Source organism: Dysidea avara, chromosome 12 (genome assembly GCF_963678975.1).
Source record: "Dysidea avara chromosome 12, odDysAvar1.4, whole genome shotgun sequence".
In the NCBI taxonomy this organism is placed as follows: domain Eukaryota; kingdom Metazoa; phylum Porifera; class Demospongiae; order Dictyoceratida; family Dysideidae; genus Dysidea; species Dysidea avara.
In genome coordinates this window covers 10,393,920-10,515,815 of record NC_089283.1, presented here as the reverse complement: position 1 = coordinate 10,515,815, position 121,896 = coordinate 10,393,920, and the positions used below count along the sequence as shown (strand labels likewise).

General features: G+C 36.8%; 6 protein-coding genes and 1 pseudogene across 10 annotated transcripts; 5 read left to right on the top strand and 2 right to left on the bottom strand.

Moving 5' to 3' along the window:
• Positions 1 to 11,620: 11,620 nt before the first annotated feature.
• LOC136240069 (centromere protein I-like) lies at positions 11,621 to 34,681 on the bottom strand. 3 transcript variants are annotated; one of them, XM_066030914.1, is made up of 23 exons: positions 34,550 to 34,681; positions 34,374 to 34,502; positions 34,199 to 34,329; positions 34,044 to 34,151; positions 33,906 to 33,954; positions 33,487 to 33,533; positions 33,345 to 33,434; positions 33,239 to 33,292; positions 28,916 to 28,987; positions 28,717 to 28,860; positions 26,854 to 26,974; positions 25,063 to 25,148; positions 24,891 to 25,011; positions 24,660 to 24,727; positions 24,430 to 24,533; positions 23,680 to 23,785; positions 15,993 to 16,046; positions 15,636 to 15,760; positions 15,007 to 15,183; positions 13,017 to 13,119; positions 12,884 to 12,931; positions 12,762 to 12,836; positions 11,621 to 11,824 (listed from the first exon to the last, which is right to left on the bottom strand). In XM_066030914.1, exons 1-22 carry the CDS (start codon positions 34,587 to 34,589, stop codon positions 12,801 to 12,803), a joined length of 2,013 nt encoding a protein of 670 aa, XP_065886986.1. In that variant the 5' UTR covers positions 34,590 to 34,681; the 3' UTR covers positions 11,621 to 11,824; positions 12,762 to 12,800. The 3 variants fall into 3 exon arrangements, with proteins under 3 accessions (XP_065886986.1, XP_065886984.1, XP_065886985.1); XM_066030912.1 differs by lacking the exon at positions 12,762 to 12,836; XM_066030913.1 differs by lacking the exon at positions 12,762 to 12,836 and having other exon boundaries at positions 34,199 to 34,317.
• LOC136240073 (uncharacterized) lies at positions 16,053 to 22,771 on the bottom strand. The gene is made up of 3 exons (XM_066030917.1): positions 22,211 to 22,771; positions 21,869 to 22,087; positions 16,053 to 21,824 (listed from the first exon to the last, which is right to left on the bottom strand). The coding sequence occupies exons 1-3, from the start codon at positions 22,447 to 22,449 to the stop codon at positions 21,659 to 21,661; spliced, it is 624 nt and encodes a 207-aa protein (XP_065886989.1). The 5' UTR covers positions 22,450 to 22,771; the 3' UTR covers positions 16,053 to 21,658.
• Positions 19,074 to 21,672, top strand: LOC136240072 (uncharacterized; annotated as a pseudogene).
• LOC136240070 (uncharacterized) lies at positions 34,614 to 41,236 on the top strand. Of its 2 annotated transcripts, none has more exons than XM_066030916.1 (2): positions 34,614 to 34,808; positions 39,214 to 41,236. In XM_066030916.1, exon 2 carries the CDS (start codon positions 39,223 to 39,225, stop codon positions 41,098 to 41,100), a length of 1,878 nt encoding a protein of 625 aa, XP_065886988.1. In that variant the 5' UTR covers positions 34,614 to 34,808; positions 39,214 to 39,222; the 3' UTR covers positions 41,101 to 41,236. The 2 variants fall into 2 exon arrangements, with proteins under 2 accessions (XP_065886988.1, XP_065886987.1); XM_066030915.1 differs by having other exon boundaries at positions 34,614 to 34,824.
• Positions 41,237 to 49,723: 8,487 nt separating this feature from the next.
• On the top strand, positions 49,724 to 54,329 carry LOC136241113 (uncharacterized). Its single transcript, XM_066032283.1, has 3 exons — positions 49,724 to 50,098; positions 53,270 to 53,385; positions 53,930 to 54,329. The coding sequence occupies exons 1-3, from the start codon at positions 49,924 to 49,926 to the stop codon at positions 54,125 to 54,127; spliced, it is 489 nt and encodes a 162-aa protein (XP_065888355.1). The 5' UTR covers positions 49,724 to 49,923; the 3' UTR covers positions 54,128 to 54,329.
• Positions 54,330 to 59,341: 5,012 nt separating this feature from the next.
• Positions 59,342 to 64,160, top strand: LOC136240862 (mucolipin-2-like). The gene is made up of 11 exons (XM_066031924.1): positions 59,342 to 59,861; positions 60,774 to 60,971; positions 61,440 to 61,569; positions 61,617 to 61,680; positions 61,736 to 62,042; positions 62,090 to 62,323; positions 62,393 to 62,494; positions 62,548 to 62,676; positions 62,732 to 62,941; positions 63,275 to 63,401; positions 63,708 to 64,160. The coding sequence occupies exons 1-11, from the start codon at positions 59,655 to 59,657 to the stop codon at positions 64,070 to 64,072; spliced, it is 2,073 nt and encodes a 690-aa protein (XP_065887996.1). The 5' UTR covers positions 59,342 to 59,654; the 3' UTR covers positions 64,073 to 64,160.
• A 28,805-nt stretch (positions 64,161 to 92,965) lies between these two features.
• Positions 92,966 to 94,356, top strand: LOC136239761 (uncharacterized). 2 transcript variants are annotated; one of them, XM_066030489.1, is made up of 4 exons: positions 92,966 to 93,150; positions 93,269 to 93,401; positions 93,706 to 93,818; positions 94,075 to 94,356. In XM_066030489.1, the coding sequence occupies exons 2-4, from the start codon at positions 93,320 to 93,322 to the stop codon at positions 94,288 to 94,290; spliced, it is 411 nt and encodes a 136-aa protein (XP_065886561.1). In that variant the 5' UTR covers positions 92,966 to 93,150; positions 93,269 to 93,319; the 3' UTR covers positions 94,291 to 94,356. The 2 variants fall into 2 exon arrangements, with proteins under 2 accessions (XP_065886561.1, XP_065886560.1); XM_066030488.1 differs by lacking the exon at positions 92,966 to 93,150 and having other exon boundaries at positions 93,212 to 93,401.
• The last annotated feature ends 27,540 nt before the right edge of the window (positions 94,357 to 121,896 follow it).

Genomic DNA, 121,896 nt, shown 5'->3' with positions numbered 1-121,896 from the left:
TTTGTTTACTGCCTAGGTGAGAAAACTATTTGTTTTTTTATAGATTACTAATAGGCTAATATGTTCCAGCTGTATGCTTTGTACTACTATGATACTAGGCCCAGCAGTTAACTTGATAGAAACACGATTGATTTTTAATAGTAACAAATAGTTTTCTTGTCAGGGTGCAAAAAGGGGTGTTCCTGAGGACTTTTTACGTATACTCCTTTAATAAAGAAATGATACACATCAGGATCAGGATGATCCTTGTACATAGTACTACACAATCGTCAGCATTGAAGGTCCAAAACTTTAACAGAATCCCTGCAAATAGAAATTTTAGTGATTTTGTTTACTGCCTAGGTGGGAAAACTATTTGTTAAACCAGGCGCACGCCCACAGCCGGCCGAAGGCCGGCTGTGGGCGTGCGCCTGGTTTACTGTAATTGTTTCCGTAAAAGTGTGTGTGTGTACCTATCTATCTACCTATGTACCTATCTACCTATGTTTGTCCGTACGCACCCACGTGAGCAAAATCGTTTAATAACGGTAAAAGCAGCTTTTACGTAAGAAGTAAAAGTGAAATGAAGTCTGTATTAAACTTCTGCACAGGTAAACTTTGCTCTGAGGTGGTTTCTTTTCGGCGGACTGAAATACGGGTGTGGTGACTTTCCTCAGACTACCTTCCCCTTGAGGTTTTCAGGCATTTAGCGACTGAAAAACAACGGTGCAGGCCTCGTACACTGCCAGGAATAGCCTATCGCTTCCAGTTGAAAGGGGGCGTATCCCTTACGTACGCGAACGAAAATGAAGAGCAGCTTTGAGGCTTTGTCGAGAGAATTTGTGGGAAAAAACACGTTAGTCACACTATAAAACAGTTTAGAAGATAGTTTTGTGCGTAATATGTTGGTTAAAGCGGTTTATTTAACAAACGCTTCCTTAGCAGTGCATAGCAACGTAATTGAACGAATTACGAATATTTCATGAATTACGAAATACGAGAAATAGCTAATTATATTATCAAACTACCCTATTGTAAAGTAGTAATACATAGTTGGTTAATTCATAGTAGTATATACTGTCTATAGTTATTCCAGATGAGTTAGCTAGCTGCTTGGCGCCTGGTTTTTAGAAGTAGCACAACATCAACTTGTTTTTCTATAGATTACTAATAGGCTATTATGTTCCAGCTGTATGCTTTGTACTGCTATGATACTAGGCCCAGCAGTTAACTTGATAGAAACATGATTGATTTTTAATAGTAACAAATGGTTTTCTTGTCAGGATGCAAATAGGGGTGTTCCTGAGGACTTTTTACGTGCCTCCCCTTCTTAAAACACTTAGTGCACGCTCCATATAGAGTAGTGGTGGTAGTTATGAGACACTTAACTTCAAAGCATTGAAGTTACCTAAAACTGCAACCCTGGTATTTCACACTAATACTATGGAAAAGTGTACCCATAAACTACATTAACCTAAAAATTCAAAAAAATTCCTGCTTTGTGGTGGTCTGTATGATAATTTTTCTGGAACACTGTAGATGTGTGTATTATGAGACATATGGGGGTATTATGAGACGCTGTGCTTGAAAGTTGACTATTTCATATTTAATTACGGTAGATTTCATATGTAAAGGGTAGCAGGGACACTGTAGACAGTCGGAAAAGATTAGTTGACTTCATATGTCTACTTTACACCTTTGTACTCTTAACTACATAGTGAGTGGTACAAAGAGAATCATCGACAGTATGCCAATATGATGTAGTAAATTTAAGGGGCTATATCATCCCATAATTAGCTTTGTGGTTGACTTCTAATCACTATCTGTGATGATCTGAATAGGTACTATCTCTTTACTCCTAAATCTGCAGGATTTAACCTGCTCAACTGGTTTTAAGCTATGCGACCCATATTACCCCCTGTCCCAAAATACCAGCGTCTACTCTACCCTGTAAAAAAATTGGTGCTTTTATCAAAAAGTGAACGATTATGTCAATTTTAAGGGCTTATGTACTGCACTATAAGGCGAATCTCAGTACCAAGTTTGGTAGGAATCCGATGAACATTCACGGAGTTATGACCGATTATTTGCGTAAAATAAGGTCGAAGGTCTGTCACGCCCACAGGGTAAACCGCTTGAAGGAATTAGCTGAAAATTGCTATGTAGATGGAGTAACTATCGTAGGAGTGCCTTTTTGTGGTTTGAAAGGAATCCAGTTAAAGGCCATCGAGATATAACATAAAACCCAACCTGTGTCACAATTACGCGATCGATTTTTATGATAAAAAACTAATAGTTTTCACGCCTACCAGGCAAACCGCGTAGAGTACAGTGAGCTGAAAATCGGTGTGTGGCTGGAATAATTATCATAGAAAGTCCATGCAGTAGTACAGAAGAATCGGATTACAAACCACTACTACGTGTAGCATATGCGAGATCGAGATACTCTAATAGAACAGTCACCCTAATATAGCATTCAACTACGTTTATAACTTACTCCATTATAGAATTATATTACATTGCAAGTTATTCTGTAGGGAGTTCAGCTACATACAGTTAATCTTATAGACAATTCAGCTACAAGCAAGTCACCCTGTAGATAGGGACCCGCCGATTATGCTCATAATTTTACCTATTATGCTATGCTGCACTGCTAAAAAATTTACCTATTATGCTTAAATTTATGCTCAATACTTACCCATTATGGTCAAATTATGCCCAATTATTTATGCCTCAGTTCTCATGCTCTGCTAATAATTTCCAATTTATGGATAAATAATAAGTGGCTGCTGCACAAACTTAGTTGTCAAAGTGCATATCACAGAAAAGATCGATATACTCTAATTGAACAGTCAGTTATATAATTTTACTGACTGTTCTATTAGAGTATATCGATCTTTCTGTGATAGCTATTTTAATTTGATAAGCAAGAATTCATACTATTACACAAATATTTTACCTATTATGCTAGCATTATGTTCAATGCTTTCAGACACCTATTATGCTCATAATTATGCCAGCATAATCGGCGGGTCCCTACCTGTAGAGAATTCAGCTACAAATATGTTGCTGTAGAGATTCAGAACATTATATGTCACACTGAAGAGAATTCAGCTATAAACAAGTCACCTTGTAGAGAGTTCAGCTACAAGTCACTCTGTAGAGAATTCAGCTACAAACAAATCACTGCGTAAAGGGTTCAGCTACAAAAAAAGCTACCCAGTAGAGACTTCATCTAGATCAGCTACAAACAAGTTACTTTAAGCAATGTTCAGCTACAAGTAACTCACTCTGTAGAGAGTTCAGCTACAAACAAGTCATTCTGTAGTACAAACAAGTCACCGTGTAGCTGGAGAGTTCTGCAACCAATCAAAAAACCACTCTGTAAAGAGTTCAGCTATACAAACATGTTATAACTCTACAGAGAAAGTTATAACTCTATATTGAGATCAGCTAGAAACAATTAGTCATCCAGTAGAGAGATCAGCTACTAGACATCACCTTATAGAGAGTTTAGTTACAAAGAAACCACCATGTAGAGAGTTCAGCTGCAAACATATCACTCTGTAGAGAGTTCAGCTAGAAAAAGTCATCCTGTAGAGAGATCAGCTAGAAGGATCACCTTGTAGAGAGTTCAACTACAAACAAATCACCCTGCAGGTAGTTCAGCTACAAACAAGTCACCCTATAGAGAGATCAGCTAGAAGACGTTACCTTGTACATACAAAGAAACCATCATATAAAGAGTTCAGCTGCAAACAAATCACCCTGTAGAAAGTTCAGCTACAGATCACCCTGTAGAGAGATCAGCTAGAAGAAATCACCTTGTAGAGAGTTCAGCTACAAAGAAACCACCATGTAGAGAGTTCAGCTGCAAACAAATCATCTGTAGAGAGTTCAGCCAGAAACAAGTTCACCCTGTACAGAGATCAGCTAGAAACCAGTCACCCTGTAGAGAGAGCAGCTACAAAGAAACCATCCTGTAGAGAGTTCAATTACAAACAGATAACTCTACAGAGAGTTCAGCTAGAAACAAGTCCCCATGTAGAGAGATCAGCTAGAAACAAGTCATCCAGAGATCAGCTAGAAACAAGTCACCCTGTAGAGAGATTAGCTAGAAACAAGTCACCCTGTAGAGAGATCAGCTACAAAGAAACCATCCTGTAGAGAGTTCAATTGCAAACAGAAAACCCTATAGAGAGATCAGCTAGAAACAAGTCACCTTGTAGAGAGTTCAGTGACAAAGAAACCATCCTGTAGAGAGATCAGCTAGAAACAAATCACCCTGTAGAGAGATCAGCTAGAAACGAGTCACCTTGTAGAGAGTTCAGTGACAAAGAAACCATCCTGTAGAGAGATCAGATAGAAACAAATCACCCTGCAAAGAGTTCAGCTACAAACAAATCACCCTGTAGATAGATGAGCTAGAAACCAGACACAATATAGGGAATTCAATTACAAGCAAATCACCCTGTAGAGAGTTCGGCTACAAACAAATCAACCTGTAGAGAGATCAGCTAAAAACAAATCACCCTGTAGATAGATCAGCTAGAAACTAGACACAATATAGGGAATTCAGTTACTAGCAAATCACCCTGTAGAGAGTTTGGCTACAAACAAATCGACCTGTAGAAAAAAAAAAAAAATCACGTGACGCGAAGATTGGCTAGGGTCTTCCTCTCTGAGCAAAGAAGAGTTAAGACCCGGGATTTGCGTTGCTGTGATTATTTATATCGACGAGACACCTCTAATACGAAGGGTGCATCAACAGAGTCGCCTCTATCGAACGTTTAGTGACAAAGGTCAACATGAGCAAGCCGCCAACTACTGACAGGAATAGCGTGAAGCGAAAGAAACCTGATGATAACGTCTCCCCTGATACTCTAAGGGCTCAGGCCCTAAGTAAGACCGTTGATATGTGTGCATGTTGTAATAAACGTTGTACTAGTACGGGTAAAAACAGCGAAGCAATACAGTGTGACCTATGTTACTCATGGGTACACGCAACTTGTGAAGGTATCTCAAAAAGCCATTTCAAGTCTCTCAATGAAATCTTATCAGTCAACAATGATAACATTATCTACTTGTGTAAAACCAACAAGTGCAATGTGCATTTCAAACAGCTGCTAGCTTCTAAAATTGGTCCCTGTGATCAACCTGAAGTTTCCGACCTTTCTTCAAAGGTCGATAACCTTGCTACTCGTAGTGCAAAGCTTGAAAAAGACCTAGCAGAAACAATTGCTTTTATCAAAAACGTCAGCACTTCTGCTGACAAATCAGTCGACACTGACAAGGGAGCCATAGTATCTGCAGCCAGTAGCAGGCCCTTGGCTTCAACCTCCAATATGAACTCATCAAATGACCGTAGATTTAATGTTGTGGTATACGGAATTGAAGAATGTCCTACTAATACAATCAGACCGGCTCGTCTCCAAAAAGATTTTGACTCTGTGTCATCGATCTTCAGTGGACTGGGTGTTACTCCTGACCCTGGGACCATTGTGGACTGCTATCGGCTTGGAAAATTCAAAGTACAATCGCCAAGACCAAGGCCTATTCTTGTCAAATTCCGTAGTGTTATTCACGTCAACCAAGTCCTAGCCAACAAGAGATCCTTATCAACTCCGGTTTTTATAAAACCTGACCTGTCTCCGGAGGAAAGGACAAGGGAGGCAGTTTTCCTGAAGGAAAGGTGGGAATTGTTACAGAAAGGGTACAGTCGAAGTATCATCAGGATACGTAACAACAGCATCTTTGTGAATAACCAATTATATGGCCAAGTCAAAAACTCTGTCTTTCAGACCTGTCCTACCAGTCTACCTCAAGCCCCTACAGACCAACCTGTCGCTGCCTCACAACTTATGGACCAACTAACACCATTAATAACCTTAGCATCTCCTGATCCCTCATCCGCTACCAGTAACCAGCCCAAGTGACTAGATCATGTATGTTTAATGAATACTCGTAGTATAGTCAATAAAATGGATTTTTTTCAGAACTATGTATACTCTATTTCTCCTGATATTATCGCAGTAACTGAGACTTGGTTATCTGAAAAAATATTTGATAATGAAATGTTACCTAACAACTATACAATCATTCGGAAAGATCGCAAAACTCTTGGTGGTGGAGTAATGTTTGCTGTTAAATCTTCTAAACCATATCAAGTGTTACAATCCCCTACCAACCTAGAGATGCTAACTATCAGTATTGGATCTACTTTACCAACTGTGTATTGTTTAGGATATATTCCTCCTGATTCATCGGTTGATTATTGCCAAGAATTTCTGAGCTACATTAACACCCTCAGGGATCTTACTGGCCATTTAATTCTACTGGGAGATTTCAATCTAGGAGATATCAACTGGGATTCCCTATGTGGTCAATCCCCCTTTTCATCAAATTTCTGTGACGTTGTATTTGACCTTAACCTTGTTCAAATGATAGATGAACCTACTCATATAGCTGGTAACATACTTGACCTAGTCCTAACCAATGCTCCTGACAATATTTTGAATCTAAGAATACACTGTGATCCTCCTTTACCTATCCCATCAGACCATTTTGTCATAACCTTTGACTCTCATTCATCATTGAACAATGACAGTGACCAAAGGGCTACACCAATTCTAAATTACTCTAAAGGTAACTACAATGACCTGTGTTACTTTTTATATAACTCTGATTTCACACCTTGTCTCATGTCTGAAGATATTGAATTTGTGTGGTCATACCTTAGCAACACCATTAAAGATGCTCTACCACATTTTATTCCCATAACTACAATTAAACCTAATAGTCAGCCCGTGTGGTTCAATTCCGACATTAGACACTACATCAACTGTCTACGCTCTCTTAGACGTAAATTTAACAACAACTCTACTGAATACAATAAAAATAAGCTGGAAACCTCCCAAAACCTGCTTCAAGCAAAGATCAGCAATGCTAAAATGACATATGAATCCAATTTAGTCACTACATCTGACAATTCCAAAATTTACAAATATATCAGAGGGTTTACAAAATCCAAATCTATCCCCTCCACTATGTATCACAATTCTACGACATTCGACTGTGATAATGATAAAGCCAATGCTTTCAACAATTACTTTTACTCAATTTTTAATAACACTTCCACTGATTTACCGCCTTCTTTTAACTCCTATTGTCCTGCATCACTCTGTCATATTACAATCACTGAAGCTGATGTCTATGAAGCATTGGTAAGCTTAGACACATCCAAGGCCATGGGCCCAGACGGCATCCCACCCATTCTACTTTCTAAGTGTGCTTCGGTCCTCTATAAACCTCTTCACTATCTTTTCAATCTAACATTAAAATTTGGTTATCTTCCTTGTGAATGGAAAGTTCACAAAATAATTCCTGTGTTTAAATCCGGTGACCCTACCCATATCAACAACTACCGACCGATATCCTTACTCAGTAATACTTCTAAAGTGTTGGAACGAATACTGCACGATAAAATTATTGGACATGTTACTAGCAGAATAAATCCTGCCCAGTTTGGATTTATTCAGAATCATTCATCAGTACAACAACTCCTTTTAGTTTTATCTGACATTTTTACCTCTCGTCATCAGCTGGATATCATTTACCTGGATATCACCAAGGCTTTTGATACTATTTCTCATTCACATCTACTTCACAAACTTCGTATGTTCGATATTGGCGGTGAACTCTGGTCATGGTTTCTGGCATATGTTACTAATAGGTCTCAATTTGTATCAATCAATGGCTGTAATTCCAATCTTCTCCCTGTTGAATCAGGAGTACCTCAGGGTAGTATACTTGGTCCTTTATTATTCATTATTTACATGAATGATATCTCCTGTGCCATCACTTACAGTAAAATCTTTCTTTTTGCAGATGATACAAAATGCTTTAAACATATCAAAGTACCAAGCGACATGCAGCTCTTACAACATGATTTAAACTGCTTATCAAATTGGAGTACAACATCTCTATTGTCATTTCATTCCTCTAAAAGTACCCATCTGTCGTTTAAATGTAAATTTACATCCACTTATAACATCAATGGCAATCCTATAAACACTTCCCATTTGCATAAAGACCTAGGTGTCCTGATTAGTGACAATCTCATTTGGAACGAGCATCATGACTACATTCTAAAGAAAGCCTATAAGACTCTGGGACTTGTACGTAGAACCTTTTGTAAAACCATTGTGCCTTCGGTTACGCTCAAACTATATATATCCTTAGTAAGATCGCAGCTCCTATACTGTGCACCAGTGTGGCGACCTCATCTCTTAAAAGACATCTCCAAAATTGAACAACTTCAACGTAGGGCAACTAAATATATTTTACAAGACTTCTCCTCAGACTACAAAACACGGCTGACAAAACTCAATTTGCTTCCATTAATGTACATCTTTGAAATATCAGACATAATCTTTTTTGTCAACTCTCTGAAACATCCCACTCCAAGCTTCAATATCAACCTCTACATTTCATTCTCCCATAGTACTACAAGATCCAATTCAGTCAAGCTACACCACAACATATCCTTTACTAATAAAGAGCGTCATTTTTATTTCAACCGAATCTGTCGCCTTTGGAATTCCCTACCAATCATTGATATAAGTTTGCCTATAGAAACCATCAAAAGACGCATCAAATCTTTTCTCTGGAATCATTTTATCACAAACTTCAATTCTACTGACCCACACAAATATCATTATCTCTGTCCGTGTGGTAACTGTGTCAGCAATCATCTTGTCATGAACTTTGATCTCTTGTAGTTGCATACTAATTAATTTATAATTAAATAAATAAGTAACTTACTGTAGTTAAGTAATTAATTTTTGTAACATACTCAGGCCACTAGCACAGGTTGCTAGTGGACCCTCAGCATGGACTAATATTGTTTTCATGAATGTGTAACCACTGTATCTGTATGTAGTTGTACCCATGCTGAAAAGTCTTATAAATAAATAAATAAATAGAGAGATCAGCTAGAGGAGGTCACCTTGTAGAGAGATCAGCTAGAAGCAAGTCACCTTGTAGAGAGTTCAGTGACAAAGAAACCATCCTGTAGAGAGATCAGCTACAAACAAAAAAATACCTTGTAGAGACTTCAGCTGCAAACAAATCAACCTGTAGAGATTTCAGTTACAAACAAATCACCCATTGTAGAGAGATCGGCTACAACCAAATCACCCTGTAGAGAGATCAGCTACAACCAAATCACCCTGTAGAGAGATCAGCTAAAAACACATCACCCTGTAGAGAGTTCAGCTACAAATAAATCACCTTGTAGAGAGTTAAGCTATACAAACAAATTACCCTGTAGAGAAATCAGCTACAAACAAATCACCTTGCAAAGAGTTCACTTACAAACAAATCTACCTGTAGAGATATCAGTTACAAACAAATCACCCACTGTAGGGAGATCAGATTACCCTGTAGAGAGTTCAGCTACAAACAAATCACCCTGTGGAAAGTTCAGGTATAAAAAAGTCACCCTGTAGATAGTTTTGATGCAAACAAATCACCCTGTAGAGAGTTCAGCAAGATAAAAGTCACCCTGCAGAGAGATCAGGTCACCCTATAGAGAGGTCAGCTAGAAGAAGTCACCTTGTAGAGAGTTCAGCTACAAAGAACAGAGAGTTCAGCTAGAAACAAGTGACCCTATAGACAGATCAGCTAGAAACAAGTCATCCTGTAGAGAATTCAGCTACAAACAAATTATCCTGTAGAGATTTCAGCTACAAACAGATCATCCTGTAGATAGTTCAGCTATACAAGTCACCCTGTAGAGAGATCAGCTAGAAGAAGTCACCATCTAGAGAGATCAGCTAGAAGCAAGTCACCTTGTAGAGAGTTCAGCTACAAAAAAACCATCCTGTAGAGAGTTCAGCTACAAACAAATCACCCTGTAGAGTGTTCAGCTAGATAAAAGTCACTGTATACAGAGAGATCAGGTCACCCTATAGAGAAATCAGCTAGAAGAAGTCACCTTGTAGAGAGTTCAGCTACAAAGAACACACTTTGTAGAGAGTTCAGCTAGAAACATGTTACTCTATAGAGAGGTCAGCTAGAAACAAGTCACCCTGTAGAGATTTCAGTTACAAACAGATCATCCTGTAGATAGTTCAGCTAGATACAAGTCACATTGTAGATAGATCAGCTAGAGGAAGTCATCTTGTAGAGAGATAAGCTAAAACAAGTCACCTTGTAGAGAGTTCAGCTCCAAAGAACCCACTCTGTAGAAAGTTCATTGTACAAGCAAGTTACCCTATATAGAGATTAGCTAGAAAGAAGCCTGTAGAAAGCTCGGCTACAATCAAATTACCTTGCAGAGAGTTCAGTTACAAACAAACCACTTTATAGAGAGATGAACTAGAAACAAGTCACCTTGTAGAGAGGTCAGCTACAAAGAAACCATCCTGTAGTTCAGCTACATTTCAAGTCACCCGGCCAATAGAGAGATCAGGTGCAAAGAAATTATCCTGTGGGGAATAATTGACATTTAATAAATATATGTATATAATTTGTATAATTACTATATAATAGAATCAAAAATAGTTGAAGTATTAAAAATCATCTTTAAGTTCTTTTCTTCTTCCTGTGGTAAATAAAAAAAACAACAGATGGATTAAAAAAGCCCCAAAGCCAGCTATAGACCGGCTTTGCAATATACAAATACAAAAAGAAGTGATATCTAATCAAAAACAGCCAAGCTGTAGAAAAAGGTGCGGCCCCTAAAAAGGCCATGGTGAAAAAAGATGTGAAATCCAAGGTGGCGGCCAAGAAATGGCTGTGATGGTAGGTTAATAGCAAAAATTTTAATTACGGCAATTCAGTTGAATTTGGTGCCAAATCCTAGTGGAGGAGGCAACGCAAATTCACCTGAATTGTCGTAATTAAAATTTTTGCCATTAACCTACCATCACAGCTATTTCTTGGCCACCACCTTAGATTTCACATCTTTTTTCACCATGGCCTTTTTAGGGGCCGCACCTTTTTTACAGCTTGGCTGTTTTTGATTAGATATAATTTTCATGAACTTATCAATGAAATTTACATGAATATCTCATGATCAGAACAGTCATGAAATAATGTCTATGACAGAAAATACTTTCTAATTAAGAATAGCAAAGCAAAACACCTAAAGTTAAAAATTAATGTGAATCACAAGTTGAAAGACATGCATTATGCTCATGTCCCATACTACCACAACAGACTACAAATCTGTCATTATAGCAGTGTGTTACTATTATATAGCTAAACTTCTAGATCAGAGTACGTAGCTAATTAACAACATATATATAGTAAAGTGCGCCTACATAGAATGCTAAGCAGTTAAAAAAGTTGTTTGTTTAAAAGATCCGCCCTAGGGCAGATCTTTGAAACTGCTTGATCCAATCTAAGCAGTTTAATCATCTGTAGCCTGTCTTTATTTGAACATTGCACTGGTGTACAAACATGCAGCAGATGGTAACAAGTGGAGAACTAAGTGTGGTCATTTTTTGATCTGACACACAGCATGCACACTTTATATTAGGCAATCATCATGTAGGTAAAACTGATTGATTTCAGCACTTCCTATTAGCTCAGCAGTGATATTGGCACATCTTTGTCTGCATATGAAACTGGTTAGTCAGTTCGTGTTTTGCCAAACACAGTGGTATCAGTGTGGTGAACAAATAGAATGGTACATGATTCATTTTACAGTAATCACACATAACACATACTAATAGCAGTATTGTCATTAGTTTCTTCTAATAAAAGTGTTGATAAAAGTAACAATTCCATCCATATGGTGTGAGGTCAAGTAGTCTAAATAAGCGTCCCGCAACTCACTCTGTAAACAAACAAAAATTACAAATAACTACTTGTAAAAAACAAATAGAAACCACAAATAGAATTTTTAGATCCTATAAAACATTTGAGAAATTCAGATATATTATACACTATGATGAACGGAGAAGTCCAGAAATGTCATGGAAAATCTATTAGTGTCCATCTGTTTCTAAAGTGTTTTAAGGCTGTTTTCGTCGTCTACTAAACTATGGATGGACTTTACTAAAGACCTAAATGGATAAGCTTCCTTGTAGAAAAGTTATTTTTCACTATGTGTATTGTGGGTGTGGTCTGTATTCGAAACCTCTTCGTATTACTGTGGCACCACTGAAGGCACAACTTGTGACAACTTGTTCCTAGCATATAAATCTTCAACACATGTGTTCTTTGCACTGCTGTGAGCACTGGATACTACTAACTAGGGTCAACATTATTATCGATCACTGCTGTTTCCCAGCTGTGTCGGATCCAAGTCTAACTTGTGAAAGGAAGCAGTACAAGCTTCAATTTTTTCAGTACTTCAACAAAAGCACGTTCAGTCTTTGCAATCATTTAACAGTGTGACGATATCAGAACAACATATAGCATAGTCCCACAATGACTCCACCTATATGCCCATACAAAACTCATACATTTCTAAGTCGGTTAGGGACCACGCCCTCGGATCTTTGTGGATTTTAAACCTTCCTTCGCTCAGTTTTTAAAATCCACAAGGGTCAGTCTCTAACCTAGCTACATTTTTAGTCTAGTACTGAGTGAAAATTTACTGTTACAATTGATATTAAAGTATTATTCACGATATGATAATATCATGATAATCTAGTTTCAAATGTACAAAGAAACACGCTAAGGATGACTTTTCTTGTAAGTTCATTAAATAGGGAATTGATTGTATGGGCGACTAAAGTTTTTTACAATCTTCTTGCAAACAAACAAACCTTTTGATGAAAAGTAAGCCAAGTAGCTAAGTCAGCTTTTCAAGTAAAGTTTGTAGCGCGATAATGATTCTTTGACTGTGAATATCGAACTATCAATATTATCGCTCAGCACTAATTTTTACCTGGTGGGTTATCATAGTTGGATGTATTTTTCTTTCACCAGTTTGAACCTGCAAAACACACACAAGACTATGTATACACTAATTACAAACATATAAATATCACAAACAGTATGGCATCCACGTATGACAATACCTTAGAGAGAAAGCTGCTGACATATCCCAATAGTGCAGTATGCTGAGTGATGTGTAGTCTTTCAGAAGGATTTTTAATTTTGCAGTTCATAATGAGGTGGTCACTATAACAAACATACAGCATTCAATCACAAGCCCACGCATACATGTATGCACATAAACACACACACACAAAAACCAAGCAAAGCCTATGGTAGCCATATGAAGCACAGTTATTGCCGCCTAATGAACCAGCACTGGAATGCCTGTGCACCACTCAAGATGCTTGAGCCTTGTGCAGGAAAATCCTCCTGGGGTAGGGCTAGTAACCCACAGGAGGACTGTCCAGCTCTCACAGAGAGAGGCAGCATAGCAAAGTGGTTAGGGCGTCTGGCTGGTGATGAAAAGGTCCCAGGTTCGAATCCCCGTTACGCCACTTTGGTGTTGTTGTTTCCTTGAGCAAGACTCACATTGCTCCAGTGTACCCAGCTGAATGGGGACCTGGTGGCCTGGTATCAACTGGGGAAGCAGCCCACCCAGTTGTAACATCAAGGGGTACCTGGTATTAACTGGGGTAACAAATGCCTAAAAGTCCTTATCTCGCTTAGCGGTGTTAAGGTCGTTGTGGAACTTTGGGTTCCGCAACACACACACACACACGCACGTAGAGCTGTACCGATATGGGATTTTGGCATGTACCGATATCCGATATGGATACCACCAAAACAAGCCGATAACCGATAGTCGATCCGATATTTACATTACAAACAAAAGTCATAGTTAATCTGTGCAAAAGTGTACAGTTACCTACTCTACAACAACATGTGGATATATTCATTGCTCACTCTATGCCTGTGGTAATAGTGACTTGGGTTTCTATTGTGCAATCCAGACAATTAGGCACCCACAAACATTTTTATGCATACTCCCATGGAGCCTTAAACGGATATTTCTGCATTACTCCGCAGTTTATTGGCTTGTGTGAAGGCTTGTACAGTAGGTTTTCTTGTGACTGTTCTTTTATATTACAAAGGTACTATATATATATATATATATATAACTGCTTCATTTATTTAAGACTGATAAGCTTTCCAGCAACAAACACTAGAATCACGTGTATTTGTATGGCTTCTCGTAACGTAGCACTTGCTGTACAGTGAACAATAAGCCACTGCTACTGAACAGCCACATGGATAACGTAGAAAACCAATATTATAATCTGTTTATGTACAAACTATTGCTGTATAAATATCGGTAGCGATATCGGTCCTCGTACTGTTCTGCACCGATGCCGATATTGGTAAAAATTGCCATATCGGTGGCCGATATTTTGGCCGATCCGATTATCGGTACAGCTCTACACGCACGCACACACAAAGCCTTCAGCTAGCACAACCACACCTACCCTGTGAACCAGCACTGGGACACCTGTGCACTACTCAGGTGGTAGAAGTCAGCACAGGAAAATTCTCCTGGGGCAGGACTAGTAACCCGCAAGAGGCTGTACCATGTCCCACAGGTGAAGGTGTAGGCCCACCTGGACCTTCACCCACTGTCTGAGACATAGACAGTTGGTACATGTATTTGCTTCCCCAGTACCCATTGATGTTATAGCTGGGTGGGCTGCTTCTTCAGTTGACACCAGGCCACCAGGTCCCCATTTGAACAGCTGGGTAGACTGGAGCAATGTGAGTAAAGTTTCTAGCACAAGAAAGTTTGGTGGAACTGAGCATCAAGCCAGGAATCTTTCCATTACCTCTAGCCACTTGGCTATGCTGCCTCACACAACAACACACATGCACATTCACGTAAGCATGCACGCACGCACAACTGCACACACAAACTCACAGGATTCTGAGCCCAGAAACACTTGTGACTTTCACAACATGATTTGCAAAATAATTACTCAATTTGTCACCCATTTTTGCAACTTTGTCTAGCTTACAAAAAAGGCAAATGTTTATTTCAAGCCCATAGTAACTCTTAGCTAAATAGACGTACACACTACATACTTGGTCAAGGAGAATCCAAGTGATTTAAAGTTGGACTGTCTCTCTTCAGCAAACAGTAGACATCTCCAGAGTGCATCACAGAAGGCCAACACAATATGGTTGTACTGTTCTACAGTACTAGATGACACCCTATCAGCCACTGGCCAGTTTCTTGCAAGGTTTAAACTTTTCTGAAAACTGCAATAACACACGTGTAGTTCATGCACATATAACATAAAGTAAACTACGACTTCATATACAGTATAGGCTCATGTTGCATGCAATAAAAATGTGGTAATGTCTGTCCTGAATAATAACAAACACAATGAACTGGAGTAGGTATAACTACCTATAATGTGTACTACATGAAAGAAAAGGATAGTGCCAGAAACTTGTATTTCAACACATGTCCCAATCATCAGTTGTTACATGTAGGTACTACATACTAATGAAGTACAGTTGAATTGGATCAGTGCTGCTTATAGCCCTTGAAAAAAACTTTTGCAAGTATGTGGCCAATCTAATCAGCACAAAATAAAGTGACTGCTATATTATATCTCAATCCATTTGATCCAATAAGTACCAGACCAATTAGCACCACTGGTTATAGCCTGTATGTATGCACATAAAGTACAAATCGTACAACATACCTAAGGAGATGTTCACATGCTGATGTAACAGCCATTGCGTTGACAGAGAAGAGACTCAAAAAATGAAAGTCTGGGCTGGGCAGGATAAACACTGGAACATTGTAGCCACTAGGTAATCTAGCAACCTACATATGGACAATATACACAGTAGTGGCCCATACATAAATGGCAGTCCTTAAACAAATGAAAGAGCTACATATAGCATGTGGGTGCGTGCATGTGTGTGTGTGTGTGTGTGTGTGTGTGTGTGTGTGTGTGTGTGTGTGTGTGTGTGTGTGTGTGTGTGTGTGTGTGTGTGCCGCACACACATCTGTCCTAGCTAGTGTAACTCAATTTTACCACGCTATTATAACATACCATGAGATGAAAATCAGCAGCAGCTGCCTGAATAATTGGATCACTGTGAGTTTGCTACAAGAGAACAGTAAACAGTGTTATATGTGTAACGACTGTGTATTTACCGATCTAGCATACATACATCATGATAGCTAGCTTTAAGTACTGAGTAATGAAGTGACAATGAGATTAAACCATAATTAGATGGTACGCAGAATAATACAGAACACTTCGAAACTGTGTGATGTCTTAGGGTGTATCCATTCACTAGACTGGACTACTGGACTCACATAAAATTAGATCAAACACCTTTTTCAATCACTAAAAGTAGTTAGCCACATGATCATTACTTTGTATACCACACACTTAGGGTTCTCAGTGTCTTGCCTTACATTTTAGAGGCACAAACAGCTAGTTTTAGTGATGTATGATAAGTTCATAATCAATAGGTTAAATCAAGATTACATAATATTATTATGTACTCTTGGTTAAATTCTTCTTTAAAAAATTGTACACTACATGTAGTTTAACTAGTTTTTCACAAAGATGTAGCCTTACCTTCGTGTTAGATAGTGTGTGCATTGGGATGTGTTTCTCTGGCTAACTGAACACTACACACTCGTGCATTGCAGACTGTTGAAAGGTTAGACAATGCCACATCATTTGCAGGTGTAAAACTGATGAATTTTATGTCAATGCGTGCTATTTTACAAAAGAAGGCTAAAAAAGACTGACAGATGCATTTAGCAGTGTTGACAGTGCACAGTGATTGTACTATTGCCATATAGCGGTAGACAAATAACTGAAGTTTTAGTGTAGATTATTTTGTGAATAATGTACAAGTTTTACATGTCTTGTGTGCAAACTTTATGTCTTGTGATGAATGGTATGATTTCTAAAATACTTCTGTAATCAAGTCTAGCTAGAAAACAAAAAAAGTTTGAGTCCAGTAGTGCAGTAGATTGAGTCCAGTAGTTAGACTTTGTTCTTCTTGCAATAGAATTTGCGAATTAGTTGCTTTTGCAGTAGAATTTATTGTTTTTTTTTTGCAATAGAATTAGTCATTTTGGCAACAGACTGTTGCATTAGAAATCATCACGTTTGCAGGAAATTTTACTTACTACAGTAATCAGTGAGTCACTGGACCAGGGCTGCCCAGGGCAAAGAGTTAAAGTGGGGCCCCAGGGGCAAGGAGGGTTCCACTCTGAATCATAACTTCAGCCTAGCTGTAAGTCGAAGATTAAAAAAAAAAGAAAAAAAAAAGTCATTACATGCTTATGATCACAATAGCTGCCCCTCACCGACTATATCTCCTTATTTATAACTACATACATAGCTTGCTACACTGCTCCTCTGAAGAATACTGTGACTACTCTATTAGAGTATCTAGATCTTGACCGCTCTATTAGAGTATATTGATCTTTTAAACAGGTATTCAAGGGGCCCCTTGGTGGGGCCCCCTGTGGTCCCTTTCAGGCTGGAGCCCGAGGCAAAATCCCCCCATAGGTGGCCCTGCACCGGAGTGACATACAGTCAGAGCATAACAAAACTAATAGTAGTGTCATCCTTAAAAATACAGTTTTCGCATGTTCCACAGATCATATTCAATGTTTAGTACTAAGTAGTGAGGTGTAGGTTTATTAAGAGCCCTCAAAAGACTCAATAAATCCAGCCATAAAATGTGCGAAAACCAAAAAAATGTCATTGCAGTAGTTCAGTTCAGTAGCTCAGTCTATACTGATTAGCTACAACCGCCGACAAGATTGTTACATAAAGCAGTTTTAGCTACCAAGAGCTTGTACCAAATTCACCTTCAGTAACTCATTACAAACTGGATAAAGCCAATTGTAAAGGTGGCAAGTTTAATAGCAAAAAACCTGCAAGAGGCCAGGCCACAATATGCAGTATTGTGCCCTATATTGCATAGTGGGATATTTTCGAAGGGAAATATTTTGTGGATCACCATTAAAATTTGAGGGAAGAATTTTTCACTTCCTTAGGATTTTTTATGCAGTAAACAATGCTCATTTTGACCAAGCCCTACATTTTCAAGGGGAAAAAATGTTCACAGATTGGAACCAATCCTCTCAGAAATTTTCTGCTATACAGTAGCTACAATTTACTTGATACATTTTGTATATTGTTTTCAACCATTTAAAATGCACACATTAACAACTTGTATGCATGTAGAGTGCTGTGGAATCTACTGTACTGTATTGTATGAGTAATCCATAGGGAGTAGAAATTTGTCTCTATAGCTACATAAGTGCACAAAAAAATTGGAATTTTCAACTAGAGTAGGGACCATAGCACATCGATAAAAAGTACTGAAACAAGCTGGAGTAGTGCATGACATTAAAGGGAGGATTGCATGAAATTTTTGATGTCATTATTTTTACATCAATATATAGTGTATGTAATGTGTTTAATGTTTGTAAGATTTGTTTTTGAAAATAAAAATAATTTACTGGTGAAAAAGCAAGTAGAAAAACAGGATTCCAAGCCCATTTATGGCTTCTTCCGTTTTGCGGTCCTGTACTCATGACGTCACAGGTGTAAGCGTATAAAGGTATGATATTGGAATACCATGTAAGTTAGTTGTATATTAGCGTTTGTGAAGATAATGTCGAAGCGATGTGTGGCTTATGACTGTTCTAACGTACCTGGAGAAAATATTAGCTGCTTTCTATTCCCTAAGAATCCAACTTTGCGAACAATTTGGACGAAAAAAGTACAAAGTACTAGAGCTAACTGGACAGGTCCATCTCACACATCTGTTTTATGCAGCGAGCATTTCACAAAAGACTGCTTCGAAAAAGATACTGAATTAGCAGCAGGTTTTGGAATACAGAAACGATGTAGACTAGTAGAAGGAGCCATTCCAACGATTTTTAAAAGGCCAGAGACCCCCTCTGGCTCTGCTTCATCCCAGTCATTAGAAGGTTGTTCCTCGTCACTAAAACGAGCCATTTCGTCACACCATGAATGGAATGAGCCACAAATGAAAAGGCAAGCCTTTGAAAAGAGAGAGAGATCTCGAGTAAGTGTAGTCATGCACCGTGCAAGTCAGCTATAGACATAACTATAGCTATACACGTAGCTATGTAGTTCATGCATATTGCAATAATGATGCCTTAAGATTATTATACTATCAAACATACAGATTGTTGAGGAGGCACTACTTGCATCTTCAAGCATCCAGTTAGAATCAGTTAGTGATCCACAGACAGGAGAATCAGACACCCAGTCAGGACTTAGCCATCCACAGCAGATGACTGTATCATCAAGCACCCAACCAGAATCTAGTAATTTGCAGTTGGGAAGCAGTAACATTAACACCATAGAGGCTGAGATTCAGTCAAAATATACTAATTCATCCACACAGGTTATGTCTGAAATGATATCTATAGGTAAGTGCTATATGAGGTAACAATATAGCTATAGCTCATAGCTATTTTAAATTGACGTACTGTATTCTATGCATGCAACTAGAAACTCAAGCTAAACCTGAAGTTCACGATGTTGGTGTACAATGTGACTTGTTGAGTCCAATGCATATGTCATCATCACACCTACCATTAACCTCCACACCTATTAAGGATGCTGCTGATTTCTACGAGACAGACACTACCACTACTGAAGAGGGAATTGATGATACATATGCTCCATCTGAGGAAAGTGTGATGTTGTAAGTATTCCACAATTGACAAATTTAGCAATAAAACTCAAAACCAATATTATACACTCTAGATCTGAAGATTGCCCTGATCTGTCTGGTTCACAAGCCAAGTACCAATGCTACTTGGTGTTTGATTCAGCTCTATTGCTGCTTTTTTCACTCTGTACTGCTTGTAGGAGCTCTTCCACAAGTTTAGTCAGAAAGGTATGTGGATCACTACTCTGCATTCGACAAATCTGTCATGAATGCAATCATGTATTTGTATGGAGGAGTCAACCGTATTTTGGTAGAACACCAGCAGGCAACATCTTGACTTCTGCTGCCATTCTCTACACTGGTGCACAACCTGCAAAGGCACTGAGACTATTTTCAGTATTCAATTGTCCAACTATCACTACATCAACCTTTTTTCGTCATCAACGAAACTACCTACAGCCAAGTATAGACTTTATTTGGGAGAAACATCAGCAAAGGCTACTAAGGGAATTTAAGGAGAGCAATAGCCACCTGATTATTGGAGGTGATGGAAGGGCTGACAGTCCTGGACACAGTGCCAAATTTGGGTCATATTCAATGGTTGAGTTAACTAAGAATAAGGTGATAGACATCAAATTAGTTCAGGTATACTACATGTGCAAATACTGATTATGGTACTATACTCTGCCCATACAGAGCAATGAGGTTACAGGGAGCTATCACATGGAAAAAGAAGGCCTTTTACAGTGCATGCAATATTTAGGAGATAATGGTTTACAGGTGGATACACTGATCACAGATCGTCATAAGCAAATAAACAAATGGCTCCGTGAAACGTATCCATCTGTAAAACACCGTTATGATGTGTGGCATGTAGCCAAAGGTAATTCACTGATGTGCAGGATTAAAACATATCTGAACAAACATGCAGGTTTGCGTAAGAAGTTGGAGAAACTAGCTAAGCAAAAGAGCTGTGAGCTAGTAGAATGGCAGAAGAGCATCATTAACCACCTGTACTGGTGTGTCTCCTCAACAGCAGATAGCAATGAAGATGTCATTAGGGCAAAGTGGTTATCATTAAATAATCATGTGCATAATGTGCATAGAAACCATGGAACCAGACATTTTCGTAAATGTGATCATGGTAGATTAAGGCGACATGATAGAAAGAAGTGGTTTAAGAGACGTGAGTTTAAAGCATTTTTTAATGCATGCTGTTTAATATTGTTGTAGATACCAAAACAAGCGAGAAATTGGGTGCACTATTGACAAACACCCATCTTTGTAATGACATGGTCAAGCTGTCCCCGAAATACCAAACATCGTCTGTGGAACCACAATGTCATTATACATTTTGCACCCAAGTCTGTAGCATTTTCATATTTAGGAATGCAATGCAGGTATGCATAAAATGTTTCATCAAAGGGATTCTGTTATACCTAAAACTATGTGGTCACGGTATCTGATTTAAGATATGTAGGATACACTGTGAGATACACAGGACATGACAACATATAGTTGTCCAGTAACAGAATACCTTTTGTGAACCTGTTGAAGAACATATATGATGACTTGCATTTGTTTTTACTTAATTAATTAAATTTCTTCACATGCAGGTTAAAACTAGCTGCACTTCATTTCAATGAAAATGCTAACAGACCTCAAGCTGTTACGAAGGAAGGTGATGAATGCTATGACATTGTATTCCCGAAGTATAAGAAGGGTGGGTACATTGTAAAAAAAGTTTTGGTAAAGCCAACATATGGTAAGGAATAGATACACGTGTATTCAGTTACGTCTGCAAGCACATTTTGGCAGGTTACATTGAGGAGCTGATGGCAGAAACAGCAAAACGCTGTACAGCTGGAGAAAAACAGGACTGTTCCAATGCACCAAAAACTCCAGAGGCTCTTGCATCTGCATATGAAAGGCCTGACAAAGCTAAGGCCATTCAAGAACACAAAAGTAGGTTTAAAACATGATTTAAGTGTATTATATTATAGTTATCTTAATATTATGTAATTAGATAACATTAAGAAGGTACAGTTGTAGGATACTTAAATCCTGTATGTGTTGATGAAGGAAACTTATTTCGTATCTTCATTACAGCACAGGCAGGCAACACTACTCTCATTGATCTTCCAAGCCAACCCCAACACCATCTTGTCAGTTGTCGATATGCTATAAATTGATATTGCCTGCAAGATAATTATAATAACAAATACAAATTATTCTAACTTACTCATTGGCTGATTTTTCTACAAAATCACCATACTGCTGATAATACTGAAAACAAGCAGTTTGCAGGACCCACACATTCAAGCAGACAGCTTCAAAGCCTTCATGTTGAGTGATACACAGTGCATCTGTCTCAGTTATTTTATCTACTGTCTGATAAATTTCACAACAGCACACACACTCAACTGCAGTTGGCATAATTTCACAATTATCACATCTGCACCTTGTATGAATACGTACAATACATGAATAGTTAGCTGTAGCATAATAGAGTAGCTATCTAGATTAATATCTATACTATAGTATGTAGCTAGCTATATAGCCCAGCTAGTAGCTCCTGACTTACCAGTCCTTATTCATTAGCCTTTCGCTGGAATTTTCTTCGCTATCTACCGAGTACGAATCTTCATCGCTGTCGCTGGCTACTGGTTCGAATTGATATGGGTCAACTAGGTGTTCCATCTCTTCCTCCATGTCCGTGCTAGCTTGCTCACTGGCTTCGGATGACTCGGTGATTGTACTGGTATCTGAGCTAGTGATGCTTGCTGTATCGCTCAAATCGTCATCGAGGATTCTAAAGGCCATATCATTACAAAGCTTGGCAGAGGATGTATGAAAACAGTCTTTAAAGTCTTACTACACACGAGACAACACTATGCAGGAAGCCCCGTGACTATCATACGCTTACACTTGTGACGTCATGAGTACAAAACGGAAGAAGCCATAAACGGGCTTGGAATCCTGTTTTTCTACTCGCTTTTTCACCAGTAAATTATTTTTATTTTCAAAAACAAATCTTACAAACATTAAACACATTACATACACTATATATTGATGTAAAAAAAATGACATCAAAAATTTCATGCAATCCTCCCTTTAAATCACAGTAAAACAATAAGAAGTGTTATATCCCTACTGTGCATTTCCATTATGGTATCTTGAGCACAGTAGGGATATAACACTTCTTATTGTTTTACTGTGATTCAATATCACGCACTACTCAAGCTTGTTTCAGTGCTTCTATGGTCCCTACTCTAGTTGAAAATTCCAATTTTGTGTACTTGTTTGTTAACTTTTTTTGTAAAATAAAATTATAATGTCTGGTGAGTCCACGTATACCGCATCAAAATAAATAAATGGCACTGCACGCCCCAGCTATCAACTATTGTCTGAAAAGTGAAGTATCCATTACGCTTTGTTGTCAGCTATGTTCAAATAGCATTACGAATCAAGAAGTGTTCAAAAAGCACCTCTACAATCAAAGTAGCCACTATGAAAAATATGGATGATGCAGTAGCTACAGCTAAATCGACACCTTTTGCTGTCAGCAATGGGACACAAAGGAGGACACTGGTAAGTCTATGAAGAATGCATTGTACGTACTGCAGTATGCCAATAGGCACCTCTTGGGCCGAAGCAACATGGAACAGTGAAAAAAATCAAGCCTGTAGCCTTAGCCATTATCAAGTTACGTTTGACTGAAAGCATCAGTCAGTTATTCAGTCAGTCAGTAGAAAATTCTGTTTAATAAATTTAAAAAAAATATTCCATAGCAACTTATTGAAAGTGTTTCTGGTTGATATGAAGGCTTCTTTGGGTTTAGTTTTGCCTAACCAATAATGCCTCATTGTAGTCATGGAAAATTGAGGTTTTTTTTTTTCTGTGATGTGTTTCATGGGCCATACCAAACCTTTGTGGTCCCTACTATAGAGTACTATCATACTGTATGATTTATTTCCCACCAAGATTTAGCATCCCATATATGGTGATACTACATACATTCCATGACACTCTGCATGCATTGTCATTCTTTACCTGTAGACACTGTATCATTAAATCATCAGTGTAAGATATGAATTTCATAATTGTACTCTTTGGATTAAGATCATCCGGATATTCCATCACAAATACAGACAGAAACCTGCATATGTAAAAAAAATATGGCTACACAATTTATGTCCTTTTTGTGACGTAACAAGGATTTAAGGGTTTTTCCCTAATGCTAAACAGTGAGGCAAAAGCTAGCCATGCAAATAACTTTTTGGTAAGGAAACATGCATACCTTTATAAAATGATCTATAATTCAATGGCGATTGCTCCTATCAACTTGCAACAAATTCTGTTTGTTTCATCCCAAAATTTTCTATCAGGTGATATATGACTCATGTGAGTAAATCCACAATCGAAATTAAGACATGGCAAGAAAGTTTTGAAACATGGTGACATGACTTACTGGTGTTCATTGATTCATAACAAGTAAGCCGCTGTTCATTTAACCTTCTCCAAGTAGCCTAGTAAGCAGAATGTGTAGTTTAAGGCTATAAGAATTAACTTATTCCACCTAACGTCACCATGTGTGCCCATCTTGTGTAAACATACATTCTGCACAAGTTCGTTGTAGGTTTAAGGGTTAATGTAAGTTGCGTGCAAACCATGTATTGCAAGCAGCTTCCTGTTACTTGATGTTTTCAAGATAGTAAGATCTGGTGTATACATGATCATCTAGCAAAGCTCAACAATTGGAACATTTCACTTACTATAGAATCAAACTTTACAGCATCTCACCTTTCCGTTGAATGATCTTCTGTCTGTAAATATTTCTGATATCTTGGCCATTCAGTGGTCACAAAGTGTCTCAACATTTCCGTGAATGTTTGCAAGACAAAGTACTAAAGTTAAAAGTACATGACCAATTACATTCAGTAAAATACTGTGATTACTCGTACTGACACATACACACAATATACGCTTTGTGTAGCTAAACACTGATGCAAAAACAGTAGATATCTTCTTACTTTATATTCAACCGATTCACTTGTAAATATCAACTTCCTCAGAGGATCAAGGAAATCATTTTGCAAATCTATGGTATATTAACAGCAACTGTAACAATTGAACTATGGTTACATCCCTAAACATCACAGTTCTTTATGTATTTTTTAAAGCGTCTCATGGATGACTTGGTAGCTAGCTTTGCCACATTATCACAACTTTTTTTTTCACAAACAAATACTACACACACATACCATCAAAATATTGTAAACGTAGTGAGCAACTGATTAGTTGTAGTATCTCTTTTTGATATGCAAGTCCATCCCATAGTTTGAGATAATCAGCAAGAAAAGCTTCCACAATTGGAATAGGTTCCTAAAGCAAGTAGCAGGTTAAGACACATGAAATGTGAGAGAAGTGTACTACCAGAAGTAAACATGTCAATGATACAAGATGTTGTAATAAGCTCTCAATCCATGGCAAAACAATGTTACTACGACTCTCAATGACTTCTAGAGAATAAAAAGTATAGAATTAATTTAACATGAAACATAATAACACATCAGTAAACACAGTAGCAAGCAGGGGTCATCAATTTCAAAGTGGAGTGGTATAATTAAGTGTGTGCACAAGGACTTGTACTTAAGTTGACTCTTCTATTAGAGTATTGGGTACGATACTGTACTTAGAAAATATCTATATATCAAAATTTTCTAGTAGAAGTATGTGATTGCTCTATTACTATAACAGTGATCTCTCAGATACTCAAATAGAAAGCTTCTCTATTTACCTGTGCTATAAAACGCAACGTTACGAGAAGCCATACAAATATGTGTGCACAAGTGCTGCTGTTATAGCTAAAATATTCTTACCTGGGTCTTCTAAAAACAGTAGCTGTTACACTTTAAGTATAAAGAACTGCACCATTAAGCAGTAAACAATCCGCTGTATAGTAGCCATCTTGACAACTCATCAAAATGCAGAGTAATATGGACAAGCCTTTGTGGGAGCATGCATTAAAATGTTTGTGGTAGTTAATTGTCTGGGTGGTGTGGTGGTGTAATAGAGGCTGGTATCCAGGTAGAGATGTGCTTTGTGACAGCAACTCTGTTTTCCATATATATCAGGGGTAGTGCTAAAAGCCGGAACGGAATGGAACGGGGCGCGCGCCAAGTTAATAAATCGTTTTTGCACATTGTACACCGTTTCTTACCATTACATAGTGACTAGAATTGTGCTGAAGTTAGTTTTCTTCTACTTGTAGGTATGCTAGAAATCGCTCGCTCGGAGTTTCTATTTAATGCCCACTGCACGACAGCGTTTTGCAATTACCTACGCTGAAAAACTATCATTTAACCTGCTAAACTATTATTTTGTAAGCGCTATACGCATATGATTCACAGCCACTAACATACACTGTGGTTAACTCTCGTAAATTATTGCCCATGCTGGCAGACTTCAGAAAACCATCCTCGCTGTTACTACAGAGTTAGACATGACTATAACATGAAAATACTACAGTAGTTTACCTTTTACAATGATAAGGAAGCAATTCTACATCAGGATTAAACAGAATTTGATGGATTGGTAAGAGCACAACATGCCACGTGGCGGGCATTAAATAGAAACTTCGAGAGCGCAATTTCTAGCTTGCATATAAGTAGAAGGAAATCAACTCTGGCACAATTCTAGTCACTATGTGGCAGTTGGAAACGATGCAAAATCCGTCTCAAACGATTTTTCTACTTGGCGCGCCCCCTAATTGGTTCCGTTCCGTTCCATTCCGGCTTTTACCACTACCCATATATCAGAACACACTAGCTATTTGTCACATCGGTAGTTTATCAGCATTCACTGAATAAAGAAATTTGTATGCACAGTGAATGTAGAATCAGTGTTAGCTCTGATAAATTAGATGTTGTTACAACTATTAGCTAATATGCCAGTCATAACTAGCCATGACCACTTCATTATGGTATCGTGATACAGTATCGTATCGAACAGTTTATTGATGGTGATACACCTACATGATACACGAAATACACTGTATCGCAGAACACTAGTCCATTTGTACTTCCTGTTTATTACACATTGGTGTGGCATCTTAGTCACACAATACAATACTGTGTGTCTTGATGAATAGCTCATACCACAAAGGTAATATTTACACCATAGGTGTGATGTAATAAAACACTGCATAGCAACAAGATGGCGTACCTGACAACAGGACCCCTTGTAGCCAGTTAGTCAATCTGATTGAAGCTGTCTTATCAGCAGAGATGGCAAATAAATGCTGCATCACTGGATACTGTAGTATCACTGCCATCTGACTAGGAAGCTATAAATGGAAGAAAATCATTGAAATACAAGTGTAGTAGCAGTGTGCACATGTGATAGGACATGACTAAAACATGGAAACTAACTCACAAACTGACCAGCACATACAAGCATAAAACATGGATTTTCTACAGTAAAGGATCCCAAAACAATACTAAGCACAACAAACATCTAGCAGAAGCCCTTGAAGCATGATCGAGCTACCGTCAAGCCCTGCACTTTAATTAATGCAATCAAGTGTTAAGCGAACTTGTCACTGTGACCATTACAGCATTAGCTAGCGCTGTAAACAAGGTTAAAATCATCCTACAGTATATAATAAATAACATAACATAAATTCTATTGTAGTTTGCCAGACAATGAACTACAACGTGGGATATCCTCAAAGCCTGCCCATTACTACTGGTGAATTGAGAAACAGCCACAAAACCAATTGTAGCAATTAACCTCAACACAAATCCAAGTAACTTAGTCTCTTCAACAAGTCTTAAAGCTTGTATCTAGACTCGTAATGCAAAAAGTACGCTTTTACTTGAGCACAAAAAGAAAGAAATTTAACACCAGCTGTAAGTGCAGAGCTTAATATTGGTTTGAGCAAGCTTTGAGATGGTGCTCAGTGGTTTACTCAGAGTAGTGCTGAGCGGTTTTGATATTTCATAGACGGTACGGTATTGTCAACTTGATATTGCAGTATGACTAAATTATTGGAATACCTTAGTTTGATGCTATTTTATGCCTGCAGTACTAGATTTAGACACAGAAATAACCCTAAAAATTTCAGTTAATGACAGAATTGTGTTGTAAAGCCAATTGCAATATATTTACTGCAGTACATATCCATTCATATGTGCTGTAAGTAGACTTCTTCACACAGGATACCGTATAGCGGAAAATTTTGGCAGGAGAAAATTTTGGCGAATTTGGCAAGTATGCATGGATTCGCCAAAATTTTATTCGCCATTTTTATAAACACTGAAAGTGCAGTAGACGCTGTTCATCGGTGAGTGAATTAATTTATTCTGTGAATACTGTTACAGCGGTGAGTGTTTAATCTTCCGTAAGTATCCACAGCCAGTATTAGACTAATAGCTCAGGCAGATGGGCAATTCACTCGAGCGACTCAGCTTAGTGCCCATCATGTGCAAATGCCTTGCCTCGCTTGCCACATGCCAGTGTTCCAGTCTCGATTACTGACTTTGCACGTTGTTTTTATTTCAGCTAGCTATTTACATAAGAGTGCGTCGATTCGAATCAGAGGCATTGAACTGTAGTACTTTGTACGTAGACATCGCAAAGCTTCGTCGCCAACGCTGTCAGATTAAAATTTCGTGGGCAAAGTAATGTCATGCATTCGCCAAAGTATTATTCGCCAATTTCTGTCAATGATCAATTCGCCAAAATTTTCTCCCGCCAAAATTTTCCGTTATACGGTATGTTAGCTACTAAAAGACTTGTGTTTTCGAATTCACGATATTTGCGATAGTTAAAAAATTGGACGGTATCAAAAGCAGATACCGCGGTTTAACTAAAATATTGTCATATTGCTCAGCACTAACTCAGAGTTGATATTGTTTTTAAAAAGCTAACTTTGATAAATAGACATCTTAAGGCAAGTTTCTTCCAGAGTCTGTTTTCCAGTCCATTCCACATTTTAGTCCCATTTCGTTTGATATGTATGTACACATATCAATGGTATATGTAATCAGTGTGTGTGTAATACTGTGGCAAGTGTTACACATGTACCTGCATCTGATCAACATGAGCCAACAGGTCACTGAAGGATGTGAGAGGAGTAATCACCATTTTCTCCTTATCTTTGTCCAGTCTTAGGTCCACTAGCTGTTTTGGAAATAGCACATCAACTTCTGTTCTCCTACGTTTAGCATTCTGTATATCCACAATGTAAAATAATAAGATATACATGTATGTGCATGGTTCTCACAGGAGGCTGTAAGGTGACAGAATCTTTATGCTGTATGCTTGGACTTTCCAACGTAACCTCATGTCGAAGTGCCTAAAATCAAGGCAACAAACATAGCTATAGAAGCTTAAATATAGTGGATCCAAACATCCTTGCTCCTGGAGTTGACAAAAGTGTTCAGAGTATAATTAAGCAAATAATGTCACTTTGTTTTTATAAATGAAATCCATTGATTTACAGAAAATTATTCTAATAGAACATACATCTATTCTAACAGAAAGCACACCAGAAAGGAAGTACTCTATTTGAACAGTCGTAATTGGAATTTAGATAACCATGGTGTTGGACAACCGGAATAACACTGCGTCTACAGCATGCATTGCAATAAGTGAATGTCACAAACACATACTCGCACACATGCACACACACACACTATGAAACACAGCTATTGCCACTCAGCAACCAGCACTGGAAAGGCACTCGAGTCTTGTGCAGGAAATATATATACCTGTGGGAGGAGGGCATGACAGGAGGACTGCTCAGGTCTCACGGAAAGCAGTGGAATCCTAAGTTCCACAATGACACCATTTCTTTCTTTGGGTATGCGAGGTGCTTTTTGAATTCAAAATGCTATGTAACAGGTTGAACATAGCTGAAAACAGATACTCCAGTTTTGGTAGACGATAATAATTGATATAGCTGGGGGCGACCAGTCAAACAAGTATACAAAAAAATTTGGAATTTTCAACTAGAGTAGGGACCATAAGCACATTGATAAAAAGTATGAAACAAGCTGGAGTAGTTCACGATATTAAATAAGAAGTGTTATATGTCTACTGTGCATTTCCGTTATGGTATCTTGGAGCACAGTAGGGATATAACCAATTTTTTGTGTAATTGTATAGCTGGAGCAAATGTGGGTAACATGATATGCATACCATATAGCCTAAATATTTTGAGGGGCAAATTTTTTCAAGGTTGAGCAATGTCATTTAATTTAAAATTTTCATGGATTTGCAAACACTCCTTACACTACAAGTATACAGCACAGTAGGGATATTCACTTCTTATTGTTTTACAGTATTTGGACATTACGTACTACTCCTATCCAGCTTGTTTCAGTACTTTTTATTGCAGCACTATATACTGTCCCTACTCTGTTCAAATAGTTTGGTGCAACCAGCGACTAGAGCTGGGCGATATACCAGTATTGGTAGTAATCTGTGATGTTTAAGTCAAAAGCATTGGTTTTGATACCACCTGTTTTTTTGAATAATACCGTTTGTTTGTCTTTTTTTTAATACTGCCATACCATCTGGGCACTATGGCCTCCCTGTGGGCTTGTTTCATCCCATATTTAGAAGGTAACCAGACATGTGACAATGTTTGTAGGCAGGTGCTGATGTAGTCAGCTAACCAAACTATGTAAACAAGTTTGCTTAGCTACCATGGGTATTTGGTGCTTTTGTTGAGGTAAATGGCAGTTACTTTAATACCAATGGCTTTTACGGTAGTGTCTAATCACTGGACTGGACTGGAATACTGGAATGGACTACTGGACTGGCATTTTTTTTAGTTTTACACATTTTTAAGGGTTGGGTTACTGTACATTTGGGTGACTTGTGACAACATTTCAGCATTGAGTAATGAATATGATACTTCAATCCTAAAAAGTTACTGTGATAAGCTAAATGGATTCAGTTAAATGAATTTAATTCGCTGCTACTGTACTGTATAGCAGATACTCACATGTGTGGATACCCAAAAATGTTTCTCTCACTGTTAGGCACACATACGTGATTATTGTGATACAACTTTCTATAACATATATGGTGAATTGGTGACTAGTCACTGGAGTCCATGATATGTACGCAACTGTCTGTAATGGGGATTGTTTAACATTGCTTTTTAAACTTGTACGTACTGTATGCTGTTGTGCTATGACCATGCAATTTTCTACTCCTATTATTGTAGTACAATTTAAAGATTGCAGACATTTCATTCCAGTTATGCAATGGGATCTAGTTTGTGTGTTCACACACACCCTACCCCACGCACACACACCATTATGTTATAAAAAGTTGTATTACAATAATCATGTGTGCCTAACAGAGAGAGAAACATTTTTGGGTATACATATCTGCCATATAGTAGAGTAGCACAGTGAATAGAAATACATTTAATAGGCTTATCACAGCTACTTTTTAGGATTAAAGTATCATCTTCACCACTCAGTACTGAAATGTTATCACAAGTCACCCAGATGTACAGTAACCGGCCCACCCTTAAAAATGTGTAAAACTAAAAAAAAAAGCCAGTCCAGTAGTCCAGTCCAGTGATTAGACACTACCTGGCTTTTACATTAATACTGTGATATTTAGTAATACCGTGATATTTAGTAATACTGTGATACTGTACTTCTTATACAGTTTGCTATTTTTCAATACCGCCCAGCACTTGTACTACCAGCAACCACATGTATTCGAATAGTTTGATGCAATATACACCAGTAGATGGAAGGAAGCCATACCGTAGTGTATTAACACTCAGCAATAGAACCTTGACTGATGGCCATGGTAAAGAAGGATAAAAGGTAAGACAATAGAGCAAGCACTGTATGTTTATCAATATACCAAAGGTTTTTTCTTAAGCGAACTAGAAACGTTTCTGCAAAAGAATTAGGGCTGTAGCTAGTTTTCCGCTACGTTTGACTGAAGGTGGCTGGCAGACAGGCAGGCAGGCAGGCAGGCAGGCAGGCAGGCAGGCAGGCAGGCAGGCAGGCAGGCAGGCAGGCAGGCAGGCAGGCAGGCAGGCAGGCAGGCAGGCAGGCAGGCAGGCAGGCAGGCAGGCAGGCAGGCAGGCAGGCAGGCAGGCAGGCAGGCAGGCAGGCAGGCAGGCAGGCAGGCAGGCAGGCAGGCAGGCAGGCAGGCAGGCAGGCAGGCAGGCAGGCAGGCAGGCAGGCAGGCAGTAGAAAATTCCATTGAATAAATTTTCTTTAAATTCTGTAGCAACTTGACGGAAACGATTTGGGTCGATCTGAAGACACTTTGGGACTTGGTTTTTACCCAACCAATACTGTTATGTCATTGTGAGGAAAAATCGTGGCAGGTTTTTGGGTTATATTATATCATGGATCGCCCCCACACTTTCGATGCCCCTACTATACAGTACTATCATACTGTATCAGGGCCGGAGCTCAGAGATTTTGAGTGGTCAGGCCATTCATGGACTGCAATGGAGGTCATAGTCATGCACACTACATTTATTGATTTGAAATTTAAATCAGATTATTTACTGTAATTTTTTGTGTGTGTGCTAGCTACAGCATGCATTAACATGCTAAGCTAAGGAAGTCTGGGGCATGCTCCCTGGGAAAATTTTTGAAAATACATGCTCTGAAATGGCATCTGGAAGCTATTTTACATACACGGTCTCTTTCTGCTTTTAACACCAAGAATATATCCAGGTAATTTTGAGCTACTGTATACCAATTAATTCAATATAAAGCTAGTATAGCTAATTTCACTTTCATTATACAAAGTGAGTTTAGTTCTTTTGAGGTACAGAAGCAATTTTGATTGTAATTGTTAATGCATAACATGCATTATCAATTAGCCTATTGTGCAATTCTATGCAGATGGTTCACTGGAAAGTAATTTGAAGACAATTAAAATGGATATAATGGCTTAGATCAACCAGACTGAACTAGTGCAATAAGAGTATTGATATTATATTGTATACTGAATGCTCTATTATCACGATGACTGTTCTATTAGAGTATAATGTGATGACTGCTCTATTAGAGTATCTTGATCTTTTTGCAAATTCAAGTGGCTGAAAAGTGGTCCGGCCAATGCCGGACCGTGGGCTTCAGCCCTGTGTATGATATAAATATTTCAAGGATAAAATTTTCACTGGTAGCTCTCAAAACCGCAAAATCAGCAAAGATTTCCCCCCTAGGCTATACAGTATGTGAGGATGTCTATTATAGGGTTGAGACAAATAGTTCAAGATTTCATAACATTTGAATGCTGCTTTAACCCACCAAAGCTTTGTTACCATGGATACTAAGTTAATAACATGTTAAACCAGTTGCACAAGTATTGCCACTCCTTGCAATTTACATATTTTTGATGCAGTTATAGTTTAAACAATGGTTATACTGGAGCTTATAACAAAGTGTATGAGCCTGTACTACAGTGTACACCCTAATAACCATCAATTGTGTTCATTAATTATTGACATGACATTTGTAGCAAAGCTTCGAAGCTTCAGTAACATTTTCAAAAGTAGCTTTGAAAGATGTATTTGTCCACTTGTTCCAACCCTAGTCTATCACCATACCTGAACTTTGAATATATTTGCTGCTAGAGCTCTCTCAAAAGTGTTGAACCATTTCTGTATCATTCACAAAGTGATAAAATCATCCAACTACATAGACACAGAATACCTTTTGTGGTTTGATGCTAACAGGCACAAGATGAGGAGCATACAACTGATAAACAGTCAGTAGTCCTTCTAATGGTGCTTCATCATCACCCTAAACGTACAGAATAGTGGTAAACCTTTCAGTTGGTATGTATTCCATGTACCACTTGCTCTCTGATCTGTAACAATCTTTGTGCTCGGTATGGCTTCACTACAAAAAGATGCACAATATTAAACAATGTAATTTAACACATGATTTAGTTACTGCAAATTCAGAGGAGGTCAGAAGCACCTTAGAAATTAATTATATAGAAAGTCCATTTTCTGGGATGAAATAAAACGTGTCAATATAGTTTACTCACAAATATATACATACCTGGTCAGTGCGAGTTATATAACTTTTGCCTCAAAATCTAGGGGTTTTTACAAAACAAACTACATTACTATACGAAGCACAATCTAAATACCTGATAAGCATTAGTTTTTGGGCTCACGCGAAATTTCAAGCTAAAATATGCAATTAACGAAATATTTTTAAGTAGTACGTGAAGCGCTTCCAATCTCCTCTGCTACATATTCATACCATCTTCCTGGCGAGTAAGGTAATAAAGTAACTGACAAATCAGTGGACGCTAAATAAGACCAAAAAACAAGACATACCAACATGAAGACCACACACACACACACACACACACGCACACATAAACTACACACATCTTACCAGATCATCAACTGTTACATGGTTTATAATTGCTCCATATAGTGATTGTAATGGTGTGAGGTTGTCAATGAAATGGTAGACCAGTATAACCCATTTTAGTAACAAAACCTGAAGAGATATACTAGTGCAATATACAACATTATTTTACAATTAACCTTTGTGTTCATTGGAATACGTCCCAGTCCAATGTAACATATCGCCTTAAGAGCAGCTGAGGAGGGAACATTTGTTGTGGGTATAAGAGAACGCACAATTCTAGCATTTAGCCAAGCTCCTGAAAAAAATGCTAAATCATAATTTACAAAAGATGAACCACTTATATCAACTAACCTCCTTTCTGATGGTTTCCAACATAATGAACTAGTTTGTCGATGTGTTCGGGGCGAAGACCACGCAGTATTGCGTGCGATGCAATAGTTTGAACGTACACTTCAGTCTGCACGGTATTTTTTACCGCCTCTGTAAAATGATATTGATTACATGTCTTCTTGTCTTACACCACTCACCTTGAGTAATGTACTGTATCGCGACCTCCAATTCATCCATGTTTGAATCACACGCGCGCAAGTAGAGCACGTGATAAAACCTGAATACTGTGATACATCACATGGATTGTCTCGATACGAGCGTCTCGATAATTATCGAACTTCAATGATTTGTTTTCTATTTATCTCGAGTTTTATCTGCTTTACCAGTTAGACAGTGGAGGGATACCTGTGATGAAGGATTGTGATCACATTGGAGTGAAATGTTTGTGGGCATAAAGTATGCGCAGTATGCGGTACGAAGTAATTTATGTTACTATTTTTTACTGTGCGAAACTATAAGTACAAAAAGAAGCTCAAATTAAAAGATTAGGTGTGAATTCACAAATTTAGTCCAGCTGTCCTGCTAATTTCCACTTAAACTGATTCAGTGTTAACGTTGTGATGAGATGATATACGGTAATCAGGGCAAATCAAAATGGGTGTTGGAGTTTGTTCTCATGAATGGTTGTTATAATTTCATTGAGGGACCTCTACATTATAGACAGCATAGCCGCATATATAGTTGTTAGGGTTGGCAATGAAAAAATCAACCCCCTGTGGATTAACTTGTCACTCAGGGATGGAGCCTACCAATGGTCTAGTTTTAAATGGTGGGTTCGGTAGAGACCAAATACCTTCCGTTTGGGATATATCCGTGTCGTAAATTTTGACTGATTTTGGTTCATATTCTTAAAAATGGGCAGGAACATCTAGAATGTTGTCCAGTGCTTTTTTGGGTTATAGGGTGAGGTACACTACAAAATGCACTTGCGTAAAAGGTGATTCGCTGTACTTCAATTTTCACTAAAGGGAGCTTAGCTGGTCTGCAATAAAATGCCAACTCACTGAAACTCACACAACGAAGTCCAAAGTTGGTTTACATACTCCCAGGCACCTTTTTGGATCTTATTAAGTGGAGCTTTATAGTGTTCATATGCCAACGCAAGCTGGTGCTCTTGCTCACGCTATGATTTAGAAACTCGCAACATCCATTTCCCCAAGAATACGCATCTGATTTCAATAATATAATGACTACCATGTAATGTACCATTCATGGAAACATTGAAGCGTGCTAAACAGCATCGCTGATGCTGCTACCCATTTTTATTTTAAAAACTGAAAAATCGAGAAAATTAAAATGCGCGCTCCGGAAACAAAGGGGAATCACTGTATTATTTCCCTACAGTTTTGATGTAGACTTGGGTAGGATTGATCTACCAGAGTTGGAGGAGAAACTATAGAGGTTGATTTTTTCATTGCCAACCCTATCGTTGTACACTCTCCAAGTTATTGGTAAAAATTATGGTCTATGGCAGGGATAAATATATATAAGTTTAGCGAACCTTGGTAACGACCCTGGCAGCGATCCTGGCATCAAAGGTATGCCTTGGCGTTTGCCTGCGGTCAGTGTGGTGTTTGTTTCCACTAACAGATCGTCCTGCCTGCGATGCCTGAAGAGCTGAGAAGGTTGAACCTCTCTCAACTTTTACAGTGGCTGTGGCACAGTTAAAGTGCCCCTGGTAATAATCACAAGCAACACGCAGGTGGTTTGTGGCTATATGGAAACCACCCTTTGGCATGCTATCCTAGTTTGGTGGCGCCTGCCCCTTTGCACAAAGAAGAAGGGTCTAGTCACTCTAGCATCACGAGAGTTGTAAAAAAGGAACACATTAATGGCAGCATGAATGGCATGTGTACTAACCATACAAAGTAAGTTGCTGTTGAAATACATTAACAAACAGTTGCTAACATAGCCAAAGATACTTTCCATATTACACAGGCAGCATCACGAGTGCATCATTTCCAACCACAGGCCCTTTACTACCTCATATCTTTTGTTCCTTAAAAGAACACCCTATTGTGGACTGCAAGCAGCCTTAATCATAACACATCTTCACAAAGCTTTATGGTAAAGTTTTTCACACATTATATAATAATGCAAATCTGATTGCTGTTACCTGTTTTCTGTAACACGCTACAAATTTTAAATGTTAGAAGACCAGATTCTTCTTATACGAAATGGTGAGCACCGCCAGACTAGTGCTAGCCAGCTTTTAGTATGGAAAGTAATAGTATATTATAGTGTAGGCTACTTGTGTAAGGTCAGACGATTCCTACGCTACGGCTACAATAAAATCAAGGACAGACATCATCCAAAATTGCATGCATCTTCACAGCCTTGCCACAGGATTTGAACATTCATAGGCTGGCTTGTTACAGGCCTGCATAAAATGTAACATAGACCTGCATACATTGATCTAATATTATGGTCTTTAAATTAGAGATTATCTGCTTTCATGTAATATACTCAACTGCATGTGCTAAGCACACTCAGCATGCCAAGCTAGGGGGGTCTGGGGGCATGCTCCTCCAGGGAAATTTTTGAAAATAGATACTCTGCTGGAGGCTATTAATTTTTACATCCAAAGTCTTTTGTTAACATCAATGGTAATTTTGTTCTACAGTACCGATTAATTCAATTTCATATCTAGTTAGTAGCTAATTTTATTTTCATGATACAAAAATTCTCAAAGTGAAAGTTTAGTTCTTTGAGATGCGATTATAACTGCTAATGCATGACACACATGATCAATTAGCTCAATACAATGCCATGTGCAGATAACTTACTGGAACTTTGAGTAATTTAAAGACAATTACCAGATATGTAATGGCTTGCACAGCAGTTTAATTATAACAGTGGCTATATTGTATACTGAATGTTCTATTAGAGTGTCACAATGACCGTTCTATTAGAGTATATTTTGATGACTTCTATTAAAGTATCTCAATCTTTTTTACAAATTCAAGTAGCTGAAAAGTGGTCCACCCAATGCCAGACCGGCCAGACTATGGGCTCCAGCCTTGCTGACAATAGTGATTGAGTGGTGAAAGGATTAGGATTTAGGCATGGAGGTCCCTGGTTCAACTTCTGGAAAAGTATTTTCAACTTATTATGCACATTGGTGACTAATATTTTGACATCCATAATTTTACACTTTTCCTTATAACTCTGTAGCTGTCTATGCAATTTCTTTTAAACCACGAAGGTTTGAGCTGTCATGGTGACCAATTTTCATGTTATTCCCACAGGCGGTATACCCTGCAAGTATGACGTAAATATTGATATTTATTTGCACAAATAATTGTCCATAACTCACTACCATGTGTCTTGATAAAGTACAGTAGTTAAAAGTAAGGTGTTATCAGCTTATTGCCCACTATAGCTGCAAACTTAGTTTAGTAATCAGCAGTTAAACTGACAGAAAATTATGAATATTAAAAGGTTTGTCATCCACAAAGGAGGCTGGAGCAGTAGCAATGACATATAACTGGACTAGTACTGTTACAAGTTAATGTACAACCAGTGTAGCTCATATGTAAGCTGCCGTGCAGATCAGTTTTTTCTTCAATCCACTAGCTAGGATAGGAGAGTTCCATAACATGCATTACATAGCTTGTGTTATACATAGCATGGCTGCATTAACATCATTTCTGTCATTCAGTCTGTACCCTCCCTTTTTTCACAGTCTTGCCATAGATCATACAATTCAGTACATAAAAATGTACACGCTCACCAAGTTTCAGATCATTCACATGTTTGGAACATGAGAAACCAGTTTCTAACACATAAAATAGTACAACAGTAATGAAAACTGCAAGTCTTTAGACTGGTCTTTAATTTTAAGACTAAACAGAATAACCTGGCTGCTTTTGTCAGCTAACTACAAGGGTGAACAAAGGCATATTCAAAGAATCATGTAGCAGACGTGTTTCAGATTTCATCACAGTTACATTGTAAGGATCTATAAATCTTGAGGCTACAGTATATGTTTCCATAATTCACAGTACTGGTATATTTTTGGTTTTAGCCTGGTTTTAGCCTTAGCTTTTTGGGTGATTTGTTACCACTGAATTGTATCGACTGTCCTTTGCAAACTTGCAACAGGAAGCCCTTTGCCTTGTATGTTGTAAAATCCTTCTCTGATGAATATAAACCTATAAAAGAGGACAGAAACCATTAGAACTGTACATACGAGTTTATGGAGAAATTATATTTTAACAGGAAATTGTTAGGTCGATAATACATACCAGTCAGTATTCAGTCACTTACAGTAAGTCTCAGAACAGCAACGCAAGAATATCCTGACATATTTGTCTGATTGTGTCAGATTTATCAAAACTTTATGTACATACTATACAAATGTGTAAAATTATGTCACTATACTTGTATGGCTAATCTGTGTTCTGTTAACAAACTACATTATAACTTTAAGATGCCTGACAAAGTGTCAGAGTAAATCCAAAGTACTATCAAAACATTTTGTACTATGCATGTATATGATACTATCAATAAAAGTATTTATAATCACACTTTACAGAAAGGCTATAACGTGAGAACTACGTCCTTTTAACTGTAGCTAACCAGAAAAACATCTTGATACGCTGTTACAATAGTTGGTCCTGACATTCACTCAGGCGATCAGAACCTTTTGATGTCTGACCAAATTCAAATAATTATTTGGTATAAAAAAATGTGTACTGTTATGAATTCAGGTGCAGATTCTTAATTATATTGTTATACTTGTGTGTGAATGAATAGTGTATGAAATGCCTACAAACTTTCATATGTACCGTGGTTACAGGAAAGAGGGATGGAACAAGACCACTCTCTTACAAAAACTTCTATATTATCACTTCCAATGGAGTTGCTAGTTATTATCATGTCACATTTGACATCACTACGTGATAGGGTTAAGTTGCGATATGTTTCACAAAGATTGCAAAGTGTGAGTGAAACTCCATCACTGTGGCGTAAATTTGTGTGGGACTATTATGATAGTCGTGAAGAACGTTGCATAAACAACTTATTGAAGACTTGCGGAGAGCACATCAAATGCTTAACCTTTCTTGGATATGTGGTACCATATACACTTGTTGAAATGCTACAATACTGCAATAATGTAAGGTATCTTAGTTTAACACTACCTGTGGGTACCGTTCTACATCCTGATCAATTGGTAGAAGCTGTACAGCACATGAAAGACTTACAAATATTAGATATTCCATGGGAAGTTGACATCAAGCCATTACTTCTGATATGTTCAAGCTTGAAAGAACTCACAGTGTATGTACACAAATCGGAGGGAATATCAAGTGATGTTTGGGTTGATGAATGGGTAAGTATAGGGTTTAGGCCACCTAATTTGAGCATTGTATTCATTTCAAATCAGCTGCCATTGACACATGAGTTAGTACAGAAGTGGCAACTGTGGAACACTAAACTACCGATTGATCACACTGCACACTTAAAACTGTATGTCCGTTTTAAAATACCGTTAAGTATTTCCCCAACTCTACCAGCATTTCAACTACAATTCAGTCCAACAGCTGTTCTACCATTTGTACAAGCTAACCACTCTGGTATACCAGGATTAGATATCCAGTTACAATTAACAGATCGATGTAGTGGCAATAAAACAGTGTGTAAGGCAACTAAAGTAATAGGAGCTTATCCATCTGTTCATCGTGTTACAAGTCTTCATTCTGTGACTCATTTTGATATCACAAGATATTCTGCTCTTCTATCCAATCATCTGGAGCAACTAGCTATTGCATGTCCCAATCTTCAGCAACTTAAATTAAGGAATTGCTATGAATGCTTAAAAAGTTTACAGGGTCTTAATGCCATTGCCAACTACTGTCCCAACTTACAAGGTTTGAACATACTTGGTATATCAATTACTAGATTGGAGAGTCAAAATCGTTTGTGGGAAATACTAAGTAATTTAAAACTGACCCACTTAGGAGTAGAATTCTGTGTCATAAGTCCATGTAGAGAGGATACTGTATACCAGGAAAAGATGATTTTTTTGTATCAAAGGTGTTTAAGTTTGCTAGCATTAGAGTCTCTGTGTAACGTATTAAGTTGTATTGATTGCAGATTGTCAAATGTTAAAGATTCTCTATTACTATCTCATTTTCCTTCACTGAAATACTGCAAGCTGTCCAATCGCAATTGTACATCAGTGCAGGATATCATTTCCAGCTGCAATAAGCTTCAATGCCTCAAGGTTCGTAATTCAATGTCTACTTCAAAGAAATTGTCACTTTCAGTTGCACATAATCACAATTTACAACAGCTTTTCATACATTCAATATTTACTGCCATCCCTGATAGCTTTATTAGTTCATGTTCAGCTCATGGTGGACTGATACATGTATTTCTCCGTGTGGCAACTTTATCCATTGCAGGCATTAAGGCATTAATAGAAAACTCTCCCAAATTGTTAACGTTTCAGTGTGTACTGGAAATATGTGATAAATATAATAGACAATTACCAAAAGAAAAATTCTTGGAGTTTACAGATAAACTAAAGCAAGAGTTTAGTAGCCGAAGATTATTTTATGCTGGTAGTTACAGGCTATTTCAACAAAGTGATCATAAAATTGCTGAGTCAGAAATGCGTTTATGGAACTCCCGATTCTTGGAATATACAGATCTTCATAATATATGGGATGCTTCATTTTGATTGTTATAGTTTGTACAAAAACATGGTATATTATAACTGTAAGTGTACATTGTACATATAATTAGCAGCTGTATTTTTGTGCCATATTTCTGTGTCACACAACAAATGTTTATAAATAATTTCAAGTTGTTTTCAAACAAAGTATGTAACCTTCTGTCTGATGGTATATGCTTTATAAAGCTTCAATGTCTTCTGCATACACTACAGATGTTGAAAAGATTTCAAAACTGACTTATTATGCACATGCCGAAACAATTTTCATGATGTCGGCATGTTGAGAAACCCTATACCAAATTTCAGCTTTATAGGAAGTCACGGATAATTGAGTAATCACAAGCTAAATACACACTACTATTATTTTGTGACAGTGTTCTATAGGAGAAATTTTGCTTTAAAAACTTGGATACTGGAATGTTGCAAAGTGCTGCAAACCTAACTTACTACTAATTACTTGCCCGACTCTTCAAGTGGCACTGCACCCAACTTTGTGATACTTTTAAACCCCATATTAATAGTTGCAAGGCAGCATTGGTTTTAACAGGATCTAAAAACAACAACAACAAAAACCCTGTATCTTAATTCATGTGTTTTCAATTTTGGAGACTGAAAGACTCCATCCATGACTAATGCTTACTTAATAGTGAGTGGTTACTTTGTTTGTGCTAGTAATTATCTACACAATTTTCCGGTGGTTGTTTTACCATCTTAGTGCTATTAAAAAATGTCACCTTTAAAAATTGCATGACCAGTTTTAAGAAACAAATGTGATAGGGAGCTAAACCAGGAATTTATGTGGAGGCATTAAAACTAAGAGGTCTTTAAATTGAACATGACAGGTCTAGTTATTCTGATGTCTTCATTACTGTTGTTCTGCTGTCAAAGTTACAAACATTACACTAAATTATTGACCACTACTAATCAAACAGTACAGTCGTACCGTTTAAGTAGGGATCCTGGTGAAATTTTCACGCGCCGCCCAAACTTCTACCTTTAAAAAGCATCCTAGAGATATCTTATGAAACAAAAATCACCTTTACGGAATAGTACTAGTCCATTTTCACGCACCACCCAAAATTCTGTCTTGTTGGTTGGTCCATATTTGTCAATGACTTTTACTTCTTGCTTGTGCTTATCATAGTCATGCATGTTCATCAACACTTTGATTTCTTCATGGTTCACTTCTAATCCTCTCCAGTAAACTGATAATGATCTTTTCTTTGAGGACTGTACGATATTTCATACTGTCCTGTTGGCTCTTGTAATATGCATATTTTGTAAAAACTCCTTATTGCAACGGGTTTCTAAACCTTTAGCTAGATTGATTCACTACAGGACAGTCTGTCAGTTTAACAGTCACTAACTCGATCAACAAGTTTCACACAATTAGTCACAACACAATCAGGAGACAAGACACATCACAGACTGAGTCACTATATACTGTATGACAGTTAATAATCATATCTTTTGCTATACACTCTGGATCCATCCCACTTGCTTTGTTAGCTAGTTCATCAACCCTAATCTCTATCCATTTATTGTAAGTTAGTAATTGTCTCGTTCTATTTCCTGTTACAATTCTTTCAGAAAATGCATCACAGTTCACCAATTGGCTCTCCACAGAAGACTTTGCATTTTCTTTTTGTAGAGCAAGTGTCTTTGAATGAAGCGTTAAATGGTGTTCACATTTCCTACTGTTTCTTGTTGCTTCAATAACTTATATAGTTCACCAAATGTAGCTTGTATCTTCTCAATATTTGCTTCACTCTCCATGTCAACTTCCTTCTCACAACTCTCAACTTTCTTTGCTCCATTTCTCACTTGTTCTAGCAACTGCTTCAATGGGGGAAATGACTTGTTTCATCTTCTCTTTTTCTTTGTCTACTACTCTCAATGAAATCAAAATCATGCTTCTTACGAGGATGATCTTTCAAGGTGCACTGAGTCTCGACATATTAATCCACTACAAGTCTTACAGTACAGGTCTAGTTTTGTTCAGTGTGGGACTGACAAAATTCTGCCTTTTATGGTATGCCGACTAAAGCTTGTTGGGGATTTTGAAGAAATTCATTAATGGGAACCAGCAGGTCAAAGAGTGAGGAGGCCAGGCCAGCTGTAAAGTGAAGACCAAAAAAAAAGTCACTGCCTGCTGACAATAGGTGCTCTCCACTAATTATATCTCCTTATTTATAACTACACATACGTAGCTAAGTAGGTTGCTACACTGCTTCTCTGAATACTGTGACTGCACTATTAGAGTATCCAGATCTTGACTGTTCTATTAGAGTATCTCGATCTTTTCTTGTAAACAGTGTCGCATAAAGTGGGGGGGGGGGGGGGGGGGGCTGTTCTCCCTCCCCCGTCTTCACCGCCTATATGATGGAACAGTTTTGTGTGATTCAAAATCTTACCATTCTCGTGAAATGCAAGTCTGTCCAAACTGCTTGTCTGTATGCTATATTAAATGACCAGATTCAAACTTCCTGTACTTAAATAAACAGTGCCATTTTAATAGTAAATAGTGGGCTATAGCTACATAGCTGAGGATCCGTGAAGGGGGAGATGCAAACTGTCTTTTCAGTTATTAGGTATTCAATGGGTTTTCCCAGTAATTGATTACCCAATTTTTAATTCAGAAGGTTGCTATTGATGTGCAACGTGGCAATGCTGCTTCTGTAATGGCAAAATTTCCTTCATCTCAGGATTGGACAGAGTTTGTCTCTGCTCACTGTTTGAGCATTTATTATTGATTTATATTATCTTTTCCTGTGTTTTAAAAAAAATTGATAACTAAAGTGATAGCTAGTCATCAGTGGCTATTAAACCATGCAAGGCTCATGGTGTAAATTATTATTATTATTATTGTTAATTAGCAAAGTCCACTAGGGGCAACACGCTAATGATTACAATCACATATTATATTACTTACAGCGTTCTTAAATGTTTCGAGATCTATTGTGTCGATGTTAGGAATTTGAAAGGAGTTCCATTGAATAATTGTTCGAGGGAGGAAGTATTTGTACACATCAACTCTTGTTTGCAATTGAGTTAGCTTGAGAGGATGTTGAGCACAGGTGTAGGATACTGGAGTTGGTGATGGTAAGCAATGATCAGGTATTGCTAGTAAGTTCCTGACAATCTTGAATAGGAAGGTGAGTCTAGCAATTGTTCTTCTGTTTTGAAGTGTAGGCCATTTAAGACTGGTTAACATGTCTGTGATGCTATCATGGTTTTGGTTAGATCTGTGCCAGGGTTTGTTCAAAACGAAACTAGTGGCGCGGTGTTGAATCATTTCTAGTTTACTAATACTAGTGTGATGATAAGGATCCCAGATGGCTGAGCAGTATTTGTTTGTAGACGTGTTCTTTAATTTCTGATGGTGCATTGTGGAGATTTCTTTTTAAGAATCCAAGGAGTCAATTTGCCTTGTTACAGATGTAATTGATGTGAGGATCCCATGATAGTTTGTGGTGGAGACGGATTCCAAGGTAATTGTGTTCTAATACTGTAGCCAGTGGAATGTCGGACATTTTGTATGTGAAAGTACTCTTGTTATGTATGCATGGTGTGTTGTTATCTGTAAAATTTTACATTTGGAGATGTTGAATTCCATCATCCAGTCAGTTGCCCATCCTGTTAGTGAGTTTAAACCATCTTGAAGTATTTTATGGTCTTGTGGTGTTTTAATGGTTTTGTAAATAAGAATAATCATCTGCAAAAAGACGGATCTCACTTTGGATGTTGGCAATAATGTCATTGATATAAATCAAGAATAGAACTGGACCAAGAACAGACCCTTGGGGAACACCAGATGTTACATCACAAATGGATGATTTAGAACCTTCTACTATAACTTGTTGTGTGCAACCATGAAGAAAGGATTCAAGCCAGTGTAATACATTCCCTCTTAATCCATAATGCTTTAGTTTGTAGAGAAGTCTTGAGTGAGATACTTTATCAAAAGTTTTAGAAAAATCTAGTATTGCAGCATCAACTTGTAAATTTGTGTCTATTTGTTTGGTAATGTTGTTGATGGTGATAAATAATTGTGACTTACAAGAGCGCTTAGACCTAAATTCGAACTGTCCGTCAGAAAGAATATTTTGATCTTCCAGATGTTTCATTATTTGACTTGCTATAATGTGTTCCATTGATTTGCATATTACTGATGTTAATGAGATGGGGTGATAGTTTTTTGGGTGAGATTTTGGCCTTTCTTGAATATTGGGCATGTTTCCATTGGGATGGTACAGTTCCAGTTTCTAGTGATTGTTTAAACATTGGAACCTGAAAAAGTACGCAGTACAATCTAGTGGAGTTTGGACACTTGGTTGCTGCTATCTTAGCATACAACTTGATAGCTAGCCAATCAGAACACTTTTGTTCAGTCTTGAGGTGCCATAATACAGTTTTATTGTAATATACTTTATCACTTTTAAAGCTGCGGTCATGATGTAGCCAAAAGTCAGTTTATCACTGAAGAGATATTATATATCCATAGATTACTATCAATGGTTTATCACTTGGACCTCAGGGGATAAGAGGTGTATGAGTTGTATAGGGATAGGGTAGCTATATATGCCACTGCAGTAATTTCCATGAGTACAGTGTGATCCTAAAATTAATTTGTACATATAGTGGTGTACAAAGTATAAAAACATGCATTTGCAGGACCACATGTTGCTTTCAATGACTGTTCTATTAGAATATTTGACTGTTATATTAAATATATTGCTGTGAGGTTTTCCCTGGATCTGCCCTTGCTTGGTGGTGACTTTGAAGCCTTTATAGATTTTCAATTTCACTTTTAAAACTTCAAATCCTACTTCTATAAGGTTGATAAGGTCCAAACATTTAGCTAGTCAGAACTGATTAAGTTTGATAAAGGTATATAGTCCAATATAGTTGCTACAAGCATATGTAGCTGGATATAATCATCTAAACCTAAACTGATTTATTATTTTTATTATCCCCTTGGTAATCGGTAGAGCTAAAACACATATACATCACAAACAGGTACAAAAACAAACCAAAACACACATACAGTAGTTACTGATGGTTCACTTAAGTGTATCTAGTGTGACAACACAATTGGCAACACAGAACCATTGTTGTGATAGACTGATAGTTAGCTAACTGGTCAAGCTGTAGTTTGTTCCCCTATTGTTTAGAACTTTAACCAAAAATATTTTGGACTCAACATACTGAGAAAAGTATAAGTATTAGAACTGAGTGTTGAATAGTATGACAAAAATTCAAACTCTACAGGTGGATCAGAGACTGTAAAAATAATCATTTTATGATAATCTTAAATCTATTATACACATGCACACTTAAATACCAACATAGACAGTACAGTATGAAATATTTGGGACTAAGGACTGTAGATGTCTTGACAGTCAAGGTGCCAGCTGTCTGTATATAAATTATCAGATGGAAAGTTTCTATCATGATCAATAGAGGGAAATGCCAAGGGAAATATTTTTATACACTGTTCTGCACACAAAGTAACTCAATACATATAACAATAATGATTCAGCAGATGTTTCTGCATGTGTGTTATTTTGGCAGCCATTTATAGTAATATTTTATGGTAGAAAGTCCCACTAACTATATATGTACTTGTATATGTGTGTATTCACTGTGTAAGCTTACACTGTCACTGTACTGAAACTCCTAGGAGTGTGTTTTGAATTCCACATGCTGTCAACAAAAAGGTTGCTCGAAAGGACACATCATGTTTCATTGTAACTCCTTATGTCACTCATATAAACATTGCAGTTTATGCAATATATGACACTTAGACTATGAACACATATTTAAGATAAAATTTTGACCAGGCAGCATTGCCAAATGTGGTCCATATTATGAATTTTGCAACAGCAATTCCTCACTTGTGCAGCTTTCAATAAGTCAGTCTTCTCAAGTGTAAATTGGCAGGCTGCAGAATCAAGGCTCACTCATGGATTCTTTCTCCTTTCTGCAACTTTTCAAACATATAAATAGGCAAGTGTCCTGCAGACCTTCAGCACTTGTGCTGTAAAGCCTTAATAAATAAATTTTAAAAAGTGAAAAAGTATAATGTCATTCAAATGATACACTCTTCAATAAAGTGCTTATATTGCCAGACAGTAATGCTCAAAAGTATACGTTATACCAAGAGGATAATTTCATATAATGAATGCATGTGTTTGTCAGAATACATCAGTACAGCATGTTTGAGACACAGTTCTCTGGTTGTTCTATTAAACAATAGCTATGTACATAATAAGTTAGCAATACTGTAAACAAGAATCCCAGTGAAACCATACTGTATTGGCAGTGACAATTAATGTGCAATATTGGCAGTCAAAATGCAGTATTGGCAATCAAAATGCAGTAGTAGTGTTGGCAATCAAAATGCAGTGTTGGCAATCATAATGCAGTAGCAGTATAACATGTTTATGCAAGCAGCATACAAAGTCATATGCATTCACATGTCTTTCACTTGGATATAAGGATATAAAGTATCAAAACAGTTGCAGAATATAAAAATTATAGGTGTCAGTAACTACTCCTTCTGTGATACAACATTTACTATATACAACATATTATTTTTCCGAGTACTAGTTGTATCAACAGCTAAAGACATAGTAAATAAATTGAAGAGACTGAACTACTACAGTATAGTGCATATTCCAATAGAGAATCTTGAAGGGGTTAGTTCTCAGTTGTATCTTGCATATTGTATGTAGTAATATACCGGTATTTCCCAAATTCTATATCTATATGCATTCAACACTTTGGGGCTTCATAACATGATTCAACATTTTCTGAATTGTAGCCAAGCAACCCAGCTACTGTTGTTTCTGAGAAGAATTCAATATTCTCTTTGCTATAGTCAATTAAAACTATACCTTTGATAAATGTTATTTTCTCTGAATCAATGTGCACACATCGGTGGCTTTATACTGATCATGATGATGCCTGAAGAGTTACTTTGATTTAACTATGTTGTCTAGCTACATAAAACTAACTATAACTTCTTCTGTGAGTACGGAATGTAACAATTTAGTAGTACATATATCTAAACATACACATGCATATAGTATGCAAATACTACTATTAACCATGAGATATGTTAATGATGTATATACGCATTACGGTTATGAGCAGCAAAATGTCTCCTTGCTTAATTTTGTAAGGGGAATTTTTTATTCCTTATGATAACTCATGAAGCCACTTAATTTAATAATTTTTTGAATACTGTAACATGCAGCTTAACAGATTTTTAATATTCTTAACAAGATTTTTATTTACAAGGAATTCTTTCGTATGTTGTGGATGTTAATGATCGTTCTGGTAGAAATTATACATATTATTAGTTCCCAGTGTTAGAATTAATTATGGAAAATAGTCTTTGGTGTACAGGGGAACAGTCATATGGAACAGATTACCTAAAGCATGTACACTGCTAAAACTGTGAAAGAATTAAAAAATTATTTTGTATGATTTAATTGTTTTGTAAGTAGGTACTTACATTGTATTGTTTTATTGCGCTCTCAGGGCATATATAGCTGAAAAACAATTTTTCTTTGGTTGACGCTATTTCTCTGATAAAAAAAATGCAGTGAACAGCAAACAGGAACTTTAATTAGTAAACAAATGAGATAGATCCCTAACAGTGAATCTGAAATGATAATAGGCTTATCATAGATGGCAGAGGTATTTACTAGCTATTTGGTGTTGATTGTTCATCAAACAATACTTTAAGCAAAGTATCAGTTTTCTTAACTGAAGACTTATGGTATTTTGAATTTTATGTACAACCTAACACAACTCTAGTGTGCTGTAGCTACGTATATAGCTAGTAACCTATAGCCATTTTAGTGGCCAGCACTTCCATCCACTCTATGTCTATTAGTTGACAAAATGACAAGGTTTCATATAACTAACGTGATGGCTTGCAGCTGTCTATAGCATCTTCTGTGCAGTTGGTGTATAAAAACAGTTACTTAAGAAAGTTGATATTTGGATTGGAACACTACAGGTAATTGTGTATATAGAATAGATTCTACCTTTAGGCATGATGTATTTGTCTATAATGTAGTGTATGTAATGTAATGAATACTTATTTATTGATCTGCAGATATTAGTGTTCCATGCATGTCCTATTTCTTGCTAAATTTTGGCAAGATAGCTACCAGTGAATCATCAATCTGTAATCCTAATTCTGAGGCTGTGCATTAATATAGTTGCCATGCATTTCCAACCATATTCATAACTATCTACATGTATCTAGCAAAGTTTGGACTGATATCTTTGTTATTGACCTAAGGTTGTTGCAAGACACATGGCAATGGCTATATATAGCTACTCCGGCTACGCCATAGGCATAGTTTAGCTATATGTGTTACTAGTACAACCGTATATACATGATGCATGAAGATGCACACGTTTTACTTTCCATTCTTATAATTCCAATGAAACTATTCATGTATGAAGATAACGCACACATGCAAAACTAAGGCTGCAGGCAGGGGAAACCGTAGATTGAAGGATGACTGACACATGGCTTCATAATTCTCATTCTTCAAGGTAGCTACGTAGCTAGCCGGTCACAAGTCGTCCCATTTCCGGTCATCATCATCATATCACCACCTGCCAGCATCTAGAGAGCAGTTAACTAATTCTTAAAGGGAATCGAACGGACCACCGAAATATTCCGGGCCTCGGAACGCGCGCCCGATAGACTATAGTATATAACAAAAAGAAATAACGGAGAAATTGCTAAAATAAGTACTCCTAGAGAACTAACTTTATCTGCTGCCGATCAACCATTTTATTATGAACTGCCATGTGTGTTCTGCTGGCCAACTATTGGTGATCAGGGTGAAACCAAATGGCGAGGATTACATGTACATGTTTACCAAATTTCCAGAAACGTCAAAGCCCAGTAGTGATGACCCTTCTGATATCATCACTATTCCTGTGGATAGTGTCACTCCAGAAGATGTACGAGGTATGTCAAGGATGTGTGTGTGTGTGTGTGTGTGTGTGTGTGTGTGTGTGTGTGTGTGTGTGTGTGTGTGTGTGTGTGTGTGTGTGTGTGTGTGTGTGTGTGTGTGTGTGTGTGTGTGTGTGTGCTTGTGCTGAACCACCCCTCCAAAATTTTACTATGTGCTAGCTAGAAAGATAGTAGAATCTACGGTACTGAGGTGCAGTTGCATCTAAAGACATGGGCAATGAAAACATGGAAAGAGTGGGAAGAGAAGAGAAGGTCAATCATTAGGCCAGGCCAAGTTGATTCACAGTTTATCGTCCGGGATATTTGAAAAGTCATATGGGTGGGAGGTCGATTTTTCATATTTCATAACTTTTTAACATAGAAAAACATTTTAAAAGTAGCTTCACACAGTTGCTAGCTACATAGCTAGCTACTTTAATCATAATTGAGGGCTTATTTGATTACATCACTGTTCATACTTAGCTACTCGTTTATGCAATCTCTCTTTAGAAATCCATTTATTGAAGGTTCTAACGAGTCCAGGCCAGGGATAATCATCACGTTTGATGCACACACCATGTTTTGATATACAAAAACGAGTTCAGAAGCATAAGCAAAGATTATTACGTGAGAAATAATAAATTATGAAATTATTGCTCTATTCCTAAAAACCCGCGGTAACGATAAACCGTGAATTAACTTGGCCTGGCCTTATATACATGTATCCTAGAGTAAAAACCTCACTTAGTGGTCACCTCTTAAATACCGCCTTCTTACAAAGACCATCTCTGCACAGAGACCACATTGCAATTAAGTTCTAAAGATGGTAAAGGCATACTTGATGATCTAATTGATTAGACCACTTCATGATCACCTCTTGAAAAAATCACCTCTTTACATTCTAGTCATCTACCATGATCTCTTAGTTTGTACCAGAATGTGTCATACAAACAGGGCCACCCAGAGAAATTAAGGGGCCCAGGGCAAAGAGTTAAATTGGGGACCCAGAGGCAAGTAGGTTTCGATTCTGAATCACAACTTCACCCAAGCTGTAAGTTAAAGACCAAAAAAAAAAAAAAGGTCATGACCTGCTAACAATGACAATAGCTACCCCTCACCAACCATATCTCCTTATCTTTAAGCTTGCTACACTGCTCCTCTGAAGAATGCTGTGACTGCTCTATTAGAGTATTTAGATCTGACTGCTCTATTAGACTATATCGATCTTTTAAACAGGTATTCAAGGGGCCCTTCATGTGGCCTCCTGGGGCCCCTTTCAGGCTGGGGCTCGGGGCAAAATGCCCCAGTTGCCCCCTCCATGGGTGGCCCTGCATACAAAAATAGTCCATTGAAGTGAAATGTCAATGTAGCTAGTATACTGTATCATTACTCAATTTACCAAAAAGGAAGGCATACACAAAAGGCAAAGCCTGTACAAGGTGTCCGCCTACAAAAAACAAACATACATATACATATACCTACAGTACACTACAAACTAAACAGTACACAACAAAACACAAAACAGTGATTAAGAAGTTACTTGACACATAAGTAATTATAAAGGTGATGCCGGAAAGACTTTCGATTACTGTCTTCAAGGATATGTAATGGCACAGTGTTCCAGAAGAAAGTTGTCTTGACAAAAAAAGAATATCTCCTAGAATTAATGGTGGACTGTGGAGGGACTAGTGAAAGATGGTGACTTCTGGTAGATGCTATGGAATTAAATGAACAGTGACTATTAAATGTAATAGATGTTTGCTGGTGATATATGTCATTGAGGAAACTGACCGAAAGGAAACTTCGTCTTGACTGGAGAGAAGGAAGGTGAAGTTGGGAGCAACAATCATTCGAAGAAATGGTCCAAGAGCTGGTAGATGGACTCCAGCGACTCTCACAGATCCTTCGAGCTGCCCGCTTTTGTAGGGACTCTAGTAGTTGGATATCTCCCAAATTATGGGGATTCCATACGACTGCAGTGTACTCTAGCGTTGGCCGGATGATAGCTTTGTATGCGGTACACTTAGCTGCATGGCTGCAACCAAACATTGATCTACGTAAATAGTTCAAAGACTTGGTGCCCTTACTGACAACATACTTGCAATGCTTAGACCAGTTTAACTTGGAATCTACCTGCACACCAAGATACTTCACAGGATTACTCCATGAAATAGGTTGATGGTTAATGGAGTATGTAAATGGAATTGGTTTGCGTTTGTTAGTAATCATCAAAGCTTCACATTTGGTGGGATTTAACTTTAATTGCCAGCGACTAGCCCAAGAAGAAATGGCAGTGAGGTCATTTTGTAGGGAAGAACATTCCTTGAGAGTGTTAGCTGGAGCATAAAGTAAAACATCATCAGCAAACATTTTAACAGTGGAGTGTTTTACAACAGAAGCCAAATCATTTGCGTAAATCAAAAACAAAAGTGGACCCAAGACAGTTCCCTGTGGAACCCCAGAAGTAGCAATGGCCCAATCTGTATCAACGAAAAAAGAGATCTCATATGGAGATGATGACCTCAAGAGCCTAGCCTTTTTAGCTCACCTAACTGTTTTGATAAAGAGATGTTCAGACCTTAGTTATTATTACAATGTGAAGAGGTGGTCTTTGTAAAGAGGGTGGTCTTATAAAAGGTGTAATCTTATAAGGGTCAGTATGCCATTGCCATCTTTGAGATCTAAGTACAATATGGCCTTTGTATGGAGGTGTTCTTTGTAAAAAAAGTGGTTTTTAAGAGGTGACCACTAAACAAGGGTTTTACTCCAGGGTACATATATATGATGATTTGACCATTTCTGTTTTCTATTTCCACTTTCCGTTTCTGGTTTCCATTTCCACTGTTTCCAATTTGCCCTTCTCACACTGCACTACTAGTTGTATCAGCCAGTTGCCACATTTTTAGCCTTCACTATAATTCCCTTAGACCCCCCCCCCATCCCGGAAAATCCTGAATCCACTCCTGTATGTAATTTACTTTTAATAGCTATAGGGTATATTTAGTGTTTCCCAAGTTAGCTTATATATACTTTTGGAAAATCAACACAAGGCTAACCAAGAGTTGTGCATGCATGTGTAACAAATCATTACTATCTGACAGAGTAGGGCACTTCTTTAATTAGCTTATTCAGTGTCTTTGAAAAAAGTGGACATGTAATAAAAAAATGGTATGTCATCTATTTCAGTTCTTTACTGTTTGAATTATTTATCACCAACTATGGTTACACTTGGAAACAATACTCTTCGTGATCACTTTGTGGGAGTTGATGTCATTAAGGATGGAAGCAATCTGTGTCTTAAGGTTAACAATTTCATTTCTTTGAGTACATATATACATGCATGTGCATTATATTGTATGCATTTACATGTGCAGTGCTCCTAATTAATAATTGATTGTGACATGTGGCTGCTTTATTTGAGTAAATGTGCATTAAGATTGTATGCTAAACTTGTCATGATCATTGGCACACATGGAATGTATGATTCCATCAACACAAATAATCGGTCTGACAAAATCAGTCTTATAGCCCATTACACTTTGACTATAATTTTAAAGTTTGAAGTTTAATAACTTTCTCTCTGAACGTGATGACCACGTAGCAGTTTTTACCACTTATGCAAAATCTCTGGAAATTTTTCTGAATTTTACAGAGTTGTTATAGCTTATTCAGAAAAGAAGATACACAATGTTGAGCTGACATATGCATTTTTTGGGCTATAAGACTGATTTCATCAGACTGGGTCACATATTACAAATGCTAGCGCTCAACATAACAAAATTAATGGAGTATATACTGTAAATTGTAATGTATATCAATTACTGCCATTTTCTGTTGTTTGCACAGATCAGAGATGACAGTAAAGAATACCTCACTCAGATGGTACTGTTGTATTCTAACAATAACAATGACGTAGTTGCTCTGGCTTTCAAGTCAGATGATGGTGGCAAACTGTATTATGTTACGTCACAAGGTGCTGGACAACCCCTGGTAATTGACAGTACAATAGATCCACCATATATATTTTTGCTGACAAAGAAGTGATTGCAAAGGAGTGTTAATTGCTGAAGCGTGTGCCATACATTTCATATATATATATATATATATGCACATTATAAATGCACTCATATCTCAACTTTTATACTCTTTATGTAGAATATGTTGAATGCATAAACAGTGACCTGTGTACAGCCACGTGCATGTTATTTTTTAGTGTTGTTACTATACTGAGCATAAATTGTATGCATCTAGCTATATGTTAAGAACATAGTGTAGCTTTTCAGTCTTTTGGGAAGGGAAGTAAATTGTCTATTATAAAATGCACTTTTGATCTTAACTTTTATACTGTGAATAATTATTATATAGATAGCCATCATCCTTGTGAATATCCAGGTACCATACTCATGTGCAGTTATTAAAACTTTCAGTTTACAACTAAATATCTTATATACCGATTTTTTAGTATACAGAATCCTCACTTTTCAAAACTATATACATTTTTGGTGATAAGTGAACAAAAAAAGATTTTTGTCATGTTTACTACATATCAGCTATCTGAAGTTCAGAAAGACGTATTTGGCTCAGATTCAGTGGTATATAATACTTTTCTGATCATAGGGGCTCTATGAACTCCTTCCATTTTGGAAGCAGCATTTATAAGCCCATCAATAATGATCATACAGATTATTGCCATAAGGCATGAGAGTAGGATCTCATCATATAGATTGCATTATGATACCATACGTACTTCAAAACCACTGCAAAATGCATCTTATCATATCTACTTTTCAGCTCTGTATGTACTAGGGCTGAGCGATAGCTACTACCATTTTAGCAATATATCATGATATTTTGAAAGTATCGATATCGTGATATTTTGCTTTTAACTATTGTGATACCATGCCTGTACATTACTGTCTATTTGTTATGCTGTACTAGGCTCAAGAATCCTTGTAAGTCATAACTTGGTTACCCCTGCAGAGAGGTGTGAACACCATAACATAACTTCAAAACATGTGTTACAATAAGGGAGTGTATAAACAGTGGAATGGACTACTGGAATGGTGGAATACTGGAATGGGATTTTTTAAAAGTTCAATATCATTTTTTTACATCCAAATAAGTACAACTCCTCCCCTTATGTAAGCAAATAAATAGGATTCCCCTTGAGTCAGCATACTTTTACTCACCACAACACTTGTATGACTTATAACTCAATATTATTACTTGTGTGAAACTAACTATGGTTCAGTTTAGTGTGCAACATGGCACTGCCACGATGAACTGTGGCTTAATTTTGTTTTCTGACATAATTGTGGAAAAGGCTCATTGTAAACACTTACAAGATAGTCGCATTTCACTTTACCCAAAGATTTTCACTTAGGTTCCTAGGCTAGTGATAAACACCTCGTACAGGCTCTGCCTTCTGTGTTCACCCTCCAGTGCCAAATTGATAAAGTTGATAATAAAAGAATACTTCATTATACAGTGAATGTACTTTTACAATACATAACTACATGTAATCAGCTAGCTAGCTAACTTTTTATCATTTGGGAACAAGATTTAAGTCAGGAGGCTTCTTGGTGTTCCCAATAAACTGCTATTGTGCATGTTCATAACTGACTTTACAGTGCAATACATTGGTAAACTTTGTCTATGGTGAGGTGAAGTATGCTTAATAAGCTGACTTCAAGGGAAATCCTATTTATTTGCTTATATAAGGGGAGGAGTTGTACTTATTTGGATGTAAAAATTGATATTGAACTTTAAAAAATTCCATTCCACCATTCCAGTATTCCACCATTCCAGTAGTCCATTCCACTGTTTATACACTCCCGTTACAATAACTGTTACTGTAAACAAGGTTGACAGTGGCTAGTTTGATGCTACTTTTAAAGACTTCCTGAAGGAATACTGAGTAATACACTATGTAGCACCAGCTATGATTGACATATTTGTAAGTATCGTGAACTATTCAGTATCGTGAATAGTGGCTTTAGTATCGATCATGATACTAAAATGGCAGTATCGCTCAGCCCTAGTATGTACCCAATGGCTCATCCTCATCAATTAAGCTACATAATGCTGATACAAAATGATACAGCTATGCTATATTGCTATACATAAGTAAATGCAATGCTTAAGTGTATAGTAGAACCTATTAGAGTGGTTATTTGATATAATCTGGAAGAGCAGATTAAAAATTATTTGGCTTCCCACTGCATGTTGGATATGCATGAGTGGGAACTCCACTTTACAGCATCATATATAATTATATCAGTCTGCTTGCAGTTTATTTCTTGATAAAAAGAAAACATTTCTCAGCATTGCTCCACTGTTGATTGGGAATTTGCATAATCTTTCGAAAGTCAATAATCAAATACAAAACCTTCAAAATGATGACTAATAAAATAATTATTTTATAGCATGAAAATAATACCTCTTTAAGTAATAAACTTTAGTTCTTATTATTTAAAATGTGTATGTAGTTCAACCAATAAATGGTAGAGCTCTTCTCATTCCAGAACCCTTGGAGCTGTCCCTGTATGTTAACAATAACTTGATTGAGCCAATTTAGTTATCTAAGGCCCATACCAGACTACACAGTGTGAAGATGATACATGACAGCATAGTATGAATAAAACAGTTGAGTGAGTGACCAAAAATTGGGATCTAGCTATACACTTGTCAGCATGTAAAAATTTCAATAGATTCAAAGATACATAGCTAGCTTGTACTGAAATGTCATGATTGACCTCAGTGTTATTATAATACAAAAATTATTCATGGCCATTCTTCGCAAAGCTATAACTAGCTATATAGCACAAGTAGCTGCACGATAATAATTGTACAAAAGAAGCAATTACACAATGCAGAGTGCAAGTACTAGGTACATGCCATGTATGGCAAAACATAATCACTGAGTGGATAAAAATGACACCTAGAAACTGAAGATATGCACTGTGCATTGTTCCACCGCTGAGATGCTTAGTACGGAAAACCTTTTTAATTGAAGTTACTTTGTTTAAGTGTTTGACTAAATCATGGTGGCATAGAGCTAGTTTCACTTGTGCAGTGGTACATAATTCAGTGGTGTGCTCTTGACTGAGCTAGTCATAGCCGCACCTCCGTTGACACCTTTGACACGAAATAAATCTATGCTCTGCCAAGTTATCTTCCCACTGCCGATACTGTAGTAACAATAACGAAGCAGTAACAGTAAAAGAAACTTCCAAGGAAGCACCAAAGTGGTTGCGAACATCGTAATTCCTGCGCGTTCAACTGAACCAGTAACATTTTATGCAGTTGACACTCGTAGTGACTTTTTAAATAGATTTTTTTTTGTTTTCGAGGCTGTAGTTGAGTTTCAAACTGTGCTGGTTCGATTAACTGATGTCTTATCTATCAGGAAATGGCGCGATAACTTCCACAGGACATCGATTCGTTACGCTAGAGCTAGCAAAAGAAGAAGACCCGGCTGGGCGGAGCGCAAAAGCTGAAAAACGCCTTTGTTATGAAGGAAGCTTTTTACAATTACGCTGGTTCGATTCGTCGTACCAAGTTACCTGTACAGTACAAAATTGGCTTTTGTAGAAACGGCCATTTGAGACTTGGAGCTAGCAAAAGTTTGAGAGCGGCCCGCACAGGACTAATCGTCCTTAGCGTCCTGTCTGACGTTCAAGAAAGGCTAACAGTGATGGTTCACCAAAGGAAAGGAATTTCAACTTCACACTAACAGAAGTTAAAGAAAGTTCTGAGTTAACACCAATCAACTAGAGGTGCGGATCCGGCAAATTTTTGTATGGGGAGTAGCTATGCGTAGTTTCCAATCCCGGGGGGTGTAGTATCTATGATTTGATGTACCAGTTAGGGTGGTCTTCAGATTGTAATGACCAGGGGGGGCAACTGGGGCATTTTTCCCCAGGCCCCAGCCTGAAAGAGGCCCCATGAATACCTGTTTAAAAGATCGATATACTCTAATAGAGCAGTCGGTCTGATCTAAATACTCTAATAGAGCAGTCACAATATTCTTCAGAGGAGCAGTGTAGCAAGGTTATAGATAAAGAGATATGGTTGGTGAGGGATAGCTATATTGTTAGCAGGTCATGACCCCTTTTTTTTGTGGTCTTCAACTTACAACTTGGGTGAAGTTGTGATTCAGAGTGGAAACCTCCTTGCCTCTGGGGCCCCACTTTAACTCTTTTCCCTGGGCCCCTTAATTTCTCTGGGCAGCCCTGGTAATGACAGTCACAGATGCAGGTATGCAAGCTCTTTAATGATACTTGTGGTCATAGGACATAGGTGTTGGTGTTATAAAGCTAAATAAAATGCATATCCAAATTCTACAATGAAAAAAAAATCTAACTACTAAATTAGGAGGGTACTCTGACTCTTTAGTCCTACATTTACACTCCCCTGCCAAAGTATTCTGATCTGTGACTGTTCTATTAGAGTGTAAGACGAATATATTTGATTGCTTCATTAAGAGTACATATTTCAATCTTTATAAAGATTTAATTACTTTACAAGGAGATCAACATCTTATTGGAATTATCCATACTTCTTGTCACCCAATGATCTACCACACTAACCACTTTATCCAACCCAGTATACATGGTCTAGTTATTATCAACATTTTCCATGACCAAGGATGGGAACAATTTGCCAATAGAGTCATAAAATCTGATTAAATTACAAATCATAATATACTTTTTATGCTGTACGTCTATGCACGCCATTTACTTGGGGTGTAAATTGGCCCCTGGACACATTGACAATTGCTGTCTGGCCAGCAATAATTTCTAAGGAATCAATGTAAGTTTCCTGTTATACTCCACTGCACTTGTCTTGTTTTCCTCTGTACCTATGTAAACCTCCTTGTTACAAGCCTGTAAATTCAAAGGAATCTCCAAAACCTCAGGAAACACCCTCCCTATGCCTCTGTATCTCATAGCTAAAATACGCTTTCAGTTTTGTAAAATGATGCTATAGAGCATAAAATGGTATAGTACACTTCCCTCTCTACTGTCATAATCCTGCTTTTTAAAGACTACATACGTAATTATGTTATAAAAACAATTAGCTTAGCCACTGGACTGATATAAACAGAACTGTTGATGCTTTGAATTAAGCATGCTGCACACAGAATTTCATGGAAGTCATTATAAACGATGACAGTGATTAGGCAGTAATTTGTATCAATCAACTACATAATCATCTTACCATGTATTTTTCATTACCTGGCATAGCTATAGTCATCAGTTGAGATTAATATACACAGCTAACTAATTGCAATAAGATTGATGCACTGTGACAGACAGCTCATCTTTAATTCATCATACATTAATTTTCATAGCAGAAATATACCCTTTAATTTTGGGAGAAAATTAATATACCCAATACATTTGTAAATAAGACTGAATGCAATGTAGTATATAATAGATATATAAACACATTAATGCTTTTGTGAATGACACTATTCAGGTTAATTAAAATATATAATAACAAAAAATTAATGTAAAAGCCATTTGTTATAGTATGTAGAGTGTCTTGTCTCTTTAAACTTTATGTCATGGATGATACCAATGATCATGAGTCAGCTGCAAATTTGGTCAATAGTTGCTCCAGTGAAGAAGACAGGTCTAACTGTACTACAGACACTGAGAAACGTTTATGGGAGAAATGTAACAGATTACTACAATCAGATAAGAGGGTGACCAAACCATATGTCTTGAGTACAATGATCCATATTATAGTTTTGATATTTGTGACCATATCAGTAAGGATATATTATGTACACATATTGAGAATTGCAATTGAAGCTGAGCCCTCTATAATGATATATAGTAATGAAAAGTGTGAAGCATATTATAAACATTATGATAAAACATTTTGACTAAAGAGGTGCACATGCAATACATCGTACAGCAGTTTTAATTATAAATTCACAGAAACTTTTAACGTCAATTGCAATGTGTGATGAAAATTATGTGTACACACACACAACATTATCATAAGTGAAAAGTGTAGTTTTCTATAGTATCTACAAGTTGAGCTGAACCCTGAGAAAACAGCTAAATAGGAAAAGTGGGTTTTTTCACAAGAGAAGTAATGTATCGGCCAACCAGATGATTAGTGGTGACAGTAAAGGTGTCAAGAGCATACATGTGTGGTTTGGCTCCATACAAGTTTGGGAAAGGGACAAAATAGATGGTGTACTTGAATGGCTTTACTATAAACTATATATTATATGGTGAAAGTTTTGATTGGTCATAAATATTGTGTCAACATTTGAATGAAAAGATTTTGAAATATTTTTAGCAGGTAAAGTAGCACTACAAATGAGCCAAATTTCAAGAACTTGTGTAATTCCATCCTTGAGTTATTAAATGTTTTCAAGGGTTCAGTTCAATGGTACACACTATAGTTAAGCCATGCATTTACTACATTATGGTCTGTTTCAAAGTAAGAGAGGGTCTGGCTCCTGCAGATCTTGCTAGGTTAGCTAATAAATTTGTCAACGACAAAATTAAGTGCTTCAAATGTATTACCATGCATGCATCGTTGAATCCTTAGAACAAAAGTTACCTTGTTTTCATGAATTAATCGAGTAGAAAGATGCAGTGAATACATGTACTTTAGAACATTGTACATTTTCTGTAATTATGCTATGTATGTGTCATCAATGCAGACAGTAAACTTGGCCAATGAGAAATACAAATTTCGACAATTTTGGATTGATCTTCAGGAAGGATACTACTCATTATTGTTAAAAAATTACTCCACTACTTTGCACTATCCTCTTAAGAGATATGTGTATACATCACAAAAGAAAATCATCTCTAATCAAAAAGAATTAATGGATTATTTGGAGTTTGCATACCACAGAGTGAGTCATTACACATCAAAATTGTATGAGGTCTCTATTGCTCCTACAGTATGACTGCAACAACTGTATGTGTTCACTGCGCAAAACATTAGTACATAATATTAATATGTATATACATGCATAGCTACGTACTGTTGATATACCTTAAAGCTACTGTAGTTTGTATACACTTTTGTGTTATAGCTGTTGATGCATGTGTGATTTTACATGATGATGTGCACTGTAATGTGCACTGTAGTTTGTGTACACCTATATAATTGCTTACATATAAATCTATTGTCTATATTATTGATCAGTTTCAGTTTGTCAATAAGTACATATGCATAACATGATTAATAACAATGAATTTGTATACATGTTCAACAGACATTGTACAAGCTTCAATTGTAGATTAAAGGATATACGTACTCATGTACACACTTCATGTATGTAGGTACTTGTAGTATCATTTTAATTTTTATTTCATAGTATGATAATGTTGAAAAGATTTCCTTGGGTGAAGTTGCAAAGGCAAGAAATACAACGGGGAATATCATTCCTCCCAACCTCTGTTTAACAAAGCACTCACAACCTAAGGGCTACAACATGCAATATAATAGTAAGAACTATTGTTACATACTGTATGATTTTAAAAGTCACTTGTAGACTACAGCTGCGTGCCAATTCTTGATATAAGTGTTCTTCAAAAAGCATTACATAAAGAAAACAGGTATGCATGTCAATGCTGAAACTTGTGCTGTCAATTGTGGTTTATATTTATACAGCATGATTCTTATACTAATGCAATTTCAGTTCAAGCAAGTTTACTTGGTTGAAGGGTACAAACCAATTTGTATTCAACTAACTGTTCATTATTCTACTGAAAATGATTTTCATCACCATTTGTGGCCTCTCAGGATAATTACAACAGGAAAATTGATTCACTGTGATGGAATTTTAAATTCCATGCACTTCTTGCCAATTAAAAACATTGCGTATCTTGCATGTGCTGGAGTTCTCACCATACTGGTATGCTTTACTGGTTGTGTGTTCCACTTTGTTAGGATTACAACATACATTATGACAGGAAAGGTATGCACTAATTGTATTATGAGAATTATTTGATTGTCAAGTTTTAGATGGTAAGAGACTATGCAACTAAACAAAAACTCAGAAAGCCATTGTGGAGTTGTCTTTCTCCTAAACAACTACAAATTCAGCACAATGACAACGTTCACCCATATGTTCCACTAAAGGCATATGTAATATTTTGTCCTCTGTTGCATATTCTAGATTTTATCTTTTTGCTCTTATCCATCACTGGTGTTGTTCTAGAATTTACCCTTTTAAGAAGTGCTAACACTACAGATGAGGTTAGTATGAGACTATTAGCACATAAACAAGATTGTGTACTAATCTAATCACTATCTCCATATATACAGTTTATCCATCGCTCAACAGTGGTTTCCTTCATACTGGGACTTTGTTCCCTCTATTTCTGGTGCACCTCATTCAGATTATTCAACTACTCAAAGTTAGCAGGCGTAAGTGACTTGCAAGGTTATATCTGTGCCTACATTATAACTATGTACTGTAGGTAACAATTAGATCACTGATGAACTCCAAGGCAACTCTAGTCCTTCTAGCTGCAGCAATTGTTGTATCATTTGCATATGTTGGGACAACATTATTGGCATGGGTAATACTTGGCCTATTTCATCCAAATGTAAGTGACACTGCTTGCACAAATCATTTATCCTAATGTTTTTTTTTGTAAATAGTTCAGTACATTCCGGCTCAGTGCAGAAACATTCTATTCACTGACATTTGGAGAAGAAATAATAAAAATTTTTGACAGCCTTCAGCCAGATTATCCACAGTATTTAATCTTTATCACATCGAGAGTCATCATTGGAATTTATGGAATTCTGTTTTCAATATTACTATTGTCAGTTTTTATAGCAATCATCTCAAAAGCTACTGAAGAGAAGGTATATGGAACTGATGAGCCATTGTATGTACATATATAGAGTTACTGTTTTAGTCATTTTATTACAAAGACTTATACTCATTGCATGGTTGTGTATACAGTAGCAACCCTGAATATGTATCAGTGAAACTCTGCTTAACAGGGGATCAACATTATTACTCCTGTAAGGCTGATGGTAATGTACAACTTTATCGATGTGTGGGAAATGGCTATGTAAGGTATACAATTGACGAGGTGACCTTTATATAAGTGAAGTTTATTGTACTGTAGCTCTATATATGGCCTAAACTACTTTTTATAGCATGTACAGTACCTCACTTTTACTGTGCTTTAGTGGAAATGTACTTCGAAAGACAATACTGACGATGGTGAAGTGGAGAAATTTAATTGGAGGGTACTACTGGATTGGGCTACCACAGGTTCTTATACTCCCTTCCCTGGTGCTAAGTTTATTCACAAAGGTTAGCCAGTAGTTCAAAAATACAACATACACTGTATATAGACATATACTTCTATGGAAATGGCATGTATATACTTTGTCATTGAAACTAAAATGTCTTGGTGTTACTGGGGCATTGTTACAGGAGTAGGACTGTGTACTTAACCCACACTTGAATTCACCAATTCAATTGCTAATGGGAACAATGTATCAAATCATTCCATATACTCAAATATTTGGTAGCTACTCTGACATGCATATAAAAAGTAATTTGTCTCAAATTTGCAGGTAAGGTAAGGTAGCATGTATGGTGTTTTTTTGCTCACAGATATATGCAATGGAAGGTCCATAGTGAGGACCAAAGATCAAAAAATGAAGCATACTCATTTAGCAACATGCTGTCCTTTTAAAGAACCACGCTCTTTAATTTCTAGCAACACTCTAGAGAGTATCACCTCATTAAACACTATCAAATATTCAGGAACAAGACATTCAAGGAGCACTGTTATAGCTAACAGTAAATGCCCATTCACAAGAACAGGAGATGATCACTGCAACGCTTACGGCTACAGTAATACTGATGGAAACTCAAAACATCACTTACATCATTCATTTTCAAGTCCTGCTATGGACAGGAAACAAGCTCATTGTGATACACACACTTGCCATTCACCTCTTGAAACTGAAGTATAGAACATTAATTTGCATGGACTGAATTATACATATTTAGATATGCATGTAATTCAGCTTCGTATTGTAACTCACCAAGCATATAGCTACTGTTTTTCTTGCAAATAAAATGGAACACTGCAGGGGCGGATCCAGACTTATAGAAGTCAAAAATGAACTGAGGCACTACATTGTCTCTGGTTTGATAAGGTGAGACCAAAAAAAAAAAAAAAGTCACAACCAGCTGACAATAGCTGCCCACCTCACCAACCACACATCTATAGCTGATAAAGTACATAAAAATCCTTAAATAGCTCACTACACACTGTTCTACTACTGTGACTGCTTTATTAGAGCACTAAAAATTTTTGGAGGGGGGGTCAAGAGCCCCCTTTGACCCCCCCCCCCCCCCTGTATCCGCCCCTGCACTGGTTTAGATAATCTTGTCAGCTAGCAAAAGGAAGGCAGTATTTACATAGCAATACAGTATATATCTGTCCCACAATTTTCATGAGTGATAACCGACAGGATTTGAAAAGAGGGGGTGCAGTCCAGTGCACCAGGATCAGTGGCAGATTTAGGATTTTTAAAAGGGGTTTCTGAAAGTTGGTATAGCTAAATAAGGCACCTGATTACATTTCTCTGGAAAAGTTTGTGATTTTAGAAGCTCTGAGATCAGATTTTAGGCTATTTTTAGTCAATTACAATAAATCCAATGCCTTAAACTGTAGCTAACTATAGGGTAAATATGGTGACTGATTCATTCCATGCCAAAAAAAATCCGGACCCCTTCGGATTTTCGTGAAATTTGGCATAGACATGGACTCTACTAAGAAACTTTCTCACACCAAAATTTGGCCAATTCTACTGATCTCCCTTTAAGATATGACCACTCAAAGTTTATTAGAAAATGTTACAGCAGCTTACACAGGTTTAATAAAATAGCCATACCCTTGTTAGTGATTTCCACAGAACCTTTCTGTTTAGATTTTTAGAATGCTTATTAAATTCTCTTTCAAATGATATATAATTCATTATAATTACTCAAAGGAAAAGGTCAAACCACAAAAATGTGACTTTTTTCTTTGATCCTAATTATTTCAAAAACGGATATTTTAATTGCTTATATTTTTTGTTCAAATATTCTTCTAATAGCCTTTTTTCATGACAGCACGTGTGAAGTTGGGATGGCAAGTAGATTATGAGTTATGGCTACATACATAATTCTTATTGATGTTTACATGCTACAGGGGGTATAACTATGAACACTACTACAACAATACAAGCTTTTAAATTCAATTATAGTATGGAATGATTGAAATCTCATAAGAATGTGGTCAAGTTGTATTACACATACAGTTGGAGGCATAGTACACAGGCATAATCACAACATTAAACATAAGTATTAATACTCTCTATTGCTGAAGCACACAAATATACCCATGTTACGTATATCAATGCAGTTATGACAACTGGTGCAAATATCGTCAAAATCCATAATAGAGGTTGTATAGTAATGTATACCATAATTATATTGGGGAGGTTTGGTGGTAAATTATCTTATGGTACTGTAAGTTTGGTAAGGAAAAGGGTTTTAGTTTTCATTTCTTTGCCAAACAACTCCCCTGCCAAACTTCTCGTATAGCGTCTTTTCCATGTATAATTTGTTTTGTAAGATCTGTATGCAAAGTTTTTTGACATAACAGCTACATTTCATAAAATCACAAGAAAGTGCCAGTGCAAAGAAAACTCCAGAGGGGATTAGTGTATACTGTTCCAAAATCTGGTAATGTTTTTAAAATTTTGTAACTCAGTAATAGAATGTGCTATGACCATGAAATTTGGAGTAGTTACACACAATTGGACACTGATAATGTACGTAAACCAATTTCTCGAATTTTTGCAAATTGAGTATGAGGTGTAAATTATTGATCTACAACTCCTGATTTTTCATGAAAAATGCATCAAGTCGGTGACAGTTTAAGATATCCTACAGTACACTTACAACATTTAGTGTTCACCAATGGTACAGCAAAAAAAAAGTTACAGGGCATTTTGATTACCGCTTTAGAATAAGTTATGCAAGCAGTTATGTGAAAAGCTAAATACACATCAACTACTACATACTTGCATAGGGATCCAACTTCTTTTTACTAAATATATATTATTATTATTATTATTATTGTACGTACAAAAGTTACTTAGCATAGCTTATTTGATTGGGTATATAGTGTATACGTATACTGCTTAATCTATGCAGACCAAAAATTCTATAATTTCATCAATTTTAAAAATATGATAATCTAAGGTAAGTGGTCTAAATTTCATTCATTAGTTCATGAAAAGCAACACAAAAAGTGTGTGAAGTGGTAGGATTTGCTGAAAATATAGTTAAGTATTCTAGTACATTAGTGCATGGATTCCATTCATTGCTGAACATGCATAGTACCACCATTAGTGTTGTACAGTCAATTAAGATTAATCAAAATACAGTGTTTGATGGTGAACTACTGTACGTTTGTCCAGCAATAAATGTAATCCACTGATACTCAAATTTCAGACAATGAAAATATTCTTTTACAAATTTATCTTTTGGTTTTGAAATATGCAATAATGCTTTTGTCTATGTTGATGTCCATATATGAAGTTTTCCAGTGGTACAGCTTCTAAGTGTTACTGGTGCAATACATTTTTGAAAATTCATGCCGATATACAGAGTAAATATATAGAGGTCTTGATCCCACAGACAGTCTGTACTCTACCACCTAAATTGCTATAGTATCTCTGATGACAAGGCAATGCTATAGTCTCTGTTGTTCCCCATCTGGAGTTTTCCTTGTGACTTTATGAAGTATAGTTATTAAATAAAAAAAACATTACATACAGATCCCGCAAAAGAAATTATACATGTCATAGGCGTAGTTAAATATTTTTCGATGGGGGGGGGGGGGGGGGGGGCTCTTTTCCAGGTGGTTGTAAAGGACAGTATAAACATACGAACACAACCCCTCTAGGGGGGTCTGGGAGCATGCCCCCACAGGAAAATTTTGCCTTCTGAGGACAATTTTATACAATGACTGCTCTATAACAACAACTGACTATTCTATTAGAGTACTTCGATCTTTTTGAACACTAAACATAGAAAATCATTATGGGGGCTCCAGCTCCCCTTGCCCCCCCCCCCCGGTTGCTACGCCCATGCATGTTGGACAAGCACTATACAAAATAATAACAGAAAAGCTTAGCGGAGAAATTGTTCGGTAAATTTGGTTACTTTACCAAATTAAAACCCTCCTATTATGAAGTTTCACAATTTTGTCAAACTACTTTCTTCACCAAACTTAAGCACCAAACCTTCCCAATATATGGTACAAAACCTCTATTAGCTATGGACTTTTGACGGTATTTTTAGCATTTATCATAACTGCATTGATAACCATAAAATGGGTATATTGGTGTGCCTTCAGCAATGGAGAGTATTAATACTTATGTTTAATCTTTTGATTATACCTGTTTACTATGCCTCCAACTGTATGTGTAAACACATTCTTATGAGATTCCAATAATTCCATACTATAATTGAATTTAAAAGTTTGTATTGTTATAGTAGTGTTCATAGTTATACCCCCTGTAGCATGCAAACGTCAATAAGATTATGTATGTAGTCATAACTCATAATCTACTTGCCATCCCAACTTCAAACTTACTGGCATGAAAGAAGGCTATTAGAAAAATATTTGAACAAAAAATACAAGCAATTAAAATATCTGTTTTTGAAATAATTAAGATCAAAGAAAAAGTCACATTTTTGTGGTTTGACTTTTTCCTTTGAGTAAGTATAATGAATTATATATCACTTGAAAGAGACTTTAATAAGCATTCCAAAAATCTAAACAGAAAGGTTCTGTGGAAATCACTGACATAGTTATGGCCATTTTATTAAACCTGTGTAAGCTGCTGTAATATTTTCTAATAAACTTTGAGCGGTCTTATCTTAAAGGGAGATCAATAGAATTGGCCAAATTTTGGTGTGAGAAAGTTTCTTAGTAGAGTCCATGTCTATGCCAAATTTCATGAAAATCCAAAGGGTCCAGATTTTTTTTTGGTTGATTTGGTATGGAATGACCCGACTATAAGCTGTAGCTTTGATTGATCTATTAGAGTAGCTCTATTAGAGTATCTCAATCGTTTTTTAATGCACTGGGAGATGAAAAGCGAAGTGTTAGCTGAGGGTTTAATAGCTATAAATGGTGTTCATTAAGTGCAACTGCATGCATGCTACTGAAATACCCGGTATATAGTTTTTTGCTATGACAAACTGTCAGTACAACAATGTATAGCTATGTATTTGTACTGCCACTGAGCTAAATTTAAAAGGGGGTTTCTGTTGAAACTCCAGAAACCCATCTAGATCCGCCACTGAGGGTGAGCAGGAGGTCTGGGGATGCACCCCACCCAGAAACTATAAGCATTTTATAAAGGTAACACTGAAATTTTTGTATAGAATAGATTTTGTGTACAAAAATCTAATAAATTATGCTTTCTGCAGTGGTCTTTATTAAACATGAGTTGCAGGGATAAATTACTATGATGATTTCCATGAAAAGTTTACAGTAAAATGGAACCTCTCCTCTATTACATGGGCACCTCTGTTGTCCGAACAGCCCAAATTAGTCATGTAGCTTGACCATAATGAAGCTTGGGTTAGATGAAAGCACAAAGAAGAGCCTACAGTAAAAGGTGCTGCTTACTTGTAAGGTGGCTTGTTAAAGTTGTTTATTCTACTACCACTTGGTTGATAGGCGATAATACGCTCAGGGGAGTGACTGAGAATGCTCTGTAGTGCCTTCCCGGTCTGTCCACTAAACTGCATAGCACTAACTGATAGCAATGACAACATTTACATCAGTCATATAGCATATTAGCATACATTTCTTAGTTAAGGACATTTCTGAGATATGGACAGTAGTATGTACCAGACTGCCCAGATAAGAGAGGTTGGTTCCACTGTGTGACCCTAAAGTGTTCTGTGTTGGACAGCCATGCTCATTATAAAAGTAGCATTTGCAGCACCATGTAATGGTCCTGCTAGATACACTGTAATTATTTTTATGGAACAAAGTAATTCCATAATTGCTTGTGATGACTGTTCTATTAGAGCATTTGACTGTTCTGTTAGAATATCTGAGGATGGGTGCAGGTATGGAGTGGGTACATTCCACACGTACCCTCTCCTCTCCCCCCATCTTTGAGTCCACCTTGGTGGTTGAACAAGCACTTGTACAGTATGTTGAATAATTGTGTACTATAGTAGAGACTTTCTCATAATGTGAAGAAATATATAGCTGATCAATAAGAATTTAACGGTAGCCTTGTTCAAATAGCTCTGCTAAGAAAGTGACTACATGACTAATAGGGCCTAAAAAGGGATTTCTGTCCCATTCAGCACACCAGCTAACCCATTTTCCAAAGGAGGAATTGTATGTGGGTTTGCTTTTCCGTGATGACAGTACAGAATCAGCAGCTGTCTGAGAGAGGTGGTTACCTTCACATTATATAACCCACACAGCTAACTGTGGGATGATGTCTGGCAGATTGTACTGACATATTGGCTGCATTTTGTCTTGCATGGTGACTGTGGGATGAGAACTGGTACTCTGACCAGCATTTGGAGGAGCATTGTATACCAAGCTTGGGCTTTCCACTACCCAAGTAACAGCCATAGCTGAGTCTGAATTTAATTTATTAGCCTCTAGCCAACTTTTTACAATTGTCTGAATCAAGACACATGGTAGAGTCATACGGCCAAGCCACACTGTGAGTATATTACAGGAATAAACAAAACACAATTTTCATGTTTACGTAGCTCCCTTCTTGATTTGAAATCATTTTTAAACTGCAAACTCCCTCCACTTTCAGCACCCCACATACCAAATTTGAGCAAGATTTGAGCTTTGGTACACTTTAAGAACGTATTGCGGCACAATCATGCACCAAGTTTGGCATTTGGTGCAAATCCGACATAGAGCTATGGACGATTATTTGCATTAAAACAAGGCCAATTTGTTGTTACACCTACAGGGTAAATCACTTATGGGAATGTCTTATAAATCAGTATGTGCATAGGTTAACCACCATAGCTTTGTGGTGTAAAAGAAATTGCACCGGTACATGTAGCTATGGAGTTACAAACCAAACAATTGTAAATCAGGGGGTTGAAATACTCTAATAGAACAGTCACCGTGGGGTAAAAAAGATGCATGACTATGTCGAAAAACTTACCAGCATTCAAACCAGGGACCTCCATACTGAATACCCAGATCCTTAACCACTGAGCCGCTGCTATCACGGCTGATCAACTTTCTACTTTATAAATGAAAATTCTAGCTAAAATTTACTTAATAGTAGAAGTTCATGATCTCATAAATCTATCATAGATTGTTCTAGAACATTCTGTGTGTTCTATTAGAAAATGTGTGAGCATTACAAAATAATCAAATAAACTCTGTAATACAATACTATTACAACTTCTCTAATATTCCATTATAGCCATTTTGGGACAGATCGGCGGGATGGTACGCTACTATTAAAACCTATTAGTGCCAATCGTCAACATCATAATCATCATAATAAGTGCTATGATAATAAAACTTGTGACAACAGGCTGCAAATTGTATTCTAGCATAAAAGGTGCTTTGCTTTGTAAAAATTAAACAAGTGCAACTTATCACATTTTTCATGAAAAATTGAGACACTGCAAAATCTTAATAGACAAATAGTATACCTAAATTCGAAGGAATTTACTTTGTTATAAAACACTATCGCAAATAAATACAAGTATTATACGTCTAATCCAAAACAGCCAAGCTGTAAAAAAGAGTGCGGCCCTCAAAAAGGCTATGGTGAAAAAATATGTGAAATCCAAGGTGGCGGCCAAGAAATGGCTGTGATGGTAGGTTAATGGTAAAAATTTTAATAACCACAAATCAGGTGAATTTTGGTGCTGCTTGGTCTTGGCACAAAACTCACTTGAATTGTTGTTATTAAAATTTTTACCATTAACCTACCATCACAGCCATTTCTTGGCTGCCACCTTGGATTTCACATCTTTTTTCACCATAGCCTTTTTGAGGGCCGCACTCTTTTTTTCAGCTTGGCTGTTTTGGATTAGATTTCACTTCTTTTTGTATTTGTATACCCCAAAGCCAGCCTATATGGCCAGCTTTGGGGCTTTTTAAACCTATCTTTTTTTCTTTACCACAGGAAGAAGAAAAGATGAAGCAGATGTTAAATACTTTAAATATTTCTGATTTTATCAGTAGACGTACAAATTATAATATAATCCAACAACTGAATGTGTTACAATATAATACTCTCAATAGCACCTTGACATGTTATTTTGAAATACGTCAAGCGATTAGCCAGTAGAACTAGTATTACACTTGTTTGTCAAGGTCCCTTGACAAAAACCTGTAATACTAATTTGATTGGCTAAAATAGTGTTGTGTGTTTCTATTAGAAATAAATGTCCGACTTGACAACTAGTGTTACCATAGTGACAGATGCCCCATGACATGGCAACAATATGGTTGCTTAGCAACGGTTGCTAAGTAACCATTGCTAAGGTAAATATCATTTTGAGGCCATAGCAATGGTTGCTAAGTGTGATTGGTCTTTTGCAGTGGGTATTTTTTGAATTTCTGTTGCCTAGTAACAGTTGCTATGGTTGTCGGATTAATTTGCAATAAGATGGATGGCTGTGGTATTTGGGATTAATAGTTCTCACATTGTAAACAGGAAGGAAATAGTGCTTGGCTTCACCTCGCACTATTTTACACCTTCCTACATAATATACTAATGCATGTATTTATTACAGAACTCTCTACATGGTGGTTTCTTTGTAACTAAACTCTCTTCAAGGTAACTTTTTCTAGCTGATCTCTCTACAGGGCGATTTGTTTGTAGCTGAACTGTCTACAGGTGATTTGTTTGCAGCTGAACACTCTGCATGATGGTTTCTTTGTAGCTGAACTGTCTACAAGGTAACTTTTTTTCTTGCTGATCTCTCTACAGGGCGATTTGTTTGTAGTTGAACTCTCTACAAGGTGACTTACTCTAGCTGAACTATCTCTTTCCGTACTTGAACTTCCTACAAGGTAACTTCTTCTAACTGATCTCTCTACAGGGTGAATTGTTTATAGCTGAACTCTCTACAGGGTGATTTGTTTGTAGCTGGTCTCTATACAGGTTACTTCTTCTTTCTAGCTGATCTCTTGAATTCTCTTCAGGGTGACTGCTCTATTAGGATGACTGCTCTATTAGAATATATCGATCTCGCACTTGCTACACCAAGTTGGATTTCATGTTATAACTCTGTGGCTTTAAGTCTGATTTTTATACACCACTGAAGAGCCTTTCTAAGATGATTACTCCATCTGTACAGCGATTTTCAAAGCAATACCCTAAGTGGTTTTTCTGTTTTTATTAGCTAATCTTGATTGCATGATTGTTACACACTGTTGGGTTTTTTGTTGTATCTTCCTGGTTTTTAGCTCGATTTCTTTCAAACCACAAAAGGTTTGAGGTTCAATAGTTAACCTATTCACCCACTGATTGTCAGCTTCTTCCCATAAGCGGTTTACCCTGTAAGCGTGACAACATATTGGTGTTATTTTTCATGAATAATCACTAATAGCTCTTTGCCTGTTTATCGTATTCCAGCCAAAGTTGGTACCGAGATGCACCTTTACACCCCCCTTCTGTGTGCCAAATTTCAAGGCAATCAGATATAGTGTTCGCGTTTTATAGCAGATTTTGCAAGTGTGCGAAAAGAGGAAGAAAAATAATAAGAAAAAAAGAAGAAACTAAGCCACTTTTTGAAGTCGCATATCTCAGGAACGCTTGAAGCGATTTCGCTCAAATTTGGTATGTGGAGTACTGAGTTGGCAGACGTGTCCACAGCAAAAATCGTCTTGTTTCATCAAGGCAGCACAGATCTACGGAGGTGCGAAAATTGCGTTTTTGTTTTTCCTGTCAATATACTCATGGGTGTTGTGTGCCGGATTCTTGGGCCGCACGACACTACCGTGTGTCTTGATATATAATATATTGCAACTTTATATTGCCATAAACAAGCAAGCACAAATTATATCAGAATAAATTTGCTTTAGTATCAGATTGGTAGGCATTTTTGTAGAGCACTAGTTTGTCTCATTGCAGATACACTGGCTGTTGCCCAGCGTTTCTTCTACTCTTTGTAAGCTCAGGTTAGGTATGAAATGTATGGCTATTTTGATTACTGTTCTCTGTTCCTATAGGGGATTCAACGAATTTACTAGAAGCCGCATACTGATCCGCATACGTTAAAATTTTGGCCGTTGCGTACGTGACCGTACGAATAGCCCACGTGCTATTAGTACGGTCACGTACAAATAGCTCACGTGCTATTTGTACGGTCACATACGAATAGCTATGAAATCACCTTGTGCTATTTGTACGGCGGTCCGCAAGGGCGGCCCCAGGAATTTTGGTGACTAGTTTCCAAACTTTTGCTATATGCAAATTTAAATCTAGGGGGTATGGGGGCAAGATTTTCCAGAAAATTCTGTAATTTGAAGCATACAGCAGACATGGATGTTGTTCTGGGGGGTTTGTGCATGCCCCCAGGAAGATTTTCAGATTTTAACACTCTGTTATAAGCTTTGGACTATTTTTTACTGTGTTGGCACAGGTAAACAAAGTAGCTAGCTAGCTACTTACAGTTCTTAAGAGAAATACAAAATGTGGCTGTTCTATTAGAGTGGTTGACTGCTCTATTAGAGTATTTCGATCTGAACTTTTGCACCATTGCAAACCACTACAATATAATTTTAATTACCTGAATACACTTGACCAGTTTCTGGAAACTTCAGAAATCCCCCTAGATCCGCCCCTGGTCCGTATGAATAGCAAAAAAGCTATTTATACACTGTAAATTCAAAAGTGTGATGTTCATACTGATGGTATGACTCCTGCGGTCGCTTAGATGTAACTACAAATTGTCAAAAATCTATTTGTTGGCAATGGTCATCTGCCTCCTCAGTGCCAGAGATTGACATACAGTGCATATTTAGGGGTGGGCCTATGCCCTACCAAAGTGTTTTGGTATGTGAGATTGAGATATTGTAATAAAGCAATAAATCACTCCAATAAAGTAGTCAATCACTCCAATAAAGCAGTTACACTATTCAGAGAAGCAGTGTAGCAAATTATACAGTGCAGTGTTATATTTGGTGGAGGACTGCCATTGTCAGCAGGCTGTGACCTCTTTTTTTCCTCCAACCCACTGAGTCTGGATATGCCACTGTTGACATAGCTCATTCACACTCAGCTGACTTATTGAGTTTTCATGCATGGTACAATGATACTGAATTCTCACTTGTACTATTTATGCATTGTATAGCCTCGGTAAGAGCATGCAATTTATTATTATAATAATCACAAAATCAATATTCAGATAGTTGTGCTCAAACTAATACAGGAATATCAGTTAACTGCTTGCTAGCTAGAGCCATAGATAGTAGGGTATATACTATCTATGCTAGAGCTAATGTACAAAAATACAAGCATGCATGTATATTCCATATCAGCTAGAATAAGATGACCATGAATTACCTTGTGGTCATAATGGCATGATGCTAGATCTCTGCCAAAACAAAGATCATTACAGAAATATACAGTCCAGTAATCAATTTGCACTTTCCAAAATGGACTTGAAGAATTTCTGCTGATCAAGAATTAGCAAAGGCAACGACTTATTTCAAACATCAGTTGTGTGACATATGCAACTTTGGAATCTGACATGGGTTTGATTGCTACCCAGTGGTCATAGTCGGTGTACAACACTTGACGGTATGCATGCAGCTCCTATAAAGCATTTCCATAACACAGCATTCAGTAAAATTTGAAATACAGTCTGGAGGAGTTCTTAAGATTGTGATTGTGCCCTGTAAGTCATGAGATTGGTTACATAAGAGCTGATGAGCAGCATTAACTCTTGTCACACATAGCTGGAAGTGAGACACTCAACTCTTGTCACACATATAGCTGGAAGTGAGACACTTAACTCTTGTCACACATATAGCTGGAAGTGAGACACTTCTCTCGTCCCACATAGCTGGAAGTGAGACACTGAACTCTTGTCACACATAGCTAGAAGTGAGACACTTAACTCTTGTCACACATAGCTGGAAGTGAGACACTTAACTCTTGTCACACATAGCTGAGAGTGACACACTTAACTCTTGTCACACACATAGCTGAGAGTGAGACACTTAACTCTTGTCACACATAGCTGAGAGTGAGACACTTAATGTGATCAATCCGTCAAGTACATTGCAGCAGTAGTTGGGACTGTTGCTTATCAATCCATAGGCGGATCTAGGAGGCACTGTCAGGGGGGGCCAAGGGGGGGGGCAAGAAGTTTTAGTTCCCAACAGTGTTTGGTCCACTAAGAGGAATTCTAGTACCGTGGCAGATCTAGGATTTTTAAAAAGGGGTTTCTGAAAATTGGTATAGCTAAATAAGGCATCTGATAACAATTCTCCGGAAAATTTTGAGATTTTAGAAGCTCTGAGATTGGATTTTAGGTTAGCAATTACAATAAATTCAATACTTTAAACTGTAAATAATTACTAAATACTATAGCTAACTATAGGGCAAATATGGTGACTACAAGCTGTGGCTTTGATTGCTCTATTAGAGTAGTTACTTGACTGCTCTATTAGAGTATCTCGATCGTTTTTAATGCATTGGGAGATGAAAAATGAAGTGTTACTGATGGTTTAATAGCTATAAATGGTGTTAGTTAAGTGCAACTGCATGCATGCTACTGGTATATAGTTGTTTGCTATGACAAATTGCCAATACAACAATGTTTATGTAATGAGAATGCCACTAAGCTAAATTTAAAAGGGGGTAGAAACCCATCTGGATCCTCCACTGTAGTATATAAGTTATATTCAGTTGCATAACTTTATTGAGTTAGCTGGATGAATGATAGACATACAGTTTTACAACTGTAGTTAGAGAAATTTTAAAAAAATTAGATCTCCTAAGTGTATGCTTGCAATGCATATAAAGATTAATTATTAGCTTATCAGAGATAAAAGTGTACTAAATCAAAATATACAGGTGTATAGTATCGTTATAATGACATTAGAATTGTGACTGTTCTATTAGAGTAGTGACTGCTCTATTAGAGTATCTCGATCTTGGCACAACAATTTACTTATTTGCCTCACTTTCTTTACAATGTACAGTATAACTGTAAAGTACATTTATAACTATTGTCTTCTATTTGCCTATTGGTTTTCTATACTTCTGAATACAGTGTGAGTGCATGAATCATTCCAGTTTCTGGTATCAACATAGTACTGTAAGTCCAAGGGGGGCAAGGGAAGGGCCAGGGGGGGCACAGCACCCCTTGCCCCCCCCCCTCAGATCCGCCTATGTATCAATCTATTATTTAGACACTAATCCGGTAATGCTTACTCGTTCTACAACTACATGGTCCCTTTCTGAGTACTTCTTTGGTGCACGTGTTGCCGTCACTGATTCAAATGATCCTCCTCGCCGGAAAATCGTCAGAGTGTCTGGCGTACGGGTTGCACAAATTCGGCCGAGAATTCGGCTTGCTGAAGCGTTGATATTGCATCACTAAGATCCTCTGCGATATTTTAAAATCTACCAAAGCATTCGACAATTTACTCTAGCCAAAAATGTACCAGACGTTCACACCACCAAACTTACGCGCCAAAAGCCACGTGTAGTTTCCGGAATGTAAAAATCGTTGAACTAGCTCGTTTATTATGAATCACGTGACTGCCGTACAAATAGCCTAAGAATGACTGCCGTACGAATAGCCACTCCGTAAAAGGCCTAAGTTATACTTGCAGCGCAATGTTTCTTTGCAGCATTGTTATCGAAACACTCTAATAGAGCGGTCACCTGCATTAGAATACTCTAATAGAGTAGTCAAGAATGTATCACTAACTATCCCACTGTGCAGATAGGGACCTGCATTAAATAAAAGCCTGGTAATTGATGGACTATAGCTGTCATAGATACAGACTAGCTAAGTCATCATTGATTGTGAATTCTCCACTACATAATTATTATTTGTTCTGCTTGTTCAACAGACAGCCTCTAGTGGTAAAGCTACCCAATAACATTTCATAACATAGCAGGCCACTGAAATTGGTACACATTTCCCAGCCCATTGACTGCATGACTAAACTTCTTCTTGGGATGACAATCCCGCCGTACAATTTCAAGCAGTGGCATAACACAACCTTGACAACTCTAAGCTATTCTTCCCAATTAAGTAACTCTGTACAAACCCAGTTTATTATCCAACCATACCACCTTTAGCTAATTAGAGACAGCCACAATATCGATAATACCAGTCCTTGTCCTTGAAGATACTGTAATCCACATGCTACTTGATGTAACATGTCCACCTTCTTTACAATGGCTACTTTCATCTTATACTCTAGCTATATCTTGTAGTCTAATACTACCGGAATCCCTGTAAGATCAATCATGTATGTATACAACATACCACATTTTGCCTCATCAAAATTGCTTTCAAAGTGTCATTACAATATCCAGCAAGTTTTTGTACGTATGTTTTGGTGGTCCAGCTTACCAATAGTACCCACTTCCTTCATCAAACAATGTATATCAGGTAGTGATGGCTGCGTGTTAATATCATTACTTTGCTTCTAGCTAATTAAGAATAGACATGCCCTACAATTCCACCAATTATTCCTGTGGATATCCAATAATTCTAAAATTATGCCTGTAGCCATCCTATATATAATTCCAGAATTATTATCACGAAATTGGTGACCTTAGTAGCTTCATAGCTTCATACCAAGTAGCTTTCATAGTAATGCATTGAGTTCTGTGAGTGATTAAGTGTAACAAATTGTGACAACAAATCATTTTGTTTACAAATGATTCCATTCCTACCATTATAAAGAGACTTCTGATAGGTAGATCAAGTGTTGTCCTTTTCTTCAATTAAATAACATGTATCATTGTCCAAATGAACAAATCACCTCATTTGTAAGTTAATTGGTGTCCCACTCATTGTAAAATCACTACATGGTCTGATAAAATCATCCATATCTCCTAGCAGAAAGAAGCTTTGGGTGTGAAATCCAAATGTGCAGAAAATAAATTTTTTTAAATTGCTGATAATTTCAATTTAGTTTTCTTGCAAATTTTGCATGTGCCCAAAAGGATGGTTTTCCACAATTGGGTCACTCATGTATTGACCTAGAATAGTTACTTCAAAAAAGTAACTAGTTACTCATTACTTTTATCTTACTTTTCTGAAAATAATTAGTGAACAGTATGTAATTAGTGAACAGTATATAGTAATTAGTGAACAGTATATAGTAATTAGTGAACAGTATACAGAATGTATCTGCTTAATTTGGCTGTAGCATGCATGAGTGGTACAAAATTGCTGAGTTTGCTGGCTTGTAAAGCATGTTTACTAGTAACTATTGTGACAAGTTACTATCGTACTTTAATTACTTTTTGGACAGTTGGGTACAAGGGATTCATGTAACTAGTTATATTACTTAGTTACTTAAAAGTAATGTGTAACTAGTTACGAAACTCTGTCACTCCGTAACTACGGGTTTTAAATTTAAAGAGTAGCTATACATTCAATATTTACATAAGAAACTAGTTAATGTGTAACTATAGTTACAAAACTCTACTATGGGTTTAGTACACCAATTAAAGAATAGTTATACATTCAATATTTACTTAAGAAAACATATCTAAAGTCCACACTGAAAACTAGTGCCTTTTACTGACTTAAGCAGTTTTCAATATCAGACTTAGAGCACTAAGCAGTTCATTTGTTAAAAATGGCAATGCTAATAGCTTACTATGGTAGTTCAGTGTTCCTAGTTGATTTGTACTGTATATATTGTGTTTTTGATTAGTGTTATTCCAAAATCTATTCATAATCCAGATTAAATAAAAAGATACACAAGTCGGTACAAATCACACTGCTGTAGCCGTTTTTGTCCACGTATATGCAAAAAGGAACAACATATATTGCAAGGGGAATCAATGTCATCTATTACAAGGTTTCCCAGAAGACATGCATGCTTAGTTATTTGATGCAACACAGGAACTCATGTGTAATGGATATATTATGGGGGTCTTTTAATTCAAGTTTCATGTAATAAATATTTTACTCATTCCAGGGTATGTATTCTTAAGTAACGTGTCACATGTATTGTATAATCACTCGCATTGTGAACCAATCATACATACATGCAGTATGCAGAGAAACCAACTTTAATAGTATATTAATTAGTATTAATTTATATTGTGTAATCACAATCATTGGTAGTTAGTTGTGCAACATTTTACACAGCTAAAGTTACACTTATTGAATCAATGATTATGTGCATTATCTCATATAGCCAATGGTTTAAAAAGATAATATAATATTATCTATATGATTATGATCAATTATGTGATATATTGTACTTAGATAGCTACAAGTATATACAAAGGTATCATGCTAACTGTATGAAACCTTGTCAACTATACAGTGGATGGAAGTGTTAGGCACTAATAATGGATGTATGCATGGCTACACACAATCACATATATGTCACATATATATAAAGCACAACCTTCTGTTGTACCGTACATGATTTGTTTCATATGCACAATACTAATAATACATAGCTACATTTTCCCTGTCAGTGATACTTGAATGTTATCAGCTACAATATCCTGCATACTTAAATCCCATAAGGTTTCAGGTAAGAAAACCAATGCCTTAGCAATTAATTATATTTTAAACACAGTGTGTTTCTACCATTGGTATCATCATCTATAAGCTGTCTGCAGATTCGCTGTTAGATTGCTATTTTAATTGTTCATTATAGTTGTACTGTCTTTTTGGTTCACTGTTGTCACCTCAAAGCATTCAAAATTGAAGCGTAAGCTAGGTTTCTGCATGAGTTATTATTATTATTATTATTATAAGGCTTAAAAATTCCCAAGCATTGAGCAGAAAATTATAGTAACTGCTTCAGATAACATCACATTAAGATGCCATCATGTGCATAATATCCTATTATATACAACATGTACTGTTTTGACATGGATGTATATAGTCTTATAGCTGATGGAGGTACAGTATTATCTAGAAGGTACATGCAATAGAGAATTCAGCTTCCACCCCTAGAGAGTTTATAGCCACTGATAAGTCACCATGTAGAGAGTTCAGCTACAAATAAGTCACTCTGTGGATAGTTCAGCTGCAAGCAAGTTACAATAGAGAGTTCAGCTGCAAATAATACAAGTCACCCTGCAGAAAAGTTCAACCAAAAATAAGTCACCGTGTACATGAATACACATTCAGATCAGCAGTTCCTTCTAATTTTTCTGAGCTATACATCTTGTCCCTGCAGGTAAATTATTACTACTTTAATATATATTAGTTATATAGTTAGCTTTAGAGGGCAATAGTTTCTAACTAGAGGTTAAGTAACTAAACAGTTACTGTGTAGTACTTCAGCAATCCATGTGAAGTAGGGACCCGCCGATTATGCTCATAATTTTACCTATTATGCTATGCTGCACTGCTCAAAAATTTACCTATTATGCTTAAATTTATGCTCAAAACTTACCTATTATGCTCAAATTGTGCCCAATTATTTATGTCTCAGTTCTCATGCTCTGCTGATAATTTCCAGTTTATGGATAAATAATAAGTGGCTGAAGCACAAATCTACTTGTCAAAATAAATAAAAAAATGCATATCACAGAGAAGATCGATATACTCTAATAGAACAGTCAGCTATGTGATTGTTCTATTAGAGTTACTGACTGTTCTATTAGAGTATATCGATCTTAGCTATTTTTATAAGCAAGAATTCATACTGTTACAAAATATTCTACCTATTATGCTAGCATTATGCTCAATGCTTTCAGGCACCTATTATGCTCATAATTATGCCAGCATAATCGGCGGGTCCCTAATGTGAAGTCACTATGCATGTGTGTATATGTGCATTTATCATATTCTGATCAGAGAAAACTACTTTTGGAAATGTCATTAAGTATCAGTTCATTTTGATTGGCAAAGAGAATATTAAAACTCTATTCTTCTCAGCAAAGGCTGTATATCTGTATAACATTGTACCTATAGCTATAAGACATTTTGTAAGCATGTTAACATGCTGATCTTAGATGACATGTCTGAGTTGCTTAGCTACAATTGAAGAAACGTCTCTTTTTAACTGAATCATGTTATGAAGCTCAAAAATGTTGACTGTATAATATAGTTTGGGAAATACATAATAACTGCATTCAGCTAGAATTAATCCCTTTAATTTCCCCATGCATGCAAAATCCTCCATTGGAATGTATACTATAGCTACGTCTCTTCATTCCAGCAGTAAATTTACTTGTTATGTTTTAGTTGCTGATACAGCTATGTAGCCATATGATATATATGGCTATTTGGAAGATGGCATGTTGTGTAGACACTCTTGTTAACAATATAACTAGTTTGTGAATAATTCTAATGATACAATTGTACTGCACGCAAAGGTATTCTAACAAATATATACACACTTACATTAAATTTTAACTCCTCATAATGTTGTAGCCATTAATACAACCAACTCCTTTTGTGGCCATAGGATATGGAACCATACCAGACATTCAGGTTAACAAATACCTATGCACTGTATGTGAATAAATGATCATAAAATGTATTAGTGTGACATTCATATAAAGAAGTGTTACTTTCCACAAAGGACATGGAATATATTCATCACTTTCCGTATACTTGGGAGACCATAACTCAGTATTCAAGTAACATATTAACCTGAAATTTTCACCAGATATTCACCTATGTTGGTACTCACTTATGACTAAATTTCAAGTCAATAACTCTTTCCAATCTGAAGTTATGAATTGTCAAAGTTGGCAAACTGGATGTGTGTAGAAGACTCCTTTTCGCAAATCCGGTCACACTTAATGATAATAGAGCCTGGTTATGATTTATTGATTTTAAGCTTGTACAACACAAATATGAATGGCACAATGAGTTATAATGAAAAGTGGTGTACATGCCCTTTCTGTTAACAACATAACAATTTCAAATAACCAACTAGGAAGTCTTCAGCCAGCACAGTGAATCCTACATGTACATATATAGTTAAAGGGGACTTTCCATTCAAGTGGCTGCTGAAATAACATTCCTGAACCAGGGGTGTAGGGAGGGGGGGTCCTGAACCCCCCTGTAAAATTTAGACTTCTGCAAGCAGGATTCTAACACACCATTTAGTGTGGCAGGACAAAATGAGTGAGCAATATAGTGTAATGGCACAGCACAACAATTGATAAAACTTACATTCATCTCTCAGGGAAGGATTTACAGAGGTAACATGAGCCCTCTTCAAAACTTGTTAAAAAGATCGATATCTCTAATAGAGCAGTCAGGTATATACTCTAATAGAGCAGTCAGGTATACTCTAATAGAACATGCATTTAAATATCCATGTCCATATGAAGTTTTTCAGACATTCCAACATTAAATGCAAAACTTAGCATGACCTTATACTGCTATAGCTTTGTTTAAAGATATAGAGCTCCAGTAATTTATCACTTGTGTTATGCAAAATGAATTCATGCTATGCATATTTGTATAGTTATATTGTTTTGATTGTCATTTGTATCAGTGGATTCATGGCTCCTATACCACAGTGAGATATAACCATCACTTACAGATTACTATATGTGTCTCTATGTGTTATGCTGTCTGTTTCCACTAGGTGACTTTATCTAGTACTACCTTCATCCCAGGGGCACTTAATGCATCATAATTAATGTACTTTTTGCATAAAATATAGCAATTTGCTGAGTTTTGATTTATTAAAATATTGAAAGTCTCTCAGCGGCTGGGGGCTGTGCCCCCAGACCCCTGCTTCTAGTAACTCAATGCTGGTGCTGGAACCCCCTTCAAAAAATCCTGGCTACGCCCCTGCTGAACTATTATTGTTATCAAGTTGCTTTGTACCCAAAACAACGTATAGCATTCCCCCTTAGTATTTCCCTCAGCTGATCATGATAGAAGCTTTCCATCTGATATTATCTATTCTGACTATGCATATATACATGCAGGAAATTGTAAAATAGCTGATAGCCTCAGTATTAGTATTTATTTTCATATTATGTACATATGTATGCAGTATAATAAAAAATATTATGTGCATTGCAAGCTGTTAACTCTTATTCTAACAGCATTCTTTCATGATACGGTACAGGTACTCTAATGTTGCTAAACTCTTTCTTATTGCTCCATCAGCACCTAACCATCCTGCAGGGATTATATTTAAAACAATGGAGTATGTATGGGACACCATTAACCTTGAAATCTACTAAGCTGAATATTATGTATAGGAATTTACTATCCTATTTGCATGTGCCTCCAGGTATATGTTCAAATGCCAAAGTTGGCTACTTCCAGCAAGCCCCAATTTTGGCAAATCATTATTGCCAGTTTTGGAAAAATATGATTATAGCCAATTTTGGCAAAATCTTTACTACCTAGCTACCTGCTATTTCATTATTTTGAGCTTAATTCAGTATTGCCAATTTTGGTAATATTAGATATATAGTTCACTTAAACCCTTATATAAGTTGTTATAAACATTTTAATTGTGGGATTTGGTTGGCTACTTCCAGTAAGCCCAGTTTTATCTAATTTTGGTAAATCATTAACTATTGTCAGTTTTGGCAAAATATGATTATAGCCAATTTTGGCAAAATCTTTATTTCCTAACTACCTGCTATAATTTTATTATTTGAGTTTAATTTAAATTGTTCACTTAAACCCTTATATAAGTTGTTATAAACATTTTACTTGTGGGATTTAGTATCCTACAACTGCTAAAACTGGAAATTCTCTTTCCTAAACTGTGGTAAACCATTATTGCCTAATTTTGCAGCTAATTTAATTGACATTCATTGACAATATTGGCAACATTACAAATTGTAATTTCTACCCTTGTATAAATTGTTGTAAAGAATTTACTAGTGGGATTGAGTAATACTATTTCCAAAATATAGCTATAAATTTGGCAAAATCATTATTGCCAATTATGGCTAAATTTTTTTGAATTTAATTTGTCATTGCCATGCAGTTTTGGTAATATTTGGCCATTATTATATTTAACCCTAAACAATTGATTTTTCGTGGGATTTAATTCCCAAAATTCAAAGAAAACCAAACTATATTTGTGGGAGCACTTTATATAGCCATAAAATGAAGCATCAGCAACAGTACTATCATAACTGACCACAATTTGATAGTAACTTTTATATCATGATAACGATGGTACCATGATAGTCATGTTTGATTTTAATTTGCATGTAGCACCATTTATCACAATAGCATAATAGGATACATGATTACTAATTGTTATCAAAATAAGTTGATTGATCACCAATATTCCTCAGTTTTACTTATAAAGCATTTTAGTTGTTGGATCTAATCCTATCAATTTCCTTGTAAAATTTAACATCCCACATTTGTTAAATGCTGAAAAAAAGATATTGTGACAGTATGCATGTTATGCCAATAAATTTTAAGCTTTGAAAATGCATGAAATGAGTATAGGCATGCTCAATGATAGTTTGCTACATTTTACATATATTATGCAAAAAAAACTGTGGTTAATATAGTATTGTCTATCATTTTGCATTGTAAAAACACAGTTGTCATTCTTGATTCATTTTACTGAGTAAAATCTATGTAAATCTTCGTTCTTGATAGCTAAAAGTAAAGAAACTGTACATATGAAGTTCTCAATTGAAATATATGCTAACTGTCCTTTAATATGCTGCAAGTTGAAATTAGCCTGCTCATTAATCTAGGAATCGATTGCTTTAAATTGTGGATGTTGGTATTTGTCAAGACAATTATCCTGAAGAGCAGTCAATATGACTCTTTCAGTGAAAACAGTCACCAGCAAACTGCGTGTGTTTGAAAAATGCAGGTTCACGATTTAAGCAGTACTGATGCAATTTGCAAGCATTGTCATAAATTACTAGTTGCAACTTTGAATCTTGATCTCAGAATGTGGAAGGGATGATAATGTGGTGATTTCATTTGTAGACATGACTTCATAACCATAGCATACTCTGTGGGGGCAAAACAGGTGAAAATTCCTGGTGTAAGAATTGGATGACTTCCTGGATATTTTTGGCAATCATCCAAAGAATTCTTCATAGTTGTCTTGTCTGCTGTTGATTTGCTGATCCTATTAATTGAGGTAAGCTAGGAAAAAGCTGCCACCATACATCTAAGTATTTCTGTTATCAGAGCTGCAACCAGCAATGAGATAGGTTTCCCCTCTACTATATAGTAGCCTAGGAATTAAGGAATTAGCATAGAAGAGGAGTGTGTCTTAGTAGCAGGTCAAGTGTGACATGATTTGCTGAATCAAAGATATTTACTTGTTCCTCATCTACAATACTTTCAAGTGCGTTTATGACAGCTTCATTTCCACAGTATTGAAAAGTTCTACACACAGGGGAATTGCGAGCAAGCTCTGCAAACAATTTATTGTAAGGGATAGGGGCAATGGTATCATTCTTTTCATTTTTTAGGTGTGTGATGAGTTTAGCAAGGGCTTTAGAATCTTGTTCAATCAATGTCAGCATTGTGTGTAGTTCATTGTTACTAAGTGATGTGTTAGCTTCTTCTGGCCTTTTGTGAAACCACTGTATTTCAAGAGTAATTCTGGTCCTTTTTTAGTGGAATGTATAAAGACTCATTCATTATGGAGGCTACCATTTGTTGATGGAAGCATACCTTTCTCTTGTGTATTCCATGTAGCAGGAATAAGATCCTTTTTAAATCCAATAGAAGTGCCATCACAGATTATGTCATCTGGATAAATTCCACAGCTTGGGCACAGAAAGATTTGACTGAAGTTGAGATCAAGTAGTCCAACAAATACATCCCATACCAACCACAATGTTTTAAGGTTAGGGGTTTACAGGTATCAAGAATTAATGACATTGAGAAGAAGATATGGCAACTTCTCAGTTTCCAAAACTGGCAACCTCTAAGCTGCCAAAACTTGCAACCTCTCAGCTGGCAATCACTCAGTTGCCAAATCTGGCAGCTCCTAGCAAAAAGGGCACATTGTACATGCAAGTTTCCAATACTGTCCATGGTAACTGGAGTTTTAATACTTTCCAGCAAGTTTAAAGATACCTGCCATTTTTGGCAATTTGCTAAAACTACATGAATTGCCATTTTTGATAACTTCTGTGTAATGTAAGAGTTACCATTTTTGGTAACTTTTCCAAGATGATATTTGGCAGGTTAGAGAACTTAATCTGGTTACCACAACCAAAATTGGAAAAAATTATAACCCACAAGTAAACAGTTCATGAGCTATTATAAAAAGGATTGCTAAAACTAACCGTAAGTGGAACAATTGTGGAGCAATGTCAAAACTGAAACTTGCTAGGACAGGCTTGATGTTGCCAGCATTGGCAATACTGAGCCTTTCACTTGTATGTTAGAAATTTCCATTAGTGAAAGCTTCAAGGAGTAGCCAAAATTGGCTAATCCTGAGGGTTACTAAAACTAAAATAATCTATTCGATTTTTTGAAAGCCATTGATCAGGGGAGTAGGAAGCATGGGTGTCATGGGTGCTTGAGCACTCATAAATATTTTCAGTGGCATAACTAACGGGTGTCAGCACACTGTACTATATATTACTGAAATGATTGAGATATTCTAATAGAGCCGTCAATGACTCTAAAAAAGTAGTCACAGTATATTCAGAGAAGTAGTGTAGTCAACTATGTAGTTATAAATATTGATTTTTGATTATCAGCAATAGAATATACATCCATTACTATCAGCTTGAGACCTTTTTTTTTGGTCTTCAGCTTTACCACTGAACATCCATAAGTTAAATATCTTCCTACGCCCCTGTCGATGAATGTACTAAATGTGTGCATTGAGGTACAATATGCAAATACTGATCTATACCACATGCTATATATAAGTCTTGGGACAATGAACTGCTGGTGTCTAGACAATCCATGTCAGCTGCCTAAATTTCAGTGAATGATGTTCCTATATATAACTTACTCCATTGTATAAAAAAGATAATCCATGCAGGATATGAGTCAGGTGCTGATAGAGCAGTAATGAAAATCTCCTTTCTCCACCTTTTCAAACATATATACTTTATGTAACAACTTTACACAGGCTGTAGGACCAGGTGTCCTACAGACCTTCAGCACTTGTGCTGTAAAGCCTTAAAAATAAATACTGGATCTGGGATTTTTTTTTGGCATTCTACAACGTTTTAGTTACATGTTTCTGACTTCTTGTATTCACAGGCTTTAGCCTTCTCATGGGATAGCATTTAATAAAATAATAAATTCTTTAAAAGTATAGTGGTGGTTAGAGTATCTATATCATGAAATAATGCTGTTAAAATACAAGTTGACAACTTGTAATGACATATTATTATGCCAATATGTACTGCATACAAGCTGTACACAAAGCTGTGCAAAGTTAATTCATATAACACTATCATAATGTTTCATTTAAATTCTTGCATGTTTATGTATAGTCAGAATAGATAAAAAGTTTGTATCATGATCAGTGGGGGAATACTGAGGGGAATATTATACACTGTCTTACGTACAAAACAACTGGATGATTCAGAGTTATTTCTGACATTATTTCAGCAGCCATTTGAAGTTTTGAAGTCAATGTATGTAAAGTCCCACTGGCTATATATGTACATGGACGCATATTATATTCATTGTGTTGGCTTTAACTACACTGGATGAAGACTTCCTGCCTGGATGCTTCAAAATTATCATGCTGTCAACAAAAGGTTATTCTATTAAGGGCACATCACTTTTCATTACACTCCTTATACAATGAAACTTAACTTACATTGAATATAATCTTACCAGTTTCTGTTGTTATTAAGTGATGAATTATATCCCATACTATTTGCTGCTACTCTCACCATTCTTACAAACAGAAGACCTCTAGCTATGTGCTAATTCATATATTGGCTGACCAGACATTACCATGCATTTCCATCATGCCAATAACTTTTGTGACCAATTTTTGACTATCTAGATTCCTTCCCATTCTCTGTCATGATTCCATAGCCCATGAAAGGAGTTGATTATCTTAAATGGCTACAGCATTAAGAGGAGTAAAATTAAACAAGTGTATGTATATATTTGTTTGAATACATCAGTGAAGCATTTCTACTTTACATGGTTGTTCTATTAGAAATATTCTCATATGGTAACGAGTATGGTAATAAGCTATTTGATTAACAAGAGTGTCAACACATCATGTAATCTTTTCATGTAGCCACATAGCATAATAGCTAGCTGTATCAGCAGATAAAAATGTAACAAGTGAATTTTGATTGGGTAGAGATATTGGTACTATGTAGCTATATAGTGTACATTCCAATGGAGAATATCTTGAATGGGAAAATTAAAAGGGGTTAGTTCTACATAGCTGAATGCAGTACTATATTTCACAAATTACATAGGCAATCAACGCTTTGGAGCTTCATAACATGATTCACCTAAAAACAGACATTTACTCAATTGTAGCTAAGCAATGCAGAAATGCCGTGTTAGATTAGAATATCAACATGTTATATACATGATGTAATACACAACATACTATTATACAGATCTACAGTCTTTGCTGAAGAAGATTTAGATATAATAATCTTTTTGACAGTCAGATAAAGTATAATGGCACATTCCCAAAAGCCATTTTAACTAAATAACATAATTTGTACACACAACAAGTGGCTTCACTGATGCCTCAAGAACTCTTATACTTAACCTCAGCTAACTACATAGTTAAGCTAACTATAATAAAAGTAATATTTACCTGCGAATACAAAATGTAAACACTGAAAAATATTTAATCTGAGCTTGTATCATTGTGTGTATGTCTACAAATCTAGCGATATACATGTACTGTATTACAACTTTAACACCCATAAGATCACATTCATGTCAAGAATTAAGTACCAGGTGTATACAGGATACCGCGTACATGATGGTATCTTAATGTGAGATTGTTATGTGAAGCAGTTGCCTCAAATTACACCTTCCCACTGCCTCAAACTTAATTTTGGGGAATTTTTAAAGCCTCACACTGCAATAAATGCTTTGAAGTGTTACGTGACAGTAAATAGTAAAAGAGTATTATAGCAAATCAAATATCAAGCTAACAGTGGATCTAAATATAGATGTGGATCTAAATATAGATAGGCTTACAGATGATGATACTGGTGAAAAATATATTCAGTGATTATCCTTCATCAAACAATACTTAGTTTTGTTACCTAGCTGAAGCCTTATGGCATGTAATAAATTAAACTGCATAGTATGCAGGAGCCACATGCACATAACCCCAGTGTGTTGCTTCATACACTACTACTGAGAGGGCATATGTTCACAGTAGCATTAGTTGACATTAATAAAAAAGCAATTGCCAAAGAAAACTTAGATTAAATCTATAGGTATATTACTTGACATTTCGTATAACTATATAGCATGAAACTTTGAGCCTGTAGTCTGCCTTGTTCTATATAACTGGTTACATGTATATGATATACATATGAGGCTATACTATAATGTATCACATATACACATAATTATATCAAGTGTATAGCTGTGTATAATGTTGCACACAAGCTAACTACCAACAGTTGTGATTATACAATACAGAAATATTAATATTATTAGGTTATCATTCTTTATTACATTGGTTTCTCTGTGTGATCAGTTCATAATGTGACCGACTATGCAACACAGGTGATATATCACCATGTTGAATACATACCAAAACCTGCATATACCTTGAAATAAAAAGAGCCCCAAAATACTGTACCCATTACATATGGGCGCCTGACTTGTATCAAATATCTATACAGCTAATCTGGGAAACCAAACTAGACAAAAATTGATTTTCCCCTTGCAACATATAGGTTGGACATACAATGTGGAAATGTCTCTGATATAAGGTTACATCAGTACAATTTATACCTTCTTGTATCTGCCCATGCAATAGCTAATAACTGGTAAAGCAGAAAACAGGAGGCATAACATGGTATGCAAATTGTCAGAATAAAAATACACTTCAAATCACACAATTCAAAAGCAACATCATGCAGTGAGCAGATCCACTACATAGCCACCACTCAGAAAATTGCTAAGTCTGCATGGTATTGAGAATTATCTAAATTTGCATTATTAGTATTAGTGTGAACCAACGTTGAAACCGGGTTACTACTGCTGACCCGGATGACCCACTGACCCGGATGACCCACTGACCCGGATTTGACCCGGATTAATTAAAGCCGAGGCGTGCGATAAGAGCTATGTTTCGGCTAGTCTCGAACGAGCGAGACTACGTTTTGAGCGTTCGATTCGTGTTGAGTTAATATTGCTACTTCAGCCTAGCTGTAGGTTGAAGACCAAAATAAAAAAAGGTCACCTACTGACAATAGCTACCTCTCATCATAGATATACCCTCAGTTTCGTGCTACATATTGCACTTACTAATAAATGGGCGTAGCTGAGCGTATGTTGGTAACGAGATAAGTGGGCGTGGCTCAAGAAAGAGCTACGCGATAGCGTTCATAAGTTTCCACGTCGTCAAACGAACAATTTCATTTCTCACGTGATCAATCCTGGTCAGACCCGGATAATTTGTAAACCCGGATGACCCGACCCGGTTTCAACGCTGGTGTGAACTACAACAGAGTGATAGCATATCATTGTGAATTAGGGACATAATAATTTTGCCTCCCTAAACCAGGGGCAGCGGAGAAGGGGGGAGGGCTAGGGGCTGCATGGGCTTTTCAGGTAGCTAGTGACTTTTTTTTTTTTTTTTTTTGGTCTTCGACTTACAACTAGGCCAGGGTATCACCAAGCTAGACCTCCAGCCCCCCTAAGGCCGTGATTATTAGTTTCTCATCCACCGTCCGCATCCTTCTTAGGCCACCCGCATGCATGGTAAGCCATGCATGCATGCTCAGAAGAACACGTGATACCAAACCATCATAATTTGCATTGAAACTAAATGGCGTTTTTAAAATTAACACTACAGTGCACTATGCATCGCCGTTTTCCTTGGCAAATTACTGCAGTGGATTCTATTTTTCAACAGTCAACTGAAATTCCGCTGTGATTAAGTCGATAGAGCATGATTGCAGCTAAAAACCAATGTATACTGAGCTAAATTTGTACGAGGAAAGAAAGACGATTTGGACAAGGGTACATTAGTGTATAAATATTATAATGGCCTAATGGTAATGCCCTCCCGTCCGCATCATAATAATTAGAAAGACTGGATGAGAAACCAATAGCTAATCACCAAATAGGGGTCTAAATAAACTTAGGTGTCTCCGCCCGGCGCGTCTGGTCTAAACCATATGGCAAAGTAAAATATTTTTATACAAACATAAAAGCTTGAATTAGTATTATGTTAAATTCATCAATAGCTGCTGTAAATACATAAATATAAATTGCAGTTCATCAGTACACTAAGGATCTATTTAGCTAATATGACTTCCTCAACTCCTCAATAATACATAAAATATTTCTGTATAGACTTATAGTAGTAAGATTTAACTGTGAAACGATTCATTATAGGGTGATTAAATTCACATTTAGCTAAAATAGCTGTAATACAATTACATCACAGAATGGATGGGCCCCATCCCTGATGGGCTTTTCTACCTTTGAGTTGGAAAACAGTCAGCAAATTTTCTAGAACCGCCCCTGGTGTTAAAGGTGTGTTATTTACATGTATAGTGCGTGAACATTTAATTGATTACTATGTGGCATCCACATCTACAGTACATGCAGTACCAGATAGCTACCATAACATCTATGGCACTGAACAAGTTACATGCATAATTAGTCAGAAAAGGATTTGTCCAGTGCTGTCCTCTTGGTAGACTAGGCTGGTACACCCTTTAGATGCACCTCTGAGTCAGGTCTGGCCAGCAGTTGTGTAATATTGCATGCAATGCTGCCCCCTATTGCATCTAGTGAAGGTATTTCTGCCACAATACTCGGTATCACACTATTTTTGTACTACATTTTTTATGTAGTGACCATCAAAAATGGTAAATATTGTGGCAGAAATTAGAAGTTTGCTACTGAAAGAACTGGAGTAGTTTTTTGCGTGGATTTGTACAGTAAGCAATACAAGCTTCCTCCCTCGCACGCTGCAGCTTTACACAGTAAAAAAAATTAGTATAGTGAATGTTTCACTACTAATTTCTGCCACAATACTCAGAGTCACTAGTTTTTAGTGACGGTCACTACTTTTGTAGTGAACATGATCCCTAGTTACATGGTAGTGACATTCACTGTAAAAAATGCAGTGAACATCACTATAATTCACCCGCCCACGCAAACTTCTAAATTGTGTACGAGAGTCCCAATACTGAAGTATTTCAAAACGTATTTTTGTACTATTTCAATAAATATTTCATGGATTTCGATGGATTTATAATTGGATTTCTCAGATAGTGTACGAGAGTCCGAAGACGTTGGCTACCCCTTGCTATAATTATTTAAATATGTACTTAAAAATAGTGGTGGCAGAAATTATTGAGTAGCTAGCTGGTGACCTTCACTACAATAATGACGTTCATCACTTTTTGTTTTACTATTTGGGTATACTTGTACAATAACACATTCCTTGACCGGCGCATGGAACATCACTTTGAGATATCCGGGAAATTACTGTAGCGATAAATCTATATCCCCAAATTCCTGTCCTTTCACCGTCAAGGGCCTATCACCACCTGCCAGCATTAAACAGTTTTGGTTCACTCTCACGCCAGGAAGGCATGCAACATGTGAGAGGCTGCAACTATATTATTCCCTGACTGGCTTCACTGTGACGACTACGTATTAATGTAAGTGTGCGGCCTCTGCACGCACGCCCCATAATAAGGTGAGTATATAAGGCAGCAGCTATTTCCAAACTGCAACGTGCAGAAACTATTCAACTTAACTTCATTAGCCGTTGAACAATAATGAGTTGCTCTGTGTGTTCTTCTGGCTCACTCAAGGTGATCTTAGTGGAGCCGGGCAACAATTACATCTGCGTCAAGATTCCAGAGATGCCAAAGTCCTGCAGTGATGATTCTTGTTGGAAAATCATCACTGTTACGTCAGACAGCATCACCTCTGAAGATATAAGAGGTACGTATATAATTGACTTTGTTATGGAAACTATGCAGACAATCAGGAGTTGAATTATAATGAACCAGATCTTGGGATCGGCATGAGGTTCCATGTCAATATCCATAGCAGCATAAAAGAGTACATTTTACTATATATGTGATAGCTAGCTGATATTCAGTCTACTCTGCATGTTCATTTAACAGACCAGGACTATAAAGGCATTCTGATGAGGTTTTACTTGGTGTTGCATGATAATTTAGTCACATATAGCTATGCACAACACTGCACGAATAAAATACTGTGTATTTTGTTATTTATCCAGTTCTCTACTGTTACAACATATCATTATCCATAATTACACTTCAAAACAACAGTCTTCTAAATCACTTTGTTGGAGTCGACTCCATCATGGATGGAAGCCATCTGTGTCTTAAGGTAACTATTTCCTTTGAGTGCATGTGCTTATAGCTAGTATATATGCTAAATGTGCAGTTGATACACTCAATTAGATAGATTGCCTAGATGTGTATATTGTATATTGGGATTGTCTTCAGCATGCAGATTGTATCATTCAATATTTATTGGATTTAAACTCTCTCAGTATAAAACATTAAGCACTGTAATAATTACTGTATTCAATACATGTAGTATACTGTTAGCAGTGATTGATGCTATTTTGTGTTGTTTACAGGTCAAGGATGACAAAAGGGAATACCTTACTCAGATGGTGCAGTTGACCAACAACAATAATGATAACGTTGCTCTGGCATTTAAATCAGATGATAATGACACACTATATTATGTTACGTCAACAGGCATAGGGAAACCACTGGTTATAGACAGTACAATAGCCCCACCATATATATTCAGACCAGCTATACCTACTGGAAAGGAAATGGCTGGTTAAGGAACTGTTGATAGCAATACTTATTCTGTGCAATTTTTATATGTATGGTACCATGAATACATTGTATTAGTTCATATCACAATGTTAAATTTATAAATTATATCAAGAGTAAATAATAGAGAAGAGAGTATCCAACTGCCATATACCATATCAAAAATGATCCTGTAAAGTCCACTCTGCTTGTTAAAACATATTCAAAGAAGGTGTTAAATTAGTTTATTAACAAGTGGTGTGCACACAGGCTTTGTATTGTGTGTAAGTGTTGAAGGTGATGATTAGTAGATATGAACACTTCTATGATACCCTAAATTTTACTGAAATGTGCAGAAAGACTTAACAGGATCATTTTTTATATGATATATGGCAGTTGGATACTCTCTTCTCTATTATTTACTCTTGATTATATTAAATAGCAACATGCATGCTTGCATTATTACAACACTGAGTACAGCAGGGGAAACTAGTATAATAATAACATCTCCATACTTTTGGGAAGGGAATATATATACATTCATACATACATGCACATGCAGACATACAAATAATAGCACTCCTTCAGTAATTCTGTTGCTTCAGTGAAACATGAAACTTGTTGCATGGTTATATAGGTAGCTACATGGATCACTTAACCATATTTAGTAGGTATATACAATGGATCCTCTTTTATCTAAAATATAAACACAACCATCAAATTGCATGTCAGTGCAACGATTTCTAGCAGATAGGCCATTTTGTGCAGTTGAAAATAATTAATGGACATATACAGTAGCTATATACATTCAGGTACACATTTAGGCCACGCATGCACTGGCCTTTGATTAAGACCATACATCCTATCTAGATTTTTCCAGTACTTCTCTTAAACAATTATAGAGATGGAAGTTGTTAACATTACATCTAGGGAGTTCCAATCATTAATGACCCAGTCAAAGTTGAGGTAGCTACTTCAAAAAAGTATCTAGTTATTAGTTACACATTCCATTTATCCCATGTAATTATGTATAACTTACTTTTTAAAAGGTAGCTAACTAGAAGTTACGTTACTGGTTACTTTCATACGCTTGCTTGTTAACTTTTTAAATACATTTTTCATGATATAATTTATTATGAAACAAATTTGCCTTAGTAAGGGTAGCAAAGAACTGTGCACTTCCTGAAAATAAAAGTTCCATGGCCATCTCAGCTCAGTTCAACTATTGTTTTGTCCATTACTCCAGCTGAATCATGAGAATGTGTCTATATACTATTATAGCTATTTAAATGTGGCTGTAGCATGTATGGTACAAAAATTAAAGAGTGTTATGCATGGCATTTAAAGCATGATCTAATACAGGGTATATGTAACTAGTTACTATTGTAACTTGGTTACTTTTTGGACAGTTAGTCCTAGTTTTACAAGTTACTAGTTACAGGGAATACAATATGTTACATCTGATATATACCTGTTCTAGTACCATCTTTCTCACACAATATAATGATTCTGGTAAGTTACTCACACACACTGCCGGACATATTAACCCAAACATAGACCATGAACCAGCAAATCCTATTGCAGTTGCTGCATGTCTCTTGTATCATGGACAATAGCAAATAATTTAAGTATCATTTGCAAAACTGGTTAGATGAGTTCTGGATATTGTCTACCACAACAAGCAGTGGTCCCAATTCAAATCATTATATGAGACTCCACTTTTTACATTTACTATGTGGAAATGTAGCTATATATGCCTAGATGTACTGTTCCCATTTCCTTAATTGGTTGATAAGCAAACACATAATTATATTCAATGTATTTAAGCCACTGAAATTAAAACTTTACATATGTATGTACCCTATGGTGTACATTGTCATCATTGTGCCTACAATTTTGATACTGGTTTATATGTAGATGTCACATCAGATAAACCTTTCTCAGGGGCAGATCTAGGGGGGGGGGTTCAAAGGGTTCCATGGAACCCCCCTTTTTGGAAGAGCCTTAATAGCATCAATAATTCGAAATACTCTAATAGAGCAGTCAAGGTCAAGAAACTCTAATGGAGCAGTCACAGTAATTTTTAGATGAACAAGCTAAATATGTAATTATACATAAGGAGATATAGTTTGTGGAGGGAAATTATGGACATAATTGGTGGTGGAGGGCATAGTTTGTGGAGGACAACTGAATAAGGAGAGTATTTTTTAAGAGGAGTAAGTTACATGCATATGTAGGGAGATATAGTTGGTGGAGGGAAGCTATTGTCAGCAGATAGTTATTCACATATCAATGTCAAGCCCCACCCCCACCCTGGGGGATCCACATGCACCTACTGGGGATTTGACATCTATATCTTGCCCCATCCTGGGGCTTTTGATGGTGGCAGTTTGCAGAACCAAAACTTATTTTAATAGATAAATCAAATCTCAAATCCCCTATAGAAACCATCGTTTAGAGGTGGGGACATAGTGGGGTTTTGACAAGTTTCTTAACCTCAGTATTGGGGAATTTGACACTAGACTTTATCAAAACCCTGTATTCCCCCACCCTACCCCTGGGGTGTGGGGATGACATTGATAAGTGCAGTATCTTTTTTTTCTGTCTTCAACTTACAGCTATAGGCCATGACATCACCAGGCTAGACTGAAGTTGCAATTCCAGCGTGGAACCCCCCTTTTCAAGTAGAAAGTCTGGTTTCTGGTACTTATTTTCTATATTTTGTCTTTTCTTTGAAGGTTAAAAGCATACTGCAGGTGGTAAACAGGCTGTCTTTATCAAACTATTGTCCACCTGTCTGTGTGTTTGTCCATTTGTTGTATTAGGGTATATAAAGTTTTAAGTTTATTATGTCTAATGTATGATTTTTAACCTCCAAACAATCAGATACAGTTACCTAGCTGACTATCTATCTTGTTAACTATAGGAGCAACCTGAAACATGTATATACAGTTTATTACAGGACATTAGAGCATATACTAGTATAACTATATTTGCAAGCTTAAACTTTTACAAAATACAAGACTGCTCTATTAGAGTAAACTAATTTAGTACTAGACCCTACACTACTCCATACACTTCAACCTACATAGCTATACTGGTGGGATATACCATAATTTGCTTTTTGTAGAATAATTTTCGTATGCAAAACTTGTACGAAAATTTCTTACACGAAAATTTTTACTAAAGATTGAACTACTCTAATAGAGCAGTCATTCACGTAAATCATACGATAATATTTTTACACGAAAATTTTAATCACGATTTTTTTTTTTTGCTCGAAAATAAAGCAAATTACCAAACAGTTTCAGAACATTTTTCAAGGTATTCAATTTCAAATAAATATTAGCTAAGACCTTATAATTTTGGTATAACCTCACATGTTCTCATTTCAAACTCATATCACTATAGCTGCCACAACACAAAATGTGCATTTGAGCTGGATATACAAGAAGTGTAATACTTAAAGCCATGCATAATCAAGCAATTATTTCAATGTAGCATGTGTATGGCTATAATATTATATGAATTCTTATATAGCAAACATATTCCAAAGTAAATAAGGAATCATAATTTTGGGGTAAAGTGCAGGAAGGAATTTTACACTTGTGTAGGAACCATACATGTGTAGAGCTTTATTGAGAATTTTTGTAGAATTTTGTAGGAAATATATTCCTGCAAATTCAGCAAAGTGTAAGACATCTTCTTACAGTGTAGGAATGATTCCTAAAATGTCTTCCACATGCATTGTGCCATATGTGGGAATCATTCTTACAAAATTCAACAGTGTGGGAATATTTCCTACAAAATTTCTTAATATAGCCCTACACATGTAGTAGCCATGCTTCCTACACAAGGGTAAATTTTGGTACATCACATAAAATTTGTTATGTTTTTGAGAAAAAGCTGCCATGCACAACTTAAATTTTTGGCTTCTTATTTAGTTTGGAACATGTTAATAATGCTCTACTGAATTCAATTACTCTATATATTATATTTTAGTTCCTGTTTCTAAACTCACAAGTAAGATCAATTACACATACATATAGATAGTAAATTCCTACATAATACTCAGTTAGTAAATTTCAAGATTAATGGTGTCCCAGCATTATGGACACATATACTCCATTGTTTTAAATATAATCACTTCAGGATAGTCATGCAGGTACTGATGGAACAATATAATAAGAAAAGTATAGTGGTGGTTAGAGTACCTGTATATCCCAGAGTAATTGTACTATATCATGAAAGAATGCCGTTAGAATAATAGTTAACAGCTTGCAATGTACATATTATACTGAATATGTACAAAATATGAAACTAAATACTAAGAGTCATGTATGGCAATACTGCTATTAGAATTTCCTGCATGTATGCATGCATAGTCAGAATAGATATTATCAGATGGAAAGTTTCTATCATGATCAGATGAGGGAAATACTGAGGGGAATAGCTACTATATGCTGTCTTATGTACAAAGCAACTTGATAACAATAATGATTCAGGAATGTTATTTCAGCAGCCATTTGAATGGAAAATCCCCTTTTAGCTATATATGTACATGTAGGATTCACTGTGTTGGCTGAAGACTTCCATTGGATGCTTGAAATTGTCATGTTTTTTACAAAATGGCATTTTTATTATAACTAATGTCATTCATATTCATGTTGTAAATTAGTGTTGCTTTAGTATAGGTTTTCACATTTTAGTAGTACCAGTAGGAAAAAACATTTTAGTTTTAGTTTAGTTGTAGTAAACTTAAGATAAAAACTTTTAGTTTTGGTGTAGTATAGTATACAATAAGTAATTTATGCTTACTAAAATAGGTTTTAGTTTAGTAAACTAGCTACCAGTGTAAATGTAATTTAGTTTAGTTTAAGGTTTAGTAAATAAAGGAAATCGAGTTTAAGTTTTAGTTTAGTTTTAGTAAGATTCACATTAAAGCTTAATTTTAGTTTTGGTTTGGTATACTACATCCACTAAAAGTAATTTATGCTTACTAAAATAGGTTTTAACAACACTATTGTAAATGTAGTTAAGCAATAATGCAATGAAATCTAACTTGAAAGGAATAAAATCCTCTGTCATCATTATGTGATGAATATATTCCATATCTTTTGTGGAAAGTAACACATTATGAATTAATAAATTTTATCACCAATTATTTATAATATATGTTGAGTATTTATAGATTCCTTTTTCTAACCTGAATGTCTGTTAAGATTTCATAGCCCATGGGCACAAAAGAGTAAATGGTCATAGCATTGATAGGGATAAAATATGACATTAGTACATGTTCATTTATAATACATTAATTTTGTGCAGCATGATTGAAGACTTAATTGATTTTCTAGATAGTTTACATGATTAATGGTTGTATTATTAGAAACATTTATAAACTAGTTATACTGTTTACAAGGATGTCTACACAGCATGTCATCTTATAAATAGCCATATAACATGTAGCAAGCTGTATCAGCAACTAAAGAATAGCAAGCAAATTTTACTGACTGAAGAGACGTAGCTATAGTGTAAATTCCAATGGAGGACTTTGCATGCATGGGGAAATTAAAGGGATTAGTTCTAGCTGAATGCAGTAATGTATTTCCCAAACTATGTTATACAGTCAAAATTTTGGAGCTTCATAACATGATTCAGCTAAAAAAGAGACGCTTCCTCGATTGTAGCTAAGCAACTCAGATATGTCATCTATAAGATTAGCATGTCAACGTGTTTACAAAACAATGTATTATGAAGATCTACAGCCTTTGCTGAGAAGAATAGGGTTTTAATATTCTTTGTCAATCAAATGAACTGATACTTGTAATGACACATTCCCAAAAGTAGTTTCTCTTGAAATATATAATTAATGCACATGTACACACACAGTGGCTTCACACAGATTCCTGAAGTGCTATATGGAAACTATTTAGCTACTCAACCTCTAGTTAATAAGAAACAATTGCCCTCTATACATAACTAACTATATATATATATATATATATATATATATATATATATAAAAGTAGTAATAATTTACCTGCAGAGACAAAATGTACAGCTTAGAAAATTAGTAGGAAACTGTTGATCTGAATGTGTATTCATGCATGTACATGATTGTAGCTGAACTCTCTACAGTGTGACTTATTTGTAGTTGAACTCTGTACATGCATGCAGTGTGACTTGCATGCAACCGAACTCTCTACACGGTGACTTATTTGTAGCTGATCTCTTTAGAGGCTGAAGCTGAACTGTCTATTGCATGTAGATCTTGCATATTGTACCTTCAGCTATGAGGCTACATCCAACAATACATGATGTATATATATATATATAGAGCCAATATAGGATATTATGTAGATGATGGCATCTTAATAATTTGATACTGTTATCTGAAGCAGTTACTAATCTTCTGCCCACTGCTCAAATTTTGGGAATTTTTAAGCCTTATAATAATAACTCAAGCAGAAACCTAGCTACTTTACTTTTGAATGCTTTGAGGTGATAACAGTGAACAAAAACAGTATAGCTATAATGGACAAATAAATAGCAATCTAACAGTGAATCTGAACATAGATATTGGCTCATAGATGATGATACCAATGGTAGAGACATAGCTACAGTGCTTGTCCTTTTAGTATATGCTAGGACATTGGTTTTCTTACATGGCATCTAATATACGTTGACAATGCAGGGACCTAATACATGCATATTGTAGATACATTCAAGTATCACTGACATGCAGAAAAAATAGTTATGTGTGCTTGAAGAAACAAATACATTAGAAAATAGTGCTTCATTTATGTGACATATGTGTGTAGCCATACATTCATTAATAGTGCCTATAGCACTTCCATCCACTTTATTATGGTTGACAAGGTTTCATATAGTTAGCATGATGCCTTCTACTTGTAACTATATCTAACACCTCTTGTGCAATATATCACAATCTGGTCATAATCTTGTAGATAATTATTTTACCTTTTAAAATCATTGGTGTATAGAATGAGATATACAAATTATTTAACAATAGTTAAGTGTGACTTCAGCTGTGTATTTATAATGTTGCACAAGCTAACTATAGCTACCTGCAATGATTGTGATTACACAATAAACAGAAAATACTGATCAAACTATTAATTTAAGTTGGTTTCTCTGCATACTGTATATATGACTGGTTCATCATGTGAGTGGTTACACAATACATGTGACATGTCAATTTTTGTGGTTAAAAATACATACCCTGTGATGAATGAATAAAACATGTAGCTTGAATTAATAGACCCCAACAACATATCCATTACGCATAAGCCTTCTGTGTTGTATCAAATAACTATGTAATTTTATGTGGGAAACCACAAAACAGATAACATTGATTCCCCTTCCAATATATATTGTTCCTTTGTGCAAACACGTGGACAAAAAATGGCTACAACAGTACAATTTGCACCATCTTGTATTGTTTGTTTAACCTGGCATATGAATGGATTCTGGAATTACAATCAAAAACACAATTTAGTATAAATCAACTAGGAACACTACACTACCATATAACAAGCTCTATTATTGCCTTGCTACTTAAGAAAATTAACTACTTAATTCTCTAAGCCTGATATTGAAAATCAGTAAAAGGCATTAGTTTTCAGTGTGGACTTTTAGACATTGTAAATATTGAATGTATAGCTATAATTGATGTGCAGGTCAACAGAGTCTTGTAACTAGTTACTATTACTTTTAAGCAACTGACTAACTAACTAGTTACATCCCTTGTATACAACTGTCCAAAAAAGTAATTAAGGTAGTAAAGGTATGATACTATAGCTACTCACAATAGTTACGTAGTTAGTAGTAATCATTCTTTAAAGGCGAAACACTCAGCAATTTTGTACTACTCATGCATGACCAAATTAAGAAGATACATTCTGTATACTGTTCTCTAACTAGTTACTTTCACAAAAGTACTGTAACTAAGTTACATGGGATAAAAGTAATGTTACTTTTTTGAAGTAACTATTCCAGGTATTTATATGAGGAGGCCATGACAATCCCCATGCAAAGTACATTGATTGATTGATGTGTAATTCAGCACAGCTGATACATACATATTGTACTGTACTGAAGACTTTCATCGTGTCATTGCTTTATCTGTAGGGATTGTCTTCTTCTACAAGGCTGGCGTACTGCTTCAATAGAACATTCCGTATACTCAAGTGGCACCCACTACTGAGTTAATGCACTTCCAAGTTAACTTCTGCTTCACTATTCACAAAACAACCTCAGTTGCTACGTATAGTCACAGGTCTTGCCAAGCCACTTTTAGGACATCCAGCAATTGAGAAGCTAAACTTACTAGCCAGAATTAATACATACAGGAGTTCTCTTCTCCAATTGAGAAATTTTCTGATCTATTTTCTGGTCTAGGGAAACTACCAGGAAGCTACACCATCAGGCTTTCAGACCTTACTCAATAAAGAGTAGCAAGAGTCTGGGACTCAGCCATCATCATGTGTATTTGATCATAGATACAGGTTGGAAAGCATACTGCATCTATGTCCTTTCGGTCACCACTCACATAAATTTAATGTACGTCTAGGAGAGCCGGGTTATGGAGAGCCCAAGGAGAAATTATTGCAGTATAATGTATATCCTCAAATTTTGTGTCCTGTCACTATCAGAACCTGCCAGCACCTAGTGGTCCACTCACAAGCCAGACTAAGAACATGTGAGGGGCTGCAACTATAATCCCCTGACCTCACTGTAATGCCTATGTAATGTATTACTGAAGTGCATATGGCCTCAACACGCACACCCCGTGATAAAGTGTATATAAGCCAACAGTTACCAAGTACGAGTGCAACTCCAGTATATTGAAAATCATTGACTTTAGCATCATCATGAGCTGTCCCATATATTCTGCTGGCCAACTCTATGTGGTTAGAGTGAAGGACGACAATTATATGTGCACCAAGTACCAGAGATTTCCAAGTCCTACAGTGATGATTCTTGTTGTGATATATCATTACAAACAGCATAAGTCTTGAGGATATATGAGGTATGTGTAATTATCCTATAGCTATGGAAGTTATGCAATTATCAAGTTTTACAGCACTGAAGGTCTGACAGCAATGTATGCTGCGACCTTTTTTGCATTGAACTACTATATCAAGAGTTGAATTGTTAATAAGTTCTTAATAGTGAATTTAAAAATTGTTAATTTAGAAATGGAAGTAGGGATCAAGCGATAAAAACTACTGAAACAAGTGATTTGAATGATGGCAACTATTACAACATAGCTTTGTGGGGAAATCCTTACATTGGCATCTCACCACGTCACCATATATGTTCAATGCCAAAGTAGGGATTTCCCCACAAAGCTATGTTGTAATAGTTGCCATCATTCAAATCACTTGTTTCAGTAGTTTTTATCGCTTGATCCCTACTTCCATTTCTAAATTAACAATTTTTAAATTCACTAGTTTGTTAACTTTTTTTGGTATAGGTATATAGCTATTATTGATCTTTGGCACTGACTGCTCTATTAGAGTATCTCGATCTTGCTGCTTGCTTTATGCAAGCTGCTCAATTACTAAATTGAAAGGCATGCAGGGTTTCTATCTCCTGTTTTCTACAATTAGTTACAGCTGGACCATTAATAATGGGCGTGGTCCACTGATCGTTAAGTACGAGCGCGCGCTCTGATTGATAAGGGCGTGGCAGTGTGTTCTTACTTCACTAGGCTGTTAAATCGCTTTGCAAGTGTTGCTATACAGGCATCTACTTGCCCTTACAGTACGGAATCCGTTATTAGTTTTGTGGCGTCCGAATACGGCTGCTCTAAGGAAAGTGTCGATACAAATTAGTAACGCCTCCGTGACTGGAAAAGAAGAAGACGATCCGTATAATTGAAGATAAAAGGAAAGGCAAAGCGCAGAAGGCAGACACTCGTCGGAACCCGAAAAGGCACATCCCAGCAGCGAGTTAAATATTGTGGCAAAGAATGGTGATCCTTCGCTGCTTCGTTTGGCCTGTAGCCTTGCGAATGTGGTCAGGCAGGCAGGCAGGCTGACAGACGAAAATTTCTGTTTTAGCGATTTTTTAGAAATAAAATTCCAGCACTTTTCTAGTCGTTTCCTGATATATAACGCTAGAAATAAAGTTAGAAACTTGAAGACTCTTTAGTAAAAGGTTTATTTGCTGTGTGAGATATTTCTAGGATGATTTTTGAGGGATCGAAATTTGAGGCGCGCGCCAAATCCACCCCCGATCCCTACTTAAACAGTACTATCGTACTGTTTGATATATCATGTATGTAAAATAAAATCCTTATACATAGCTTCATAGGTAAGCTACACTGCCTCATGAACACTGTGACTGCTTTATTAGAGTAATTGACTGCTCTATTAGAGTATCTCAATCTCGTAAGCAAGTTTTTGAAGGGGGGCACGTGCCCTGTGTCCCTCCCTGGACCTGCCACTGATACATATATATCACCAGTTTAAACTGAGTACAGTGAAACTCCAAACCTCTTAAGACCATCTCATTATCTTGGTACAAGTCACAATATCTAAACATTTTGTACTTATGATGCACTGCGCAGTCACATCCATTCCAACATACAGGCTTCATAAAGGTAAAGCAGTTCCTCTGTAGTTATATAAAATGGTTGTATATATGATAGTAACTCAAGGTGTCTAGAGCTTGAGACACGAGAGCAGTCATCTGACATTAAAGTATGAAATTGTAAAGACTGTGTAGGTGCAGCTGGACATAAAATGGTAGTTTTACACCCATATCTTAAAATTAATGTTAAATGCTCCAGAAGTTGTTCTCCTCAACAAATAGCAACATTTCAGTGTGGATTTTGATGCATGCATCTTATCTCATCCAAAGGGGTTGATTCTGGATCCAGCTAAGTCTCATATTTGTCCAAGAAGTAAGAGTCAGGAATTGTGCCAAATTGCATTGTATACCAAACTTTATATCAATCCTAATACAGTGACTGCCTTATTAGAGTATTTGGCTATTTTAGTAAAGTACGTACTTCAAATTTTGTTAACACATGATACTGTATTAGAACAACAGAGTTCTTAATTTGGTAATACAAAATTAATAACACAACATTTATGAAAATCGCAGTATTAACTGCCTGGTTTTAGAAGTACACTGTATTTTTTTCTTTCACTATAAAGTGCAAAATTTTAATATGTAAATTTCAACCACTGAGTCACTACTACGTATAGTTTACATCTGTCTCATAGTCCACAAATAGTTAAATAATCTTAACATGGCTGTGACAAGATGGCTGTGACAATTGCTTTTGATGCTGATGAACTTCTGAATCAATAATAATGACATTCATGACAACTGTCATCATTGAAATTGATTAACACATCACTGTAGCCACTACTTTTGATCTCATGTCCACTTTTAATTAAACCCGCATTTTTAAAGTCCTACTACTAGCTCAGCTGTTTTGGCTTTTCTCTAAATGCTCACAACAATATACTTTATTTGCCATCAATTCTGCATACTGGCTACAATGTCATTATCATACCATCCTGGAATGGTTCATAGCAGTGTTGAAACCGGGTCACTACTGCTGACCCGGATGACCCACTGACCCGGATTAATTAAAGCCAAGGCGTGCGATAAGAGCTATGTTTCGGGCGAGGTTTCGAGTAGTCTCGAGCAAGCAAGACAATGTAGGTTTTGAGCGTTCGATTCGTGTTGAGTAAACGATTAGTTATGTGAGTGATAACTAAGCCGGTAAGTTTATAATTTACCAACTTGCTTACTGCAACTGACTCACTCCTAATTCGTGGTGAGTATAAGCTTTGGATTTATAGGAACTATATAATTTCATTGCTTCGGTTTCACCTGTGTGTCGATGCTGTATCCAGCTATTCCATTACGAGGTTAGAGTCGATCGCTACTCGTTTTTTGAAGAAATGGTTAAACTTACCCAGAAGTGCTACTCGTGTTATATTGTACTATCTTGCAGGGGTTTGCTGCCCGAGCATCACCCATGTGTCTAGAGAAGCAAAGTTAAGTTTGTTGGCGTGTGTCAGTACTTCCTCTGACTTAAGGCTGCAGGAGCTTGGCCTCCAGTTACAGCTTGGGAATGTTGCTTTGCAAATTAATGACAATGACTACTCCATCTTGTCGATTGCCAGGAAACAGTTATCTACACTTTCATCTGCTCGATCTCTATTATGTTAAAGCCAAGAATCAGTTGAGAGACTATACTAAGAGTCAATGTGAAGACCATCTGCAGACACTATCTGTTCAGTCCAAGTTTGAGGGCTCAGCTGAATTCCTGTAAAACTTGGAATAGGCTTTTAAAAGGCTTTCATCCTGGTCAACTGTCATTCCTCCTACGGGCAGCTTCTGATACTCTCCCTACTCCAGTTAATTTACAGCGATGGTCATTACAGTGTTGTGCAAGGTGTTCACTTTGCGATACAAACCGTCCCACCACAGCTCATAATCTGAGCGGCTGCCCTGTGGCATTGACTCAACAGAGGTATACGTATCGGTATCAGCATAACCAAGTGCTTTTCGTTTTAGCAACTAAATTTGTTGAAGCCTTCACTAGTGCTCCTTTCATCAAAGTGTTTGCAGATTTACCAGAGTTCCATGCTGATAACACTCCCCAGTCAACGATTCCAGCAAGTCTTTTTATTAGCTACCCCCTACCGTCCTGATATTGTAATTTACAACCCTCAGAGCTCATCCATTGCACTGTTGGAATTAACAAGTCCGCTAGACTCTATTCATCATATTCAGTCGGCTCGATCTAGAAAACAGAACAAAACTGATTACCTTCAGTTGTTGGCTGAATTTGATCGCCTCAACATCGCTAATTATTATGAAACAATTGAGATAACAGTATTGGGGCATTACCAAGTCTCCTCTATCCAGAACTTGGTAAATTTGTTTAGATTTATCCTTCCTGAGTTAAACACATCAAAAAGTGGAATCAGGAGTTGGTTAGATGAAGCAGCCTCTGCCAGTATCTCTGCCTCTCAGAGGATTTTCATGGCGAGACAATGTAAAGAGTGGTGTCCGAATTAGATACGTAGTTAGCTAATATTGTAATTATCATTGTAATTGTGTGTGTGTTTTTTTTTCTCTTTTTGTACCTTGCCCCACAGTAGTGCTCTAGGCAGCCTACTCTGTGGTCGCATGCAGTCCGAGGTTACACATGCTTCTTTCTAATTCATTCCTGTACATATTTTCTCATGTAATGATGGCTCTCTCTCTAAAATCAGTCAGTTTTGGTTCCACGTAGCTACTGCGAGTTTACAGACAGCAATTGTGTGTGGCTTCGTGCATACCCAGTATTACAATTTCCCGATATATTGAAGTGGGTGTGGCTCACAAAAGTACTTATCCTGCTGCAAGACTTGACTACATACAACTCTTACAATAATCGATTAGTGGGCGTGGCTCCACGTAAGCTTGCAGACAGCCAACGGACAGTTTCGTGCTACAGACTGCACTTACTACTAAATGGGCGTGGCTGAGCGTATGTTTGGAACGCGATAAGTGGGCGTGGCTCACGAAAGAGCTACGCGATAACGTTTATAAGTTTCCACGTCGTCAAACGAACAATTTAATTTCTCACGTGATCCAATCCGGGTCAGACCCGGAGAAAATGTGACCCGGTTGACCCGACCCGGTTTCAACGCTGGTTCATAGTTACCACCTACAGGATTATGTCAGATATACTATAAAACTCACATTGTAAAACTTTAAATGAAAGCACTTGCACCATGCCTTTGTTAATCTTGCTAAAAGTGGGGAGTTTACTCTGGGGAGTAAAACAGTTTACTCTGAAAGGGGAGTTTGGATTACTAGCAGAGTAACAGTAACTCACGGAGAGTAAAGAGAACTCCAAGTACGCTACGGCACTAACTTGAAGAGTTCCCATTACCATCTAGCTAGTAGCTACTCCACTTGGCCATCAGCCATGCAGTCATATCTCCTGCTATTCTGGCTACCAGCAAAGAAAAGATTGAGTATAATATTTATATAACATTAGAAAATTAATCATCTTAGGAAGGCAAAGAAGTAGAGCTAACTGGTTTATAAAACTTGTGAGTTATAATGCAAAAACCAACTAAATGTAGCAAGTGCTCAATCAAAATACTCTAATAATGCAGTCACTCTATTAGAGAAGTCAGCTATGCATTCTATTAGAGCACACAACTATAGTACAAGTCACAATGTAGAGAATTTAGCTACATAACAAGCCACGCTGCAAAGAGTTCAGCTACAAACAAGTCTCCCTGTAGAGCTTTCAGCTATGAACAAGTCACCTTGTAGTAGAAAATTTAACTACAAATAGCTAAGTCACCCTATATAGTTCAGTTACAAATAGAGTTCAACTATTTTTTAAGCCACCCTGAAGATAGTTTAGCTACAAAAAATCAGAGAGATCAGTTACAAACAGGTCACCCTGTAGAGAATTCAGCTACATTACATCTCACCCTGTAGGAGAGTTCAGTTATATCACAAGCCACCCTGTAAAGGGTTCAGCTACAAAGAAGTTTTCATGTCCAGAGTTCAGCTACACTACAAATCTCCTGGTAGAGAGTTCTTATACAAGTCACCTATGCAGTATATAGAGTTCATTGTCAGTTACAAACAAGTCACTCTGTAGAGAGTTCTGCAGAAGTTATATACGTAAAAAGTTGCCTTTTGGTAAATGACAATGTCATTACAACTATAAATGTAACACTTTTACACCTCAGATCAAAGGAATTTCAGAGGATAGATTTGCCATGTACACTTCTTCACAGAGGAACAACTAAATGTACATTGAGATGTATCCTGGGAAAATGGTTGTACTTCAAAACAACAAGCCACTTTCATCAAAGCAAACATAGCCTTGATGTGGATGAGGTATAGTGATGTGGATGAGGTATAGTGGTATAGGCCTGCTTGTTTCATAAAGGCTCAAACTGAAATCGGTTATGGGAATAAATTAATGCTCACACAGGAGTCAGTATCCTTACCATTCTATGAGTTGGGAAACATTAGAGAACTAGTCCTCACAAGCGTTTTGGCACATTTTCGAATATGGGACCACACCCACATACCACACTGTAACGAAGCTTACCCCTTTAGGCATTGTAATTAGTTTATAATTATTAATTAATAAATTATAAACAATGCAGTAGGATTAAAGCACTATAGCAAATTCCTCACAACTTGACCTTTTCCATGACATCCTTAGGACTCATCTGTTCATAGTAGAGACCACAGGCGTGGCCCATGCAAAAACATCACCAAAAACCCAGTCTCACTTTTCCCTGATGACAATGAGGCAGTATTAGTTAGGTAGTACGTGTACAATGCATTCTTCATGGACTTTCCAGTGTCCTTCTTTATATCCCTACTGTGCATTTCCATTGTGGTATATATCTTGAGCACAGTAGGGATATAGAATCATGCACTACTCCAGCTTGTTTCAGCACTTTTTATCGGTGTGCTATATATGGTGAAAGAAGATGTGAAATCCAAGGTGGCGGCCAAGAAATGGCTGTGATGGTAGGTTAATGGTAAAAATTTTAATAACGACAATTCAGGTGAATTTGGTGCCGCTTGGTCTTGGCACAAAATTCACCTGAATTGTTGTTGCTAAAATTTTACCATTAACCTACCATCACAGCCATTTCTTGGCCGCCACCTTGGATTTCACATCTTTTTTCACCATAGCCTTTTTGAAGGCCGCACTCTTTCTTTTACAGCTTGGCTGTTTTGGATTAGATAGTATGTTACTGAGAGGGCATATAATGTTCACAGTAGCATATGTTGACATTAACAAGGTAGATAAAAAAGTAAGTTCCAAAAAAATGTAAGATTAAATCTAGAGGTATTAGATTTTATATCAAGACACACGGTATGTTGTGCGGCCCAAGAAGGCGGCGCGCAACACCAGTGAGTATATTGACAGGAAGAAAGAAAACGCAATTTTTGCATCTCCGTAGCTCTGTGCTGCCTTGATGAAACAAGACGATTTTTGCTGTGGACATGCCCTTCAACTTCAGCGCTCCAAAGTTCAAATTTGAGCGAAATCGCTTCGCGCGTTCCCGAGATATTCGACTTCAAAAATTGGCTTAGTTTCTTCGTTTTATTTTTTCTTCCTCTTGTCACACACTTACAAAAACTGCTATAAAACTCGAACGCCATATCCGATTGCCTTGAAATTTGGCACACAGAAGGGGGATATAATGGCGCATGTCGGTACCAACTTTGGCTGGAATACGATAAACAGGCAAAGAGTTATGAGCGATTATTCACGAAACAAACACCAATATGTTGTCACGCCTACAGGGTAAACCGCGTATGGGAAGAAGCTGAAAATCGGTGGGTGAATAGGTTAACTATTGAACCTCAAACTTTTTGTGGTTTGAAAGAAATCGAGCTAAAAACCAGGAAGATACAACGAAAAAACCAACAGTGTGTAACAATTACGCAATCGAGATTAGCTAATAAAAAATGACTACTTGTCACGCCTACCAGAAAAACCGCTTGGGGTAATGCTTTGAAAATCACTGTACAGATGGAGTAATCATCTTAGAAAGGCTCTTCAATGGTGTAGAAGAATCAGACTTAAAGCCACGGAGTTATAACACGAAATCCAACTTGGTGTAGCAAGTGCAAGATCGAGATACTCTAATAGAACAGTCACCCTAATAGAGCAGTCACCCTGAAGAGAATTCAGGAGATCAGCTAGAAACAAGTAACCTGTAGAGAGATCAGCTACAAACAATCCACCCTGTAGAAAGATCAGCTAGAAGAAGTTCAGCTAGAAGAAATCACCTTGTACAGTTCAGCTACAAAGAAACCACCATGTAGAGAGTTCAGCTACAAACAAATCTCCCTGTAGAGAGATCAGCTAGAAGAAGTTACCTTGTAGAGAGTTCAGCTACAAAGAAACCATTCTGTAAAGAGCTCAGCTGCAAACAAATCACCTGTACAGAATTCAGCTACAAACAAATCACCCTGTAGAGAGATCAGCTAGAAGAAATTACCTTGTAGATAGTTCAGCTACAAACAATTCACCCTGTACAGAGCTCAGTTAGAAGAAGTTTCCTTGTAGAGAGTTCAGCTACAAGCAAATCACTCTGTAGAAAGATCAGCTAGAAGAAGTCACCTTGTAGAGAGTTCAGCTACAAAGAAACCACCATGTAGAGAGTTCAGCTGCAAACAAACCACCCTGTAGAAAATTCAGCCACAAACAAATTGCCCTGTAGAAAGATCAGTTAGAAGAAGTTACCTTGTAGATAGTTCAGCTACAAACAAATCACCCTGTAGAGAGATCAGCTAGAAGAAGTTACCTTGTAGATCATTCAGCTACAAACAATTCACCCTGTAGAAAGAGCAGTTAGAAGAAGTCACCTTGTAGAGTGTTCAGTTACAAAGAAACCACCATGGAGAGTTCTGTAATAAATATATGTATTATATTATAATTTTTACATTTACTGAAAAAATCAGAAATATTTAAAGTATTTAAAATCTGCTTCATCTTTTCATCTTCCTGTGGTAAAGAAAAAAAAGATAAGTTTAAAAAGTCCCAAAGCCGGCCATAGGCCAACTTTGGGGTATAAAAATACAAAAAGAAGTGAAATCTAATCCAAAACAGCCAAGCTGTAAAAAAAGAGTGCGGCCCTCAAAAAGGCTATGGTGAAAAAATATGTGAAATCCAAGGTGGCGGCCAAGAAATGGCTGTGATGGTAGGCTAATGGTAAAAAATTTTAATAACGACAATTCAGGTGAATTATTGTGCTGCTTCAATAATTGTCGTTATTAAAATTTTTACCATTAACCTACCATCACAGCCATTTCTTGGCCGCCACCTTGGATTTCACATATTTTTTCACCATAGCCTTTTTGAGGGCCGCACTCTTTTTTTACAGCTTGGCTGTTTTGGATTAGATATGTATAGCATGAATGAACCTGTAGTCTGTCTTGTTCTATACAGTATCACATAACTGGTTACATGTATGATACATATGTTATACTTTCTTATAATAACATTAGTATCAGATAATGTACACATACAAGCAATTATATCAAGTGTAACACTAGCTGTGTATAATGTTGCAAACAAACTATAACTACCAACACTTGGGATAAATGATACAGAAAGCTTATAATTATAGATTATCATTCCTTATTACATTGGTTTCTCTGCATGTGTGATCAGTTCATCATGTGAGTGGCTATGGCAACACAGGTGATATATCACCATTTATTATGTGTGTGGGGGTTAAAGAATACATACCCTGTATGAATGCATAAACACGTATAGCTTGATTAATATATTACCCATTTCATATCAGTACCTGACTTGTATCAAATATCTATACAGCTTATCTGGGAAACCAAACTAGAAAATGACTTCCCCTTGCAACATATAGGTTGGACAAACAATGTGGAAACGTCTCTGATAAGGTAACATCAGTACAATATACCTTCTTGTATCTGTTAGATGGAATAACATGGTATAATATGAATTATCAGAATAAAAATACACTTCAAATCACACAATTCAAAAGCACCATTAGTGAGCACATCCACTACATAGCTACCACTCAGAAAATTGCTATAAGTTTGGTATTGAGAATTATTTAAATTTGCATTGTCAGGAAGTAATTTTAAAAATTTACAGAGTGAGAGCGGATCACTGTGAATTATGGTCATGTAATAATTTTGCCTGTTTAAATCATGAGATTAATTTATGTACAAAGTAAAATATTGTTATAAAGGCATAAACATCATGTGCCGGATTAACTTTATAAAAAGCTTGAATCAATGTGCTAATTCAATAGCTGCTGTAAATACATAAATTATACTTGCAGTTCATGCATTGCTATCAGTATAACCTCTCCATTATTAACTCTTAGTATAACTAAGGATCTGCATTTTCCTGCTATAGCACGGCTTTCACATTATGTTGTCACAGCACCTTAGCAGTATTGGTTATAGGTACCATCAAGCCCAAAAATATACCTTGAAAGTGACCTGAAACATCACCGATGAGTTTATTATGCTCACATGAAAAATTAGTTTGCTAGGTAGTCATATCATAATAGTCAGTTAGTCAGAGAGTCAAGGAGCCAGCCAGTGGATTGAAACTCATTGGTGGTGTTTTCAGGTCAGGGCTTCATAGTACTTAACCGAATACTTCCAAGGTAAACTCAATAGACAACAATGTTACAGGCTTGATTTTATATTAACTGTGGTCCAACACATGCCTTTTCGCATGTGTACCTCATAAGCTACTACAGGTGTATATAGTAGTTGGGATCATTAAAATGAAAAGTATTAAGGGACTGAGAACATCATCATCTGCATGACATACAAATATAGTCCCTACTTTGATTTGTTGCTAATATGAACACATACATGGGAATGGAATAATATTGTGTATCAGTATGTTCTGTTTTGTTTCAGCACTATTTATGATCCCTACTAGCAAGAGTCCGTAATTATGGACTCTTGCTACTAGCTTATAATATTCTTCTTGTTAATATGCAGAACCCCACAAAGTATATTGTACCATGTTTTGGAATTGGAATTCCCATCACACTAGGGACCAATGAGAAGGCTAAAAAGCCTGTAAATGAAGTGAGTCAGAATCTCGATACTAAAACAAACACAAAGTGCAGAAAAAGAAAAGCTATTTTGGCCTTGGGTCCAGTATATATTATACAAAGTGTATATTTAGCCGGTACCGGTTTGCAAACACTAACGGCTATTGTGCCGGCACTAGTAGGTTGCCCCGAGCATTCAACTTTAGGGCACGCGTCTAGTAGGTTGCCCCGAGCATTCAACTTTAGGGGATGCGAAAAGTAGTTCCTTAGCATTAGGGGTAGGCTAGGGTTCAGCTTTGGTTTCTTCTTCACTCTTGTTATATATAGAAGTCACTTCAGTCGGATGTTTATAACGTAGAAACTAAATAATATGACTAGCTGCAGCACCGGTGGTATAATCGTTACAAACATTGCTTATGAGTACGGATGCCCGGGTTCGAACCCTTGCTTAGACAACTTTTTTTTTTCGCTTTCTTAGGTTTTTGTACAAGTTTTTTTTTAATGCACATAACATTCTAAGTATTATACCCTCCACTGCCGGCAAAATAGCCGGCAAAACAGTGTAACCGGTACCGGCTCTATATAACCTGCCTATATTATATAGTGGTGCACTCTGCAAGACTATCATATCCCAGTGAGTGATGGTTTAGCTGGGACTATTATTCTCTGACATATGTCTGCAGGATTACAGATAGCTATATACCATTTAATATCTTTGGTACTGAACAAGGTACCTATACAGAAAGTATTTGTCCAGTGCTGTCCTCTTGGTGCTGTTGGTGGACTAATGTTGCTTCAGATGCACTTCTGAGTCAGTGTCCGACCAGCAGTTTTGTGTAATACTGCAATGCAGCCCCCATTGCATCTAGTGACCTTTAGTACTAATTTCTGCCACAATACTTGCTATATCACTATTTTTGTGTACTACATTTTTTGTAGTGACAGTCACTACTTAAAAATAGTGAGTATTGTGGCAGAAATTTGTTATTGAAAAAGCTGGAGTAGTTTTTCATGTGGATTTGTACAGTAAGCAACACAGGCTCCAGCTTTGCACAGTAAAAAAATTAGTAGTGAATATTTCACAACTACTTTCTACCACAATATTCACTATTTTTAAGTAGTGACGGTCACGACTACTTTTGTAGCTTGACGTTCACTGCTTTCTTGTAGTGAACGTCACTAACTACATGGTAGTGAAGTGAACGTCACTACCTAAAAATAGTGGGTTGTGGCAGTTGTGAAATTATTGATTAACTAGCTGGTGACCTTCACTACAATAATGACGTTCACCACTTTGTTTTTACTATGTGGGTCATTTTATACTTGCACAATAACACATTCCTTGACCGGCGCATTTATGCTGAAATAAATACGTACTTCTCTTCTATATAGACTGACCACTTTGAAAATTCCGAGAATATTCGGAAAATTACTGTAGTATATAAATCTGTATCCCCAAATTCGTGTCCTGTCACCGTCATTGTCCGTCACCACCTGCCAGCATTAAAGAATTTGGGTTTACTCTTTACTCTCACGCCAGGAAAGCAACATGTGAGAGGCTGCAACTGTAATTCCCTGACCTCACTGTGACACCTACGTAATGTAAGTGTGCGGCCTCAACACGCACGCCCCAGGTATATATAAGCATAGATACTAGAATTCTAGTATCTATGATATAAGTCAGCAGCTATTATACCAAGTGCAGTTGCAACGTGCAGAAACTAATATATTCTCTTAGAACTTAACTTCATTAGCTGTTGAACAACAATGAGCTGCTCTGTGTGTTCTTCTGGTTCACTCAAGGTGATCTTAGTGGAGCCAGACAACAATTACATCTGCGTCAAGATTCCAGGCATGTCAAAGTCCTGCAGTGATGATTCTAGTTTGGATATCATCACCATTAGAGTAGGTGCTAGTATTACGGGTCAGGGGGTATTGTGGGTCACATAGCTTAAAATAAATTTAATAGGTTGAATCATGCAGATTTAGATCAACATAAAAAGTGATCAAAAGCTAACCACAAATCTAATTAAGAGGTTATATACTCAGGACTTTAAACTAAGTCACTATAGAAATACCATTCCAGATTAGCTACCTGTACCCCTTACAATGTAGTAAGCAGGAAAAAGACATGAAATGTACGTACTAAGTTAACTAAGGTGTTTTGACAATCTTTAGAGTTGCTGCAAATGTTTCCATAACATTTACCATAATTCGACATGAAATGATGACCTTATGAACATAGTGACTCATAATACCCCCACATGACTCGTAATACCAACACTTACAAGGCTTCAGTGAAAAGATCAAACACCCAATACATGACAAGTAAATCTTTTGAAATTTTAGGATAATGTAGCATATGGTTACACCTTTCCCCTGCAAGTAGTGTGAAATATTGGGGTCACTGTATTAGGTGGTAGCAGTACTTATAGCTTAAGTGACTCTTAATTACCACAGCCACTCTACTTCAGACAAGGGGTAGCCAACGTCTTGGGACTCTCGTACACTATTTGAGAAATCAAATTATAAATCCATCGAAATCCATGAAATATTTATTGAAATAGTATGGAAATACGTTTTGAAATACTTAAATATTGGGACTCTCGTACACAATTTAGAAGTTTGCGTGGGCGGCTGGCGACCCCTTGACTTCAGACAACATCAGCCCTGAAGATATACGAGGTATGTATGTAATTGACTTTGTTATAAATTATGGAAACTATGCAGACAGTTGAATTATAATCAGAATCAGAACCAGATCTTGGGATCAGTATGAGGCTCCATACCACAATGTCCATAGCAGCATAGAAAGAGTGCATTTTACTCATGGGTATATATATATATATATATATATTATAGTGGGTATATATAATATCTAGCTGATATTCAGTCTACTCAGCAGACTGGTGAGGTTTTATTTGGTGTTGCATGCATTATAATGTAGCTATGCATGACACTGCACAAATAAAATACTGTGTATTTTGTTATTTATCCAGTTCTCTACTGTTACAACATATCATTATCCATAATTACACTTCAAAATAACAGTCGTCTAAATCACTATGTTGGAGTTGACTCCATCATGGATGGAAGCCATCTGTGTCTTAAGGTAACTATTTTCTTTGAGTGCATGTGCTTATATAGTATATATGCTAAATGTGCAGTTAATCCACCCAATTAAATAGATTGCCTATATAGATGTGTGTATTGTGTTGAGATTATCTTCAGCATGCATTCCATATTTTTTGGATATAAACTTTCTCAGTATAAAACATGGAGCACTGTAAATAATGTATTTCAGCACATGTATACTGTTAGCGGTTACTATTTTCTGTTGTTTACAGGTCAAGGATGATAAAAGGGAATACCTTACTCAGATGGTGCAGTTGACCAACAGCAGTAATGATAATGTTGCTCTGGCATTTAAATCAGATGATAATGACACACTATATTATGTTACGTCAACAGGTGTAGGGCAACCACTGGTTATAGACAGTAAAATAGACCCGCCGTATATATTCAGACCAGCTATACCTAGTGGAAAAGAAATGGCTGGTTAAGGAACTGTTGATAGCAATACTTATATAACCCAATTCTGTGCAATTTTTATATGTATTATACCATGAATGCAATTAATATCACAATGTTAACCTTATTGTAAGTAATGATACAGTAATTAAATAGCAATTATTACTACACTGAGTACTGCAGGGGAAACTAGTATTATAAGGAAATATTATTAATAGTGTCTCTAGATTTTATGCATTCGCACACACACACACACACACACACACACACACACACACACACACACACACACACACACACACACACACACACACACACACACACACACACACACACACACACACACACACACACACACAATAATTCGTATCTGTAATTCTGTTGATTCAATGAAACATGAAACTTGGTTAGGTAAATTGTTTACATGGATCACATGTTTAGTAGATATATACAACAGATCTAAAACTCAAACACAACAATCAGGTTACATGTTAATGCAATCAATTTCTAGTCAAAGCAAGCAGATAGGCCATTTCGTGCAGTTAAAAATACTGTATTAACATAATATAATTATATATCAAGACACACGGTAGTGTGTCGTGCGGCCCAAGAACCGGCGCGCAACCCCGTGAGTATATTGACAGGAAGAAAGAAAACGCAATTTTCGCACCTCCGTAGCTCTGTGCTGCCTTGATAAAACAAGACAAATTTTGCTGTGTAGATTCCCTCCACCTTCAGCATTCCACATTCCAAATTTGAGCGAAATCGCTTCAGGCATTCCTGAGATATGCGACTTCAAAAATTGGCTTAGTTTCTTCGTTTTTTTTTCTTCTTATTTTTGTTCCTCTTTTCGCACACTTACAAAAACTGCTATAAAACGCGAACGCGTTATCCGATTGCCTTGAAATTTGGCACACAGAAGGGGGGTATAAAGGCGCATCTCGGTACCAACTTTGGCTGGAATACCATAAACAGGCAAAGAGTTATGAGCGATTATGCACGAAAAATAACACCAATATGTTGTCACGCCTACAGGGTAAACCGCGTATGGGAAGAAGCTGAAAATCGGTGGGTGAATAGGTTAACTATTGAACCTCAAACCTTTTGTGGTTTGAAAGTAATCGAGCTAAAAACCAGGAAGATACAGCGAAAAAATCAACAGTGTGTAACAATTACGCAATCGAGATTAGCTAATTTTTAATTTTTTAATTTTATTATTATTATTATTATTATGCTTGCCACGCCTACCAGATAAACCACTTGGGGTAATGCTTTGAAAATCGCTGTACAGATGGAGTTATCATCTTAGAAAGGCTCTTCAATGGTGTAGAAAAATCAGACTTAAAGCCACGCAGTTATAACACGAAATCCAACTTGGTGTAGCAAGTGCGAGATCGAGATACTCTAATAGAGCAGTCATCCTAATAGAGCAGTCACCCTGAACAGAATTCAAGAGATCAGTTAGAAATAAGTAACCTGTATAGAGATCAGCTACAAACAAATTACCCTGTAGAGAGTTCAGCTACAAACAATTCACCCTGTTCAGACATCAGTTAGAAGAAGTTTTCTTGTAGAGAGTTCAGTTACAAACAAATCACCCTGTTGAAAGATCAGCTAGAAGATGTCACCTTGTAGATAGTTCAGTTACAAAGAAACCACCATGTAGAGAATTCAGCTACAAACTAGTGACCCTGTAGATACATCAGCTAGAAGAAGTTACCTTGTAGAGAGTTCAGCTACAAAGAAACCATTCTGTAAAGAGCTCACCTGCAAACAAATCACCTATACAGAATTCAGCTACAAACAAATCACCCTGTAGAGAGATCAGCTAGAAGAAGTTACCTTGTAGATAGTTCAGCTACAAACAAATCATCCTGTAGAGAGATCAGCTAGAAGAAGTTATCTTGTAGATAGTTCAGCTACAAACAATTCACCCTGTACAGAGCTCAGTTAAAAGAGGTTTCCTTGTAGAAAGTTCAGCTACAAACAAATCACCCTGTAGAGAGATAAGTAAGAAGAAGTTACCTTGTAGATCGTTCAGCTACAAACAATTCACCCTGTAAAGAGATCAGCTAGAAGAAGTTACCTTGTAAAGAGTTCAGCTACAAAGAAACCATCATGTAGAGAATTCAGCTGCAAACAAATCATGTATAGAGAGTTCAGCTACAAATAAATCTCCCTGTAGAGAGATCAGCTAGAAGAAGTTTCCTTGTAGAGAGTTCTGCTACAAACAAATCACCCTGTAGAAAGATCAGCTAGAAGAAATCACCTTGTAGAGAGTTCAGCATCAAAGAAACAATCATGTGAGAGTTCAGGTACAAACAAATTGTCCTGTAGAGAGATCAGCTAGAAGAAGTTACCTTGTAGAGAGTTCAGCTACAAAGAAACCATCATGTAGATAGTTCAGGTACAAACAAATCACCCTGTAGAAAGATCAGCTATAGAAGAAATCACCTTGTAGAGAGTTCAGCTACAAAGAATCTATCATGTAGAGAGTTCAACTACAAACAAATCACCCTGTAGAAAGATCAGCTATAGAAGAAATCACCTTGTAGAGAGTTCAGCTACAAAGAAACCATCATGTAGAGAGTTCAGCTACAAACAAATCGGCCTGTAGAGAGATCAGCTAGAAGAAATTACCTTGTAGAGAGTTCAGCTACAAAGAAACCATCATGTAGAGAGTTCCGCTGCAAACAAATCACCTGTAGAGAGTTAAGCTACAAACAAATCTCCCTGTAGAGAGATCAGCTAGAAGAAGTCACCTTGCAGGGAGTTCAGTTACAAAGAAATAAACCATGTAGAGAGTTCAGCTGCAAACAAATCACCTGTAGAGAGTTCAGCTAGAAACAAGTCACCCTGTAGAGAGATCAGCTAGAAACAAGTCACCTTATAGAGAGTTCAGCTAGAAGAAGTCACATTGTAGAGCTACAAAGAAACTACCATGTAGAGTTCAGCTGCAAACAAATCACCCTGTAGAGAGATCAGCTAGAAGAAGTTACCTTATAGGGAGTTCAGCTACGAACAGATCACCCTGTAGAGAGTTCAGCTACAAACAAATCACCCTGTAGAGAGTTCAGTTACAAAGAAACCACCATGTAGAGAGTTCAGCTGCAAAAAAAATCAATCACTCTGTAGAGAGTTCAGCTAGAAGAAGTCACCTTGTAGAGAGTTAAGCTGCAAATAAATCACCCTGTAGAGAATTCAGCTACAAACAAATCACCCTGTAGAAAGATCAGCTAGAAGAAGTTACCTTGTAGAGAGTTCAGCTACAAAGAAACCACCATGTAGAGAGTTCAGCTGCAAACAAATCACCTGTAGAGAGTTCAGCTAGAAACAAGTCACCCTGTAGAGAGATCAGCTAAAAACAAGTCACCCTGTAGAGAGTTCAGCTAGAAGAAGTCACATTGTAGAGAGTTCAGCTACAAAGAAACTACCACGTAGAGAGTTCAGCTGCAAACAAATCATCCTGTAGAGAGTTCAGCTAGAAGAAGTCACCTTTTAGAGAGTTCAGCTACAAAGCAACCACCATGTAAAGAGTTCAGCTGCAAAAAACTCAATCACCTTGTAGAAAGATCGGCTAGAAGAAGTTACCTTGTAGAGAGTTCAGCTACAAAGAAACCACCATGTAGAGAGTTCAGCTGCAAACAAATCACCTGTAGGGAGTTCAGCTAGAAACAAGTCACCCTGTAGAGAGTTCAGCTAGAAGAAGTCACATTGTAGAGAGTTCAGCTACAATGAAACTTCCATGTAGAGAGTTCAGCTGCAAACAAATCACCCTGTAGAGAACTCAGCTACAAACAAATATGCAGTGTAAAAAGATCAGCTAGAATAAGTTACCTTGTAGAGAGTTCAGCTACAACAAAACCACCATGTAGAGAGTTCAGCTACAAACAAATCACCTGTAGAGAGTTCAGCTACAAACAAGTCACCCTGTAGAGAGATCAGCTAGAAACAAGTCACCTTGTAGAGAGTTCAGCTAGAAGAAGTCACATTGTAGAGAGTTCAGCTACAAAGAAACCACCTGTAGAGAGTTCAGCTACAAACAAATCACCCTGTAGAGAGATCAGCTAGAAGAAGTTACCTTGTAGGGATTTCAGCTACAAACAAATCACCCTGTAGAGAGTTCAGCTACAAAGAAACCATTCTGTAAAGAGCTCAGCTGCAAACAAATCACTTGTACAGAATTCAGCTACAAACAAATCACCCTGTAGAGAGATCAGCAAGAAGAAATTACCTTGTAGATAGTTCAGTTACAAACAAATCACCCTGTAGAAAGATCAGTTAGAAGAAGTTACCTTGGAGAAAGTTCAGCTACAAAGAAACCATTTTGTAAAGAGCTCAGCTGCAAACAAATCACCTGTACAGAATTCAACTACGAACAAATCTCCCTGTAGAGAGATCAGCTAGAAGAAATTACCTTGTAGAGAGTTCAGCTACAAAGAAACCACCATGTAGAGAGTTCAGCTGCAAAGAAATCACCCTGTAGAAAATTCTGCC

What these genes read in the sequence shown, in the direction of transcription:
- LOC136240073 (XM_066030917.1), bottom strand. Translation starts at nt 22,449, where the DNA reads ATGGCCTTTAGAATCCTCGATGACGATTTGAGCGATACAGCAAGCATC. An exon ending in AGGCTAATGAATAAGGACTG is followed by an intron (nt 22,088 to 22,210) that starts GTAAGTCAGGAG and finishes TATTCATACAAG; the next exon opens with GTGCAGATGTGATAATTGTG. An exon ending in GTAGAAAAATCAGCCAATGA is followed by an intron (nt 21,825 to 21,868) that starts GTAAGTTAGAAT and finishes ATTATCTTGCAG; the next exon opens with GCAATATCAATTTATAGCAT.
- LOC136240069 (XM_066030912.1), bottom strand. Translation starts at nt 34,589, where the DNA reads ATGGATGAATTGGAGGTCGCGATACAGTACATTACTCAAG. An exon ending in CCTTACTCGCCAGGAAGATG is followed by an intron (nt 33,534 to 33,905) that starts GTATGAATATGT and finishes ATCTTTTTGTAG; the next exon opens with TGAAGCCATACCGAGCACAA. An exon ending in CTGTCACCTTACAGCCTCCT is followed by an intron (nt 28,861 to 28,915) that starts GTGAGAACCATG and finishes GTGGATATACAG; the next exon opens with AATGCTAAACGTAGGAGAAC.
- LOC136240070 (XM_066030915.1), top strand. Translation starts at nt 34,792, where the DNA reads ATGTTTGTGGGCATAAAGTATGCGCAGTATGCG. An exon ending in TAAAGTATGCGCAGTATGCG is followed by an intron (nt 34,825 to 39,213) that starts GTACGAAGTAAT and finishes CCGTGGTTACAG; the next exon opens with GAAAGAGGGATGGAACAAGA.
- LOC136241113 (XM_066032283.1), top strand. Translation starts at nt 49,924, where the DNA reads ATGAACTGCCATGTGTGTTCTGCTGGCCAACTATTGGTGATCAGGGTG. An exon ending in CACTCCAGAAGATGTACGAG is followed by an intron (nt 50,099 to 53,269) that starts GTATGTCAAGGA and finishes CATCTATTTCAG; the next exon opens with TTCTTTACTGTTTGAATTAT. An exon ending in GAAGCAATCTGTGTCTTAAG is followed by an intron (nt 53,386 to 53,929) that starts GTTAACAATTTC and finishes TTGTTTGCACAG; the next exon opens with ATCAGAGATGACAGTAAAGA.
- LOC136240862 (XM_066031924.1), top strand. Translation starts at nt 59,655, where the DNA reads ATGGATGATACCAATGATCATGAGTCAGCTGCAAATTTGGTCAATAGT. An exon ending in TGGAGTTTGCATACCACAGA is followed by an intron (nt 60,972 to 61,439) that starts GTGAGTCATTAC and finishes TTTATTTCATAG; the next exon opens with TATGATAATGTTGAAAAGAT. An exon ending in CATACATTATGACAGGAAAG is followed by an intron (nt 62,043 to 62,089) that starts GTATGCACTAAT and finishes GTCAAGTTTTAG; the next exon opens with ATGGTAAGAGACTATGCAAC.
- LOC136239761 (XM_066030488.1), top strand. Translation starts at nt 93,233, where the DNA reads ATGAGTTGCTCTGTGTGTTCTTCTGGCTCACTCAAGGTGATCTTAGTG. An exon ending in CACCTCTGAAGATATAAGAG is followed by an intron (nt 93,402 to 93,705) that starts GTACGTATATAA and finishes TTATTTATCCAG; the next exon opens with TTCTCTACTGTTACAACATA. An exon ending in GAAGCCATCTGTGTCTTAAG is followed by an intron (nt 93,819 to 94,074) that starts GTAACTATTTCC and finishes TGTTGTTTACAG; the next exon opens with GTCAAGGATGACAAAAGGGA.